Source organism: Eleginops maclovinus, chromosome 18, assembly GCF_036324505.1.
Source record: "Eleginops maclovinus isolate JMC-PN-2008 ecotype Puerto Natales chromosome 18, JC_Emac_rtc_rv5, whole genome shotgun sequence".
NCBI lineage: Eukaryota > Metazoa > Chordata > Actinopteri > Perciformes > Eleginopidae > Eleginops > Eleginops maclovinus.
The window spans coordinates 26434239-26556395 of NC_086366.1; the positions used below are offsets into that span (position 1 = coordinate 26434239).

Sequence of the window (122157 nt, forward strand, 5' to 3'; positions counted from 1 at the left end):
AGACAGAGGGTGAAAACAGGTGGTGCAGCACCGGCAGTATGAGATTTGAAGGTGTTGTTGCACCAATGGAATGTTTTTCTCATACAATTGTCATGCAAAACAATATTTAGCAGAACCCATAAGGGGTACCAGTTGTTCTGAAGGTCAACAGAGGTGCAACATGTAGCTATGAGCTGGCAGCTCAGAGCATGTGTGTGTGTGTGTGTGTGTGTGTGTGTGTGTGTGTGTGTGTGTGTGTGTGTGTGTGTGATAGGAAACCTTTGAGGTACTGAATGAATAGTTTGTGTTCCTGGAGCCAGTGTTTCAGGATGGGAGGGGAACAGGAAGTGAGTCACTAAAGGATCGAAGCGCACCAGGAAACAGGCTGCATGCTGCTGGGGGGCCGATCCAAGAGCCACTGGAGCCTAAAGATAGAAAGGAACATTATCAGGAAAAGTGACAGCAACACAGTTAGTGATGAACGATGGGATTTAGGATTTTCGGTTAAAGGTCATTCTCGATTAATATTTCCAGAACAACAGGGGATAAAATGTAAATAGTCCGAGGAAGGAAAGGTCCATTCACTGAGCAGGCCGGGTGGAGTTTAGCTCCTGATTTGTTAAACTCCACCCATCTGTTTCTCTTTGCTTAAAATAAGCATGTATGGTGCATTCAGAAAATACAGGAAAAATAAACGTTAAACAATACCATTCAAACTGGATATTTAAGAGGACATGAGAACATAATAAAACAAAAGGGTTGTTTTTTCACCCTCTTATGCTGAAATACATGGAAACTTCTACATATTTAGCCATGTCTGCTGTCAACACCCTATAAAAATAACAGAATGATACATTTATAGACACACAGCATCCATGGGGCTCTATGACGAGTTGTATGAAAGATGGAGAAACTTTGGTCTGAAGACAACAAAAGACTGGCCATGACTATTTAGATTTAGGTACCAAAATGGCTCTTTAAATAAATAAACTCTCACACACACAGTTTTTAGTGGTTGATCATGTATCAACTTTATTTAAATACTTTAACAACCTCACCTACAGTTAGAAAACACCACTCCTTCAAAGACAGGGTACTGGTCAAATGTACATAGCAGGGAAAAAAGAAAACCAACTCACAATACAAAAAATCTGTTAAAGGAAAGAACAAATCAACAGTAACTTCCACGCTCGTATATCTGTAACTCTTCCTCTTTACATAAGGGAGACATAGTGAATCTTTACACACAAAACCAAATAAAAAAATACATTTCCCCTCTCTTCACACGGTTACAGGTTGTCCCACTGAGGTCAATCACATTCTCCGAACATATAAAATGATTCAGTTCAAAAATGTCAAGTGAGGAAGTATATTTACCTAAGTATAAAAAAATATATTAAAATGATCAACATTTATATATAAGACGGTCAATCCTGGAACCTTGTGGAAGTCAGAAAACACTTCGAAAGGCTCCTCTAGTGACTGTGTTTACAGATTCTCAAACAAGCTAATGAGCAGGCAAAGGGGGAACGACTGCTGACCCTCACCCTGATTCATACACTGCACCTGACCATGTTTATAGTGAAAGGAAAAAAACTATTAAAAAAAACGTCATCCAAACTGTGAATCCATCACGACCAAACATTTCCACCATGAAGTGTGCACCTCTTCATCTGAGAGCCTGACAGAGCCATGTCCTAACACAGTTTGTGTTAAGCTCTGCTGTCTGAATGACATGGTCCTCTTTATGCAGAGCTCCTACACAGATCAATGCAAGGTCCATGCATTAATAACATTAAGTCTAGTTTCTGATTGTCGCACCGTCAGCAGACACTAAAGCCAAAGACTTACAAAGTGATGCTGAGAGTGTGCAAATGATTCTATGACGGTACGGTATCTTTGCAGTACGACAGTGGAGTAGTGGTTATAGAGGCGCTCACTTCATGTACCAGCATTTACCTGTTTTAGGTAAACACCTGAACTTTAACAGTATATGAACAGCTAAAGGAGCTACAGACATTTAAAAACATTAATAACAGCCCTCAGAGGACACAGACTGACAAGTGCAAAGACGTAGCAAAATAAATACAAAAGAAAAAGGTGAATATAGATTTAGGTATTTGCAAATGTTTTGACATGGGTCAGAATGAAAAATGAATGCAGAGAGGGGTGCAGAGGCAGAGCAATACAATACAGGGTCAGGTGTTTCTGATCAGTGATGGAGTCGCCTCATTTAGTGACACAAACACCACAAATCTGTTGAAACTAATTCAGAAGTCAACCGATTTAAAGGTGAGGAAAAAATGTAGCAACAAATGAAAAGGATGAAAAGAGAAACGTGAAGCTAAAACGTACATCATATAAATGTGTATTTGCTGCCTCTGTAAATAACTGTTTTCATAAAGCATTGAGAAGAAGAAGATACATTTATTTATACATCAATGCGTTTGTTTAAAATAGAGCTTTAGAGATTTAAATTGAAACCTTTCCCACAACGCAGGAGTCTTTTTATAGAATATGAATCCAACACTGTGGTTAAATGTGTGTGTCTGAGTCATTGTGTGTGTGTGTGTGTGTGTGTGTGTGTGTGTGTGTGTGTGTGTGTGTGTGTGTGCGCATGTGCGTGTGCGTGTGCGTGTGTGTGCATGAAACACATCATCAGTTTGTTCACAAAAGTTTGTCTCCTTAACCAGTCTCAGGCAGCTGCCTCAGTGCGCTTCTCTCTCAGTTCAGTGTTCAAATGTTAAAACAAGCCATCAGCCCGCATCAGGATGGGGGTAAGGGTTCAGTGTCTGGGGGGTTGGGGGGGTCACTGGCAGAAGGGCGAGGCAGTGGGGTCGAAGCCTTTGAACACGTCCTTCAGTGAGGCCTTGTCTTGCTCCGCCGCGCTCAGCTCCGCCTGCACCGGGCTGCTCCCTCCGAACGGGCTCCCCGTCCCGCCGGGTTTGGCCGCCTGCTTCACCGCACCAAATAAAGTGGACACTGGTAGGTTGTGAACACCCGCGGGCCCCTGATCCCCAGAAGCTCCTGGAGGCCCCTGACCTACTGCGGCAGCGCCTGCAGGACCCCCCTGAGCTGTGGAGTTGGGCGAGGGTGCGGGTTTGGGCCGGGGCCGGTTGTAGCTGTTGTATCGGTCGGTTCCTTGCTCTGAACTTTTCTCCGGCTCTGGCTGGTCGAGAGCAGACTTCCTGACGAACAGGGGCTCCTTGGACTTGGGTTTAGCCGCCGGGGGGTCACTGGGTTTAGACTCAGTGCTGGCTGAGTTGGGGGAGTTGTTAGAGCCGGCCCCAGGGCTGCCTGGTTTGTTAGTCCTCGGGTCATACAGACTGATGTTGCTCAGCACGCTGGCCCCCCCTGCTGGCCCGGCCCCCACACCGCGGCCTGCCCCACCTGAGGAGAACATCCTTGGGTCGTAGGGGGCGATGGGAGGGGTGGAGGAGCTGGACGGTGGTGCTGGAGAGGCAGAGGGTACAGGGGGGGGAAGGGGCTCAGAGGGTTGCTTCAGTGCCGACTTCTGAGGCTGGAGACGGGGGTCCAAGAGGCTTTTGCGAGACATACGGGGGTCGACTGGCTTTTCTACAGGTGGGGGGGGCATGGAGGGAGGTGGACCTAGGAGCGACATGGGCAGAATAGGGGGGATTAGGAGAGGAGGGGAGGGGGTCTGGGATGGGCTGGAGTTGACAGTCTTCAGGATACGAGACAGCAGCTCAAAGTCTGGGATGGTGGAGGAGGGAGCGGGGGGGTCCAGGGAGGAGGGCGGGGGGTGAGGGTGAAGGGGAGGGGGATGCGAGTGAGGGAGCGACGGTAGGGGCGGCGGCTGAGCGCGGGTCAGACGTGGTTCTACGGAGGACACGGGGGGGATGCCAGGTGGGAGTGGGAGGAGGTCCTGCTTTGGGACCGGGACAGGGAGGAGGTCCTCCGGAGACCAGGTGATGGTCTTGATGAAGGCCGGCATAAGGAGCACCACGTCCTTCTTGATGTGGCTGAACTGCTGCAGCTGGGATCGGGGGTCTCTCAGAGCCATGCCCATCAGCGGGTCTAGAGGAATGGGCACCGGTTTGTCCCGTAGAACCCGCTCCGTCTCCTCCTCCTCCGCCACCGGGGTTGTTAGCGGCGGGGGCTTGTAGACCAGAGGAGGCTCTGGTTTCGTTGCAATGGGCACGTGAGGGGGGGGTCCGGCCGACACAGCAGCAGCCATCCGGGCTAACCTGGGGTCTGCAGGGGCTCCAGGGGAGGGTAGAGTGGGCATGGGGTGGGCGGAGTCAACTGAGTCTGCACCACGGGCCAGGCGCGGGTCCCGAGCCATGCGAGGGTCTGCGGGTCGCGGCAGAGGGTTAGCGGGAGAGGCCTTCTGGAGGCGAGGGTCGCTCCGGGGGCCGTCAGATTTAGGAGGAGCCTGGGTCTGCTGACGGAGCGTCTTCAGGATGGAGGTCACACTGCCCCCTCCGTCCTCATCCTCACTGGAGTACCAGTTCCCAGAGTCACCTGGGAGACAAGGACACAGGAGGATTGTTTAAACGTTTGTCAGGAAACTCAGAAACTACAGGGCTCCCAACCAACAGCTGACTGAGTCTGCTATCGATCCTGATCACACTATGTCTGAGTTCATTCAGCTTACTCAGGAAATGTAGCAAGCACTTTTCAAAGGAGAGAGACATTGTTTTAAAGCAGTGAAAAGAGTAAAAAGACTGAAGAAAAGGTTTGTTTTTTAGTAAAAAAATATTTATATAGAAACAGTTTGGAGGCTAGCATTCTGTTCTGTATGCAGTTATTGTCAAGCTTATATATTAGATTGGTTTCATAACTTCAATGTTATGTAGGCTGCACTTTATCTATGGATAAGTACATCAAAACTTCAGTATAGTTATCATTAAAGACACTATCCACCTTCCTTCACTATCATTTGGAATGTAAATAATTGCCACACAGACAGAAAGCCTTACCTCCCCTCCCACAACACTTTCTATAAATATCCTCCTCAAAAATCATTATCCTAATTTCTTTGTGTGATGCTGATCGTGTAGTTGAGATTTTATATTGGGACCGCCCACAGTGAAACATTCATGTTGCTGTTGATCAACTGGCCGCCACGTCTGCACACCATCCCTCTGAAGCAGAACCATGGACGGATCAAAAGTCACCATGAACATGGGATACGACATTTGTCAGTAACCACTAATGTGTTATCTTTAGTCCCTTCCTTTTTTTTTTAGAACTTTCCTGAACCTCCATTTGGATATACAGTGTTTAAGGAGGATATAAACAAGAGTGGAAATGTAAAAGTAGTAATGCAAAGGAGCACTACGTCAAACTATGACGGGAATGACTCGTCTATCCACCAGTAGGTGCCTCTCCCCCACCTTCAGCGTCTCGACTCTTCTCCGCTCCTCCCTCGGCCATCCTGCGAGCTCTCTCCTCTTCCTCCTGCTGCTTCTGCTGGATCCTCATGAAGAGGACGCGCTGCGCTGGAGGCAGGAAGTCCGGCACAGAGATCCCTCCCTGATTGGCTGATGCTCCATTAGCAGAGCCTTCCTGGCCACCGGACTGATTTCCAACGTTCCCTGCTCCTCCTCTGTCGTCCATGCCAGAGAATCCCTGGTAGCTGTCACCTGAGAGGGAACAGCAGGCGTCAGTGGACAGTTTGACTTTGAACCCCCCCCTCATTCTCTCAGCTTCTAAGGCTGTAGTTTGATTCGAGCTGACTCACCTTCCAGCACCACTCCCTCCATCATTGAGTCCTGCGGGTGGAAGAAGTTATTGAAGAAGTTTCCTCCCCCCGGAGGAGGACCTGGAGGCATGGCCCCTCCATGAGGAGGGCCGTCACCAGAGGCGAATCCTCCCATCATGGGAGGGGGGCCCATGTTTGGGGGACCCTGGTTCATCCCGTGGTTGGGGCCCATGTTCTGCATGTCAGGGGGCATCATGCCTGGAGGAGGAAAGCACGGGGGAGGGCCCCCAGGAGGCCCTTGGGGTCCCGGTGCTGCAGTCTGACCCTGGTTACTACTGGGAGTCTGGCCCCTGAGAGACGAGGAAACAGGAGTGAGGAAGAGGAGTGGATTTCAAAGAGACTTTAAAGGGAAAGCACTAAACCCTTTTTATAAGCATGCCATGTTTGTCATCTAGTTGTTGATTACATTTAATAAACACTGATCCCCTTTGTTCAGAGACAAATCTAAACCTGAGGGATATTTTAGATTTTCCAGGTCTGTGTGAAGTCTTCTTTTAATGAACAACATCTTTAGGATCACAGGCAGCAGATTCTCCAGGTGAGAATAATAAAAATATTGTTTTATTTCTAGTTTTTGTTTTTCCTTACCTTACGGCCAGTTTGTGAGCCAGCTGTCCTGTGGGCTGGACTTTAATCTCAAACAGGGAGGGGATTTTCTTCCCGGCACCACCACCCCCTCCACCACATGGAGGTGGGGGGCCCATGTGGGGAGGAGGGCCAATGGGATTTGGAGGCCCACCTTGGAAGAGATTTACATCAGGGCCATGGACAGGGGGGGGAACACAGGGGTTAGGCCCAGGACCAGGACCTGGCCCAGGACCATGCCCTGGTCCAGGGGGGCCATTGTTGGCATTGGGCCCCTGGTTTGGTCCAGGAGGACCACCAAAGTCACCCAATGCGGACCCGCCAAAATCCCCGGCCCCTGTGTTGTTGTCTACAGGAAGAAGCCGTGGAGGGGTGGGGAGGAGGCCGACTCCAGGAGGGGGTTTGGGGAGGGGATTGATGCCTTGCTTCTTCAGCTCCTCCACCTCCTTCTCATCCTCCGCTCCCGCTTCTGCATCCTCCGCCAGCATCTGAGAAACAAACATACACACACATAAGTTCTTCTGAAATATTTCAGAACAAACAGTTCCTATTGGACGTTAAAGAGCCTCATTGGATTTCAGATTTTTAGAGAACATGAACAAACATATAATACTAATCAAATATCTGAAGAGCTAGAGAAAGATCCCACCTTGTTCAGCAGGTCCTGGGTGTCTTCATTAAGGGCGTCATGGGAGAACATGCACTCGTCTCCGTTGACGCAGTTCCCTGTGGTGTGGAACAGCTTACAGGGGAACTCGCGTGGCATGGGAGTCAAGGAAGAACACTCATAAAAACATTGATAGAATTCACACACTTTCCCTGGAGTTATTCATTTGAATTAGGAGCTTAATGCAAACCTATTTTTAGGTAGAACTTACTTTTTATCTTCTTAGAACTTACATCTTACTGGACAAATCAGGTCAAATGTTACAGGTTAAGGGTCTATATTTAAGGACACACCATTTTTAATTGGACTCCAAAAACAGTGACTCATCAATATACCCCTTTCTGCTGGGTTCACTGGTGAAGGATATCATGCATGTAAGGACAGTGGTCGGCTCGGGCACAGAATCCAGTGATGTAGAACTTGCACAGCTCCTTCTTCTTGGGCAGCTCGATGTCGTGGCTGAAGTTGCAGTGGTCCCCCTGTTGATCAAAAGACATCACAATGTAGATATTAAATGTAGAACGGGCCCTCCAGGGATATCTTTCATCAGCCAAAACGCATTCATATATATACATTTCAATTTAGCATCATTTGAGCTTAACCATACATTTGTAGCTGTTTTAAGATGATATGTTGCACTTCCATGGAACAACATAGGCCGCATGTGTAATATGTAGTAGGAACAACAAAGAACCTTGAATGGCGTGTTTCTCTATACACTAACCGGAACAGAAAAGGAAGCTTGACCCATATATCGACTGGCTAAACTGCTTTACCCAGAACATGACCCCACAGGTACCGTCTTCAGTGGCAGATGATGTGTTGACCAAACTGTGACACAGCGAAAATGTTTGACTCTTACCCAGGTGCAGCGTCCCTCGATGTAGTACTTGCAGATGGCCTTTCCTTTCTTATCCTGGTGCTTCTCATTGGGATTCCTCCTCATTGGTCCTGGTCCATCCCCTAATCCACCTCCATCCTAAACCACAAGCACAGAAGGAGGGTGTCATCAAGAGAAGATTGGTGTACATTTTTTGCTCATGTTTAATGACTTTATGAGCACCGAAGAAACCATGAGCAAGCACCTACTTTGAATTATCAGTTGTAATTGAACAACAGTATCAGCACACTTCTGGCTGAAGTCTTACCCCGTTGTCCATGTCCCCATTGTTGTCGTCATCGTTGCCCATGTCGCCTCTTCCTCTCCCGCGGTTTCGACCTCTTCCTCCTCTGAGCATACCGCGCCCTCCTTTACCTCTCCCTCGCCCGCGGAGACCTTTACCCCCTGGGGCAGAAAATGAACACAGAGTGGGAGAGAGTGAATTTGGGTGACTTTGTTGATCAGGCGGTGAGTCTTTGAGATGAGAACCTGAAGAAGCCCTTCGGGTCCAGACTCACCTCGGCCTCTGTCTTTGGACTTCTTGTACTGATTTAGCTCTTTCGAGTACTCATCGTAGTCTTCATCACCCATGTTTTCATAGTCATCATCTCCATACTGTAAGAACAAATTGCACATGTTATTTCATAACTGTTAAGATTGCAGAGAACTTAGATAAAAGTAATAAAGCTCTTTTTCCTGGATTACATATGACGTTTGAATAGTAGAATGTCTGTTAAGCAAGACTACAGAGTGTACATAGTAAAGGAATCCTTTTTTACCCATTTTCTTTAGCTGAGGTTATATTAAAGCAATACATATTGATTATTATTTTAACAAGTTTGATTTCTCAATGATAGACAGCAAAAGGTTATCATCAATCACTGAATATGTTTTATGTAGGTCCAACGCAGAAAAAAAAAGGATATTTACATCTTCAATATTTTTTTGTTTACTTGAATGTGAGGTTTATATAAAAAAATCGGAAAAATACACAAAATTAACCGAGAGAATAGCCACTCTTTTCCTGGAGTTTGACCGAATCAAGAGCTCTATATTTCTTCATTCTAAAACTCACCTCCATTTCTTCTCCATAGCCGTCTCCATCGTCATTTTCTCCTCCCATCTTTCCTCCTCCACCTATACTTCCCCCTCGACCTCCTCTTCCTCTGCTCCCTCCTCTTCCTCTCCTCCCTCCCCTCATTAGTCCCCGGCCTCTCTGGGTTTTCATGCGACCTCTTCCCCCTGCAGAGAAATCACATGAGTGAGATAAAGAGTCAGTGACTTTGGGCAAATATGTTCATTTGTTTGTCCATAAATGTGCAAATAAAAGTGAAAGAAACTCATGAAGAATCTGCTACCAAGCTTTGTCACAGTCATAGATTATACTAAAAGTCTGTTTTCCTAAAGGCCAGTGAAATGTATATGTAAAATACTAAGCCTACATAAATCAATACACATTTTTATAAAAGCAGTTTGAAAAAAAGTTGGCATGCAGCGGAATATGCAAACACCAAGCTTATTAACTATCGCTTTAACCCACCACGTCCCCCACGTGGGCCTCCTCCCTCCTTTGCCTTGCGATACTGGTTGAGCTCCTTGGTGAAGTCATCGTAGTCTTCATCGGCTACTTCCTCCTCTTCCTCACCCTCAAAGTTCTCTTCTTCAAATTCATCGTAGCCTCCATAGCTCTGCTTTTCCATCTTCATGTAGCTGCCTTTCTTTGAGCCGCCATAGCCCCCATGAGACTAGAGTGGGGTAAACATATCAGGTGATCTAACTTTACACAAACATTATGAATATTGATCAGGAATACTGAAACTTTCTTGCCAAATCTTACAGGAGGGGGGTACTGTGGACTGTACTCTCTGTACTTCCTCTTCTCACTGGGACTGTAGTCAGAGTCGTCGCTGAGCTCCGAGTGGTCGTCATCAGAGGAGGCATGGCGCTGCGGGAGAGAAAGAAGACTTTTTAGACAAAAAGTTGTAGATAGCCACAGACTCACATCAGGACCAAAGCCTCTCACCACCTGAACAGCTTGTTCCCCTCTGATACCAGCCTCATTAACAAGGCCCGGGAGCCCGACTGACACTGACCCTCAGCCACTGTATAAACTGTATGCATTACATTAATGCACACTATGCAAACAATTGAGCTTGGTTTTATTTATTTCAAGTATTGCCAGATCTGCACAACCCTCCGAATATTTGTGCACAAGCTACCTCTCTTAGTCTCTACACAGCTGTCCACTGTCCGAGTACTTTGTCATAGTAAACTGTACGGCGATTTTTTTCTATATCCACATTTCATGTAAATAATTTTCTATATTTTGTATAGGTTTTTTTGTTTTGTTTCTTATAACAGTATTTGGTTGTTTGTCTTAATCTTTAATTTGTTTATGTTAATGTCCCATGTACAACTAGGCAAATTACTCATACATGTAAACCTAGTAGGCAATAAACCTGGTGCTGAAATTTTTTAAGATTAAGACAGAAGGGGAAATATAGCGGGGCGGGTCTGCTGTCATCAGTCTTACTTTGTGTTTGGATTTGCGTTTCTTTTTGGCCCTCCTCTTCTCCCTCTCTCGCTCCCTCTCTTTCTTCCTCTTCCTCTTGCGGCGGTGGGATCTCTCCTCATCCGAGTTGCTGCTGGCGTGGCCCTCCTTACTCCGCCGAGGCCTCTCCACTGCCCCTTCCCCTACCGCTTCACCTCCTCCTCCTACGCCTGCTTCTTCAACGCCATCTCCGCCTCCTTCTGCTGCTGCTGCTGCTGCTGCTGCTGCTGACACACCTCCACCAGCCTCTTTCTCCTCCACCTCTCCCCCATCATCTTCCAGCTCGCCCTCCTCCAGCTCCCCATCCTCCGGCCTGTATATGGAAACAAAAACACAAATATAAATAAAAGGGAGGTTACTAATGTTATGTTTTTATGGGATGTAACCCAGTCGTCCCCCCACCTCTGAAGTTTTGGTATAAACACATCACTTTATAGTTAAATGATAGTGAATTCAAACTAAAAATGAAAATGTCATAATTAGTTTTGAATGGTCACGGATAAAAACGAGTACAGAGGAATCGGAGGTTGACTTTAAATATGTAGTTCAAGTCTTCTTTAAGGCATTATTTCCATTTTCAGTAAAAAAAAAAAAAAGTCAACAGTCAGGTTGACAGTTCATTAGAAAGATTAACTTTAAACGGTTGCATTTTTGGTAAGGGCCTTCTCTAAATTATTTTCCCTTGGAGCACCTTTGCTTTTAAGTGTGAAGATTTGTTAGACTAGACCGCAGCACATTGGGACACTGTCCTACGATTGGTGATTTATTTCTGGGGGGCATAAAATGCAAGATAGAGGTTGTTTTTTTTAAGCGCATGTGACTGCCAGGTGTATTGACACAGCACTTCTATTACTCACAGATGTTTGCCTGTCCCTACTGATCAAATGTATTGCACAGAAGTCTCTAAACATATGAAACCATTTCAAACAATCAATGCTTCATAAAGTATATATGTGTATAATAAAAAAAGAGCTTAGGGAACAATTACAGAGAATCCTTTGTAGTGTGGCTATAATGTAAACCTTCAGTTTGGCCTACACACCTGCGTGTCAACGCCATCAGCTCAACAAGCTGCCACATGATAACACAAAACTACAACTTAAAATACAAAAGTGTGCATGCCACTACTGAACATCCATCAAATGCAGAAAAAGACTGACAGCAAATGTTTAAAAGAGAGAAACAGCTTACAGGCACAGTCTAAACCAGATTTGTAATAGAATTTAAACCATATAATAGAAAAAGTCATTGGATTTTACTTGAATTGCTGTGCAAACCAACACATCAGGTCATTTGTAATTAATAGTGTGAGCAGGCCTTCTGAGAGGCTTTTGAAGCACTCTCATGCTAAAGGTCGAACCCAATTCTACTGCAGTATTAACGGGACATACAACAAATGACATGTGATGTTGCTGTGGTCAACGGCCAGACCCAGACCATGAGATCCTAATTGACACTGATCACATGCAGGCCTTTTTACAGGGACTGGTGGCTATGGGCTAGATGAAGGAAGGGGGGGGGAAGACATGTTAAAGAGAAGATATTTTAATATTACAGAAAGGCAAAAGGCTTAATTTAAGCTACACAATGGGAATATATTCAATTTGGGATAATGTTTCTCACTGCTTTTAATCCAACATAAAATAGAAGTGATGGTTTGACATCAAAATCATTAGCATTAATGCTTCCAGGACTTGTTATTTCCTACCAGGCGGCTACCATTTTTAAAGAAAATATGCCATAAACTTGATCACAACCAACTATAGACTGTAGTCTTGAAATGGTTATATGGGTTACTGATTTGAGTGCTGTGTTCAATGGTTCGGATGTGATATGATTAATGAAACAAGCTAGGTGTACACTATAATTACAAGCAATTAGGATTGGGTTGCCACACAAAGATCAACACCCAAATTAAGCTGATAAGTGCTGTGTGGAGAGGGCTGCAAGTGATGTGAACTAGTTTAGTTAATATGCAATATTTGATGAATCAAATACTGGTTCTGTCCTATGAGACCCATACATTGAGTGAAACAAGCGGGTTGTGTGTACACTGCTCCACACCACATCCTCAGCATGCCAGCTTCCTCTGAGGGAGGAAATCTCAAAAATCAGACTTAATATCAGTGATTCATTTTGTTTCACAAACAAAATGTTCATCTGCCAGAGCAATACAGCTATGCCCATACAGACATACAAAAACTTGTATCCAGCTACCAATGAATGAAATTAAGTCCTAGGAAATACCCAACACATATTTAAAGGGAGCAACTATCTGTCAGAAAATACAGACTTTGTAAAGTCAATGGTTTAACATTTTTTGTTTACCCTATCAGTGGTCCACTTGAAGAACCAGGGCCTGCTCCACAAGGCAAGTTTACCAAGTTGGGTGATATAATTATAAGAAAAGATATTCTTCTTTCAGATTTAAGGTAGTTAGGGGTTTTAAACACCAAATGAATTCAGATTATTTAGTTAACCTGTTATCATTAGAGCACAGCCAAAACTTGGAATTGCTCCGCACACATAATAATGAGATCGGCTCTATGTTACAGAAAATAATCTAGGACATTGTTGGGCTCAATGCTGGAGGTCAATACAAAAGCAGAAAATTGACAGTTGGTTAACTTTTCATCTACCTGCCTCAAACAAGTCAAACTCAGGAGTATAATCTCAACAGCCAAGTAACTCCTCATTAACCACAACCTGTTTGAGCAAGACACACAGACCTGTCACAATGGACACCGGAATATGCTGTATTACTGAAGCAGGATTTTATGAACAGGGAGGGGCTGGGATTCACTACAGGCAGGAGCTGTTGGCCTCTCTGGCTGGGATACTATACACACATCACCTGCTGCCAATAACTACCAAAAAAACATACAATGCAAACAAGGTCAATCCAAACTTCTCTGTGCTCAGTCAGAAAACTAGCCCATCCAGCCAGTGTAGACTTTAAGAGTTAATATCCACCAAAAAAACATGTGTTTAACAGACCTGAAAGAAACACAGGCTTAACTGTTGTTAAGTTAACCCTACACAAGTATCTGATAACTAAGTACTTTGAATTCCACATGTTATCCACATAGTCTATACCAAACTAAATTCCATAACCATTAACATTGGATCAAACAGATGCTAACATTTCTGAACCTTCCCTACTAAAAGACAACTGCTGGAAGTTCAGAGCATTTTGAGAACAGGATAAATACCATCTATAAAGGATGATTAGATCAAAATGATTTACCATGCATTATGGTACATTATTAGCCCAGTGTATGAGACGGTAACTTGTCTCAAGCAAAGGGCCATGATTAAAATGGGGAATACTTACTGTGACAGGGTTTCTTCACATTTTGCGCTCAAAACCATTAAAAAAGTTTTCCCCTAACCTTTTAAGGACACTATTGGGGTCTGTGGGACTGGTAAATGGGGCCAACTGATTACCATACTGTACTTTTGCCAACTGGGGAGGTGGAAAAAGGGAACTTTGTGTTTGACTTGAAACACTTCTGGGATGCTTTGCAGACGTTTAACACACTTTTGGGGACTTTTGTTGATGTTTGGGACGAGTCAGTGTGGGCACGACTGTGAATAAAACTGATGTTAGACAAATATACATGACAGCAGGCAGCACATACGCGTTTTAAAGGCAACTAAAATTATAAATCAACACTTTGAAATTTGAAGATAGGTAACATTTAAGACGTGGGGAATAACACAATTGTCAAAGGAAAATTGAGGGCTAAAATAAGCTTCCTATGTTATGTTTTGAAAGACGACGAGTCGATATGGCTATTTTAAGTGCGCAACGTTAGGGCTTATTACGGGACATTGCTTCGCAATACCGTAACGTTTAAGTTACGCTAAATGAACGAATTACTTAACGTTATGATTAATTATTAGATGTATATATTTGAAAACGACAATGTGTACGAACTACGAATAACAAAACATTAGCCATTAGCTTAGCATTTCGTTCCAATTGTATAAGTTGGTCACATTAGCCAAAAAGCTAATGCTGCTAAGCTAGCCTCAACATAGGCCCAACGTTTGCGGAAGACAATCGCTTATATTTTTTGGCATCTGCGGCAATAGTAGTTATTATCACCACACACAATTAATTGAATTAAAAAGGTAAATAAGTTATCTGTTCTTAAAATTGGGCTAGTAACTAAGCAATGTTTTATAATCGTTGAATTGGCTAGAATGACGGTGAAAGTTGGGTTAATCAGCTCTTTCGATCTCCTTTTTTTCTTCTGACAAGTTGGCTCAAGTCGATTGATCGTTGATTGTGAAAACGTAATAAAAGACAGGGAATAATAACGTTATCCCAGGTGCTATTTGGCCTCCCAGTTGGCGGTGTCGTGTCAACATGGCGTTCTTTACCTCTGTACTCGTTTTCCAGAAAAGGCGAGTTTAATCCCTTTGACAGAAAAAGAAAAAGAAACCCCGGGCTTTTTGTGTAAAAGCACAGGACAAATAAATAATTTCATATAAATATGATTGTAGAATTACTCGACCTTTCGTCAGTCAGGAGACTGTTGTGTTCGTGGTTGGTAGTTGGGGAGTTTGGATGGACAGTCATGCTTTCCACAGCCATTTCCTCTAGCTACATTGAGGTGCAAAAAATTACAACTCGACACTGGAATCTACTGGCTTATGCGTCACTTCACTATGATCTACTTGATTTGATTTTAGGAAGAGTTTCAGTTCATAGTAGGCAATGCTCCACTACAGTTTTAAGAGAAATATGATGAAATTGAGTCCTGACGTTCTCCGTCCTACAGTTGCGATGTGAAATGACGACTGATGAACTTAAAATGGCCGACAATCTTCTCCTAAGAGAAAGGGGGCAGGGTTCTCCGAGGATGACGTCACGGTGAAGGACGTTCTTGTTCGCTTCTCACGGAAATTACCGAGTAAAGATACTCAAAGGGTAAAATGAGCCCCCGGGTTTGACTCGAAAGTGCAGCTGTTGCGCAAGTAGTCGTTAGGCCCACATTATATTAAGAATCACAGTTTACTAACACATTTAGGTGTAGATTCTTTGTAACTTTTGAATTGTAACTTGAAATTCGTTAAACCTTTCTAATTAAAAAAAAAAAAAATATATATATATATATATATATATATATGAAACATACAAAAATAAATGAAATAATAGATACAACACATACATTGCAAATGATTAAACTGCAGGTAAACTGGCATTTAGTAAATTGATTTGCATGACGGTAATGGTAAAGGCATTCATCAAGTATAATATATGTATTATTTTTCTTAAATAACAGTGTATTGACTTTGCAATTGATGTCCCCTTGTTCACCACAAATATATATTTTATATATATATTTTTTTATTATACATATATATTTTCACTTTTTTAATTCAGATTTATTTTCAATGATTGGAAACTGTTTGTACTGCATCCTTTATTCCACCATTCACTGCTGTTTTGGTTGAAGAAATTTTGTCTAGTTAAAGCCAGACACGTTTTATAATGTTTGAAAATGGTTTCAAAGACTATACCAAAAGAAAAATGTACCTATATGTCAACCTTGCCAGTTTATTGATCATTGGCTTGTTGGATATAGTATTCATGTCTCAAAGTGTAATCAATGAACAGTCACATAAGAAACTCACTTATTTCAACAACAACAACAACAACAACAACATTAATTAAATATGGTTTAATGTTAATTAAACTGATGTTACACAATAGATGTTATTATTGTATGGGTAATGAAAGACAGATGTTCCTGTGTTTTGCAGGGCAAATGCTATAATAATGTAAACATTGTTTACATATGACTTTCAGTTTGATCTGAAAACATTTTTGGGGAAATTTAACGTTATGAATACAGTTTGTTATTGATATTCTACAATCTTATTTTCCCCAGTCCACTGTGTTGAATATGCCCATTATTTTAGCGACAATTTACATTAATAAAATACTTTTAGAAAAAAAGCATGATTTTAACAAACAGATCCAGGAATATATTATATTCAACCACTACTTAATTTACGCTCCCATAATATTATATCGGATTGGGGATAGTATGAAATATATTTATATTTCTTTGGGTAATTATCTCATTTCCTTTATGCATAATTGTGTCTTGGAATTAAGTAACCTTTATTCTTTCTTTGTTTTTAACTATTGCCCTATGTCCACATTCTACATTCAGTTAAGAATTTACAATATGTGTTCAAAATGGTGTCATATTTAGCCTAGATATAGCCATAGCCTACAATAATGTTCAAGTGTAGGTTGTATTGTTGCAGTGGCCAGTGAAATGCAGTCATTTCAAACCAGTAACATTGACATACGTTCCTTGCTGTTTCTAACTTTACAATTTAATGTTAAGTATTTAACAAAGAAACAATAATGTCTGATATACAATTCGAGAACCACAGGAAAAGCGAAAAATCCTTAATATAAAATCCGACAAAACACATCTTTTGTTTTGTTTTAATGACGTCATCACCCAGCGCCCATTCAGCGGGACTGTCGCGGCATTTGAAACATCCACATCTGAAGCTGCATTGAAAAAAGCTCCTTTACACCGCAATCCCCGTATACAAAGCGGCCAAATATCATCGATATGATCGAGAAGGAGGACCCGGTCATCAGCGAGGAGGAGGCGGCTCAGTACGACCGGCAGATCCGCCTGTGGGGGCTGGATGCCCAGAAGAGGTCAGTTAGCTCCGTTAGCTTGTCAGGCTAATCTGTGCAGCGGAAGATTTGAGTTGATGCACTTCTGCTCCTTTGATCAAAGTGTTGATTTAACAAAAGAGTGGGCTCCATTGGGATTGTTCATCAGCCACATTCAGAATATCTACTTATAGGACGGGATCTTTGCATTGTCCAGCAGTGGTGAGGGAATCAATCACCATCAGATCGTAAAAATGTTACTTAATGACGTCAAACGTAAACTACTAATATCACATTGTAAAAATACTTCACTATAAGAAGTCTTCCATTTATAATCTGACATTTTTGTAAAAGTTTATGTCCCCCTGGGAACCGAGGAAAAAAGTGTCTTCCAATGTTCTTTGTTTTGTGAAACCTATTTGCACTGTTATTAACCCTACCTCAATTAAGAGTCATGCAAATATTACATTAAGATAACATACCAATGCTGCAGTGAATCAGTGCTGGAACTAACTAAGTACATTTACTCAAGTACTGTTCTTCAGTACAATTTTGAGGTGCTTGTACTTTACTTGTGTATTTCCATTTTATGGTACTTTTTTATTTCTTCTCCACTACAATTAAGGATAAATGTTGTACTTTTACTCCACTACATGTATTTAATCCCTTTAGTTTCTTTACAGATCTGGATTAATGATGGAAAATATAATCAGCCCTTAAATCAGACTTTAGTTCACCTGCAGTAAATCCAGCAGCTACCCTGCAGTATACAAAGCCATTCAAACTAGCTGCACCTTTACCAGCTCTGAGAACACTTTAATGATCAATAATTATAAAACATATCAGAGATATTATTCTGAAATGGACCAGTCAAACAATGACTACTTTTACTGTCGCTACTTTAAGTACACTTAGATGCTAATACTTTTGTACTTTAACTTCAGTAACAGGACTTTCATTGTAACGGAGTATTCCTACACTCTGGTACTTCTATTTTTATTTGAGTACACAATCTGAGTACTTCCACCTCTGCACTGTATAAATACTCCAATGTAAGGTTAGTTTTCGGTAAAAGTACTGATACCAATCGCATTCAATTGCATGATAGCTTGTAACTGTTCTCTTATGTTGTATTTGAACTTGTCTCTCCACATTTATATGAGCTACTCTGTTGCACAGATTATTTTTCTGAAATGAGAGATGATATAATTAATTAATTACAAACAGCACAACCCATATAGCACAGAATCCCATCAGATTTTTTCTGCATGTTTCTCTGTTTTTTTTACAGACTGCGTGGGTCCCGTGTGCTCCTGGCAGGATTAGGTGGTCTGGGGGCCGAAGTGGCCAAGAATTTAATCCTAGCTGGAGTGAAAGGACTAACTTTGCTGGATCATGAACAGGTACACATGCTCAGAAAGTAAACACGCAACACCTGCTCAGTGCTGTTTGCCCTGTGCACACTACAGCTCACTATACACAGCCTACAACGTGTCATGGCCTTCAGTCGAGCTGTAAAAGTGTTTGTTTTCAGGTGTCAGCTAAAAACCTGTTGTACAGAATCTATAACTCATAGAAATATTCAATGAGTAAATGGGTCTTCTTTGGTGGTTCAGATGTTGCAGTACTGTATGTGCACTGTATGTCCACTAGATGGGGCCACTAGCAAAGTAATGAATTTAACTTTTAGTAAGAAAAGAAAACAGCTATTTTTTATCCATATTTCACTGGTGACATTACTGCTTTGTAATGTCACCAACTGCTTTGTTTAACATTTTGAATTGATGACTGCGTTTTTTGTCCAGTAATTGATCAATATTTAAGACTAGATTTAGTAAAAGAATGGGAGCATGTTCAAACAATTATCTTCAGCTAAACGTCATCCAGCATGATCCTCACGGTGTGTGTGTGTGTGTGTGTGTGTGTGTGTGTGTGTGTGTGTGTGTGTGTGTGTGTGTGTGTGTGTGTGTGTGTGTGTGTGTGTGTGTGTGTGTGTGTGTGTGTGTGTGTGTGTGTGTGTGTGTGTGTGTGTGTGTGTGTGTGTGTGTGTGTGTGTGTGTGTGTGTGTGTGTGTGTGTGTGTGTGTGTGTACACACCAGGTGTCAGAGGAGTCATGTCGAGCTCAGTTCCTGGTCCCGGTGACGGCCCAGGGTCAGAATCGAGCCATGGCCTCTCTGGAGCGAGGGCAGAACCTCAACCCAATGGTGCAAGTCCACGCAGACCAAGACAGAATTGAAGACAAACCAGATGACTTCTTCCTGCAATACGATGCGGTGAGTGGAAAAAAAGTTATATTCGAGCAATTCAAACATTGACTTGGTGTGTAATCTGCGCTTTATTCAAATGTTAAAGTGTCAACCACTGAATCCGACATTTCAGAGCTAAAATCTGGATGATTTGACCTTAAAACATACATGCTCGAATAACCATTTGTATATTTAATTGCTCTCCTTGTGTATGCTTGAATGCTTGAAGAACACCTTGGTTATTTTTTTATGTGAACATGTATTTTCACAAGCATTCAAGGTAACTGGGTGAGCAATTGTTATACAAATGATCATTTGGGTGTTGGAATCAAAAACATTAGATTTCACTTTTAGCTTTCATACAAATCAACTTATAATAAGTGCAATCAACCATTAAGGATACAAATTCAGAGTAGCAATAATCCTGCAGGTACACTAGCTTTTAAAAAGCCAAATCATTTTAAATGCTGTTGCTTTTAAAAACATCTTAAATAATGTTTGCTGAAGATTAACCTCCTCTTGGGTTACTTTACAATAATAAGAGCACCCACCTCTGCCACTAGATGTCTCCTGTAGCCCACATCATGTATGAAGCTCTTCCTGTGCTGCTTCCTCAGGCTCCAGGAGTTAAACACCTGCAGGACTTCTATAAAGTGCTGCATTATTGGCACCGTTTATAAAGTAAGAGTACAGTTGTGTCTTAATGTTAATATCTTCTGTACAACTAGTTTGAGACATAATTAGCCTGTTAATCATTTAATGAGGGCAGTTGCTGTTTTAAAAAAACCTATTATTTAATGTTTTCAGCAGTGATTCAACATTCAAAGGTTTGTCATATCATACACACACTAAGGTGTAAATATGTAATGTATGAAAAACTTAGGTCCCTCAACAGTGCAAATACAAGACATACAAATATAAAAAAACAACAATACAAATAAAAATAGTGCAAGCTCAGGTGTTTAATAGTCTTATGACCTGTGGGATGAAACTGTCTCTGAGTCTGGTGGTTGTTGTCCTGCATTTTTAAAGGTTTATTGTGCAGTAAGATAGAATCGGAGGATGAAACCCTCTTTATTAGTCACATACATGCACACAGCAGAGCACACACAGTGAAATTTGTCCTCTGCATTTAAGGTGATATGTTAGCAGAAATGGATTAATATGCTCGTAACTGTTTTCATTAAGGTATGATTACTTAGAATTGTTGTGTTTGCTTAACTCAGAATGAACATTTCACATCTATATGTGTGAGCAGATCTTTGTCCACAGTCAGGCATGCCTTGACATCATTTATAGTAGCTCAGAGCAAACAAACCAAAGTTTTCTTTTATATTTTGGAGCTAGCTGCAGGCCACTGTAGTTCTCCGACATGCTGTTTGCTGTGGTATTACTAGTTGTTGTCTGAATTGTTTTTAAGGTAGTGTGATGGTAAGGATGGCCTCTGAGGTGGGCAAAGTAAAAAAAGTGGGCGTTAAGTGAGTCAATATCCACCTTGGAGCTGTGGAGAATCACCATGTTGAAAAAGATAGAAAGATAGAATAATTCCCTTTGTAATATATATACAGTATATATATATATGTGTTAGAAACTAAAGGACGCTACATCGTTTGAGGGAAATGAAAATGATGAACCTACGGTGGGCTGATTTAAAAGACACCCTGAAAATCAAAGTTTAAAAATGATGCTCCACCAGGATGACACGTATTGATGTACCATCCTGGTGGAGTTGGACTGCGGGTGTAACCTCTGTAGGGTCCAGGTATCGCCTCATGCTACCAGGAGTGACACTGAACCTAGCCAAATGCGAAACTAGGGAAAAATAGGCACAGCAAATGTCAGCGCCCTCCACCTCTAGTGCAACGATTGTTAATTTCTTTAACACCAAAGCAGCTGAAACTGATTAACGACCCCCTCTGCTACTCAACTCACCAGATCAATATCCCAGAGGTTTATTTGACTCGATGCTATACTCTGATTAAAAAGTGTTCCTTTGTTTTTTTTGAGCAGCGATAATGCAAGGATAGAAGTATTTAGTATTAATTTTCCTGACACAATAAACACAAAATTTGCAAAATGATTTATGTTACATATCCTTGTAGTATGAATGTGATTTCTACAGTGTCCATTGTAACCATTGACTGTGGGATTGTAACACTTGATGACTAAAGCCGTATGACAATAAGCTACAACAAACAATAAGATTATATTTGTTAAACCAGCAGATGGGTTTAGACGGAGAAATGAAGCGATGTTATTTGCATTGATTTCCACAGGCAGCTACACACACATCTCGAGTTGTGGTGTTTCTGAATGTATTTGAACACCATCAGAGGAATGACAGACATTCTTTCATCCTCCCTTTCTGTCTGAATTATCGGCAGTCTGCTCCCTCTGGGGGAGTCAGGGGAGGGTCAGCCGGTGGGAGGGAGGCGGAGGATAGATTGAAGTGAGCGCGGGATGAGAGGGATGATAGTAGGACACAGGGAGGGAGGATGAGAGGCTTGGAGAATAGAAAGCAGGACAATTAAAAAAAGCTTGGGATAAAATAAGAAATGGGAAACAGAGGGGGGTCTCTCTCTCTCTCTGCTGTAGACCAAGCACCACTTTAATGTACTTCCAGGGATGTGTGTGTGCAGGGGAAGATGGAGGGAGAATAAAATGGAGCGTTAGAGTTGTGTTCAGTTTTCATATGGGAGTCAATTACCGAGCAGTGACAAACATCAGTTAAACACACTGTCTCTCTCCGGGTGCAGCTGACCTGCTCCTGATACTCTTTGCATATTTAAAATGTAATTATGAATTTTCTATCTTAGTTTCGTTGTTTTTTTTTTCTTGGAAGGATCGCTGTAAATACCAAAAAAACAAAACATGGCAGGCTGACAACTTTCTTTCTTTTTCCTAAAGATGACATGTTCTGCTCATCTTCAGGTTTATATTTGTGTTTTATGTCTCTCCTGGGACATGTCTCCATGCTTTAATGTTCAGAAAGCTCTTTACTTTTCTCATACTGCCTGTGCTGCAGCACCTGTTTTCACCCTCTGTCTGAAACCAGAGGCCAGTCTGCTCTGATTGGTTAGCTGGCCGGCTCTGTTGTGATCGGTCAACAGCTTAGAGATGTCCCGCCCCCTTTGCCTATCACTTACAATGTGTTGGAGTGCTAGCCAATAGAAGCGTGAGTGTTACATAGTCATGTCAATAGGTTACAGAAGTAAACAAAGGAGTCCAATGGAGATGTTTCAGGAAGGCTGATCTGATTTTATATGGATTCTTTGGACAACACTTCAGTATTTGCCAATATCACCAAGTATGTCCTGATGCGGTTTGGATTTCATCCAAGTTGTTGGGCTACATACTAATTGGCCATACTACAGTATGACCAATTAACATGATAATTTAAACAATTATATATTATAAATCAAATTCTATCAATCAAAAAGCACTTTATTATTATTTGAATGAATTAATCGGCTCCTCAATTTATTGGAGTTATAAAACTTTCTCTTTTGAAACAAAATGTTTCGAACTGTTCACAGTAAAGTTCCACATCTCTCATGTTAAGCACTGTGTAGGATGTGAGGAAGGAGGTGCGCCTGGGCAGAAATTGTGACAGCTGTGCCACCGGAACTTGGAAATAAAGGAGTAACCTTAGGAGGATGTTCCATGTTTTCCCTTTGTATCTATCATGATCCTTGAATTGATCCATATCAATGTGACATTGAAAGATGAAATTGAGACGTTTTATTTTACTTGTCAGATTGACAGACTGAGAATTGGCCTTTTTAAATATTCCAGATGGTGAGGTGTTACTCTGACTACTCTTCGGGAACACTAGACCCTGACCCTGGTCTGCTGGCTCCACTGTGGGCTCACAGATGCAGGATCAGGCTTATCAGTGAGGGGGTTAAGGGTGTGCTGGACTGCGTCAGCAGGTGGACCCAGCCCACTGGTCAGTTGTTTACATCAGAAAACCATTGTTTTACTATGGCAGACTGTTGGCTTCAGCATTGATTGGTCATTTATCCAGTCTAGCAGATAATAAGCCAATGTTTACAACTGGTTTTTCCCAAAAACTTACCAAGCAGAAAGTTACATATGGATTTCTGAAGTGAACACAATTCCTGTCTGTCCCTTAGGGGTCAGACAGTATAGCCGAAATCTCGTTTGTTTTGAGATGTTTAGTTATTGCAAGCAGTTTCAGTGTTACGTTACTATAAGGAAGAGAAGGAGAAGGTGCCATCACAGTTTCATACATTTTCTTTTTAGGGGGGTTAAAGGTTCTGAAAGGTGAAGCTCAAAACAATTCTTACAATAAATATACAAACAGTACTTAACAGATTATGATTATGTTTTTGGATGGCCTGCATGTCCATCCCTCTTCACATACTCATATGGGGAATATCTCAGGAATCTTTGCAGGGAATTTCTTTAAATGTGTCAGATACGTTTGCTTGAACTCAAGGAAGAGTGAGCAGAATTGGAGGTGAAAGGTCACTGACTTCACAAACACTGTTTTGATGGTGGATGGATGTATGCTCTGTAAGTACACAGTACCAGTGTGAGGGTTCAGTTGCTGATGTCAGATACTCTTTATCATAGTGGTCATACTGGTAGTACTGGTGGTCAGACGAGCCTTTGACCAGCAGAAATCTGACCGGTGTTTCTCTCTCTCTCAGGTGTGTCTGACAGGCTGCTCCAGAGACCTGATGGTGCGGGTGGACCAGCTCTGTTCTAAGCACAACATCAAGGTGTTCTGCGGGGACGTCTACGGTTACTATGGTTACATGTTTTGCAACCTGGGAAAGGAACACAACTACGTCGAGTAAGTGTGGGCGCCGATTCAAATGTAGTTCTCCACATCGGGAGCTGCTGCCGTATTAGTGCCTTGCTCTAGAGCACTGCAGTAGTGCTGGGTGATTGAGTTATATTAATTCTGCAGGACAAAATAAAGTAGTACCTACTTCCAGCTGACTTTACAACCCTTTTTTTCCCAGCATCATATTAGCTCTAGGCCCATATGTAGGTGTTATTATTTTGTTTGTCTATTTGATTACCAAAAATACTTTTTGTCTCTCTTTACTGTTACTGAGCCTCGATCTCTAGCAAAGAATTTTAAATATTTAAAATTCAGTATATTAAATACTATCATGTAGTTCATATCAAATCAAACACTGCTGCATCAAGGCTCCAGTATACCTGCCGGATTGGTGATTGCGCACGCCAACTGTGACGTCAACACAGTGACATACCCATATATACTTGCGCTGGGCGCTCTCGACTGACTGCAGTCTTCTCCTGAACGATAGGCGTCGCTGCATAGACAAATACAGTCTACACCGCTGGAGTAGCAAGAACTAGAGGTAATTCAATGGAGGCAATGACAGCCGAGCAGACAGCTGGTGAGGAGGAAAAGTTGCTTTTAAGTTTGTTAGATAAGTAAACTGGTCTTAATAACGGTGTTCAAGGTGTTTGGGGATGGGGCACATAGTTTCACGCGCCACCGTGCGCACGGACAGGAACGGCAGGTATACTGGGGCCTTTAAAAGAGTAGTCTTTTTCTCTCTTCACTGACTCCATTGGGACATCCGTTCTAATGGCCGATGACATGATATAACTAAACGTCGCTTTGATACGTTTTAGTTACGCATATGATAGATAAAAACGCATAAAACAAAAACAATAACCACTACAAAAGGACAACGAGTGGTGCTGAGGAAGTGTCTGCATCTCTCCCAGATGAACTGAACACATTTTATGCACGCTTTGAGAGGCCCCTGGCCGTGGAGGGTCAGAAGGCCCAGGATCCCTGCTCACTGGTTTTAACCAGTGCAGATGTGTGTAGATCTCTGAAAAGGATCAACGCACACAGGGCTCCTGGACCTGATGGCATCCCTGGCCGTGCTCTCAAGGTGTGTCAGTTCAGCTGGCAGATGTGTTCACAGACATTTTCAATAGGTCACTGCTCCAGTCTGTAGTCCCCACATGTTTTAAAGAGTCCATCATTGTCCCTGTCCCCAAAAAGACAAAACCCATCTGCCTTAATGACTACCGCCCAGTTGCACTCACCTGCATCATCATGAAGTGCTTTGAGCGGTTAGTCAAAACTTTTATCACCTCCTCCCTCCCTGACTCACTGGACCCCCTGCAGTTTGCCTACAGAGCAAACAGGTCCACGGATGATGCCATCTCCCTCACCCTCCACACTGCCCTCTCCCACCTGGACCAGAGGAACACTTATGTGAGAATGCTGTTCATTGACTACAGTTCAGCATTCAACACCATTGTGCCCTCCAAGCTCATCATTAAGCTCAGGGACCTTGAGCTCAACAGCGCCCTCTGTGACTGGATCATGAGCTTCCTAACGGGCAGATCCCAGGCAGTGCGGATGGGGAACATCACATCCTCCACCTTGACCCTCAACACCGGAGCCCCTCAGGGTTGTGTGCTCAGCCCTCTCCTCTACTCCCTGTTCACGCACGACTGCGTGGCCACACACAGCTCCAACACCATCATCAAGTTTGCTGACGACACGACCGTCATCGGCCTGATCACAGACGACGACGAGACGGCGTACAGAGAGGAGGTCAGAGCCCTGACATCTTGGTGCCAGCACAACAACCTCCATCTCAACGTCAGCAAAACAAAGGAGCTGTTTGTGGACTACAGGAAGAGGCAGAGAGAGGCACACACACCCATCACCATCGACGGGACTCCTGTGGAGAGAGTCAGCAGCTTCAGGTTCCTCGGAGTAAACATCAGTGAGGACCTGACATGGACACATCACACCAGGGTCATATCCAAGACGGCTCGACAGCGGCTCTTCTTCCTCCGCAGGCTGCGGAAGTTCAACGTGGACTCCAGGATACTCTGCAACTTCTACAGGTGCACCATCGAGAGTATCCTGACTGGCTGCATCACCGCCTGGTATGGCAGTTGCACCGCCCTCAACCGTAAGACTCTACAGAGGGTGGTGAAAACTGCTCAGCACATCACCAGGAAGGAGCTGCCATCCATGGAGGACCTCTACACTCAGCGGTGTAGGAAGAAGGCCGGTAGGATATTAAAGGACCCCCATCACCCCAGCAACAATCTGTTCTGTCTGCTGCCGTCTGGCAGACGGTACCGCAGCATCCGGACCAAGACTACCAGACTCAGAGACAGTTTTATACCACAGGCTATAAGACTGCTGAACTCCTGAGCTGTGTGAATGTCTACTCACATCTGTTTATAGTACACACATACATGTATATATATATATTATACACATCTGCCATACATATCTGTTTATAGTACACATATCTATATGTTATACATATCTGCCATATACATCTGCTATACATAATATATGCATCTGTCTATACCTCCTCATTCCACAGAGTAAAGTATTTAAATACTCTCAATGTATTCCACATGTGTATATATTTTACATCCTCAAATCTTTATTGTTGATATTGTAAATATTCTTCTCCAGTGGCGGGCCGTGCATTTCACACCTAGGCCTTCAGTGATGTCCTACACAGTCCTACCTGAATTATTCCACCTCTTAATGCCATCATTATGACGCCATGGCTCTACAAACTATACATTTAGACAGAAACGCAGTATAACCGGGCGTTGCATCACCTTAACATAGTCAAGTACAACAGAGTTATATTAATATTTCTGAAGCATTTATAATCAATACATCAGCATTTACAGTTAACTTAATTAATCAGATTATCTGACAAACCGCTCCTTGACACCTGTGTCTGTCACATAACGCAGAACAAGTGCCAGCTGTGCTACATTACCCACATCTGACGTCTCGTCCACCATAACAGCGACAAAGGGTGCTTTTTTAATCTTCATTTTGATCTCTTCTCCCATCACTTCAGCAATAGCATAAATCAGGTCGTTTTGTATTTTGCCTGACGTCCCAGTAAACATGTTGTTTGTGTACAGGTGGTAATGCAAATCTGTGTTGTTCTCAGCAAGAAAAGAAAGAAGCTCCACGTAGTTTCCTCTGTTTCTGGACTCGGCGCTTTCATCGTGTCCCCTAAATGAAAGTTCCTGTTTACCCAAAAACAGGACACAATCAATCAGTCTTTCAATATTTCCCTATTTTTGTTCACCCTTTCGTTGTGGAGCTCCGTTTCCCTGCGCACTTGTTCGTTGAGCTGTAGATCCACTCGGGTGTCCCCAAAGCTTTTCAAAAGCACCAGTGCTTCCAAGTGCCCAGCTGTGCTTTGGTGTCTCGCTGCTGCCTTGGTTAGACAACTCAAGTTTGCAAATTTAGTGTGGCTCCAAACACCAAATCGATCAGTTGCAAATACCAGGCATTCCCGGCAGTACAAGTTGCAGTGCCTCTCGGAGGCTGTGAGCCAGGGGTACCGCTCGTAGTTTCCCTGCTGTGCTAGGCTCGCTAGCGTTGGAGTTGGTCGTTCCCTTTTCAAGATGTGTAGCTTTACTTGAAAAGTTCGTTTTGAAAATGGCGTTGTAATTATATCTGCGACCAAATTCATCTCTTCTCCTCCTTCAGCCATTGTGGGTTGAAAAAAATAGCTTGTAGAAATCTACACAAATTAGCTCGCTCAAGTTCTAGTTCTGTTTGCTAGCTTTGCCCATAGACTGTATGGCTCTGCCTACTGCCTAGCTCTGCCTCTCAATAGTGCGTATCCAATCAGAAGATGTGCACGTGCTAACGTTAGCGTACGCCTGCTAGCTGGCCCGTTGTCGCCACCTCGAAATCTGATTGGTTAACGCCACAGTTTTGTTTGCGTTCACTTTAAGTTTACAGCCGCCTGCACTGCTGATTCTGAAGGCCTAAGGGCAGATTTCTTTGACCCTAGCAACACATTATGGCTGAAATATGATTGGATAAAAGCTCTAACATAAAGGCCAGCCCTCCAAATCTCGTTCTGAGGCTGGAAGCAGCGCAGCCAAGACGAACGCTATAAAATGAAGAGAATAGACTATGGGGAATAATTTAATACGTATTTGTGGAAAAAATATATCAAAATTTAATTTATATTCTGATGATGTTTAGGCCAGCAGAGAAGGCCTTGCTGGCCCTGACGGCCCACCACTGTTCTTCTCTCTTTTTGCACTATTTTATTTATCTTATTTGCACCATGTATGTTGAGTTGTTGGAGGAGCACGCGACATAAGATTTTCATTGCCAACATATACGTTGTATATGCTGTGCATATGACCAATAAAACCTTGAAACCTTGAAACCTTGAAAATGGAAAAGCCTTGTATTAGTTGAGTTAAATAGGGGTTTAAGTCTGGTGAAAGTTGAATGTTTGTTTAATTTTAAAATACATTTTTATCTTATATGGTGGGGTGGATTTCATTTGTAATTTTATTTATGGCCACACACATCATGGTATCTGACAGGGGGAACTGTTGTTATGCTTGCAGTCAGAATTAGTAAAACGATTACTTATGTCACGAACAGGAGGAATATTTTGTGAGCTTGACATGGTATATAATATTGACTGTTCTGTTTCCTGATAGGTAAGATATTTTTCTCTTCACTCTGTTTCTTTAGGGAGAAACCGAAACTGGTTAAACCGAGTTCTACTGATGGTCCAGAGGCAAAGAAAGCCAAAGTGGACCCCAACGAGACCACCATGGTGAAAAAGGTAAATAAATGATGTGTGTTAAGTCTTCCAGACAAATTGATTAACAACTGCCATTTATAAAGATTATTTCCATCAATTTGGAAATGTTACCACCGCCGTGTTTACCGCCTTAAGTTAGCGGTTCTACTGATCACATCACCAAACAGCTAAAACCCCTCTAATTCAATTCATTAAAAAAAAGATAAAGTTGGCAGTAAAAAAAAAAAAGGATCAAGACAAGGATTTCCTCCCAAGAGCATGATATTTATTTATAACATATGAACAAAACTGCAATCAGTGCTTTAAACAGCAAAAAATAACAGTTTTTAAGAATTCATCCACTACAAAAATACAATTAAAATGGTGTCCAGCTTATAAAAGCGGACTGAAACGCGTGCACACCGTTAGTGTTGGGAGGGGCACCAAGCAGGTAAAAGGACATGTGAACGACCTTATTGGTGATGAATAAAAGGACTTCCTGTGAAACGCATTGTGAAAACCACAGAAAATTGAAAACCTCTAGTTCGATGATTTGTTATGACTGTGTGTCTTCTGTTCAAATTTTTTTTAAAAGTATTTTTAAATAGCTTTATGTTGTTTCTAAGAATCATCCTGCATACAAATAAATATACAGAAAAATCCATACAAATAATTGCTTTGCCTAATTTATGACCAGTAGGCCTCATATTTATTAGTTATTAAGATGAGCAATGAATGATTTCCCCTCTGGTTCTCCTGCTGTTTACATGGCTTTTAAACCTCCCATCAGACGGCCTCTTACTGCACCCTGAAGGAGGCTCTGGAGGTGGACTGGACCACGGAGAAGGCCAAAGCCGGGATGAAGAAAACACCAGTGGACTACTTCCTGCTTCAAGGTGCTTAGAGATGCATTTCATAAAAACAGAGTACTTTTATTTTTAGTACAAATAGTTATTCTGTTTATCAAAATCAGATTCACATGCTTTAGATTTTTTAACCTCTGGATACTGCTGATGGGTTTTGTTGTATTTGAATAGACAACCTTTAGACAGATGGAAATGACATCAGTTTAACTAATAGATAGTGGATAAAATAAGTCATTACAACCCCAAAATATTGATTTCTGTAGGTTTAAAAAAAGAAAAAGACGTTTGAAAATTGTTAATTATTATTGGTGATATTTCTCAATTACAGTCACTATCTTTAATTGTCTTAAATATTATGCTATCCAACAATATAGAAATGGTTTTTTTCAAGACTTTGTGATTTGTGAGGATATTGTAAGGAGTGACATTTTGAAATTGTGCATTTTTCTATCAGATTATCTTGTGGAAAGTGATAACATCTATTTGTAAGTCTTCTGACATGTGTAGGAGGCCGGACACCGACAGAATTTCCGTACAGAGAATTTATCAAATACAACAACTATTCTGAAAGGTCTAAAAAAGATTAGAAATTTGAAACTGAAAATGCGTAGGAATCCTGCGACGAGACTGAAATACCACACACATGCAAAGTCATGGTTCTGATTTAGCTGATGCACGGAAAATAAATTCCATGAATATATATGATTTTAGAGAGAAGGCTGCACTGCTGTTTTTGGTGAGATTTAGATATAAATTCACATTCTGTAACATTCAATAAGCAGTGTGGGGAGGAAAGAGTTTTGGCACGCTGAGCTGCACATGAACAGCGATCTGTGACGTGTTTAGGAACCTTTTCGACCCTGTAAGTAAATCTTGAACTTACCTTCCTGTTTTTTAGGTTATTAACGTGTCTGATGACCTTTTTTTGAAGAGTTGTTTTTGTCCCTCCCGTCACCTGGCACGGCTCCATCCTCACACACCACACACACACTAGTTTCCATCACAGGCTGTCCATGGCCAGTCATGTGCACTGAGCGTAGAGCAGAGAGCAGCCTGGCACCTACAGCCCCAGCGCAGCAGGAAGCAACCTGAACACACACTGATTTCTGACAGTATTTACTGCATAATCGTTGTAAATAATATAAAAACATTTTTTATTTGGCAGGATGCATAGGTCACAAGTTCTGCTAGTGTGTATCCTATTTAACATTTAATAGTATTTAAAATATTACCCGCTAATTGGATTAGAACAGATCTATATACTTTACTTTATTTATTAATTTTTCTTGTCACAGCAGTATGTGAACAGGCATTACCCATGACTTACAAAAATCATAAATTAAATTAAATCAAACATCAAATGTATACATCTCAACAGCAGAAAATAGTTAAAATAAATTGTTAGAATATTGTGTCATAGACCAATCTGATACTAAAATAATACATATAAACATAGGATATCAAATCAACAGGAATAAGGATCTATCAAAACAAATGTACTGCATGGTATCAGTCCCACAGATTGTTACATATTATAAAAGCTGTTAACTAGCGTGAGTTAGATCGAAAACACGCCTATAAAACATGAATTCATTAAAGATGGGCGATGCATCTGAAGTTATTTATGTAAAGTTTTTCCATTTGTTGATTGGTTTTTTAAAGTTGTTATGAGCCCATCGCTTTGGTGAATATAAAGTGGTGCTTTTGCATGATTCTGTGGAGTCCTCAGGTTCACTGAACTTTAATTAAATCAACTAATCGATTAAAAATGATTACTAACAGTTATTTAGATAATCACAGCCCTAATGTATTGGTATACTATGTCTATTAGTGTATCCCATCTGCAGTTGGATAAAGAAAACAGCCTAGTAAACACCTAACAAATGCATAAAATAATGTAATAAGTAAAACATTAATTTCATGAGTAAAAAGATGATATTGCACCCGTTACAAAAATGTATGTCTGTGTTATCAAAGACTAAAGTGATAAAGGTATTCCAGAAATTGCAACTATTAGTATATTTTACACGGCTGGAGGCTCGTTGTCCTTTTTTTTTTCAATCAAATCATTTTTTAAATAAGCTCAAGGAAGCAAATCTTTTTCCTTATACATTTTTGTCTCATGGAATTCACTGACGTTTCCATTTCATGATGGAAACGTCAGTGAACCTTGACTTAAATTATGATGTGATTTCACTCCTGTCTTGTGTCACATGGAGGAGGGGGTCCTTACTGACTCATCTGTCCCTGGTTATTTTCAGTACATTTCTATCCTAAACAGTGGTGGAATATAACCATGCACATGTACTCAAATATTTGATCTACTTGCACTTTACTTGGGTAAATCAGCTGGCAAATGCATAAATGAGAAAACTCATGAAAAACTCCACATTTTAGAGATACACATCAATGTATGAATACTCTTATAATAATAATTATAATTATAAACCGACAGGGAACCTTTATTGCCCAATGAAGAATTTTACTTTTGATACTCTTACTACATTATGCTGCTTTTTAATTAAGATTCTAAATGCAGGACTGTTGAGTGGAGTCTTTATTTATTTATTTTCATAATCTGAGGTGTGTGAACCTGTGTTCAGTCTGGCCTCTGAGTGGAAACTGGCCCGCTTGTTGTTGTTTTATTCAGTGAATGTGAAAAACAAGGCGCTGTTATTATTCCCTCACCGTTCCTATAATTAGAAGCAGCGGTTTTTGTTTTGGCCAACCAATGAGGAAGTGGCTCTTCCTCTGTTACAACTGCTTCCTGTCTGACGAGGAACAGTCGGGTGATGTGAAATGTGTGGGTGTGTGTCATCAGTATCACTGATGGCTGTCATTTTTTTATAAATTGACACCCTGACAAGACACGTTGAGAGCAAGCGAAAGAAAAGGTTAATCCTAATGCAGCGACTGAATAAAGAAATTAAACTCAAAATAAATATTCAATGTCCAGGCAAGATTATCCTTTGGTCGGTTCAGTTTTTAGTATTCCAATAATAAAATACTTACAGAACTGCCATCCCTCCAACACCTGTCTCCAATATATAATAATCACCATACCATAGTCATCATAATCTTTACCTTCAAAATAAAGGCATGAAGAATGACTTTTAAAACAATCACAACAAATAAAGATTCATTTAATACAAACAAAAACTGTAAATGTTGAATTACTAAATAACATAATTAAATCTATAGCTTAACACCTACATTAATATTTGGACAAAGCAGTAACACCTTTTTCTTGTTCATCACAGTGAGTAAAATAATACAGTCAGGATGACGATGAAAGACATCTGGAAGAAGTAAAACAGAAAAAAGAAAATTTGCATAGAACTCAAAAAGGAAATAAGATCACGGAGAACATCAGCAGATTTGAAGGTGAAAGGCTTTTTAAAAATATTCCCCCCCTTGAATCTGAAGCCGTTCTATGCATCCTACAATGTGTGTAGGTTTAGAGATACTATCGGTGTTCCATCCATGCGCTCATTATTATATTCTGTTATGAAATTCTGTTTGATTTCCTGCCTGGCGCAGAGTGTGATGCCATTTGTGCCAGTCTTTAACTTTTACTAACAGAAGTGCAGAGCTGAGGTGTGAGTGACTCATCGCCACATCTAGTGTGTTTGTCTGTGTGACTGTATGTGTCAGTGTGTGTCGTGTGCCACGTTGATGGAAATGATCGTGGGAGGACTCCACTTCCTTATGTGGTTTTAATGTACTGGACGAACAGGAAGCATGTGGGCGGCGTGTTGATGTGTTTGTGCAAAGTAAAACAATATTTTTCATCATCAAATAAAGTGCATGTTTCCGATTTTTCTTCAATCTTGCAACCAACTCTCAGACACGAAACACATTTTTTTCCTCAACCTAATATTTCCTGGCTGCACATGTGAATGTGTGTGTGTGTTTGAAGTCTGTGTGCACACTGTTAATTTGATGTGGGGAAACATACGCCTAATCAGATGAAGCGGTTGATGGTGCAACCACATACAGATCTTATCCGTCAGAGATAAGATGTTGTCTTTCCATAAGCTGATAACTCACCGTGGCAGTCTCTTGAAAGCGTGATGAAATTATAAATGGCAGAAGTGCAATAGATTATACAGAACATATCGCCTTAGGAAGATGTGTATCTAGTTTTCCAGCCTCTTAACCGTCTGTTTTTGTTCCCCTTCTCTCCGTCTCCACAGTTCTGTTGAAGTTCCGGACAGACAAAGGTCGTGACCCCGACCCACTGTCCTACCCAGAGGACAGCCAGCTGTTGAGACAGATCCGTGAGGACGTGCTGGAGGCACTGGCTGTGAGAAGTGACCTGCTGAGCGATGACTTCATCAGGTATGACGCCGCCTCACCTCCACACTACTTCCATTTCACAAGTTAGATACTTTTTTAACAACATGTTTAATGGCCTTCACTTATGTATTAATATAACACAATATTTTAATAAAAAAACAAACATGTACTTCACACTTATAAACACACACACCCTTACCTTGCACTAGTACAAAGTAGAATACATATAAAATAAATAGAAAAGAAGAATTTCACAATTCCCTTTCAGACACAGTCCACATTCCCACCCCTCATATTGTTCAGGGAAAGTCCTCCAGACCAACACTGCTGGAAAATTCCTTTAAACCAAATCTTCAGTGATGGAGCATCCACATGTTTCCAACGTAGAGCGATAGCCTCCTGGATCAAAGTCCAAAAGTTTGGTCCGTTTTGTAGTCTGTTTGAAGTCCCGTTTCCTGTTAAAAGTGACTCTGATGTTATCTGACAGACCCCTAATAACCCATTTGGACACTCCCAAAGACAAGGAAATAACATTTGTTTCTCATACATCACTTAGTGCCAACATCTGGGTTATGAGCAGACATATGACCAAGTTTGACCGGGGTCAAATCTTTATATTGAAGTCATTTGATCCTATTATTGTCTGACTTCTTAATGGAAAATGGTCTCTGGTAGCCAACAATGGCAATGCTTGTTTTCAATACAAGTAGACACGATTTACATCAAGTTCCTGCAACACATCCCGGAAAGCAGCCCGTAAAAAATACGTTCATTTGCTGTGAGCCAATACCAGTGGTGTGCACAGGGTTGAGTGGGCAGGCAACACCTGTGGGACGGGGTCTGGTTTATTGAACCAGCTAAACTTAATGAATAAATACATACAGCAAAATGTATCCAGTTTGGAATAACATACACCATCACAGAGGCAACGTTATACTGTACAGCTCTGGAAAAAATTAAGAGACCACTCCAGTTGTTTCTTAAATCTTTATCTCTACATGTATGGCAGCCATTCCAGTGTCTGTTGAATTCCAACACAGAGAAAAAGTGTCAGTAGTTTATAAAATAAAAAATCATTTCACTCAGAACACATAACTATAAATAATAAAACAAGCGAAACTGATAATGCTGAAGTGGTGTCTTCATTTTTTTTGCAGCTGTATAATGTCTCTGTTCTAGTGGTAAACACTGAGAAGTGTTTCAGAAATAATGCTGGATGTGGTTTGGAACATAATATGGCGTTTAATCACGGCAGCGTTTAGCTGAGTTTCTCCTGGTAGAAAACTCTCTTCAGAGGAGAGATCATGACGCTCCAAAGGGACGTGGCCAGCAGCAGCTCCAAAGGGGCGTGGCCAGCAGCAGCTAGTTCATTTAAAGGTGCTACTTTAAATGAACTAGCTGTCAGGACAATAAATAAATACAATAAGCCAAATAATGCAGAGAATGTTGAAAGGGACCATGTAATGCAGGAGTCTATATACCTGTAAATACAATAAAATATACAAGAACAGAATGTAAGGTTAAAGTGTACACTAAGATGAAATGAAATAACGTTTATTACCGTGATAACTATTTAGATTAATAAATTGTAAGATGCAAACAAATGAATGCTTATGGAGGCACTTCACAGAGCTCAGGTGTTTAATAGTCTTATGGCCTGGATGAAACTGTCTCTGAGTCTGGTGTTTTTATTAAATTGTGTTCTGGTGTTGCAGCACCAGAAACCTGGACTACAAGGCTGTAGATGAATCTATGAGCTGGGGAATGCAGGTGTGGGTTTATTATTCCACTTTCACTTCCACACTGAGAATCAACGACAGAGACAGTACATCGATGGTATTTTTTTTTGTCACACTTTGAGATGGTGTAACTTCCACATTTACATAGGTGACAACAAACAGAAACAGCGCTCCAGACGACGATTTAATGTTCTGTGTTTCAGCAGCTTCACACTTAGTTCTGACTGTGGTTCATGTCTGTCCTCAGCTACTGCTTCTCTGAGATGTCTCCAGTGTGTGCTGTGGTGGGGGGGGTCCTGGGACAGGAAGTTGTCAAGGTAAGCATGTAAACATCAGGACGCTTTTCATCAAAACATTAAATCGTCAGTGGTGCAAAGTAACTGAGTACATTTACTTAAGTACCTTTTTGACATATTTGTACTTAACTTAATTATTTCCATTAAATGCTACACTATACTTCTACTCCACTACATTTCAGAGGTGAATATCATACTATTTACTCCACAAAATCTACTTTAACAATGTTACTTTGTCTAATAACCACAGATGATATGTGAGATGATGTAATGCAGTACTGTACTACTAATCTACACAGTATCTAATTGACAAACTGCAACACTAAATTGCTCTTACATGTGTAAAAACAGGATAAAATGATAACCATAATAATAGAAAACTGTGAAAATATCCATTCTGCTAAACCAGTAGTTTAAAAATGTTCTTACTTGAAGTACATTTTGCTGATTATACTTATGTACTTTTCTGAAACGGGTCATTGTGCAGAATGAGTTCTTTTTTGATCTTAGTGTCTTCTGATGCTAATACTTTTGTACTTTTATTTAAGTAGAACTTTAAAATGAGGTAGTGGAGTATTTTAGACTACACTAAAAAACCTGAAACTTAAACAAATATATTATATCAACAGATTAAATATGTATTAGTTTAGTTGAAATCAGTTATATTATGTTTGAATAAAAACTGTTAGGGTTTAACTTAAAATCATTGCTTTTAACTAAGCTAATACAGTTTTGTGGAACCTGTTCACATACTAGATTAAATTAAAGTCAACGTTTCAGTTTTTTCAGTGTAGTAATTTTACTTTTACTCAAGTAAAGGATCTGAGTTCTTCTTCCAACACTGCGTATCATACCTCCATCTCCCAAGCTGACTGTCATAGCAATAAAGCAATAAAACATGGTGGGCTTAGATTATACAACGTTAAAAATAATAAAAAGGGAGAGGAAAATAAGAGGAGGACTGGAGACATTTGAGTTTAATTAAATCAAACTGGTTGAGAATCTCAGCTGCATGTAATAAATCAGTAGTCTGTTCTTGACACTGACAGCCCGGTCAGTGATGACCCCATCAGGCTGATCTGTGATGTTTGACCTTAATGGGAAGATCAGTATTTAAAGTTTTATGAAAATTCAGACAGACATCAATCATCCCATTCTACGTGGAGTCACCATTAATTATTGTTTTTGAGGGCCATGTAAATCCTGTCATCTCCTGTTAGCACAATGAAACGTGCCTGTTTAAACTTTGATCAATTTCAGCCAAAATCTTGAAATATAATCATTAAAAGTAGTTTTTGATGAGTGAGTTCTTTAATTTAACCTGATGGGATTCATAGACTCAGTACTGAGGTCATTTAAATTTATGTTGAATATACAATATTTTTTTGTACACATATTTATGTACATATAGACTCTATAGACAGGGTGGGCTGACTCTGCACTGCATGACCTGAATAAGATTTCACTGAGCTGTCTGCATGCTGACCTCAGACTGAGGGCAGAGTGTGAGAGTGTGAGTGTGTGTTAGAGAGGGAGACTGGCTGCATTATATTGGCAAATGGCCAAGCCTGCGTCTGCTGGAGGACATTGATGATGAAACTCTCTGAAACTGTCTGTCTGCTCACTGGCTGACTCTGAGAGATTTTACTCACACTGAGCTCACCTGAGTGAACTCTGAGTGACTGATGGGGAGGGGGGCAATCTGCTGTGTCTGACAAAACTGGATAGCCAGCATGAAGATAGCTTTTTCAGAATTGGCATGTTTGGACTGATTATGTGATTGTATACGCCACTGTGATGACGTCTGGAATGCCCTGCTGTGTGGACGTCTCTCCTTCAATAATAACTATCATAACAGAACTTTAAAAATATTATTCAGACTCCAAGAAGAAGATTTAAATGATTCAATCCTTCATATCCCCACACCGTTCCATAACAGGGGAGAATACTGATAGAACTTGGATTTAAAATGTGTTTATAGGCATCATTGAGCCCTTGAAACAGGAAGCTGCTCTTATATAATCTGCACACATGTTGATGCTAACAGCCAACAGGTACACCGATGACTGCTGACTTCTTCTTCCTTATTGAACTGTTGTCTCTCCCTGCCCTTCACACTGTCAGTCTGGATGAACAGCATGCTGTTATTCAAATCAAACCCTTGATACAAGTTTTTCTACAAGCGAAAAGCACGAGCGAGCATTCAGAGTTATAGAGCATCTGACTGGACCCAAACAAGATTTGGAGATTACACACATTTAAAACAAAATAACATTTAACCTTAATGTTTGATTTAAGAAAAGTGTACTTGCTTAATGTTTTTTTCCTCTCTCCTTCAGGCCCTTTCCCTTAGAGACGCTCCTCACAGGAACTTCTTCTTCTTTGATGGCCGTAAAGGGAACGGCATGGTGGACTACTTTGGACCAAACTGAGCAGATTTGAGTTCCCTTACTTTGTTCCCTTTGATAAATGATGTTGGTTCTTTCTCCACTCGTCATCATTTTGGCATTTCGTCTCAAGTACAAAGTGATGTTTTTTTTTTACATTTGCTAATAAAACCTTGTTGGGTAAAATGCTTCTGCCTTAGCTCTGTGGGTTAGAAACATTGACTATCATGTTTTGTGGCTGTGTATCAGAATTAGATTTATATATGTTCTTTGTCGTCATAGAAATTGAGTCTACATTTTTATTCATGTGCTGCTGGTTTGTGCTGCCGGGGCATCCGCAATAATGTAGCTATTTTTTCTTAAAACCATACCTAAAAGACAATGATGTTTAACAAATTACACATAAATCTGAATTTAATTCAGTGTATACATTTATTTCACTGAGAGAAAGTCATGAACCTCTCACAACACTAGTTTAACAGGAATTGGTACATACACGATCAGCCATAACATCAGGACCTCTGACAGGTGAGGTGAAGAACAGTGATTATATTGTTAGAATGGCACCTGTCCGTGGTTCCAGCAGGAAAAATGGGCGAGCGTAAGGATATGAGCAACTTTGACAAGGGCCAACTGTGATGCTAGACGACTGGGTCAGAGCATCTCCAAAACTGCAGCTCCTGTGTGGGGTTCCCGGTCTGCAGGGGTCAGTACCTACCAAAAGTGTTAGGTGGAAGGAAAACCGGTGAACCGGCGTGAGGGTTCTGGGCAGCCAAGGTTCATTGATGCATGTTGGGAGAAAGGGTTGGTCCTTGTGGTCGAACAGAGGAGCTGCTGTAGCTCAAACTGCTGAAACAGTTAATGCGGGTTCTGTTAGAAAGCTGTCAGAACACACAGGGCAGCACAGCTTGTTGCGTATGTGACTATGTAGCCGCAGATAGGTCAGGGTGCCCATGCTGACTCCTTCACGGAGACCGTATTCCCTAATGGCAGTGGCCTCTTTTAGCAGGTGGTGGAACACAACGAGGTCAAGGTGTTGACTTAGCCTGCAAATTCCCCAGCTCTCAATCCAATCGAGCATCTGTGGGATGTGCTTTGGGAAGTCCGATCCATGGAGGCCCCACCTTGAAACGCACATCATGCAAAGATGAAGCCATGAAACAATGTAAATATTGAAAATGTAAATCTAAAGTGTGAGATTTGAAATCAGAGCTGTAGATGATTGGCTGGAAGTAATTAAATCAAGCATGCTGAGAACGTCAGCTGTAATGCCTCAGTGTGTCCGTCAGTGTGTGAGTGTGAAAGGGAACACGGTGGATGGTCATGTGATGCGTATATGACCGTGTTTGGTAATAACCTCTCCCTGCTGCCATGTGACTCACTAGGACAAATGCTGCAGACATTTAAATGAGCCTGGGGACAAAATGAGCCAGCAACAACAGGGTCTGACCTCAGCCCCTGGGAGTGTCGGCTGTTGAACCTGTTTAACCTGCCAAACCTGTCCTACCTGAAGAGCAGGAAGTGTCAGGATGGAGAAAATTATTATTTCGATCTCAGTTCAACAGTTTGACCTCTGAAGGGTAGACTGCTTCATGTCGTCTTCAGCAGAATGACAAAGCACTACTGACGGTTACACACTTGAGTATCAGCAGCTCCACGTTGATAGGAATAGTTTTTTGCATACAAACCCAACTTAACATACAATAAAGCATGATAAGAGCATGTGGCATACGATGACAGGGGAAAGTATATGAGGGGGAACTGTTGAAGAGTGTTGCGTCTTCTTCGTCGTCATTCGGTTTGATGGATGTTGTACCGTGAGCCGAAATAAGTGTTTTCCAACATTTTTAAAGCTTTTGAAAATTCTAGTGCCATACACAGTTGCATAATCTGCTGAAACCAAAACCTTGACTAACTTATAAACCAGCCTTCCAAAACACACTGAACACTATCTAAAAATAAATGTATTTGCTTTTCCCGTTGTTGAATGCAACAGAGAATATTAACTGTACTGTACTTTGCCCCAAGCAACTCCTTTATACTTCAGCTCTTCTACACTACAGATGCAAATGTTGTAATTTTCATACTTTAAGCACATTAGTGATAACACTTGTGCAATTTTACTCAAGTAATGTTCTACTAAGTGTAATATTTTTGTAGAATTGTACTTCAGAATAGGATCTGGAAACTTCTTGCACCACTGTCTTTTTGTGTCTCAAAAGAGTTAATCCAGTGGTCAGAGTTGTTATTTGTTTTTTTTAAATGCCTTCATTTGAGCGATAGATATGAAAGGGGGAGACAGAGGGGATGACATGCAGCACATGGTCCGGGGCCGGATTGGAACCCAGGTCCTCTGTACATGGTCCGTCAGCTCTACCAACTGATCCAAACGACAGCCTGAAAGTTGTTTGTTTTTAAGTTTTGTTTTTTGTACAGTTTTTTATTCAAGCAGAATTCAGTAGTAATACGACTTCCTGTATCTGGCCAGCAGTTTCTGGCAACAACCATTTATAGTGAGGTCACACATGTTGCTCAATCATGATACTGGCTCATAAACACCAACAGTCGTTCCAAATTCTAAATGACTCCCTATTTGAGATTAGGAATCACTGCTATATGTTGTATGTTCGGGTGATTTTTCCCAGGGAAAACGTACCAGACATCGAGCCTTTGTCAATGTATAAATGTGTGTAATTGGCAGCAGACCAGACATTGAATTATGAAAAACAAATAAATAATAAATAACATGTCGTACTTTGGTATGTTATCACATATTCAAATTTCATATGTCAAATGCACATCATTTTTTTAGTAAGAAGTAAATGTGAGTCCCTGTTCCTTGATATAATCCTCATAAACAGATTATTATATACTTTTTTAATACCTGACCTTAACCTGTAGAACTAAAGTAGAAAAGCAGCAATGTGTGACAATTTATTTAAAAACATACAAAATATGATGTGTCCATTCACACACTGGGTTTTTTTCTCAGTACAACAGGGAGGTGCTGCGATCAGAAAGAGCACAGAAGAATGAAAAGTACACTGAATATTGATCAACACAATACTGTGAGCGGTGTTTACAGCTGATTAGCACAACGGGAGCAAAACAAGAGTGTTGGAATGGAACCATTGCTCTTTTACTGGGATAAGGAGAGGAGATTAATTATAGGACTTCGCTTTAAGCTCAATCTGCCCCTTTAATTAAACCTCAACCCTTATCTGCTACACACACATCCAATGAGCTCTTCACACACTCCTCATGCTGACTCTGCTGGAATGTCTCTCCATTCTCTCTTATTATTCCATCCATCGCTTCCTTCATATCCTGTCGTGACACACACACACACACACACACACACACACACACACACACACACACACACACACACACACACACACACACACACACACACACACACACACACACACACACACACACACACAGTGTTAAATCCCAGCCTGGTGCCCCCGCTGTGTGGTCACTCTCTCCACTTAGCAGCAAACACCAAGTGTCTGCTGTTGCGGCCAATCAGATCCCTGCATTTGTTCTGAAGGCCTGCCTGATTGGCTCGTTCTGCTGAGGAGTTTAGATAAGGATAACTAGTCTCAATACTGCCTGTTGACTCAGTAACAGTGTGTGTGTGTGTGTGTGTGTGTGTGTGTGTGTGTGTGTGTGTGTGTGTGTGTGTGTGTGTGTGTGTGTGTGTGTGTGTGCCGAGTCTTTCCTAGGCCTTATTAACCGTTGACTTCCTGCCTTGTTATTATGTGCAGATTAACGGGGCAGTTACAGTTAATTAATTTGAATAACATTTTCTCAATTCATTGAATAATAACTTTGACTAAAAGTGTCGGAATAGAAAAACAAAATGATATTTCTTTACACCACAATGCGTGTACTTAAATAAATGACAGTGAGAAATCCAATGACATTAAATGTACTTTCATATACACACACTAACGCAATAAAATCCTGTATCTGAGAATCTGGAAGCTGTATGGCATCTTTTTAATGCAAAGGATTAAAAGAATAATCAATGATCAAAATGATAGCCCATTGACTGATCTCTGTTAGCATTAGATTACTTAATCATTTTGGATGTCTGCTTCTTCATAGTCAGTAGCGTAAGTCCTACCTTTAAATGCTGGGTTAATTTTTTATCTTAAATAGTTATATAGCATAACATGCCTTTATTAGCAGAGGTGGATTAAATACAGTTGTTTCAGTACATTACAGCTATTGAGGTCATTGTAATTTACTAGTAAACCCATTTGATGAGTTTTCCATCTTTTTCCTCAGCACATTTTAAAGGGAAATGTCCTTTTTACTTCGGTGCACTTATTTGATTATCTGGTCACTTTAAAATGGTTAAAAAGTACACAGAAAACATGAGATCATCTTATCAGTGTTGATGCATACGCTACAGTAAATAAAACACTTGGAATTAAAGCTACAACCGGAAAATCCTGCTTCCCACTAACTTACACCTTAATGCATCAATACTGGCAATTCAATTTATGTGAAAAGAGACAACATTTTTACTGAGGAATCAATAGAAAGGTAAAGTAAGATGTTAAAAGAACAAATTAGTTAAGGATTATTAGGGGACCTTTTTTTTATTGATAATTTCCCAACACATATTGTTTTAAATGGCAGGTAATGCACTTGTTGACACAAGTGTTTTTTAATAAAACAAAAAAAAACCAACCAGGCAATAAATGAGAAAATAAATGTGATAGAAAAACATTGATTTATTCCTGCTGTATTTCATTCATGAGAACACCAGGAATTAGAGTCTGGAATGTTAATAAATTAAATTACTTGTTTTTTTTATTAGACTTTATTTAGCTGACGCTTTCATCCAAAGCTACTAACATACACTCTTATAGCGTAGATATGCCTACTGAAACAATTTAGTGTTCAGTATCCTGCCCAAGCACATTCCTACATGTTGACTGCAGGGTCTGGGGGTCAAACCGCTGATCCTCTGATTGGTAGACGCACATTTCCCCCCTGAGCCACAGCGCCCAATGACACTGTAACCACTGTGCAATACCAGGGTCATTTCAGGTCTTCATAAAAGCATCAAAACATGTTCTGCAATCATTTGCTGCAGGTCCTGCACCAGATTGTCATGTGTCCTATCGTTGTAAACACTGTGTGTGTGTGTGTGTGTGTGTGTGTGTGTGTGTGTGTGTGTGTGTGTGTGTGTGTGTGTGTGTGTGTGTGTGTGTGTGTGTGTGTGTGTGTGTGTGTGTGTGTGTCTGTGTGTGTCTGTGTCTGTGTCTGTGTGTGTGTGTGTGTGTGGGTGGGTGGGTGGGTGTGGGTGTGCGTGTGGGTGTGTATGTTTGTGAGTGTGTGTGTGGGCAGCGACGGTCTTGACCTATTATGACTCTTAATCCCTGCTGCTTTCCAGATGTGCTGCAGACCACAGCGCTGCACCAACATCTGTAAACATCTGCATCTGTCCTCTCAGAGCATCCAAATCACAATCCACGGTTTGTCCCAGAGTCTACTCCTGTGGCTTTCAATAAATATGAGTGGGATTTATTTATTCATTTAATTTATTTCATCTTTTTAGCAAAAGAGTCTCCTGAGATGCTTTTATTACTTTACTTGCGGGGGGAGGGGGGAGGTGTATTTACTCTACCACTGTACTCGAGTACAACATTGGAAAAGTTCTACTCTACCGAAGTAAAGGTTATTCTATTTAAAGTAACTTTATACATCTACTCCACTACAATTTAGAGACGAATACTGTGTTTTCGACTCTGTTATAACACTCCATACAGCTTTAGTTGCTTTGCAAATTAGGATTTATTATACAAAATGCAATCAAGTAATTAATGATGATCTACTGCTATAGATTAAGGTAAAATGGTTCCTGAAACAAATTCACAACCCAGTAAAGTTACAACCAAACATTTAAAGTGATGAACACGATAAGGCGTCAGTTGTTGTAATACAATGATTATATTATTGTGAAATGGACCATTCTGCATTACTTTTATTTTGTATATTACTTCAAGTATGGTTTGATGTTAAAGTACTATTGTACTTTACTGAATTAAGACTTTGAATGCAGGACTTTTTTACACTGTGTACTTTTACCTACAGTTTTGAGTACTTGGAATAGTTTAGGGTCTCACAATGGACAATGGATGTGATGGCAGCTTTGAATAAAACACACTGGTTCAATTATTCTAAAATTTGGTCAGTGAGGAGTTTCTTTGTGCCAAAAGCAATAGAAGCAACATATACCAGCCAAAGAATAATCCAGTTCAATAAAAATAAACAGTCCTGAACTGTCAAACTATTGGAGCTTCAGACTCATTATCCATCAGAATTCATTTGGTATTTTTAATTATTCACACGCTAAGGGTTTCTTCATGAAACAGGATTTATGGTAAAACAACAACAGAACTTTTTTCCAGTCTAATATTTTATCAAACTAAAAATATTAGTTCTCGTGATATCAAGTGTTATTTATGTAGTCTATAGTTTATACAGAGCACACTGCATCTCTTTCATACTGTCAGACATAAAACACCAAACTAGTGAATATATTTCTCCTTATCTTTATTGTATGAAGAAGAAAAAAAGTACAAAATCATGTAGAAAGTTTACAATAGAAAAGAGTTGAAGAACAGCAAACACACACTGCATGTGACTGACACGGAGCGCAAACAGAACCACAACCATGGACACACAGGCAGTGAGAAGGTTATGTAGCTAGCCGGGCTGGTTCTCTGCTGGGCGTCATGGTGCAGGAATCATCAGGACTTTATACCTCAAGGCTTCCAGAAATGTACAAACAAGACTCTTCTCCAACAAATATACAAAACAATCACGTCTTCTATCAGTCGTTTAAAGAGACCTGATGTCTTGTAATTGCACTGTTGAGGAACCTGCGATACATGACATAATTATACCATGACAATACACCTTTGAATCTGAAGCATGATCCATGTTTCAGTCAAATCCAATAAAAGTTAAAATACTCAACTTAACGGGGTACTTAAATCCAATAACATTAGAGGTACACTGAAAAAACTGCCTTTATTCAATGTATCAGCAGATTTAATATAACTGTACAGTTGAAAGCAAATATTAGGTTCAACTTAATATTGTTGCTTTCAACTAACCTAATACAGTCAAGTGAAATCTGTTGACATAATACATTGAATTTAAGTCAACGGTCGTTTTTTTCAGCAGCAGTGACACACATCAGAAATACCCGGTTGATTTTCAGTGGTTTTCAGTTCAGTGTAAAGATATTGCTAATAGTTTGATTCTGTCTTTCTGTGCTTTGAATAGAATAAATGCAGAATTCTGGTGCTTTCCATTTCCATGAAAAGTCTGGAGAAACCTGTAATAAACCCTTTGTGCTTTACTGCCAAAGACATGGCTAATAATAATAGGATCATTACTTAACAGCAGAGTACCGTTTTATTTGAATGAGCCATTTACTTTTTGTGGCAAGCAAAATTACCACTTTGTAAAGCTGACCACATTCTAAATGATACATTTCTGCTGCCTTTTCAAAATGATGAATCCACTTTGGGTGTGTTCGACAGCTTTAGCTCCCAATCTGTGTTAACAGTTACAACTCAAGTACAGCTTAAATCATAGTTTTGATCAGGAATGTAAGAAAAATAAATAAATAAAGCATTGCGTAAAAAAAAAGAAACAAAAACAAACAGGCTACACATACAGGCTACATTCAAAAATAAATTATGCTCTTTAAATGAGAAATAAACATCTTCTTCCAAACTACAATGAAAGTAAACGCACAACCAAAGGGGTCATTTTACAAAACATCAAATACTTTTTAACAATCAAATGGTCCAAATCATATATCTTTCTTTAAATCATGGAATACCATTTCAAATCCACTGGATTTAATTTTGCTCTGCTAATGCCAACGGCCGGTCAGAAACACAAACATAGCTGTGAACTCTCTCGCTTTGATAAGTCCATCAAAAAATTAATCTTCAAAAAGAATATGTACAGATGGATCTATAAACACTGCGCCAGCTCCTGGCAGTATGAGGAGGAGCATGTCTCTGTCCTTAAATGACCTTAAACCATGCTGATGCAGAGCATTTAAATCTCATGCAAATGAAACTTGCTAACTCAACCCTGTCTGTCTGTCTGTCTGTCTGTCTGTCTGTCTGTCTGTCTGTCTGTCTGTCTGTCTGTCTGTCTGTCTGTCTGTCTGTCTGTCTGTCTGTCTGTCTGTCTGTCTGTCTGTCTGTCTGTCTGTCTGTCTGTCTGTCTGTCTGTCTGTCTGTCTGTCTGTCTGTCTGTCTGTGTGATTGTCCTGCTTTTCAGAGATTGGTTGTAGGATTCGCTGAGCAGAAAGGCACGTGGTGTAGTGAAATGAAGCAGTCTCAGATTGGGAGAAAGGTTCACTCTGTGGAACAACAGCCAACATTTTCCCTGCAAAGCAAACTCAGCATCCAGTTTCACAGTTTATAATAATACAGTAACACACACGTCAGACAAGGGTCAGGTCACGTCCGTATCTTTGTACCAAAACAAAGGGAACAAATTGGAGAGATTTCATCCATTTCCATTTGGAAATAAGAACACATCCTCCAGGAAATGGTATCTGATATTAAACGCTCCATTGGACCATGAAGACCTTCAATTCCAAAACAGCTGACCTATAAACTCATCTGGGGTATAAAAAGGCAGATTTAGAAATATCTGTATTTCAACCTATTCGTTAGAACCTGTGCACACACACACACACACACACACACACACACACACACACACACACACACACACACACACACACACACACACACACACACACACACACACACACACACACACACACACACACACACACACACACACACACACACACACACACACACACACACACACACACACACTGATGGAAGAGACAGCGAGTGGATTTTACAAAATATACAGGTAGGGAAACGGCAGACGGCTGGTCAGCTGCAGCTGTGTACCAGCAGCCTGACAGACAGACAGCTCCACAGCCAGCACCCTGACTCAGTGGTTCAGCCCACAGGTGGCACCAACACATCCAGCTGCTGATCCCGCCCCCCACAAACCCTTTCTTAAAAAAAAAATTGTCTCGATTTCTGGTCACATAAATCCTCCGGGATTGCGACCAATCGGGGTTGTTCCGTTCAAGCCACATTCCTGGATGCATCAGGTCGCCATGGTAACCAGCCTCTTTACGTGATCCTGTAGAGAGTGCTAAGAGCCTGGGTGAGGAAGTTGACGAGTCCTCGGCAGACATCTCTCCAGTCCTGCCAGTGCGGGATGAGACCCTGCAACAGAGAGATATACAAAGAGACGTTAGTCCAAAATATTCGGTCAAGATGAATAAAAAACAAAAGGCACAAAGTTAACTCAAGTGGATGATAACTTATAAGGTATGGAATTCATTTGTCGTCCAAAATAGGACCGACATTTTCCCTTGCATTGTCAGTAAACCTCAAAAACAAAGAGTCCTGCATCAAACAATGTACGGTTTGATCTTTTTGGTAATGCCTTTCGTTATGGAAGCAGTTGAGAAAATGTAAAGTAATTCTAAAATTGGGATCAATTAAGTAGTCTTATCTTATTCTATCTTAGTTGTTTATTCCTTATGCCTCTGCCTCTAAAAATAAAGACTCAGAGGTAAAACATTTTCTTTTTCATATTTTGCAACCAGGAGAAGCCCAAAAATGGCCACAAGGTATAGACTGTTGCATGTGAGATTAACGGCGGACAGAGAGATCCACACAACCACACACATGTTCTCCCCACAGGGAGATGATAAAACAAGTTGGATTATTAAATATCTGACCTTTTTTCAGGCTGGCCAAGATGCTAAAAAATGTGCATTTATTGACCCGACATACAAACTGCATTGACTAAATCACATGATTGCAACTTCATGCAAGTCAATGGTGTTCCCTTTGTTCTGTTGGCAGCAGCTATGCCAGAAAATCCATTTGACTAAAGTGAATTTAGACAAAGACAAAGGGTTGGAACCTGTTTTTTAAAAGAGTTATTGTTCTTGAAGTGCTTCAGGGAACGTTTACAGCTGCTTCAGCATTCTGAACACACACCAAGTGAGCCAAATAATTTAAGTTTGAATATCATGACTACCTGGGGGGAAAGGAACTAATCCTAGAGGAAACATCTTCTTCTTTTTGTGAACAGGAGAAGGATGTAGAAGAGAAAAAGAGACAACATGCTGTATGGTGTGGAATTATGAAAAACTTGAACAAGAGGATAAACAAGTGTGTGTGAGTGTGTTAAGATGCTACTCTGAACTGTCTGAACCTCACGTGCCTGTGGTTAACCCTCCCTCCCTCTCTCCATCCCTCCTTTCTTCCTGCTTTTGTTTTCTAACTGCTCTACAGAAGAAGTGTGTGGCTGTGCTTTTGGCTCGGCCCGGCAGTAAACAAAAACATTTCTGTCTGTCTCCCTGCACGGAGCGGACAGACAGCTCCATGAGGGCACAGACCTGCATCACACGCCTGCAACAGGAGCTGCTGCACCCTTATAAAGCGTGTGTGTGTGTGTGTGTGTGTGTGTGTGTGTGTGTGTGTGTGTGTGTGTGTGTGTGTGTGTGTGTGTGTGTGTGTGTGTGTGTGTGTGTGTGTGTGTGTGTGTGTGTGTGTGCACCCATGTGTGTGATCCATGATCCGTGTCTGTGTGTGAGTCGAGACTATAGGTGACGTCATCTTTGTTTATGTGCATGAGGCGGGACAGCGAGGGAGATGTGTGTGTGTGTGTGTGTGTGGGGGGAGGGAGGAGGAGGAGGAGAGTTGCTGCCAACTCCTCACGCGAACTAGACTACAGGGGAGGGAGGGGGAGGGAAATAAAATCATAACACTAAAAAGGAAACAGACAGACAGCAGTGTACAAACATACTATCATTATGTTGTTTGGGTGTGAAATCTGTTTTGTGTTTAGGGCGTCTTTTCTTCGCTCGTGTATTGTTAAAAACTATTGTACTAATAAAGTACTTAAATGTACAATAGAATTATAAAGAAGAGAGCAAGAGTGATGAGGAAGGAAACTGTAGAATATATGAGAGGGAACATGAATTTGAAATACAAAATGAATTTTGTATTACAGTTTCTGAAAAGCTCTCATTTATATCACTTATTACTGCAGAGACAAAAGAGGAAGGAGGAGAGGGAGGTAGAAAGAGTTTAGGACTGAAATGTGTAAAAAAAGATCCACAGTAAAAAGTGAAAAGAAAGAAAACTGGCTCACAGATGTCATTGATTAAATCTCACACGCGAGTATTGATCTGTCCTCAATACGGCCCCACACACACACGCACGCACGCACACACACACACGCAATAACATGCAAACTCACATGCTCAGCCATGCAAGAGCACATTGAACTGATACAGAAATTGTGTGTGTTTGTGTGAGACCAAGTGAATCATTGTGACACTACGCACACACACTATTCCACTGTAAAAGGTTTAATTTACATTCATTTTTACAAACCATTATTCCTGCATTTCTTTGCGCTGCTTGCACAATTTTTGCAAAATGTTATGTCTTCTTCTTTTCATGTCTAAAGTATACTGTATGTTGCACAGTTGGAGGAGCATGGGACAGATTTTCACTGTAGCTATTTTGCATATGACAATAAACCCTTTGAATCTTTGAATTAAACCACTCTAGAATCCTTCACAATAATGAAACTGAATGCTCAGGTGTTTCTAAAATTGTGATAATGACGCTGGATTGGAGTAATTTGCCTATCTTACAGCTAAATACACTCTATATAACGCATCGAAGCCCTGCCCCTCTTACCACTCTGTGGAGGACTGTGGTGTTGAGTTCATCTCCGACGGTCCTCAGCTGTTGGGCCACCCTCCTGATATCCTGCTCCTGCACTGCCTCTTCTCCAGGGGCTCTGTGATGAGGGGAAGCCCAGGATAGGTGCTCGTTCTGGGGCAGTAGGTCCGGTAGAGGCCCCTGCCTACTGGAGGCCTCCTGGGGCTCCTCTCTGTGCGAGTCTGCAGCAGAAAAAAATGCTAAATTAATTCAGAAATGATATACTTATATAACAAATATACATAAAACCATGAATTTCCCCATATTTATTTTATAATTTAAAGTAGTTGTTCCTTAACCTCTTACTCTTTGTCTCTCTCTTGAGAAAAAAGTTCATTGAAAAGACACAAGTGTTTTATTCATACACTTCAAGTGTGTGGGGGGGGGGGTGTCTGTGTGCACACAACAAATAGGCAGGCAGATCAACCTGGGAGACCACACATGCGTGAACACACACACTTCCCAGAAAACTTCACTTCACAAACAGAAGAGATAAGTTCCCATAAAGGTAAACACATTATTTTCACAAGTTGCATAAAATAAAAGAAGCTACTCTCAAAGTGTATCATATTTCATAGAGAATAGCAGAGGGAGTTTTTAAACTGCAAAACTGTGTAAACATTCAACATTACAGAAATAATGACAGCATCTCCTATTGGGTTGTTCCGTTACCACAAGTTCCTAAGGAGCCTGATGGGGAGTCTTTCTCCTCTTCATGGAACTTGGGAGAGTAATCTCTTAATCTGCTTAATAAGTCTGGTATGGAGAGAACTGTATGTGTGTGTGTGTGTGTGTGTGTGTGTGTGTGTGTGTGTGTGTGTGTGTGTGTGTGTGTGTGTGTGTGTGTGTGTGTGTGTGTGTGTGTGTGTGTGTGTGTGTGTGTGTGTGTGTTGTGTTTACAGATCTAGAGTTGTTTTTTCTAGAATTGTCCCTTCTGTCTGGTTGCTTTAGCGTGACAAATCGAGGTTTGAGGGTTTTATGAAAGCTGAGATGTTTTAAGATTTTGTTTTTTTAACATGTCTCTTATCTCCCATGTTAACCTACTCGCTTGTTTATTTTTTTGCTTAATTGTCTGCTTTTTTAAGTTAAATCTTATTATGTAATAAATAATGTGTTTAGAATTATATACAAATAAATTAAAAAAGGGTTTTTTCTCTTTCTGCATTTTATAATTGTTTTTAACATATTTATAAAATAAAGTTGGTACATTTCATAAAATAAATGTATTGTTCTTGTTTGATTATCTATAATAATGAAAAATGATTTAATATATTACATTTAAAATCATTTTCTCTGTCATCGTGTAGTTTTAGGTTCATTTTTTAGATAACCTGTGTTCTAACCTTTATCTTATTTCTGACTTTGTCCTCAGCTTTCCTGTGAATGGACCCCTGTCTCCGGCAACCACAACTCTTTGTTGCCACAGAAACCGGCACCCCTGGCAACCACATCATCTACTTTGCTAGGAGGATTACAACTGATCCTTTAAAGATGCAGGTGACTAGACAGAGGGGGAGATGGAGGCAGAGAGGGAGGAAAGAGAGAGCGGGAGAAAAAAATAACAAACGGGAAACACTGGCTTGTTGCCAAGGTAACTTGAAGCCAGCAAGACGTCTCTATGCCATTGGCCGGCAGAGTAGGGGACTGAGCTGTGATAGGCTGGAGGGAGGTAAGGGGGCAGGGCTGGAGGTGAACTGGTCTGTTTGATAGGCTGACAGAGTGACAAGGTGACAGAGATCCTGAAAGCAGATAAATATGGGATGCAGGAGACTGCAGGGGGACTTGGTTGCCGGGTGAAGGGGTGGCATTACAAATCAAAACAGACTAAAGCAGATAAAGCTTAATGTTGATAGACCACCAATTTACTTATGCTGTTAATTAAATAACAAACAAATTATCTGACTAGCCAAAGAAATAATAAATAAATTAACAAACAATTTCCTTCCTTTTTTTATTCAGCTAATTTATTTAGCTGATGCTTGGATCCAACATCTCTTACTAAAAATGCAATCAAATATATATATATATATATATATATATATATATATATATATATATATATATATTTGATATAGAACATCAATAATCCTGCAAGGACATTAGCTTCCAAACCTTTTTAAGTGCATTTTAAAATGTATCTTTTAATTTTATTTTATTAAGTATCATTTTGAGGTACTTGTATTTTACTTGAGCATATTCATTTTATGCTACTCAATTCCACTACAATTCAGAGGTAAATAGTGTACTTTTACTCCACTACATGTATTTAATCCCTTTAGTTACAGATCTGGATTAATGATGGTAAATATAATCAGCCCTTAAATCAGACTTTAGTTCACCTGGAGTAAATCCAGCAGCTACCCTGCAGTATACAAAGCCATTCAAACTAGCTGCACCTTTACCAGCTCTGAGAACACTTTAATGATCAATCATTATAAAACATATCAGAGATATTATTCTGAAATGGACCAATCAAACAATGACTACTTTTACTGTCGCTACTTTAAGTACATTTAGAGGAGAGTACTTTCTATTTTTACTGGAGGAACATTTTGAATGCAGGACTTTTACTGTGACAGAGTATTTATACACTCTGGTACTTCTACTTTACTCAAGTACAAGACCTGAGTACTTCTACTTTTACTCAAGTACAAGATCTGAGTACTTCTACTTTTACTCCAGTACAAGATCTGAGTACTTCTCCACCTCTGTATGCACACAATACAACAAATTAACTTACAAATCGACACAAAGTCTTGGATAGTGACTGTTTACCTACCTGACATGCTGGTACATTTACAGATTATCTGGACAAAGCCACATTGATTTTTGAATAACTGAAAGTGTCTGATTAATTCATTCACTAGGTTGCTGAGTATCTAACTGAATAATTCCCTATTTACTGAGTGGATAACCAAGTGACTCTCCCATTAACTCACTCACTGTTTGATTCATAGCCTGATAAACCTGATTAAATAATTGTAACTCTGACAGATTAAACTAAGCTTAAAACCAGAGAGAGGAGCTCTATTGGGCAGACTACAGACTGACTGGGAGACTGAGTTCTGCCTGGCTGAGGAAACGCAGCACATTGTTTCCTCTGCAGCCAGACTGCAGCACAAGACATGTCTGAACATGCCTGGATGCACAGCTGACCTGAGAGAAGAAGGGGGGGAGGGGGGGCAATGTATCTGTTTACACCTCTGTCACAACATGAAGACACATTGACTAATGTTAACCTGCTTTTCCTGTATCCTGTGAATGCCTACACCTGAATTTCCCTCTCTAAAGCCTCCAAATTCCCCTCCAGGATACTTATCTAAGTTTAGACTCTGCGTGACTCATCCTAACATTATATAAGGTGTCTCGCTCTTTACCAAACTCAAAGTGCTTCTGTTTTGACTGAACATATGAGAAAAACTCCAATCAAAACTGCTGCAGATGAAAATGATAAACGTATAGCCATGTACCTGTACTTAGCCTGTATTCCCAAAATACAACAAAAAAGAGACATTTTTGACAATATAATAATAATAGGTCCAAGGTCTATCCATGAAAGAGATCCCAGTCCCACTATAGAGATAATAAAAATGTCAAAAATAATTGTACTATAAAATGTCAAATGAATTTTCAGTGTTAGAAACCACCATTGTCATAGTACGTTCCCCTCCTCTCACCCCTCGTGAACTCCAGACAGAAAGACTCTGTAGATTGTCTCATGAACAAAACCGGTTTGAGCTCAGTGGTCTGCTGGCTACAAGGCCAAAAGCGTCACATGTTTATTCCTCTGACAGTTGTAACACACATCCTCTTCATCCCTCCACCTGTCCCCCATCAACACTGCCCAAACAGTCTCCTGTCATGAAAACACGGCACAGGCTAAACCCATACTCTCCTGCCAACTTCTGTCTTTATTTAAGGGAGGAGGTCTCACTATGCTGTGAGGAGAGCTGAGTCATGACTTTTGGTCAGAACTTGCATCCACTTTTATCTAATGTTTATCCTACAGCAGGGATTGGCAGTGAATCAATGTTTAAAATTCCACCACAGGTCACCAGAGAGTAGTTAAACCGGTCAGACACGGACTATATCATCATGGGGACACAAACATATTATGTGTTTTAAGAAGTGTATTAATATTTGGATTTTCTGTGATAGTTATCTAACAAATTGTCTTATTGCATTATATTTTATATATATATTTAAAGGACTTCTCATTAAAAGCTTTTTTAATGGGAAAGCTTCTCATGTGTTTTTGTCTTTGACCTCCATGAAGCCAATGCAACATTATTATTTCCACAGCTAGTGCTCAGTATGTAAAATAAGCTTTGGTGTAAGTTCCTTTTTTTTTTTTTTTTTTTTGCAGATGCTGAAAATGACATATTTATACACCTCTGCCCTTAATAGTATACATGTATAATAATTCAAAAATATAGATCTGTTTCCACCTTCAGATGAGGCCAAACATATCTGTGAGTTTCTCTCTGAGGTAACTGTGCTAAACGATAAGTGATGTGCCTGGTGTTGATCCTCTATCCCTGTCTGTCAAATCAAAGGGAGAGCTAACCCACATGGTTTCAACAACACAATGCTACAACTTACATCCTATTACTAAAGAGATATAACACATTTTGTCCCCCAAAAATAACTTAGATCACGCTGGATTTCTTTGATTAAATGTGAATAGGACTATCTTACCTGACTGCTCTCCTGAGAAGACACTGGGTGCAACTGCGCCACGTCCCCTCTCCTCCCTCCGATGGCAGAGTGGTGAAGGAGGCGTTGGTGATGGCGATAATGCAGGTAACTGCTGGTGAGTCTGGGGCTCGTCCTGGACCTCTGGGTTGGGGTAAGGCACCGGGTATGACATATAGAGAGCCTGCAAAGGTTGCAGATGGTGGTGGTTTTGGTGAAGGTCTAAGGCACCGGTGCCAGTCACAGAGCCGGTGGTAATGGTGGTCGTGGTGAGCAGACCGGGCCAGTTGTAGAAGGGGCGAGGCAGCTCCATCCGGCAGGTGCTGTGGCGAGGGCCGTCTCCTCCTTCTCCTTCAGTTTCCCCGGCGCTCTCGATGGTCTCTGCACGGGCCATCTCAGTAGTAGCCTAAATCACACACAACATGCACATATGTCAAACAAACCAAGACAACATATACTGCAGCATCAAAACTAAATGTATACACATAGTCGTCTAAAAAACAGACAGATGGAATGTAAACAAACAACAGTGGCCCTGAGAAATGAATGCACTAAAAAAATAAGAAAACACGTGCAAATAGACAAAACTCAAGCACTTGTTCGTTTTTGAGTAGTATTTAATTGATATAATTATATATAATATAATAATTGATAAGATATACTTTTTATATGATATCTTATCAATACAAATACATTATATTATCAAAACAATCATTTTATTATAATAATAAGATAATACATCTCATACAAAAAGCACCACATAGCACACATATACATTTCTAGTTGTACGTTTCAGCCCTATTGAGCTTCTTTCTCCACCAGTTTGACCCAGCAACCTGCATTAGAAAGGATCTGACCGGCCGCTAGGGGGCAGCAGCGCCTCCCCTCTTTTAGGGCACGAGACTTGTTTGTAAACAGATCCGCGCCGATCGTGCACGAGGAATCACGCACGCGTACACATCATAGGTACAGATACACAAACGCACAGAAAGCGGAGCCACGCCGGGATTTCTCTCTGCTTCGGCAATAAACTGATGATATGTAGGAAAATATCGAGAAAATAGTGACGATAAATCCTCGACGCAAAGTGTCATTATATATTCTATGAAATCCAGTGTATTTCGGGTTATTTTTAAAAAAAAAACGTTTTGGGAAAATTCTTAAAGATGTGGAATTACAGAACAACATCCCTGCTTTAAGTTAAATACGTATCATAAATGCATTATTCTTTGAGAAATCAACCAGTGTTAGACAGTTCTCCCGTTCTGGGGTATTTACCACTGCGAGACACAGCTTATTTGATTTATATCGCAGATAAATATCGTCAACCTTTAACTCTGATTTATGATTTGTTTCCGTTCACGTTTCTGAATCTTAGATGTCTCATAGAACATTTTAAATAACGCGAAAGGGTGGAAGGGTCAATACTGTCTGTTATTAAAAAAAAGAAAGTCAATGTTGACAAAATCATTTAAAAGTAGATATGTACCGATACCATTCTTTTTCTCTGACAGCTGGACAGATGATGCATCTTTAAGCTGTCAAAAACTCATACAACTTCTGCGGCAGTAAAGAAGAAGGAATTTCTTGGTAAAGCACTTACTGGCTGTATCTGACGCTCCGTGGTGAGGCTGTGTGCAGGGCAGAGAGCAGCCGTAACAGGTGGACATCAGAGGGGATACAATGTGCCAAAACAACCGGCGAAGTATCAGAAAATGTTGAAAGTCCACTCGGGAGAAATCGTGTCATTCCATGTCAAACATCTGGCGTTGATTGTCACAGTTTATCATCAGCTTGTTGTTGTCTGTTATTAACCCATCAGAACAGATATACCGACGAGAAGAACTGAATAACAGAGCAGCCTTTTTCTCGGTGCTCTTCTCAGAGAAGTCTGTCAGGTTTGAGCGTTCTTCTGCTGCCTCACTATCTTTGTCAGCGCAGAAGAACAAGCGCCAACTTCCGGTGTTGACTTTCAGAAGAAAACGCACCACAACATTAATTGATCTCATTAAATTGTCGTGTTGTTCACTTTTGCACATTCCTGCACAAAACAACGGAGCCCTTTTATTCCTCGGGTATATTTGTGAATTTATTTTTTATCTTTCTTGACTTTTGCAGTCCTTGCTTCGTCGTTTTCATTTTCTTTTCCTATATGTGTATTTTTATGAACAAAAAATCTGACATACCATGTCTAAACATGCTTTTACCATAGGGAATGAAAATAAAATGTTATTTATTTATTCATCAGGACAGTCAAACATGTATTTGATTGTGTGTCACATATGTATCTATGTGAAAAAGAAAACAGTTATATTAACAGTGCAGGATACATCGTTTACAATTTATTTTTATTTTTTTATTGTATCCTCTATTTCAATTTCTTTCTGTACCGTTCTCCCCAAGAATGACATTTATATTTTTGTCTGTCCCGCTTTTATTTTGATGGTCAGTTCTCGCTGGGGAGACCACTTCCGTCTCCTCCGGACAAGTGCTGACATGCTCCTGACAGGATGCTGCTGTCTGACTTTCTCTCTTTCTGTTCTGTTGTTTTGTTTGTAACAAACTGCGACTTTGTGCAGCACTTTTAAGAAAACAATTTAATATTTCCTGCATAATAACTGTAAGTGCTTTCACATGTCATTCTGTTAACTTAGTCTTTGCGACGTAACATTTAACCCCTCTCACATCCTGTAGTTTTCCTCCGCCTCCCTCCTCCCACTTCTTATCTCACACCTCAGGACTCAAGACGTTTCCTCAACATGTGACAACTCCTCACAGGAATCAACAAAAACATCCCCCCACCCATCCACACACACACATACACACCCTCCTCCTCATCCCAGCTGCCTACCCAAATTTCCTGCACAGTTTGACACATCTGGAGCAGCTGTAAAGTAACACAATGTGATCTTGTGTGGTATAGAGCTGAGTCAGCTCTTTTCTGTGCAGTAGATCTGTTTATTGTAACACATTTGTTTCAAGTGTCAACACTATTATAACTATCATCAACTATGATTTCTGACATTTGGGATTTAGTTTAGGCTAGACACCTCTTGAAGGAGTTTTCAACATGTCCTCCTGTGTTTTAGTAGAGTGGTTTTCGTGATTATTAGCCTTTTAACAAAACACCGTGTTTAATGCACTCAAAAAAGGCCGGCAGTGATGTGTAACAACAACTGTGGCGGTTTGAGTGTTGTGCAAACAGCGCCTCAGTATTTACTTTTGAGTACCTGTGATTAGAGTCTAGATGTTTTACTTTTACAGACTGCAAAGAAGATGGGAGAAAATAAAGAGTGCCTTTCCCCTCTTCTTATTTGACTTTAAAGATGATCGTGATCTTATTCTGAAATTTGCAGCGGTGGAAGAATTATTCAGATATTTAGCTTAAGTCAAAGGAATTGACATCAAAATATATTTAAAGTACAAAAACCAGAAAATGTGAGGAGAGTTTTCCTTAACTACAAGAAAAAAATGATCATAAATTGTTTAATTGTATTTTCTATTAATAATCTCAAATTGTGCAAGTACATTAACTTACTAACTAGCTAATATATATAATACATGTAGTGGAGCGAAGTTAAGTTCAATTTAATTCAGTACTTGAGTAAATACGTATTCACATTCCGCTACAGACACATCATCATGGTTATACAAACATGTTATTTTGAGTTTATAAATAAGTATAATTTTGATCCAGTCAAATGAAGATTTGATCTAGCAGCACTGATGTAGTGCTATATAATTATCCAGCAAAATGTTTATTGCATTATTTAATGGGAAAACAATGTCTTTCTGAGAAAGTTACTCATGTGTTTTTGTCTTAGATATCAATGAAGCCACGGCAACATTCTCGTGTTTTTGTCGGTGCTCCATAGGTAAAATATACCTTGGTGCAAAATGGTTTTGTTTTGCCAATTTTGAGGGTGATATTCAGCTTCATATGCCCAAAATAATTTATCTTTATGTCCCAGTTTTTATTGTTCCTATGGGTGTTTCTGCTACTTTTCACTGAATGCAGTCCAAAACTAAGAATAATTCAAATACAGATCTGTTTCCTTCAGACAGAGACCAAACCCGGCTGTGTGTTTGATGGCATTTAGGATAGATTTACTAAACCCAAACATTAGAAATTATAATCCTGTATTAGTGAATGTTTTTTTTAAACACTGGAATCCATTAATGCTTAATCTCTTAATCCAAATTTGAGTCAGCCAGTGATACATAATTAATGAATATTTCACAAACACATTTTTAATAAAAAGTGCTCAACTAATTTTTGAAGAATGTCTGGTGTTCAGTGATTTAATTTGACTTGTGTTTTAATCTCACTTTGACACATAACATGTTAATATTCAGGGTGTGGTCTGCAACACGTATGATGTTCAGTTTTAATGAGAAGAACCAGCGGTAAAGTAGTCCTTACAGCAGGCTAATTGTTTCAGCTTCTATACTTTGTAGTCTGCAAACCATGTATAGGATTAGCATGAGAAATGAATACAGACACCCCTGCTGTTGTGACCCCCGACCCTCAGATCATTGTCCTGTGGGCCCACCCTCCAGCTGCAGGGCATGAGACAGGGGCGTCTCAGCAGAGCTGCAGGGTTGGTGGCTGTTTAATCAGCTGGAAATGGCAGCTTGCCTGAAAAACGCACTCATTCTTCCTCCAGCAGCAGATTGGTGCACGCCCTCTTGTTTGGTAAAAGGGGGGTTGAGTCCCCTCTCAGGTACATGCCCGGGCGAACACCCTCTGCCAGTCTGAGATGGACACACAACAGTCAGCTGGTAGAGATGGGATGATAAATGCTAATGCGAGTGAAGATTGTTACCGTCAGTAATCCTGGAAGACTGCCTTTGTTATATTGTTGCTGGTTTATGTATCATGAAGTCCCTGGATTACTTTTTTAAAAATTAGCTGACAAAAGCTTGTCAAAATGTTCTGAGGTGCAGAAATGTGATTTTAACGAAGTCAGTAGTTCTTACACATGTCTTAACTGTCTCATGAATATTTTAAGCCTGAATTGATGACAGCACCTACACACAAATCACAATCTCTGTTTGAAAAGCACAAACACAATGTTTCATCTCACATATACTTATATACAGTGGGGAGAACAAGTATTTGATACACTGCCGATTTTGCAGATTTTCCCTCTTACAAAGCATGCAGAGGTCTGTATTTTTATCATAGGTACTCTTCAACTGTGAGAGACGGAATCTAAAACTAAAATGCAGAAAATCACATTGTATGATTTTTAAGTAATTAATTTGCATTTTATTGCATGACATAAGTATTTGATACATCAGAAAAACAGAACTTAATATTTGGTACAGAAACCTTTGTTTGCAATTACAGAGATCAGATGTTTCCTGTAGTTCTTGACCAGGTTTGCACACACTGCAGCAGGGATTTTGGCCCACTCCTCCATACAGATCTTCTCCAGATCCTTCAGGTTTCTGGGCTGTCACTGGGCAATACGGACTTTCAGCTCCCTCCAAAGATTTTCTATTGGGTTCAGGTCTGGAGACTGGCTAGGCCACTCCAGGACCTTGAGATGCTTCTTACGGAGCCACTCCTTAGTTGCCCTGGCTGTGTGTTTTGGGTCGTTGTCATGCTGAAAGACCAAGCCGCGACCCATCTTCAATGCTCTTACTGAGGGAAGGAGGTTGTTGGCCAAGATCTCGCGATACATGGCCCCATCCATCCTCCCCTCAATACGCTGCAGTCGTCCTGTCCCCTTTGCAGAAGAGCATCCCCAAAGAATGATGTTTCCACCTCCATGCTTCCCGGTTGGGATGGTGTTCTTGGGGTTGTACTCATCCTTGTTCTTCCTCCAAACACGGCGAGTGGAGTTTAGACCAAAAAGCTCTATTTTTGTCTCATCAGACCACATGACCTTCTCCCATTCCTCCTCTGGATCATCCAGATGGTCATTGGCAAACTTCAGACGGGCCAGGACATGCGCTGGCTTGAGCAGGGGGACCTTGTGTGCGCTGCATGATTTTAATCCATGACGGCGTAGTGTGTTACTAATGGTTTTCTTTGAGACTGTGGTCCCAGCTCTCTTCAGGTCATTGACCAGGTCCTGCCGTGTAGTTCTGGGCTGATCCCTCACCTTCCTCATGATCATTGATGCCCCACGAGGTGAGATCTTGCATGGAGCCCCAGACCGAGGGAGATTGACCTTCATCTTGAACTTCTTCCATTTTCTAATGATTGCGCCAACAGTTGTTGCCTTCTCACCAAGCTGCTTGCCTATTGTCCTGTAGCCCATCCCAGCCTTGTGCAGGCCTACAATTTTATCCCTGTTGTCCTTACACAGCTCTCTGGTCTTGGCCATTGTGGAGAGGTTGGAGTCTGTCTTTTATACAAGTAACAAGTTCAAACAGGTGCAGTTAATACAGGTAATGAGTGGAGAACAGGAGGGCTTCTTAAAAGAAAACTAACAGGTCTGTGAGAGCCGGAATTCTTACTGGTTGGTAGGTGATCAAATACTTATGTCATGCAATAAAATGCAAATTAATTATTTAAAAATCATACAATGTGATTTTCTGGATTTTTGTTTTAGATTCCGTCTCTCACAGTTGAAGAGTACCTATGATAAAAATTACAGACTTCTACATAATTTGTAAGTGGGAAAACCTGCAAAATCGGCAGTGTATCAAATACTTGTTCTCCCCACTGTAAATACACACACACATACATAAATGAGCTTTAAAATATCCATATACCTCAATATATAAATAAACACAGTTTTGTGTGTGTGTGTGTGTGTGTGTGTGTGTGTGTGTGTGTGTGTGTGTGTGTGTGTGTGTGTGTGTGTGTGTGTGTGTGTGTGTGTGTGTGTGTGTGTGTGTGTGTATGTGTATACATTCCAGTTGTTACTCTCACATTATTGTAATCATACCACAGTGAGGTGTGATGACTAATAAGAAAGCGTTTTATATATCATTTGTCCATGTGTTCATGTGCATTCTTTTTACTCACTCTTACGACAGTATGCTTGTAATACTTTCGGGTTCCAGGTACATTTTATGAACATAAAAATATTACATCCAGATGTCTGGAGAATAAAATCATTGGTATGGGTCAAATGTACACTTAAAAATGGCCACGATCGTAAAAATGGGATCTTATCAAAGGTTGTGTTGTTTTTTAGACATTGGAATTCAAAAAAAGTTACAAACCTGCCTTTAACCTGCTGCTTTGTGGTGTCAGAGCAAATGTGTTCCAAAACCCTTTCTGTGGCTGTCTCTGTCATCTAATCAAGATATTGAGTTCAAATTTGATTGATTACCTTTTCCAGATGATTTTCATATTCATTAGATGTTTGATTCTGATTGTCTTTATTTATGTTATTGTGTTCAACAGGAGAACTTGTGCTGGCTGAAGAGTTGGTCACACATCAAAACACTTGCTGATGCCAGCGACCGATGCCACCTGAGGTGATGTCACCTGCCAGGTACCGTGCCAAACAGCCTCATCAGCTTTGTTTTCAGTCCTGCAGTGTGTGTGTGTGTGTGTGTGTGTGTGTGTGTGTGTGTGTGTGTGTGTGTGCGTGTGTGTGTGTGTGTGCGTGCGTGCGTGTGTGTGTGTGTGTGTGTGTGTGTGTGTGTGTTTGTAACCCGAGTGCAGAAAGCAACTAGAGAGAGATGACGGCACTAGATAAAGTGTACCTCTCTCTGACCCTGCCTCTGTGTTCACCGGCATCTGTAACTCTCTCTCCCTCTCTCTCTCTCTCTCTCTCTCTCTCTCTCTGTCTCTCTCAAACACACACACACACACTCACACGCACACACACACACACACACACACACACACACACACACACACACACACACACACACACACACACACACACACACACCTCGCACTTCTGCATCTGTGATAAGCATGTAAATGACGTCCTCTGACTTGTGTCTAACTCCTGCAGTAGTGCCAGCCTGCTCCTCTCTCTGCTCTTCAGTTCCTCCAAAAACTGTTAAGGAACTGTCATCTAATATCTTAACGGGTCTCAATTCAATATTTTAAGTCAAACCTTTGAATTCAAGATGTTTCCATGGTTTTACAAATTCAAACATCCCATGCTTTTAGCTAATGATAAACAATTTAGTATTATATATCAACCCGGTCTCATCATGCAGAATTCTGCCCATTGGATTTGAAAACAAAATCTTGATTAAAATTCAGACAGTTTTAAGGACACGTGTCCAAGAGTGAGGTGAATCGTTTTAAGGTCCACAGTAGCCTATTATTTAATTTCAATTATGGAAAACATCACTGTTTTTATTAAGTCACTGCTAAATGTCTTTGTAATACTTTAGTTTTTTTATAGGTCAATCAATCAATCAAAGTATATTCATATAGCCGAATATCACAAATGTGACAATTTTCTCAGGAGGCTTTACAGTTTGTACAGAATGTGAATATGACACCCTCTGTCCCTGGACCCTCACATCAGAAAAAAAAACTTCTAAAGGAACCCCCCAGTTAATGGAGGGGGAAATGGAAGAAACCTCGGGGAGAGCAAAAGAGGAGGATCCCTCTCCCAGGACGGGCTGAATTGCAATAGATGTCGTGTGTAAATTAAAGCGATAATACATTTATAAAAATGATATTCCAGATGGTAGAAAAGATAATACCTCTATATAAGAAGAAGATGAAGATGGATCTGGCTGGATGTCAACCATCCTCAGGTTAGTAAACCTGTTCAATTTACACACTAATTCTTTTTCACATGATCTTGTTCCAACTTGAAATGAAAGGTTAAATGATGTCCTCTCTGGTCTGAGGAACACGAATTGGAAACCAACTAATTAAAGAAAGTGAAAATGTGTGGTAGGTTTCAGACAGGGCTACTTTGTTTTTCTTAGTTCCTTGAAAGTTGACATTTCTGGAGATAAGATGTTTCCGCCCACCTGTGGAAAAGCCATCACTGGCATTAAAGTATTAAACATGTGACATTATCTCCCACTCTTTAACCTTTTCGCTCTCTCTTTCTCTCCAGTACATACCCCCTTCTCGCCAGGTAAGACAAATCGAGTGTGTTTGTCTGATATTTGTCCTGTGGTAACCACAACAGAAGGCCTCAGCATGTGTCCCCAACTGAAAGCTCAGCCAGGGTTTGGGTTGCTATAATGACATCACTGGTTTCAACCTCACCTACTCTTCCATCTATCAAGAAGCTAATCCTCCCCTCATTCAGGGGCGGACTTAGAAACACAGGGAGGGGGCAGACTTCGGAATCAAATTCAAAATGGGAAAAATGGGGGAATGATTTGTAAAATAACTAAAGAGTACTCAAGTTTAAAGCCCTGGTTCTTGGGAATTTATACTTTTAATCTTTTCTTATTGTTCTACCCTGAAGCAACTTTAGGTAATCAGTATTTTTGTGATATAGCACCCATACTCTTTTCTGTTCAATCTCCGCTATCGTGTGTAAAGCATGCATACGTTATGATTATTATTGTCATCTCTCCTATTCGAGCCTACAGCTTTGCTTTATTTTTTATCTTAGCAAAGAATCTTCGAAAACTAAGTTTGGTTTAGTCCTACAGCGGGGAAATTCACAGTGTTACAGCAAAAGTGGTAAAGCAGGTCAAAAAGGCAAGTGAGTAAGCTAACTTATTAACAGTTATTACCGGTATTGGATTATGATTATGTGCTTTACATGAATGCCTCTGACCAGCGCCTTAAAAAAGCGGATACTGTGCACCATAGTGCATTACGTTCTGTTACTGGAAGTGTATCGTGAACACCACTGCACTTTGTATGCTGCGGCTAAATGGCCACCTTTGTATGCGTCCCGACTTTCCCATTGGTTGGGTTTTATATCTCTGCATTGGCTGGTTCCCTCTTTTTTGTACACATATGTGAATAAAAAACCAAATCTATATGGCCTGTGCTCTCATGACATTGTACAGATGTTGGTTCCCAAAGTTGAAGCTGAATGTCAGATTTGGATTTTGAAACATATTTGGTGATGAATATTTTTTATTTTCTTGTACATCTCTTTTCACTGTGTGTCTTACATTGTGTCTCTTTGTCAAAACGAATGTTAAAGCCATGAAGCTGGAGAAAGTGAACCAAAACTTAGACAAACAATGAGCCTACACTTCTTTTTCTCCTCTGTTTGGTCCTGTTTCCTGTTTAGTAATGTGTAACTTTTTGGTGTTTTAATCACCCTATCAGTGAAAATCTTTATCGCTCCTTCGTTTTTCTTTCTTTATTCTCCCCCCCTCCCTGTCTTTTTTCGCCTGCATCTCACAAATTAGCTCCCACTGTTGTTGCGATAATTATCTGCTAAACAGGCACCGCAGGAGGTTGGCATTAGTCCTGTCTCTGCCACGTGAGTCGGCACAAAGCTGCCTGTTAACAGGTGAAGGTAAAGCTACCTGAGGGGCATCCCAGCGTCTCTCTGTTACCATATCACCTGCACGCTGTAATGTTAGGAGAGCGCTGATGGGACGATAAGATGCTTTGTGTTAGCAACCAGAGATATAATGAAGAAACTTGCTTGTTAGTGACATTCAAAACTACAGCTAACATTTCTCTGATATAAAAAGGGCTCTGGCATGTACAACAGATTCATTCGTTTTTTCGCCTGGAAGACAGAAGGTGTCAGACTTCTGTAGAGCAACACCATTACCTCATCTTTCAAAACGGAGCTGGGCAGATGGACCTGGTGCGTGTGTGTGTGTGTGTGTGTGTGTGTGTGTGTGTGTGTGTGTGTGTGTGTGTGTGTGTGTGTGTGTGTGTGTGTGTGTGTGTGTGTGTGTATTGCTGCTCAGTCTCTGACAGCGCAACAAATCCCTGTTATGATAGGTCAAGTCAACACAGTGAGGAGGAATGTGCATCTGCAGCATATCAGTCTGTTCACACAACTTTTTTTCTCCTGCAACACCAGGAAGGTGTGAGTCTTTGAATAGATAGAAGATATATCTTAATATCTCAGAGATATTTAATGCCAGTGTTTACAAATGAGATGTCAGTAAAGTATGTGCAGAAACATGTTGGTTTAAAGAGTATAATATAAAAGTGAGGGTATCAAAGATATAGTACATAGTTTTGTTTTCATTCAGCCATTTTATACAGTTTAATACAGTAGGTTATTTATATATAAATAACAATAAACACATGTTTAAATACACATCAGAAGGGCAATCTATAAAAATATTGACATTTTCTCTTAACTCTCTCTGATGTTCAATAGTGATATACTCATTGGTCATGCCACCTGTCATGGGATGGATACATAGACTGTATGGATGTATAGAGTTAAAGGCTCAGACAGATTCACAAGTCACAGTTAAACTGTGTTTCACTTAGAGCGAGCAGATAAAGACAAAGTGAGGTCAAAACATTCATTAGAGTTTATTCAATATAAGATCATTTAACAATCTCAGGGTCTTGAAGTGTCTGTCAGCGGTCGGAAACACGGACTGCTTTAGAGATTATATCACTTAATCCTTTCGTTAGTTGAACCTGTTCTTTTTACTGAGAACAGCTAAAGAAATAACAGACCTCAGAATTTAATCGGAAGAGAAAACAAGTTTGAGTCACGACTTTTGTTTTGACATCAAGCATAGATTGGACAGTACTGTGAATAACTGATTTAAAGAAACACAAATACAACAGAAGTGCTTATACACAGTATATTACTACAGCTTTCATTTTGTTAAAGAGGGGCACATCCATCTCAGGTTTGAGGTCGGGGGGTGTATGTTTTTTCAAATTTTCCGAGTGGGAAATCTTACTTTAGGGGGCTTTCCGTGATAAGTACTGACAAAAAATTACTGAAAGTGGAATATATTATTCTGAAATTGGCCGTTCTGCATGAGTATTATACTTTTGATATTTTAAATATATTTTGATGATTAACTTGTTATGTGAAAGAGCCTGATTTCCCACTATTGTTACATTTGGTGTGTATTTAAAACTTTCAATGCAATCACTGAAACCTACTGACAAAACTTTATTGGATATTTAATAAATTCATGTACCAGATTTGGATCCTTTTTTAACAGTAGACAAATGTGCATGGATCACAAAAATCATTTTCCTGTGACAAAATATAATAGAGGCCAGATATTGAAATAAAATACCAGACACAAGTGGTAGAGTGAAGTAGGTCAAAGGCTGATGTCAGGTGTTTCCCACATTTCTGAAAGGAAAGTTAGTGACGTTCCCCCCAGAAAACTGCATGGATCAGCTGTGAACTCCATGCAGTCATGTTGGGTAGAGCCCTGAGTGCTGTTTGTTGATACCAACAATAAAACCATCGTCACTTCCCTCTCTCGGGTTCAGAGCCTCAGGGGTACTCGTGTTGTCCCCGGGAGGCCGCTGTTTGGATTTCACAACAATGACCTCATCGCTAAGTTCCCCTCCACATCCAGGCTACACCTGAAAGGGGATCCACAATCTGCACTGGGCTGCTATTTTAAACCAGGATAATTAAACAATGCTAAATCCAGCATATCTGACCCGTATCATTAAATACATAAATTCTATTGTGAGGAATTCTTTCAAATAATTCTTTGCTGAACCATTACTTTGAAATGTCTCTCAAGAATATATGAGCATGTTTACATGATTAATATAATAGGTTTTATAATATGTACAGGGAGTACTTTAGTGCATACAAATAATTGGGCTGCTCTACTCTTCACATGTACTGCATTGCCATAATGTATACATTAAATATATCATTACAGCATACTGTCTGGGGAGATGAGACACCACATGACAGTGTGTTGGATCATGCTATACCATATGCGATGTCATTATAGGTCATGCGATGCAACGTCATGTGAGGTCCACAACAAAACGTTATGTAATGGCAAGATAACATGACATGATACACATGATATAACACAACAAGCCCCTAACCACCTAACCTTGTTCATTGGGTGTATAAAAATAAGAATCGGAGGACGAAACCCTCTTTATTTGTCACACACATACATGTATGCAGCACAGCACAGACAGTGAAATTGGACCTCTGCATTCAACCCATCATACTAATACGAGCAGTTGGCAGCTATTGTGCAGCACCCAGGGAGCAATAGAAGTTCAGGAGGTGAACTGGGACTTCTCCAAGAACCAGTTCACACTTCATATTTAGGTCTGTTTGATGACTTGAACCGGCAACCCTTTGGTTCCCAGGCTAAGTCCCTACAGACTGAGCCAGCAAACACAAAGACACTGATGCTGCAGGTGAATACATGTATTTATATGTATTTCTCAGGAAGGCAAGGCAAGGCACATTTATTTATATAGCACCTTTCAACAAAAGACAATTCAAAGTGCTTTACAAACATGAAAGACATTAAGAGCAGTAAAAAATAGTGCAGCATAAACACATTAAAAACAGTCATTTAAAAACAGTCATTTAAGAGCAAAGATAATGAAATAAACACAACAGGTATAAAATACATGAATAAAAGTCACAGTGCAGAATAAAAGTCACGGTGCAGAATAAAAGTCACAGTGCAATGTTAGATAAGAACAGTTCAATTAAAAGCAGCAGCAAAAAGAAATGTCTTCAGCCTGGATTTAAAAGTAGTAAGAGTTGCAGCGGACCTGCAGGGTTCTGGGAGTTTGTTCCAGATATCTGGAGCATAATAACTGAACGCTGCTTTTCCTTATTTAGTTTTAACTCTGGGAACAGAAAGCTTACCCAGCCCAGAAGACCTGAGAGTCTCGATGGTTCATAATGTAGCAGGAGAACACAAATGTATTTTGGGCCTAAACCATTCAGTGCTTTATAAACCAGCAGCAGAACTTTGAAATCAATTCTCTGACAGACAGGAAGCCAGTGTGAAGACTTCATAACTGGAGTGATGTGATCCACTCTCTTGGTGTTAGTGAGGACTCGAGCTGCAGCGTTCTGAATTAGCTGCAGCTTTCTAATGGATTTCTTAGTGAGACCTGTAAAGACACCATTACAGTAGTCCAGTCTACTGAAGATAAAAGCATCGACAAGTTTTTCCAGATCCTGCTGAGACATTAGTCCTTTAATCTAGATTTGTTCTTCAGGTGATAGTAGGCGGACTTAGTGACTGTTTTAATGTGACTGTTGAAATTCAGGTCAGAGTCCATGACTACACCAGGTTTCTGGCGTTAGCTGTTGTTTTGAACAGTGCTGACTGAAGCTCAGCACTGACTTTTTGTCGTTCCTCCTTCGCTCCAAAAACAATGACCTCGGTTTTGTCTTTGTTTAATTGGAGAAGGTTCTGATTCATCCAGTCATCGATTTGTTCAATGCACTTAATTGGAGCATAGTCTCCTGGTGAAATGGTAATGTAAATGTGTGTATCATCTGCATAGCTATGGTAACTTGTTTTGTTGCTTTTCATTATCTGAGCCAGTGGTAGCATTTAGATGTTAAAGAGAAGAGGCCCCAAGATGGAACCTTGAGGAACCCCACATGTTATATTTGTCAGTTCTGATGTGTCGCTGCCTATAGAAACAAAGTGTTTCCTGTGCTTTAAGTAGGATTCAAACCTATTTAGAACTGTTGCCGAAAGTCCTAACCAGTTTTCTAGTCGGTCTAGCAGTATGTTGTGGTCAACAGTGTGAAATGCAGCGCTGAGATCTAAAAATACTAACACTGAGATTCTGCCACTGTCTGTGTTTAAGTGGATGTCATTGAAGGCTTTAACAAGAGCAGTCTCAGTGCTGTGGTGCGGTCGAAAGCCTGACTGGAACAAGGAAGATATAAAGGAATCCTTCCAAATGACTAAACAACTTAGGTAAAAGGTAACTAAACTAAATCAAACTAAAATTAAGTAAACCTGTATGCACCTGTTTCACCTTTACATTTTCAGCGGGTCTGTTCTGTATCTCTGCAGGTGATATGATGGCAGTCACCTGGCTCTGGTTGCTCAATCTGATCAGGTGATTTATCAAATCCTGCGGTCATTATTCGCCCCACAACAACGTGGCGGTTTGTTTTGACAGAAACTGGGCCACGGGATAGTCTGTCATTTGTGTGTGGATGTGTGGGTGTCTGTCTGTGTGTCTGTTACAGTCTTCTCATGTTGTAATGAGTTGGTATGTGAGTAAGAGCAAAAGGTAAAATGAAATGCAGGCAGAAATACTATAGTCTATCAACATCCCGATGATCCCCTGGAGACGGCATAAAGGTGTTACTACCATGATCTGTCTCATTTGTTTTTGTCCACAATCAGCCTTATCTCACCTGTTTGCTTTTCAGTTCAGACTGACTCCACATACCTGTTCATAACAGGTGCGTCATCCTGCTCAACAGAGAGAATGGTTATTGAAATAAATATGCTTAGTCATATTAAAGGTCACGTTACAGTAGGTGTGGGCAAAGTAAAAGTTAGGAAATTCTCATCATAGAACCACAATAAAAACTTTGCTGTAAGCTCAGGTTCCATTGACCACATTGTTTTCTTGCTATATGGTTGTTAGTAGTTTACATACGATTTGTGTCACATTTATGCATGGTCATTATTTATGACATCCTGAGAGTGATTTATGAAAAATGTCATGGTTTGTTATGTACAAAAGGGTCAATAAAATCCTTAAATTATTATTACCCCCACAGTTAAAGTTCAAAAGTGCATCTGTAAATTTCGTAAAACGATATATTAGAGTCAATCAATTATTATTACCCAAACACAACTTCAAAGGGACTTGATTATTTTTCTACAGTTAATCAAGTAATTAAACAATAAAGAAAGACAGGATCAAGGGCTCATTAAAAATATTTAAATGATCATTACCCAAACACAACTTCAAAGGGACCCCCTTATTGAACAAATTGGTCATATAAAGCAGTAAAAAAGATAGTCAAATAACATTCTTATTTAACACTTATCTCATAAATCATAGTAAACTAATATATATAACTGTTTTATTGGGGGGTCATAAATCACTCTCAGGATGTCATAAATAATCACCATGCATACTAATGTGATGCAAACGGTAGTGTACAACTATTCTGAAAAGGACTATTGTACACGTTTTCTTTTAGTAATAACTACATAATACTAAATTATACTATATTTGAACAATATATTATAGGTCCATATCTATAGAAAACATTTCTGTGAAGTGTTTTGCTCAAAACACCAAACAGATCACCCATTGTATCATTCCTCATCCCCCTCTATTTCAGCCCTGTTCCTGAAGCGCTGATTCTGTGACTGTAGCTTTAAATGAACTGTTGGCCACGCCCCTTTGGAGCTGCTGCTGGCCACGCCCCTTTGGAGCATCATGATCTCTCCTCTGAAGAGAGTTTTCTACCAGGAGAAACTCAGCTAAACGCTGCCGTGATTAAACGCCATATTATGTTCAAACCACATCCAGCATTATTTCTGAAACAGTATGGAGCTCAAACGTTTCTCTCTCGGTTTACCACAAGGACAGGACTTTTATATTACACACAGTCTACAGTACAGCGTTAGCTCTGAGTGTTAGCATGTTTGCTAATATAAACACAGACCATAATACTTCCAGAACACTTGGCACATTGTTTCTGATACAGCACATAGCTTGTTGTTTCTCCAGTGTTTACCACTAGAAAAAGGTCCATTATATATATAACAACTTTACTCGAAGTCCCTCCTGCAGACATCCTGCTGAACACACATACACACACAGCTGGGGAGGGGATTCAGCTTGTCACTGTACATGGGGGACGATAGGTTGGAACGTGTCATGCGGGTGGGATGTTGCCAGGAGTTCAATGTAAAACCTGCCCACATTTCCGAAATGACGTCAAGTCCGCAGCAAATCTGGATCAGCTCCGTTGTACCTATTATACATCCATGCGTTGTACCCACATTAGGGATGTGGGTAAGGAGGAAAAAAGAGAGGGTTGTATTTCTGACACACCAGGGACACATAATTATATATAAAAAACATCAAAATGTGCATTTTGCATAAATGGGGACCTGTAAGCTCCCCTAAAGAGATAAACGATTTGGTTTAATCCTCAAAAATGGAAAAAGCTAGGTCATCTAGTTCAGTGGTAAATAGTACTTAACCTTAACATAAACACACTTTGCATACAATAAAAATAAATGTTTCCTTTACTTTTTATCCTTGACCTCATCCTAAACAGTGTATATTTGCATATTTTGGTCCACTTGCCCTGCACACTCCTGTCCGCCTGTAGACTGATGTATGCAGTAGATTATCTCACTAAGTACACTTTTGATGTAGGCCAAATTGTTGTTTACTTGAGTAACCTATTCCCATTTCTACTACTTCATACTGTACTAAAGTTACAGTATTTGTAACTTTAGAAATGTTCATTACATTGCATTTAGCTGACGCTTTTGTCCAAAGCAATAAACCATGAGGATTCAAACTCAGACAAGAAACTTGCTGACATTAATCACTTTAAACAAGCAACAGCATTGTAAGTGGTGCTGCAGAAGTCAAACTCTGAAGTGCTCCCTTTTTTCTTTCTTTCTTTTCTTTTTTTTAATAGTTTGGTATTGTTACTTTTACCTTTATAGATAAAAAAGATGAATAGCAGAGGTGGAAGAACTCAGAACTTAAATCTTAAATCAAATAGTGAAACTGCAGGACACAAGATGGCTCCTACTTGTGTGTTTACCTTTAAGTGTTTGGGCGGCAGGATATGGAGGCTAGTGAATTCACTGACCACTTGCGCACTCTGGTGGACCATTGACGAAATGCATGTGCTTCACAGAAAACACATTTGTTTCGATTATCTTAGTCATTGTTCAAGATTAAATCAAATAAGAAATACAAAAACAACAACAGTTTGCAGTATTAGCAAAGTGGTAGCAATACGAAGTTTATCGTTAACTGTCTCTTTAAAACCACCTAGACGGAGCTCATTATCTGGCAGGAAGTTAGCTAACGGCTAACAGGAAGCCGAATAACGAGGACTCATTGAGGTGCAGGAATTGGCAAAGAGCAACGAGTCCAACACTGGTCGTTACACTCGTTACAACTCCCCCTTAAACAGGTAATACAGACGAAGTCTCGCTTAAACGCCTCTTAATGTTTATTCCGCTGTTTGGTTGAGTGGCTGTGGTTTCGGGGGTTTGGTGTGTGTCCATCGTGGCGGGACAGCGCTCTGCATCAGTACAGACAAGGCTCATGTGCTTATTGTTACTGCCAGAAGAGTGGAGTCAATTAATATCTGCTTATAAGAGTGCTGTTTAAAGTCACTACGTGTGTGTGTGTGTGTGTGTGTGTGTGTGTGTGTGTGTGTGTGTGTGTGTGTGTGTGTGTGTGTGTGTGTGTGTGTGTGTGTGTGTGTGTGTGTGTGTGTGTGTGTGTGTGTGTGTGTGTGTGTGCGTGCGTGCGTGTGCGTGTGTTTGCTTGTTGTGACCCAGGTAACTTTAACCTGCATCCTGTCTGCGGCTCTAATACGCTTACAGAAGCTTTGGAAACACATGCTTGATTTAGCCATTTGGGTTCTTGTGACACACACACACACATACACATACACATACACATACACATACACACACACACACTCACAAGTTGTTACTTGGTCTTGAAAATTGTCTTGGAGAAATTGCTGCATCAAGACCAGACCTTAAAGTAAAAACAAAACTAAAGGGAATTCATGTTAATAGATCAGCCTGATAGGAAAACAGTCTACCAATGAATCACAGTCCTTTCACATTTTCATGGGTTACAGGAATTCAAGACATACATTTCAAAAAAAGTACACGCAATTAAACACTGCAGTTATGTGTGTGCCGTTCTGTCTATCATCCAGCAGTTGAGTAAGAGTAGGAGACATGAGATTTTAAAATGTCAAGAGGACCCTGTATTTCCTTCCTGTATGCATTACCATAGTGTCATATGAGGAGGGTCAGATATAATGCAGGGGCCTGCTCAAAAGTAGACCCGCTCAAAAATGTCATAAGGGGAACAGGGATCAGCCATGGACCCTTCAGACTGGAGCCAAGTGGGTCTGCAAATAATTATTGATCAATTTAGTCTTTGCACCGTAGATAATCATTAATGTTCTATAATATAAAGATAAAACCTGTATTGTGATTTTGTTTGAGAATACCACAAAATTATAGACATTACTTTTAAAAGATACACGATGAACACCAGACATACAAAACGCTATTAGCAAGAAAACATAAGAAACATAACAGATTTTAAAATAAATAAATAAATACTACACAAACACTACACTACAAAAAGGGCAGGCCTATTTATGGCATTAGAAATATTGGATTATTCAAATGTATGTATGTATCCTGCCTTTGCAAAATGATAATTACTGCACTACATAAAGTAGGTTTGCTCTCTAAAAAATAAAATAATCATCAATGAAACTCTTAGATCTCTGGGTCCTTCTAACAATGTTCCTTCCAACGTGTTTAAAAATAAAATAATGCGAAGAGAAAAAGGAGCAAAACTCATTTTGGTGTGGATTGTACATCAACTAATCTTATGTAAAGCAACTCCTTGACTGGGAAACCCTTCAGCATTAACCTCCATCCTCTTCGTCTTCCTCACCACAGGAGGAACAAGCAGCCAGCCACCTGTGTGTGAAGACAGAAGCCGCTATGGTGAGTAATAAAGAAAAACACTATGGACCAAACTCAGCTACTATTAACCATAAACGTTGTTTCTGGAGAAGGTTGACCAATCCAAGCAGTTACACGATTAGACATTATCATTAGTAGGTCTTTATTAAGGACTGTCTGGCTTCCTACTCATACCCTTTCTCTCCTAAAACCCCCTCTCTGTGGCAGTCTTCAGGGGTGGATCTCAAGACTAAAGAGGAGAAGGATGCTGAGTTGGACCGACGGATCGAAGCCCTGAGGAAGAAGAATGAAGCTCTGGTCAAGAGGTACCAGGTACAGAGGACTCTTTCACACAAACGCTCACCAAATGTACCTTTGCATCCACAGTTAGTGATACATCTGCAGTACACTCGATATACAGTGTTTTATTTATACATACAGCTCCACATTTGTCTTAAATCTCAATCTCTACATGTATGGCAGCCATTCCAGTGTCTGTTGAATTCCAACACAGATAAATGTTGTCAGCAGTTTATAGAATACAATAATAATTTAACTCAAAGACATACCTATAAATAGTAAAACTGGAGGAATTGAAAATGCTGAAGTGCTCTAAATTTTTTTCAGAGCTATATAAAAACCCGAAGTATTTTTTTCAAGATAGGAAGCTTTTCTTCAGAATATGTGCTAACTACAAAAGATTGGCTCTTACTTTACATATCTATTACCATCTAACTGACATTATATCATATTTACTGTTTGAATGCAATAATAAGTTACTAAATATGGTGTTGACCCTAGAGTGACAAATAATTAATATAAGACATAAGTAAAACATTTCTAAAATTTTGTGTATGGGGTTCAAACATACAAGCCTAAAATCTGCTCAGAATTAGCCTTGATTATATATTTTGGTCACGGCTGTAGCCTCGTCTCACTCATGCTGTCACCTGATGTTAACAGGAAATAGAGGAAGACAAGAAGAAAGCAGAGCAGGAGGGCATCGCCGTGACAACACCGCGTAAACCCCGCCCACATGAGCCGGAGACGGACAGGAGGAAGACGGACAAAGAGAACTTCACCGTCACAGTCGACCTTTCTAAGCAGACAGGGGTAAAACATGCTGTGCACCTTTATTTAAATCATGCTCCCTCTGCAGAGGCACAATTAATCATGATCACATTCATCCCATCAAACTGTATTATGACATATTATAGTGATGTGATGCGTCCTTCCATCTTTCAAAGTCGCAGCGTATGACAGATTCTCATTACTGTGTTTGTCAGTTTACCCATCATGCCCTGCACCAGCCTTCTGCCCACTTCTTGTGTTACTTGTGCATGCGTGTAGTTGCATTTGGAATGTGTTCTTTTTTAAATTATAATTAAAGTTTCAACAAACATTATAGAAAGACGTTCATCTACCATTATATAAGACGCGTGTTCATTTGTAGCTACAAAAACGGTCCTGCGGGAAAGGCCGAGGTGTTCAATACAAGCAACATCATCAGAACCATGAGTGAAATACATAATATCAATTAAGATGAAACCCTGACACCTGCAGCTAAATCTGGTTAAAATAACAGCAAAAAGTGATATTCAAAGACTGAAAATAAGAATATAATAACATCGAGTAAGAAATAATCTGTAGAAAGACTGTAAACAATTTCCAAATACATATAGGTGGAGTATTACGTTACATTTCATTTGGCTGACCTTTTTATCCAAAGCGACCTACAATAAATGCAAAACATTTAATTGCCAAGATACAATGGAAACTGATGCGTTTTCAGTATGCGACGGACGATCTGCAGAGCTCCTGCTGTCCTGAGGTCAATGTGGAGCTCATTCCACCAAAAGGAACCAGGATAGCAAACAGGCCTGTTCTTGAGGGGTACCTGGGTCCAACTCGCAGAGATGGAGTAGCAAGCTGATTGGCTGACGCTGAGCGAAGTGCACGTGCTGGATTGTATGGTTTAACCAAGGCCTTTATGTAGTAAGGGGCTGATCCTCTCACAGCTCGGTAGGCCAGTACCAGGATCTTGAAGCGGATTCTGGCAGCCAGTGAAGGGAGTGAGGAGAGGTGTACTGTGGGAGAACTTTGGGAGGTTGAAGATCAGTCGGGTTGCAGCATTCTGAATTAGCTGTAGAGGTCAGATGGTGTTTGAAGGTAGACCAGCCAGGAGGGAGGTGCAGTAGTCGAGGCGTGAGATGACCACAGCCTGGAACAGGACCTGTGTTTCCTCCTGGGACAGCAGGGGACACATCTTCCTGATGTTGTTGAGAGTGTGTCTGCAGGTTTGGGTTGTAGCAGCGATGTTAGGAGTAAAGGACAGCTGAACGTCCAGGGTCAGGACCAGGGTCCTTCAGTCTGAGTCATTGAAACAATGTTCCAATGTTGATGGAAAGATCATGGATAGGAGAGTCCTTACCTGGGAGGAGGAGCAGTTCAGTCATCATATGTTTGTTTTAAAACCAGATTAGACACAGCCTTCAGTGTGTATCAGTATGTGATACTGATAGATTATATAATACAGTATTTTTCACTGTATTATATAATCTATCAGTATGTGATACTGATAGATTATATAATACAGTATTTTTCACTGTATTATTTATCAATCAAATATTTATTATATGCATTATATAAATTCAAAACATATTTATGGAAAACTCCTGTCAATTCAGTTTTGCCACTTAGTAATCTCACTTAATTACTATAACTACTTGTTTTTATACTGTGTAAATGAACAACATTCAAATGTTTCCACAAAATGTAAAACATGACACAACATTATACTTTATGCTTCCATAGAAGAGTTGTTGATTGTTTTCATCCTGATGTGTGCTGCTGCAATGGTTAGCTATCCAAAGTGCTCAGCTGTTGTTGATTTGATTTTCAGAGTGTTGGCACTGCACAGAGCTGGTGATTGCTCCTGTTATAGCCACAGAAGGTTTTAATGGCAGATTGAGCAGCAGAGGAGTCATCAAATGAACGAACCCTCCTGGAAACCGGCTCTGTAACCGGTTTATCTTCATGTTCAGTCGCAATTCAATAGGGACGGGCGTTTCAATCTGGGACGTAATCTATCATTCTCTGAAGATCTTTGCTGGGAATAGAGTTCCACAATATAAAGAGAGAGGGAGAGATTTCTGGTTCCCAACAGCGGTCTGGGCCCAGCAAAGTCTCCATGGAAACAAGGGAAGCAGCTGGACAGATGTTGGTTTAATAAATCTGGCACATTCGTAGAAAGTGTAGAAAAAGCAGTTTGCATGCAATTAATGCAATAGTTATGATAGAATAATAAACTTGTAGGGACATTTTGTCTGACATGTGTGCAGATTTTCAGAATTAAAGTGATTTGCAACATGTTGGGACCGCTCTTTTGGCCCCCTATCGGGCCCCCAGCTGACACAACATTGACATAATTCTATTCAAACATGTATTATGAGAGAAAATGTACATAATGTAATCTGTTATTGATCAGGATAGTTATGCTGCATCGCTGAGTTGTTGATAATCAGGCCTACTAGCCTACTAACCAGTAGATAGGCTGGTTTTGATGAATTTTGGATCAATTTAAAGTTTTAGGGAACTCAGAACGGCAATTTCTGATCCTATGAATGTCAGAAATGGATTCAACATCCTCAATAAACTCCACAACCACACCAAAAGTGTCCTAATCGGCCAAGCCAGTTTAAAACTATTGTCTGCATATGCAAATCCTTATAATTAATACAACTTAAGCGTCCAGCAGTTTCTTTGTGCTGGGGACCCCTACTAAACATTTCTAACATAAAACTTTGGAGTACTTCACATTTCTTAGTCAATGCACCTGGCAAGTATAAACGGGACTTTGGTGTAACGGTGCCGTCAGCCCCTGATGAGCTCCAGATTGCCTAAAATATCCCGCTGATGCTTGCAATCCCCTGCTGTTCAACATGGAAAGGTCAAAAGGAAACAGGGTGGAATCTGCTTCACATGTGTACCTGTCTGAAGGGATTTTTAAAAGCCAAATGGTCAAGTTTGGTTTATAGTCTGTTAAAGCTGCACAGCACAGTCCTGGTCCTGAGCTGAAAGAGCTCTTTGAAACACTGATAATAATCAGCCACCTCCCAGCCTCGCTCACCAGGATCCTCATGTGGTAGTTTTGCATAATCCATAGCCCTTACTACTCTTGGTACTTTTTATTGCACCAGTTCTAAAGATTGAGCAGATTGAATCTGTTTAAATTAAAAGCAGAGAGCTTAAATTCAGGACAGGATATATATTTGTTCTAACTCCATTGGCCAACTGGCTTCACATTTTTAAAAAGAGAATGAGTAATCACCGGCTCATCCGATCTATATTTCACTTTTTGGTTTATGAGACCCAAACCAAGCTTCAATGCAGAATAGTGGAGGCGATCAGTCAGTTTACAATGAACATTTCTCCCTGTGGTTCCTGTGAGTGTGACTGGGTTACAGACACAGGTTCATATCTGTCTCATAGGTAGGATTTTAACAATTTTACAAAGGTACTATCATCTGACCATGCAAGGATTTTTATGAAGCCAAAATGCTTATTTAGCCATTCTCAATTATTGCTATATGATCCTTATTTGTTTACACCACACACAGCTGTCATTGGTTACTTCATGCAATCGTCACATGGGTGTGGTGACAGGTATTTAGTCCACCTGTTATGTGCCTGGCTTGTGTGCAAAGACACAGAGGCTGATTTGGTTCAGATATTGTTTGGTCGACCGTATGGTGCTGCCTTGGTTATCGTTTGTTTTCCTTTCTTTACTCAATACCGAGAAAAACAAGTTAAGCACAGACTCTTCTCTGGAACGCCTTGAGGGATGAGCCAAACTTACCCCCTTAAGCAACTTAATTTATTTGAAGTCTAGCTGCTACAACCCCTAAAAGTCATGTCCGTCACAAACAGGGGATTCAAAATCAGAATATGTTACTGAGTAGACTTTGACTCGCTTTGTGTGTGTTCCCTGCAGGACAAGAGAATCGTAAACGACTGGAAACCACCTCGAGCCCGGAAGACCTCAGAGGAGAGTGATGCCCAAAGATGGCCCAGCGACGGCCACCGTGGGCCCAATGAGGGCCACCGGCGTGGGCCCACTGAGGGCCACCGAGGGCAGAGCGAAGGTCACAGAGAGCCAAATGACAGCCCCCAAGGAGGTCCCAGTGAAGGCCAGCGGGGGCCAAACAGCGAGCACAGCCCCCAGAGGAGGACAGGGTCGGGACGGACGAGTCGGGGAGGTCAGAGAGGGGGACGCCAGGAGAAGAGAGAATGGGAGCCCAGGACACCCAGAGAGGGAGAACCTGGGGAGATGGGAGGACCGGGACGCAGAGGAGGGAGGAGAGGAAGAGGAGGAGAAGGGAGGGGGAGAGGGGGAGGAGAAGGGAGGGGGAGAGGAGGAGGAGGAGGAGAAGGAGGAGAAGGAGAAGGAGGAGAAGGGACACCAGGTGGCGCAGACAGGAAATCCAAGGTGAGGATGAACTTTATTGATCACTGTGACTTTGCAGAACATGGGGAGAGAGGGGCCTCTGCACTCAGAAAGAGATGCATCATGATCATCTCAATATTGGTCAAAATAATTGTGATTATCATTTTCGCCACAATTGTGCAGCCCTATCACACGTGTAATACATGTGTTATCAGTTTACCTGAAAGAGAAAGCCATGTCCTGCATAGTGAAAGCCAGGCTTGTTCGGCCTCTCAGCCTGGAAGCCATGTGAACACTGTGATCTGTCGCTGATGATGCTGCCCTGTGTTGTGTTTTCAGGAGTGGGAGGAGAAGAGGAGACAGAACATTGAGAAGATGAATGAGGAAATGGAGAAAATAGCAGAGTATGAGAGAGGACAGCGGGTATGAGAGTCTCTGTTTATGAAGATTAGTATTAAAGCTATACATATACAGTGTCTCAGCTCATGAGATGGCATTTCATGAGTATTGCTTTCCTTTTTGAACCCTCTGAAGTCTCCCATCTCTTCTCATAATTGTCAGCTCTACTGTTGAACTGGAAACACTTCCCTTCTGAAGGAACGCAGAAGAAACGTGTTAAATGTGACACATCTTGAAATGTGTGTTTCCTCTGTTTAGGCGGATGGAGACAAGCCGATACGTAACTTTCTAGATGACCCGAGGCGTTCAGGCCCAGCGCCAGACATAGACCGCAAGGATGGCAGCCGGAGACATGTGCGGAACTGGGGGGGCCTGGACTTCGATAACGTCAAGACAGGAGGCGAAATGGAGAGAGAGTGGACTGTGAGTTATGTCCTTTTCTAAAAAGGTCGTACGCCAGCTGGCCTTTTGACAGCATTACCATCTTTCACTTCCTACTGTAGCACTCATTAACCTCTCCTGTCTGTAGAGTCGGAGGCCCGGTCCGAAGGGCTCTATGGACATGACCATGTCTATGACCGGACGGGAGAGAGCCGAGTACGTCCGCTGGAAGCAGGAGCGCGAGCAGATTGACGAAGAGAGACTGGCACGCCATCGTAACGCCACAGGCCAGTGGAGACGGGAGTGGGACGCACAGAAGACAGAGAACATGTGAGGACGGGCTATTAAACCCTCATTTCAGAGTGATGTTTGAAGCACGTTGCCATGCTGAGTGAAACAGAACTGTAATCCTGTTGCCATTGAGTCTTTGTCTGAGTCTGTGCATGTATCTGAATATTTCTTAGATATAGGACTATAAGTAATAACCCTGTTATTAATATATAAGATATACTTCATTGATCCCAACTTTGGAACGTACAGCAGCATGTCAAAACAAGGCATTGCACATCATTTGGAAATAACGAGTAGGAAATAGAAAATGAAACGGAACTGAAAAGTAAAATATATAAACAAGTTGATTTGAAAGATTACAAATCTCTAGACAAATAAACACTATGAAGGGCCAAATTACAGCTAACACAACTTAAAAGTAGGATATTATTTATATAGTAATCTGCCGGGTGTTTTTTTTATTTGACAAAAAATGCCTGCTATAACTTGCAATCATGTGTGTGTGTCTGACCCTGCGGCTTTTTTCACAGGTTTAAGGAAGACGCATATGTGGCCTCAGAGGGCAGCACACCTGAGCAGGGCAGCCGGAGAGGCAAGTACATGCACACACACACACATACTCGTGCTGTTACCGAGGTTACACAACACAACAGCTGGCAGCAGTATGACACCACATCCGTCCCATGTCTCTGATCGTCTGACATCTTGTCACTCCAACATGTCGCCACACACACTGCAGACACCCCACAGGACACAGCACCACCCCCCTCCTCCGGCTTATTAGGGTTATGTAAATGAGGCTTGATTAAGCTCCTTATGTAACTGCTGGCTGTATTTCCCCCCCGAGTCCAAATCAACTCCTGGTGCTGATCGGAAAGGAGCTTTCAGAAGAAACGTATTTTCCTTTAATGGCGCCAGCTCATTATCACTCTGTGAGATAAAGGCAAACAACAGAGGATAAACAGCCCAGCACTCCACAGGGACGTGTGATTTATTTTTCAGATTAATCCCACATTAAACCAAAAGTTACTTCTTTAGATTAATTACTTATTTTGGTCTGGATCTAAAAATACTCCACATTTTTGATTTTATCTAAATAATTTAATAATTTACCTATTTTAGTTTAATTTATTGTTATTTGGTTTGTGTTAGTTATCTGCAATGGTAGTTCTTGAATTTAAAACAAAAGTCAACATAAGTATGCTAATATGAGGCTGTAGCAAAAAAGATTTGGTCTTTTTGCACGTAACTATTATTTATTAAAACTTTACAGTAAGATAACATTTCATTATAGTGCCTTGACCTTTTTGGTAATTAACATTTAACCCTGATCTAGCCACTGAGATTTACCCGGAGGGTTAAACGATTCTCTGTGGGCCTGTGGTAATCCCAGGGCGAGTCGGCCTCTGTTGGAGTGGCTTTGCATCTCCGCTGCTGTGTCCACATGGCGTGTTTCTCTGGCAGAGACTGCTTCATCCCGTTCCCAGCTGCTTTTCGAAATGTCTTGACAACATATTGCCACTGTGACAGCAGTTGTAGGATAAATTAGCTTCACCCCAATTGGGTTTTAATATCTCTATGTGCTACTATTTATTTGTGCTGCAGTCAGAGGATGGTTGTCCTCAGGCGGCGTATGAAGGAGCTTTATACCGCTCAATCTGACATCCGCAGAGCAAGAGGAACAAAGGGCTAACGGCAATAAAACACTCAGTGTCCGCCATCCAGCGATATGATAGTCTGACATATACAGCTTAGCATAGATACCACCAAAATTATATCTTGCTTGTCACCAGCGTGGCTGCACAAAAGCGTTTTCCCCCCCGAGGCCGCTGCATGCAATCTGGGAACAATTTTCCAAAGATGGGGCGCTCTGAAGAAGACACCATGTGGACAAACGCCATGCTGGCCTACCTTTCCAACTTTGGCTTTGTGCTTGTATTGCAGATCTAAAAATTAGAATTAGATATGTAAAAGAATCACTTTCTTTGATAAATTATACGAACAAAGGTGTTCAGAGTGAGTTGCTGACAGAGACATGTGTCTGGAGTAGCTAGAGAAGAGAATGAACTGCTAGTAAGATATTAAATAGTTTAAATGTGTCATCTTTCCAGTGCTACACTCATCAGATAATATACACATTAAAAGTTAGTTCTATTTAAATGCAAATAACAACTATATACAGTGGGGCAAAAAAGTATTTAGTCAGCCACCTATTGTGCAAGTTCTCCCATTTAAAAAGATGAGAGAGGCCTGTAATTTTATCATAGGTATACCTCAACTATGAGAGACAGAATGAGAAAAAAAATCCAGAAAATCACATTGTAGGATTTTTAAAGAATTTATTTTCTAATTGTTGTGGAAAATAAGTATTTGGTCAATAACAAAAGTTCATCTCAATACTTTGTTATATACCCTTTGTTGGCAATGACAGAGGTCAAACGTTTTCTGTAAGTCTTCACAAGGTTTCCACACACTGTTGCTGGTATTTTGGCCCATTCCTCCATGCAGATCTCCTCTAAAGCAGTGATGTTTTGGGGCTGTCGCTGGGCAACACGGACTTTCAACTCCCTCCCAAGATTTTCTATGGGGTTGAGATCTGGAGACTGGCTAGGCCACTCCAGGACCTTGAAATGCTTCTTACGAAGCCACTCCTTCGTTGCCCTGGCGGTGTGTTTGGGATCATTGTCATGCTGAAAGACCCAGCCACGCTTCATCTTCAGTGCCCTTGCTGATGGAAGGAGGTTTTCACTCAAAATCTCACGATACATGGCCCCATTCATTCTTTCCTTTACACGGATCAGTCGTCCTGGTCCCTTTGCAGAAAAACAGCCCCAAAGCATGATGTTTCCACCCCCATGCTTCACAGTAGGTATGGTGTTCTTTGGATGCAACTCTGCATTCTTTCTCCTCCAAACACGACGAGCTGAGTTTTTACCAAAAAGTTCTATTTTGGTTTCATCTGACCATATGACATTCTCCCAATCCTCTTCTGGATCATCCAAATGCCCTCTAGCAAACTTCAGACGGGCCTGGACATGTACTGGCTTAAGCAGGGGGACACGTCTGGAACTGCAGGATTTAAGTCCCTGGCGGCGTAGTGTGTTACTGATGGTAGCCTCTGTTACTTTGGTCCCAGCTCTCTGCAGGTCATTCACTAGGTCCCCCCGTGTGGTTCTGGGAGTTTTGCTCACCGTTCTTGTGACCATTTTGACCCCACGGGGTGAGATCTTGCGTGGAGCCCCAGATCGAGGGAGATTAGCAGTGGTCTTGTTTGTCTTCCATTTTCTAATAATTGCTCCCACAGTTGATTTCTTCACACCAAGCTGCTTACCTATTGCAGATTCAGTTTTCCCAGCCTGGTGCAGGTCTACAATTTTGTCTCTGGTCTCCTTTGACAGCTCTTTGGTCTTGGCCATAGTGGAGTTTGGAGTATGACTGTTTGAGGTTGTGGACAGGTGTCTTTTATACTGATAACGAGTTCAAAAAGGTGCCATTAATACAGGTAACGAGTGGAGGGCAGAGGAGCCTCTTAAAGAAGAAGTTACAGGTCTGTGAGAGCCAGAAATCTTGCTTGTTTGTAGGTGACCAAATACTTATTTTACAGAGGAATTTATCAATTAATTCATTAAAAATCCTACAATGTGATTTCCTGGATTTTTTTTTCTCATTCTGTCTCTCATAGTTGAGGTGTACCTATGACAAAAATTACAGGCCTTTCTCATCTTTTTAAATGGGAGAACTTGCACAATTGGTGGCTGACTAAATACTTTTTTGCCCCACTGTATATATATATACAGAAATGTTACATGAGCATTTTTATTCATTGATCAACATTTGTTGACATCATGAGGACTAAGCTTTTCAAAGGAAGCAAATCTTTACATCTCTCTTCTCAGTGTTGTTCTTGGTAGCAAGATTAGTGATGTCTACATGGTGATGATGTCTCTGATTTATCTGGTTAACAAGGTGTGTGTGTGGTGGCATACTGTAATGTGTGTGTGTGTCCTCTCCGCAGCCCAGGGGCGTGACTCTCGTACAGAGCCTCGGGGCAGGGCCTCAGGTTAGACCACCGCATGGGACTGAGACTCCATTGTGTGTGTGTTTGTGTGTTTTTCTTTTCTTTTGTTCCATTTGTCTGAGCACAACAGCTGCACCCTAAACCAAACGCAGCCCCGCTCCCTAACCTGACCTCCTTTTCAGTTACTCAGTTCACTGCTATTCATATTATGTAATTGTTGTTTTTACTTGTCTCACAGTGATGCAGGTAGTATCAGAAACATTCATTTCAAGTAAAAAAAACACCAAGAAATGGCAGTTTTTAATTTACTACTGAAGTGCATAACTCATCACATACAAAACATTCTGCTACACAAAATAACACCCGAGGATTTGAATCTGATATATATCTATTGATTTTATTTCCTGCTACAGCCGGGACTACAGTACTTATGTTTTCCTGTATGTGCTTCCACACTCGTATCCTTTTGACCGTGATATCCCAGGAAAACCTGGCAAAACTTCCACTATATTCAAGGTATTAATTCTGACAATTTCAGATACTGTTTATGAACAACCTCATTGGTATTTAATAAGGCATTTAACCACTCTTAAAACCTATCTTTGATTTTTGTATTAATAAATAGGACTATGTTATCTTAAAAAAAAAAACCTGAAATCTGAAACCTTCAAACACACTAGAGTTATGTCTTGTTCTGCATGTTAACATACACACAGGCCTTGTCTAAATTGTACCCATTTGTATCACATATCAAAGTATTTAGCCTTTATTGAGCCTATCTTTTTTATTTGAAAAGTTCTTTCTGTTTAGTGTTGACTTCCCTTAGTACCTCCTGGCAGAAGTCTTCCTTTTCGTTGGACAGAAAGTCAAGTCAAATCTTATTTATATAACCCAAAAACACAATTGTCTCAGGGGGCTCTACAATTTGACAGTGTAATAAAAACAATTGACATAATGTTAATGTAAAATACAAATCAAATGAAATGTAGGACCCAGGAGGAGTTAGAAACAAGCCTGAGCCAGCCCTAACTTCAAGCCTTATTATAGAGTAGAGTCTTAAGCCTGTCCGAAATGTGGAGAGGCTGTCTTCCTCCCAAACACAAAAACTGACAAGTCAAATCAAGATTCAAGTTCCAACAGCATTGACTCTTCAGGCTGCTGTGATGAGGGGATTCAAACCAGAGCAGGACAAAATTTCTACTCTGCCTTGCTTTACTCCATTTCTCTGTCTGACTGCAGAAGATGTTACAGATTATGACATTACACCGGCCCCACATTAAAGCCTGCACTTGCCGTGTGTCTTTTCTTCTCCACCTCTTCTAATTTGTGGAATGACTCGAGCGTCCTCCTCTCGCCCCTGGCTGCTCTCTTCATCCTCGCAGTTTTTTGTATTCTCCTCTGATCCCTTCCTTCTTCTTGACCTGTTTTTTGTATCCCACCCTCCTCTCTCCCTTCAAGGGCTCCCTCCCTCCCTCTGACCTTCTCTATCCTTCCCCCTTCTCATCTTTGCTCTTCCTCCCTCCTTCCTCGTCACCTCTTTCCTTAATGCTTTACACCTCTAAAGTCTTCTGTCCATCTTCATGCTATACTTTTATCCATCTTTCTGACGTTTCTGTTTCCTTTATCCCTTCTTGTTTTTTTTATAAACTCTGAATAATTTCCTACATCCCATAATAGTGTGTTTCTCATGTCATTATCTCTCTTCTTTTCCTGTACAATGGTATCAGAGAGAGATGCAGTGACCTTTGTAACAGACGGGTTGCTTACTGGGATAAATAATAAATGTGTGACATTAAGAGGGTTTGTTTAGATACAGACACAAAAATACAACCCACATATATATTTTTCTGAGCTTCTTATGTAGAAAATGTATCACTACCTACCTGATGTATTTCATTCCTGATCATTATATTGAAATAAAACCGAAGTGGATAAGCCCATTACTCCCTAGCTGAGAATCAGACGTGTGACCTCACTGAGTCACTGCAGCAGTTTGACCTTCAGGACAGCTGCTCACACACCAGCAGACAACCTCCTCTCTGACTGCAGATGTGATGTGTGTAATATACTGTACTTACCATTAACCTGCACTCTATACAGTGTTGAGTAATGGAACCGCTGCACAACAGTCTCCTTCGGGATCAATAAAGTTCCATCTTTAATACAGAACATGGCTATTATGACTTAATAAGCACACGCATTTTTTTTTATATGTACTTTTAAAAAAAAAAATTTTAAATTTGGTTTTATATATATACCATGTAGTGTATTGACACACTGATCGCCTGATCAGGTACATGTTGTGGTTCCTGGCTTCATGATGTCACTTCCTGTAGATTATTCCAACTGAACTGATCACACACCATTTTCCTCTGATTAACCCTACCCTTTTTAGGTCAACAATAACACAAACATTGATTTACACTCTTCATTGTGTTTCTCACAGATGACAGTAAGCGCCCTCCTAAAACTCCGACGTTTGGTGACTTCATGTCTCAGGGCCGGACCCCAGGGCCACGGGGCGAACGCGGTGAACGCGGCAGAGGGAGGGGCCGAGGACAGAGGGCCAGCTACAGGTAAATCCAAACAGTCTCTCCTCTACTGAATGCTAAAGATAAAGATTTTCAGTTCAGGCGCAAACAAGTCTACTGCAGAATTGATGGGATGTGGACAGTGTTTCTTTATCTCTCTTATCATCTAATCAATTTTTTCCTAAAACCCGGAAGTGAGTAAGCATTTGACCACTTCCGGTTCCCTCGTCTCAGTGTCAGTGGGATTTCTCCGTAGGATTTTGGAAAATAGCTCGGATCACGTTTTGTTCTACGACATTAAATACATCAGCAGGGACACCCCCCCACCACTGGGGATCTTTGAAGAGTTTGCGAGTCTGAAAAACGATGGTTGTTAACAAGTGGCTGAATAGGACTACGGAAGTTGTCGAGGACGTTGTACGTCATTACCCCGAACACATAAACACTCCCGCTAAGTTTGTTAGCTCATCTTTGTAAAACGATATCAGACAGGTAAGTGAAACAGCCACGACTTGTAGTTAAATTCAGTGTGGCTAAAAGGAAAAGCTTTATTAAAATATGCAAGCGCGCGAAAGTCAGTTGAAAGGATCTTAAGTTAGGGTGACGTTGAGGTCGTGCGACCCTGCTGTAGTCCTCTGTAGTTCGTTTATAGAATGACTTTAGCATTTTGCTTCTGGCGATTAGATTTATGATTGGAAAATGATAAAACAGCATTACTACTCTATAATTGCATGGTGTTGTTATGATATTAACATTTTAGTAGAAATGTTGTTTTTGATTTGTTTGTTTGGTAAATGTATTGTTCGTTTGTGGGGAGACTATAATGATATGTCGGTATGAGAGTTTAGTGTTGCTTCCATCACTCATATGTGGCTATCTTTCACAGCATGCATGACAACCGCTGGGAGGGAGACAGAGAAGAGGAGGAAAAGGAGAAGGAGGACAAGACAAAGAGAGAGGAGAGGGCTAAAAAGAACGAGAAGCAGGAAGAAAAATCCAAATCTCCTCCAACACAGAAGGTAGGGGGGCTTCATCGGGATCGATCAGGCAGAGACAGCGTTAATGTGCAGCAGCATTCACGCACCGGACTAAACTGCACATGATTGATACTTGAGATACCTTGTGAACTCGCCAACAATTAGTCCCTCCTCATTTACTCAAAGAAACAGAGCATTCACCTAACATTTGACTTAGAGCACGTAATAAAAGCAACTCACAGCTATAATCTATATCTTGTTTTTACTGACTGCAGTTCCGCTCAACTCTAGAGGCGGTTTCACTGTCTCTCAGCTGTATTCTACCTGCCTGCATCATTAATGCAAAGTAAGACACAGCCAGAAGTTTCCCTTAGGAGTTGGTAGAGACAAATCTAAATGTCAACAGAGGAGAGTAAATGTTGAATGTGACTTTCCCAGTAATCTCCTCATTCCATTTGTTTCCCTCAGGTGGAGGCGAAGGATGGAGACGGAGAAGACGACGATGAGGAGTGGGAGGATGCCAGTGGCGGAGAGGATGATGAAGGCAGCGACTCAGAACAGGACTCCAGAGGCGAGGAGAAGAAAGACGTCGGGAGGGAGAAACAAACCAAGAGCAAAGACAACTCCCCCACATCTCCAACGCCTCGCTCTCGACCCACATCAGCAGGAAGCCCCAAAGAGCAGCGCCCCCCCAGGCCGAAGGTCCACATCCCCCCACCAACAGTTCAGGAGTCCCCGGAGGGAGGAAAGCCCCTCAGCCCCTTCCTGCCTCTGGAGAGCCACCAGCCTGTCTCAGACTGGGGGGAGGAGATGGAGATGCTGTCGCCCAGGAGCAGCATGGGAGGCCAGAGCCCCCTGAAACCCCCCAGCGTTGAGACCAGCCCACCCCAGAAGAAGGAGCAGGAACCGGAGCCGGAGAGACAGACTGAACGTGCTGAGCCCCAGCAGGAAGAGGACACAGGTAGAACACTAATGGTTTATCCATGTTGTCTCTGCTCCACTGTCCATGTGTCTCATCCCTTTCTCTCTCCATCCCTACCTCCTCTCCCTCTACTTCCTGTATCCCTTCTTCCCCTCCTCTTTATCTCCTACGCTCAGCCCTAGATGTCGCCTCTCCTTCAGAAAAGTCTGTCGTAGTGTCAGAACCAGACTCCGTCCCCACAGAATCCCCTGCTGCACCGCCATCTGACCCCGCCCCCTCTCAGGTCGATGATGTTGCGGAGACGGTGGACGAGGAAACACCTGCTGCCCCATCACAAGGTATGACAAAACTCAAATAACAAACTAAACACGGCTTCAGTCTGCGTTCATGCCAGGTTCCCTGCCAGGCTGTACTTATCTTGATGCTTGAACAATCAATAATAAGCGCAATAATATATTTTTCAACGAGAACAAAAATAATAATTTCTATTGCTTTCATGGAGCTGTTTTCAGCCACATCAGGCAGCTGTTTACAGAGAAAAATCTCCAAAAACTCAATGTGCATTACCTGCTCAGCATCAGACAGCAGACGGGCACATTTAGAAAGCAGCTGGTGAACACTGACTGGAGCATTTAACAGATAGAACTAGATATTTCCCTCAGGAGTTCACCAGGTAGATTCTAAAAGCAGAACTGGACACACATAGGGCAAATGATAGATCCTCAGTGAACATCAACGACTTTGTGAAGTTGTGGTGGGTGAACCTTGAACCCAAAACATGTTGCACTTTAAGGGCAGAATAAGGAGTTATATTTGAATATCTTTTTGTCTATGTAAATAATTGTTCTTCTCAAAATATAATACACACATTGCCATCATCGCACAGACCCCTGGAGCCCTCTAATCCCATTTCTTAGCAGAGTTAGAGACACGTGCACTGCCACAGATGAGATGTGCCCATTAATCCCTAACGTTATTAAAGCAGGTTCTTCAATGTGTGCAGCATTATGACAATCCATCCATTGTCTGTCAAGATATTTCCCTCTGAACTAAGAATGTGACACTAGAAGAAAAACCATGGAAGTATATTTTGGACTGGACCAACTGTCGATGGTCATAGAAATAGCAGAGATAAATGGAATGGATCAAACACTGTAATGTGCACTTTTTCCTGACAGCTGACAAACTGGACGCCCCTCCAGCCGCCCTGCAGGCTGAGCAGAGCTCCTCTGAGTCAGATGGAGAGAAAGATGAGGACACATCGCCCGCTGAGACCGAAGACGCTTCTGCAGCAGAGACAGAGGAGTCCTCACAGCAGATGTCCTCAGGTACAGTCCAACAAGTCGTTAATGTAACAGACCCTGGCTTAAACCCCTCGCCTAAATCCCTCTCACGCTTCTCTCTGTTTGTTTGAGTCTTTGTTTTTAATGTCGTGGTTCTCCGCATTGCTTTCTTTATTTTCTTTTACTTCAACATCTAAATAAATAATGTTTGGTGGCACAACAAATCTTATACACCCACATGCAACATTTTGCCTGGTTTGATCCGACATGACTCTCCTCCATACAATCAAGAGCCCACTTCCTGTTTTTGTTGCAGCTCCTCCTGTGAGGACTGTCGTATTAACTCCTCTAATGTGATGTATTTTCTGCCTGTGTGGCGCATGTTGGCTCCATCCTACCTCATCATCCTCATCATGTTTTCCATCCTTCTGTGGCAGAGACAGCACTGCATGGCTTGCTTCCTGCAGGACCTAACCTCCATGTGATGCCTCTCATTCTCACTTTCAGTTTTTCCAGGTGTTAAAGCACATTTTGAAATGAATTGACTCATTTGTTGCTGTTGAGGTGAGAGAAAAAGAGCTATCAAAGTGAAATTATGTGTTTCCTTTATATCATCCGCCTAAAATGTCACACAAAACATTCAATCAATTGAATTTGCTGCTTTATTGTCGATTTTAAAGTAACACTATCTACAACAATATATACAACAATCCCTAGAGGTAGACATGTTGGATTTAGTTGCTACGTTGGCTGCTTTGTGTGAGCAGGCAGCAGTGAATGTCCTGAACAAATGTGGATTTAGGATGGTTCACAGATTGAGAGGCTGACAACATGTTTCTGAGCCCAGCCAAATTGGAGATCATTTCACGACTCAGTGCCTGTGTTTATCAAACGTCCCAGAGAGGGATGCGTTTATTGGACATGCTTTTTAGGAATAGCGGTAAAAGCGTTTTATCAACTTTCTCAACATGTAAAATATCTCTAATCCAAGACAAGTTTCACCCACACGAGTACCTTTTAGGAAACTGCTTTCTTGCAGAGTGGGAGGAGAGGTGTTCAGGGAAGGATTAATCACAACAGGATTTGTTAAAGGATAATTTTGATGAACAACAAAATAGATTTTAAAAGCCAGGCCTTGTACAGCCACAGAGGAGAACATGGTATGGTTTTACTGAAAACACTTGAAGGCCACATAAAGGACCGTGGAAGAGAAGATCACATCTTCCTCTAGAACTCCAGAAATTGTGTTGGAAATTGTAAGTAGCTTATTTACAAAAGCTTAGTATTTAATTCATAAGATGTTTTGGGGTTCTTCTACATTAAATGCCTCCTATTATACTATATTTGAACAATATATTTTGCTCAAAATACAAAACAGATCCCCCATTGTAGCATGCCTCATCCCCCTCTATTTCAGCCCTGTTCCTGAAGTGCTGATTCTGTTACTGTAGCTTTAAATGAACTAGCTGCTGTTGGCCACGCCCCTTTGGCTTGTGATGATCTCTCCTCTGAAGAGAGTTTTCTAACTCAGCTAAACGCTGCCGTGATTAAACGCCATATTATGTTCAAACCACATCCAGCATTATTTCTGAAACAGTATGGAGCTCGAACGTTTCTCTCTCGGTTTACCACAAGGACAGGACCTTTATAGTACACACAGTCTCTCCAGTACAGCGTTAGCTCTGAGATGCTTGCTAACTCCAGTGTTGTAGTCAAGTCACTATGCCTCGAGTCCAAGTCCAGGTACAAGTGTCAAGTGTTCAAGTCCGAGTCAAGTCCAAGTCTTTAAAAAAATGTCCAAGTTGAGTCCGAGTCGAGTCCCTATTGATCAAGTCCGGGGGGTCCGCATCTTTCTGTTTTGTCGCTTGTTAGCAGACCCTTCACACGATAGCAGAGCGAACAGGTACAGGACGCATAGAGCGAGGAGATCATTGTCCACTAGTTAATCGATCGCGTATGGCGTCGTGCTCGCGGACGGAAAAAAAACAAAACCAAAATGGGTCGCGAAATACACTTGGGCGGCCCGCCCAAGTATCTATGTGTGGGTAACCCTGTGGTGTTAAATTTCAAAAAAACTTAACTGTGGTCCCGCAGCTCATAGGCGTGTCCTAATGGCGGGCGCTATGAACTTTCATATGCATTTTGACGTTCAACGCACTCTAGTGCTCATAACTACACTCCTGTCCTCTTAACAATAACACTCACAAAAATGCAACTCTAATGTGCTTTATTTGCACATACATAACCATGTCTATTTTATCATGAATAGCGTATAAAAAGGCTGGCAGCACCAATGTTAATCATAGACGTTGTTAAAGTTGAAAAACATAACACTCACAGAAATGCAAAACTGTAATGTGCTTTATTTAATGTGCTTTATTTAATGTGCTTTATTTAATGTGCTTTTAACACAAATACAGCCGGAAAACAAGTATTGAACGCGTCAATTTAACAAGCAACTAGTTTATCCATGTAAGAGAGTGACACAGCAGGTGACAGAGCGAGACAGTAAGTGTAAGAGAGAGACAGTAAGTGTAAGAGAGAGACAGTAAGTGTAGAGAGACAGTAAGTGTGAGAGAGACAGTAAGTGTAAGAGAGCGACAGTAAGTGTAAGAGAGCGACAGTAAGAGACAGAGACAGTAAGTGTAAGAGACAGAGACAGTAAGTGTAAGAGACAGTAAGTGTGAGAGAGACGGTAAGTGTGAGAGAGACAGTAAGTGTAAGAGAGCGACAGTAAGTGTAAGAGAGCGACAGTAAGTGTAAGAGAGCGACAGTAAGAGACAGAGACAGTAAGTGTAAGAGACAGAGACAGTAAGTGTGAGAGAGACGGTAAGTTTAAGAGAGAGAGACAGTAAGTGTAAGAGAGAGAGACAGTAAGTGTAAGAGAGAGAGAGAGACAGTAAGTGACAGAAAACCAAACAGTAAGTGGCATTTTGGTCCAAAGTGAGATATGTACATCATTTGATGGCAAAAGGACATAAATAAATTAGCAAAAATATTAGAGATATTAAGCACAAACCACGGTCGTTGCCATGGAAAAGAAATATAAATGTTCAAAATGTATAACCCGAACAAAACACAAATTATTGTTCATTAAGTACACCACTTTCCATGTGTGTTCATCAATGTTTTAAAATAGTGAGATCCTGTCAGTAAACACTGTTAGACCAAGTAACGAAATAAACATAACTCATTTTCTGGACTTATTTGTTTTGATTAGGCTACACTAGGGCTGAATGATTTTGGAAAATAATCTAATTGCGATTTTCTTCCTCAATATTGATTTAATATGCGATTATTTTTTCATGGTCCTCTTATGTATTTTTCAACAAACACAAGCAATAAATCAATCGTGATTACAATCGTGAACCTCGTGAGGTAGCAACAGTAGCGAGGCACGTTCTGCACAGTACCTGACGTTGCGCAGCATCTTCCTTTTTAAAGCCAAAATAATTCCACACAACTGACGTGGCGCTCCTCTTTGGTACCAAACTTCCAGCCGTGCACTCTTCTGACGAGCCTGAGGCCATTGTGCAACAGGTTCAAGCGCAGCGTTGACTTCTTTCTCTGCCTGCTCGGCTCGCTCGCAAGTCACGTGACCAGATCACGTGACCAGTCAAATCGCAGCCTTTGCGGTTGGAAAATCTCGTTTTGTCATATCGCGATATTATCGCAAATGCAATTAATCGTTCAGCCCTAGACTAAATACTCTTTCAATGGGCGCACTGGAGGCAGGGATGGAGAATACTCTTGGCTGCTTTTCAGGAGGAGACTTTGTCAGATGACTTTCCTCTTGTCCAGTCTCTGCATCCGCTGTCGGTGGCACTTGCTTGTCGCCCTCTGCCTTTATGTACGCTGAAATGATAAGGGCAGGAGACTAATTACAAGCACTAAATATACCTAATTATATTAGTATATAATGGCCTTTATTGTAACACCTTAAATGATATTAACATCCCATCACTGAAATCATTACCCTTAGCTGTGAATTGTTAATAAAACAAATATCAAATATATAATATTCTTCAAATTGTCTTTGCTGTGACAGTCCAGCTGCACATCATGTTCCAGCCACTGGAAACCAAAGGCAGGGTCTAGCACGGATGCTACAAAGAAAGCATTTGTGAAAGGAAACGTGGTAGGGCATCTTCCTTTGGATGGTTCACATCCTGGCATCTGTACTGCTTGGAATATCTCGACAAACCTAGTTTTCAAGGACTTCTCAAGAGCTCGCAAGTAGGGGTCCACAGTACTTTACTTTCCCTTTTTTTCTTGCATGTGAGTGCACAGACTGAGAACACAGGGCACAATTACACTGACGGTCACTATTTTCTCGCCCTGAGTGAGGTTAGTGGCCTCTAAAAACGGCTCAAGAATTTCTATTAGCTGTTTAAGCGGACCATACTCTCGTGGCCCTCTGATTGTAACACACTAGCTATCTTTTGGCTATCTAATTGCACATAACCCTGGACCTGCTTCAGGGTAAAGTTCCACCGTGTTGCGTTAGCTGAAGGGATGGTGACATCCCCAAACCACGCTTCGAAGCGATTTTTAAAGGTGGTGCTTGTGTGGAGGATGGTGGCGTTGCGGGAAACCTTTTCCAGGGTGCTTGAGAGCCCACATGCCTCTTTCAGGCCGTCTTTTATCACTAGCTGCAGTGAATGACAGAAGCAAGACAATCTGCATCATACAATTGTCAACTAATGTGTCATTCATTAACTGCTGGTCTTCTGGCATCAGGTCTTCCCAGATCTCATCCTCCTCAGACGTGATGGGATCTTCAGTTTCAGCATCACAGGGATCCTCTCTGGAAAAGCTGACCTGAAAGGCTTTCTTCATGTTCGATGCATTATCTGTTATTACAAAAAGTATCTTGCTTTTAATCAGGTACTCCTCAATACAGGATTCAAACAGCATGGCAATATTCTCGCCTGAGTGTTTCTCATGCACTCTCTCACAACAACAAGATAGGACTGAAGGCTGAGTTCCTGGTTTCTTTCATCCGCTGTCACTGTGTGTGCGGTCACCCCAAGAAACGACCCCATCCTCCTGTCACTCCAAATGTCTATAGTAACAGAGACACTGGAAACTTCTGCCAGCCGGCTTACATTTTATTTTGGCTTCCACCAGGCCTGGAATGGTCACAGAGGTGATAGTGGATCTTGCTACTGGCACATACAGAGGGTCCAGGACTGGAAGAATGTGCCTGAAGCCCTGATGGTCAACAATGGAGAGGGGCAAGTCACAGCTAATTATTAAGTCTTTGACAAGGGAGTCACTTATGGCCTTTTGACGTGGATATTTCAGTTCGTAGATCTTCTTCGGTTCACCAAAGAATGATGTGATGGTGTTTGAGGTAGCAGATTGTGACACAATGGAGGAGGCCCAATATTCTTGGAGCCTATAAGGGGAGATAGGATAAACATTTAGCTGCTGATGCAAACAACTTTCAACTTTCATACCAACAAGGATATTATAGGCCTAGGCTATTTATTTATTCATTTATCTAATTATATATGTATGTATTTGACCATATTAATAATATGTATGTCGGCTAGACAATGGGAAAAAATAATGACAAGATAGCCCGTTTTAGGATTTAGGCTTTGACCAACAAGGCATAACCATAGCCAAAGTTGGTTTATTTAATCTCAAAATTAAAACTCAAAGTTCAGTTCAGATTAAAATGAATAAATTCACAATCATAGTTCCCCATTTTGAATTTAAACTAACTAGTTCACGGACAGTTAATTTAACATAGTATTTTAAAGAGTGAGTAAAAATGGTGAGAATGAGTGTCTCTGCCCTTAGCTTGTCTTTTACAATAAAACCTTTGTAGCCATGAATTAAAATGATGTCCTGACTGTTAATGCGCATTTTTCTACCGCGCTGGATTGTTTTGCACCAGCAGATGTTGCACGCTTTTAGCAATTGTAGGTTGCACTACTTTTGTATAGCCGTCTGTCTTGTGCATGCATAACTAGATATTCAACTGTAATAAACTTACAAAACACAGCATTTTTGTGTCAGTAGCCTACTGGCATAACTAGACATGCAATTTAGGCTAAATGAGGCCACGCAATAAAAAAATCTTGTGCACCATGGATTTTTTTGGCAGAGATGAAGAGCTCAAGCACTATGACTGAATAAAGTGATCGCACATCAGCTATGAGAGATATGGCCCTTCACCAGTCTCTCCCAAAAGCCATACTACTGAATACACCCCTGTCTGACAAATCAAGCTTTAAATGCAGTAACTTTATCTGTATATGCAGTCTCCCCTCTCCCTCTATATATACGGCCTGGGCCGGCCCTGGGCATAGGAGAACTAGGCGAATGCTAAGGAAACTACGCTAACATTGCATACAGAGCCAATCATGGCCTGTCACTACCATCAATCATCTTCGAACAGAGGGAACATTATGCGTTCCATTTTTTTGCCATGGCACTTGAAGTCTTTGAACGCAAAACGGACAATCTTTGGGGCATTGTCTCCTGGCATTTTTTCGCGGTTAAACTTAAGTTCATGTTAGTTTGTTTTTTTAATGAGAACTTGACGTGACGTCATGTGTGATGTATGACCTGGAAGCAGAAAAACTTTCCCTTGCACCGGAGCTAGAGGGCGAATAAGAGAGCTTGACACGCACATCATTCAGAAAGATGTATGCGCCAAGCTCTATTATTGGCCCCCTAGCTCCGGCTGTGAATCCCGTAGGATCTCACGGGAGAATGCATCGGAAAGAAGACAGTGTAGCAGCAACATTTCTACGCCGTATTATGGCATAAATATTAATAGAAACGTATCGAAAACGCGCCGGCGTCCTTTCGAGTCATCGCGAGTCCGAATGCAAGAGTCCAAGTCTGAGTTCAACTCATTAGTGCTGAAGTCCAAGTCAAGTCACGAGTCTCTAAATTTAGCTCATGAGTCGGACTCGAGTCCGAATCCCGGACTCGAGTACTACAACACTGATAAACGCAGACCATAATACTTCCAAATCAGAGTGGTTTCAGCTCTCCGACTGTATATGGAGGGCGGTAGGTTGGGTCGTGTCACATGGGGGGGATGTTGCCAGAAGTTCAATGAAAAGCCAGCTCCCCAGTCATCTTAAAACCCAGTTTGAGCTGGATGTCTACATTAAAGGGTTTGGGATGGGTCGTACCGTACCTGTCCCGTAGTCCCGTTTATTTAGATTGTTGAATGGTCAAAGGGACACTAGAAGAGACATAAGACTGTCCACATGTCGGACATTAAAGTAGGTTTGTGTCGCTGTTTGTTCTCTTTGATTAAATCTACATTGTATACAGTGTACACCCACTTTAATCCAAGTAATATCAGTTTTATATATTCCTTATCTGCAATTTTGAAGAGATACCGAGTTCAAAAAGAGTGAATAAATGTTCAGAAAGGTTTCGCAGCGTTAACTATTTGAATGTCAATGTTGTGATTCCACCTACCCTAAAATAATTGAATTTGATCATTTCAGCTCCTTCAGTGTGAGGATTAGATGTCTCTTTCTTCTCTTTTACTTCCAATACTATACTGAGTTTTGGACTGTTGGTCGGGAGAAAAAAATGCTTTGCAAAATAATACTAAGCCATATCTTGTTTTCTGCTTTCCTTTTGACTATCAGTGGTCTTTCATTTTTACAAAGTGCCTATCTTCCATGGTGGTCAACCTGGTGTTGCTTACCCAATTCTTCTTCATTTCTGATGATCAGTAGAGCACATACAGTACAGATAAACTGTTAATTCCAAGGAAGGAACTTGTTTCTGTTTTCTGCTCTTGTGTAAAAGCCTCTGTCTCAGTTAGATTTCATCTGATGACTCATTAGTGATAAGCAGCAGCAGCCAGATGAGCTCATTTGGGCTTTGTGTGTGTTTGTGTCATGCACACACATGTCTGTTTATGTATTTGTGTGTGTTGGTGTCAGGGTGGAGATCAGGAAACCAGAGAATTAGAGGCACAATTAGGTTTTAAAAGGCTTTTCTGAGGAAATGAGCTGCTGCCTGCTGGACGGATGATGGGCAGACCGAGCAGAGACGGTTTTGAAGCGTGATTGAATTAAACCTTGTGATGTTTGTGCGGCTCCACAGTGGAATATCTGACAAGGAGTACCAGCAAACGGCCTTACCAAAAAAACACTGATCTTTTTGTTGTTTTTCTAATAAAAAGAATTTTAAAGAGATATACAATTATAAATAAAGTTTCTGAAGTGAAAGTAAATATATTCATCATTGAACTCTGGTTATGTGCCAGACTCACTATTTGCACATTCCAAAGACCATGAAGTATTGTGTTATCTCTGACATAGCCAGGCCAGCTGCTCCCCAGTTTCTTATCAGTTTATTTCCAACCATGTCAAACTTTCACTTTCGGTCAAGAAATGCGGAGTACAATCTCCCAGAGCGCAAAAAGCGATTATTCTAGTCTGACCAACTTTACCAATCCTATAGAATTCCTCAGTGGAGGGAACATACTGTAAGCATGCTTTGATACTCAATTGGACAGCGACAGTAGACAACAGCAGATCACAAATCTTTCCTGGTTGCCGTTGCTCTGAGCTTTTTGTTGCAGCTTTTAAAGCTTCTGTTGTTGGCTGTGGTGGCCATATTTTGATTGTTACATCAGTGATTTCCATTAGTGCTCAGAAAGTGGAGATTGGACTCCAGCCTACCCTCCTCTTTGGCTTTATTTTATGGCTTTTAGTAACTTTGACATGGAATATTGATTTCCTACCGACAGCAAATGGAATTTTTTTCTTTTTCATATCAGACCCACTGAATCTATTTTATTTTTTTCTTTCAGAGACATCCTGACACACTACATGTTTTCAAAATATAAGTATGAAGAGCTTCACTGTAGTAGATCATGGTGTTTTAAGTGTAATATATCTGACGTTTTGATATAGGATCACAGTGATCAGATTAACATCAAGGATCAGCTGTGTGACTTATGGCACTTTGATGGACACAAACTGGATTTTAAAACAACTTAACTTCAATCTTAGAAACCACATGTTCTGAACCTGTCAGTGCACATCGCTCTTCCAACTGTATCATGTTTGTAGAACTTTATGATTGGGCGCATGATTAATTTGGTTGCCACATGGCGGTCATGTTATAGTGACAGGATCAGGGTTCTTGTATTATTCAATTTGTAAATGCATCCCTCTAAGGCACACATTTTGTTCATTGAAGATCAAAATGCTGGTTTTGATTTCAAAGGAAAGTGTTGATGTACATGTCGTAGTAACAGAAATAAACACACGCCTCATCACTTCCTCTGTGTCTGTATCCACAGGCTGAGGCTGCTGGGAACCTTGACACTCACTTCTGAGGGAAGAAGAAGGAAAGATGAGATGGACGAAGAGCATCCCACTACTCATCACCAGTGACCGCCACACACCTAAGTAGAACTCCAAGAAATGATAAAAAAGCAGAGGAGGAGGGACTGTCTCCCTCACCTTTTCCTATTGGATCAGTGGGTCTGATATTTCTGGAGTTAAGTAAATGAAAATGTATAATATCCTTGCTGGAGGATTATGTTGTATATATATTTTTGACAGAAGATCATTAAGAAAAATCACCTTTGAGCCCTCAGAGCTCAACAGAGGTCTGCAACATTCAAAGATTTGAAGTGTTTTAGTTGTTTTTTTATGGCCCTAGCTGACCAGAAATCAGTTTCTAAAGGGCTTTCTGATGATCAGTTCAGAGGTCCACATCTTTTTTTAAACCTACTGACCGCCTGGCTCAGGAACAGAACAAATATGTGGCTATTTTCCGTGTTGTTTTTGGCTGGAGGATGATTACTTCATCATTCACGAATCAAACTGATTTTGTATCTCAAAAGGCCAGCATGTTAGCTAGTTTAGCATGTGGCATCCTTCTGCCTTGTTGTAAACACATGTGGCTTGGCTAAAATGTACAAGAAGAATGCGTTAAAAATGATTTAGTGCTGCTCTGCCTGAAGCCACAAAAGGCTTTATGCAGTTTTTTTGAAATAGTTTTATGATTATCATTTGCTTGACAGGTTTATTTACACGCTCCCGTGTCGTTGTACAGACTCGACCTGCGAGTGTGAGCTCAGACCCTTTTTACTTTACACACACTAAATAAATGTATTAATGTAATTTAAATTGATTGTTTTTATGTAGAAATTCTGCACACAGACTTCTCCAAACTGGTCCCATTGAGCTCTGGTTGCCGTTGCTCTGAGTTGTTAAAGCCTCTGTTGTTGGCTGTGGTGGCCAACTTTTGATTGTTCCATCAGTGATTTCCATTAGTGCTCAGAATGTGGAGAGCCTCCTGTTTGGCTTTATTTTATGGATTTTAATTATTTCCCCATGGAATATTGATTTCCTACCAACAGGCAATGGAAATATTTGTCTTTTTCATATTAGACCCACTGAATCTATGAAGAAGAGCTTCACTGTAGTAGATCGTGGTGTTTTAAGTGTAATATATCTGACGTTTTGATGTAGGATCACAGTGATCAGATTAACATCAAGGATCAGCTGTGTGGCTTATGGCACTTTGACAGGACACCTCCTCCTCATCCTCCTCCTCCTCTCAATATCTACCAAAATAACAATTCTGTTTTTCAGGGCGGCAGTCGCTTTCTTTCACAATCAGAATGCTTTTGTTTTTCTCACTGACAGACTGTGCTGTCATTTTATGAATCCTCAGTGATACACAGAAATCTGTTTATCTGGGAAAGTTCCACACTGCCTCTTTAACTGTTTTTAAATCAATGGCTTCAACCTAATAAATACTTGTCTCTAATTTGGAAAGACAGACCTGTATTAAATGAAAGTGCTGAAACTTATATTTCTAGCGTAATGAAGTTTGTTTTGGGATGAAAGCCTTCACTCGTACCTCAGCAGACCAAAGGCTTTGAGTTTGGTTTGTTTTTGAGTTTTTCTTTGTTTTCTGCAAGTCTTTGAATCATGCCTGTGGACTCTGGGATACCGGAGTTGCTTTAATGTTGTTTTCTGGATGAACAAAGCTGATGCATTTTGATTCAAATGAACTGCAATATGTACAGTTTTTAAATGGAAATGAACATTCCACGACTGGGTGTTTTGTGCAACATGTAGCCTGTGAGCTATGAAACATGACTCTGTTTTTTGCATAATGGATGTTTGTTTTTCTGAGCTTCGATGACTGGTTGTAATTTAAGCAGGAGATATTTTCATGTACAACCATTTCTACAATGTCTTCCTGTTTGATACATGAATTCACAGAGAACCTCACGGTTTGGAGCTGTGCAACTGTTTTCATAAAGATTATCAGCACTAGCATGACTCCAAAATTGTATCTTTTTAATGTTCTCAAAGCCATAGATGAAATAAATGTCCCTCATCAACTCACACATCAGAAGAGAGAGAAGCCCTGATGTTTGTGTTCACATGACATGTAAAGCACAGTGTGGCTTTATCAGTTTTTGTTTCTCTTATTTAGCCAATAAATGTATTTCTCCGATTTCTGAAGCCAAGTGTGATTTTTGCAGTAGGTGATGGAGTAGAGGCAGGGGGCACCAGCTGCATGCAGTGGGGGTGGTGGAGGGGGACTGGTGCACAGGGTTCTAGCATGAAGGGCAGCCTCTATGGCACTGTCTCCATTGACCCACTGAAATAGCTCATTATAGTTTATCACGTTTTCTCCACTGTAACAACGCTTCATTACATTGACTCTGCTGTAAAGGCACTGCACCATAGTTTCTCCACTGGAATGGTACTTCATTACATTCTCTCCACTATAAGTGCACTGAAAAGCATCTAATTGGCAGTTTTGTAAAGGCACTGCACCACTTTCTCCACTGGAAAGGCACTTGATGTTTTATCCATAGTTAGGGCCCCATAGAAGGCCCTTCATCTCATGTCTCCTCTGTTAGGACACCATGGTGATCACATTTTCTCCACTGAAAAGCATCTAATTGTCACTTATGTAAAGTTGTTTTAAAAGGGGGCAGATCAAAGTCCTGTTGAAGGCATTTCCGAAAGCTATTGCATGCATGCGTTCATGTTGGACTGAAATGCTGATTCAGATTGCATCCACTCAAATGTGTGTGATGACCTCAGTGCTTCTTTATTCATTCAGAGACTTAATGTGAAATTATGTCCTGCTGACCAAGCATTGTGTCAGACAATCTGAAACTATTCCACCTTGTGCACATTTTGAATACCCAAATGACTGTTATGTTGATTTTTTTTTCTCATGCATGATTTTGACCTTGCAGGCTGCTGCAGGGAAGAAGACTGTCTCCATAGCTCTTCGTTTCATCCTGGTACAGCTCTCAACACGCAGCCTATATTTTGTATCTGCAGCCGGTGACTCATCTGTGGAGGGATTTATTTTTTTAATTGGTTCTGCTGCCTCTATGTGCTCTAGCGACAGGCTGCTGAGCAGGTTCGTCAGGCTGGAGGAGAGAATCAGAGAGGGAGGGATGGAGTGTGGATGAGCACCGCATCTCTCCCGTCTTCTGCTGCGGGACGTTTCGCACAAACTATGACCCAATCGTTGAGTGTTGCGTACTTTCAGCCCCTCCCCGTCCGAAACTGCGTAAAGTAGCCGGAGTGCCACCGGAAACGAAGCGAATTTTCCTTCAGAATAAGAGTGGTTTCCCCCGTTCCTAATCACAAAATAATCGTGCCAAGTGTAACAAGCAGGACTACAGCTCCTCTGTAAAAAAAGAAAGAAAAAAGTATTACACTGTTTAAGTTCAGTTGCATTTAAAATATTTCTTCGTAAAATAAGTGTTAAAATCTGAATAATATGCACAGTGGCCCTTACAACATATGACATTTATGTATTATAATGTGTTCATCACTTTAATGCTGCTACAGATGATAAAGGTAATCTTCGCCTTACATTCTGCTAGCTTGTGAAAACAATTTCTACTTCTGCTATTTTGTGTTAATATTTTACTAGTTTTTGTATCATGTTCTTCATAATATTTACAATCTTTCTAATTATACAGACAAACTACAAAGTACCATTATTCAATCATATGAGCCAGGTGTTGACCACCAGTACTGCCACTCACGTGTTCTTGGTGGTCAGTGTTATACACCCCGTATGCATTATGTTGTGTTTTTGCAGTAACCGTTTGTATTATTTTTGAAAGTTCCCACAGGAAACACTATGTGTAAACATGGCCAGTTTGACAGCGGTCCCATCCAGATGATGCCAGAGTCAGCCTCCCTGAGTTCAGTTTGCCTGGCAGTGCGCACGGAGGACTCGCAGGGGTCACAGAGCGTCACCGTCTTGTGGACCAGCACCGGGGGAGGCAGCGGTTATCACTGCGTCCTGATCCCGCTTAGGAGGAGAGAAGAACCGCGGACAGGAGAGGGGAGCACCTGGCTCTGCTGTCCGGACTCAAATGAACACACAACAGTTCGTAGAGGGAAAATCCTTGGAAACAGTGTCAGCGTTAATACTAAGATGAAAGCGGCCGGCAGGCAAGGGACCGCGACGGCGGAGAAGCTGAACGGGGACATGAAGCGGAGGCCGAGCTACCCCGGGGAGCTGCGGGCCAAACACGTCAACATGTCAACTAAGATCTGGGTGAAAGTCGCGATGGCGATCGCCTATTTCCTCTGCGTATCTGTGGCTGCGTTCATCCTGGTCATCTACTATGTGTTCTTCTGGACCCCGGACCAGCACAACAACATCACCATCACCAGCACCCAGGCACCCAACCGCACCGACTGCCTGCCGCTGCTGGGATGACTACAGCACGCACGGACGCACACATCTACACACATCATGTAGGTGACTGCACACACACCTGACATGCGGCAGCAGCAGGGACTGATGGGGGCTGGCACAGAGACCTGACTGCATCCAGAGTTTGAGATGCTGGCAGAGGACAGGGGGAGGGGGGCAGGTGCTGCTGCTGCTCCATGCAGGATTCAGGGTGCAGGATGCAGGATGCAGATGGGGAGGGGGGGAGTGATTGTTGTTTTCCCTAACAATCTGTCCTGAGGCGGTCAATATGTGTTTTTGTTTGTTCCAGATTCAAAGACATGTTTCCTCCTGGCCAGTATGAATTTTGAAAACCTCCTAAAGATAATGCCTTTGTTCTTAATTTAGTGTCGGGGTGTTTCACTGTGAGCGATAAAATGGTGGTTCTTCTGAAAGTCGTACATACATCAACCCATGGGTGGATTATGAGTCAATGGGCCCTGGGCACAGACATGTACAAAGCCCCCAGATTGAAAGAGACACTTTCAGATGGATGGGACTGTTAGAATGCTGTTGGTTCCAGAACTGCAGCTGAACTTCTCTTTAGTTCATGACTAAACTAAAACACTAAAAATGAGAGCATGCTGTACAAATATAACAGGAAACTGTCCTAAAAGCTTCAGATGCAGGTTCAGCTTGATAAAAGCAGAGCTGTTCTCCTGACAAACCGATTGTAAAATGACAGTATTACATTGAAATTACTTTGGATTTATGGAGGTGCGATCATTAATCTGCCAGTCGATCATCAAACATTTAAATGTTTTATTGGGCTCTTAATTGAATACCTTGCATATATTTTGGTTGCATTAAACAAGTTATTCCAAACGTAACTTAGAGAATTTGAAAGAAATGCCCGATTAATCATAGATAATGGAAATATTCACGATAGATGAAGTCCTAATCCTCAGCATGCAGCACAGCTGTTATATGAAGGGGAATCAAAATACTAAAGCAAATGTGATTTTAATATGCTTTTGGTCCTTGTCAAACTCTCACAACATTACCCATAATTCCACCAGACCATGGACAGTTTGGTGGGTCATGGTAGCAGCTGCTAATATAGCGTGGAGCAGCAATTTACTTAGGTCGGGTTAGACCTCTCACACAGATTATTCTCAGACAATTTTTGCATACCCCGCCCCCCAATACACCTTTTTTTCTCTCAAATACAGAGAACACTCCAAAACCTGAGAACATTCATTGAGTTATTCTGATTAACTCTTCCCCTTAAAGAACAGTATTGCAAACAGAAGCTTTGGTCAAGCGGCCCCCAACCTTTTTGGACCCTGATCCTGTGCCCAGCAGGTCCGCTCAATAATCCAACCACGCGTTGACTCGTGCCTCCCGAAGAAAAGTGTTTAATGGATATCAAACCGAACCACTTAAAACTCCCCCACCCCCTGAGGAACTTCTGAACACTTTGAATTTCCTGAGGAACATCCCCTGGAACACTTTTCAAAAAACCATCACAAGACCTTCAGAGAACCTGTAGGAACATGTTTATGAAGCCATTGCACCCCGGTCAAGACCTCTTTACCCCAAAATAGATCTCATCAACCTCCATCAAGAACTCCTTAGAACTCCAAAGATCTAATGAACCCCATTCAAGAACTCACCTCAAAAACCACTGTGCCCCCCCCACAGGACGCCCCCCCTTAAGATCCACCCCCCTGCACTAATGGAGTCTTCTTTTTGAATAAGCCTATAGACGAGCGATGGATTCCTCTCTTTGTTCCACAGCAGGATGCTGTTTTGATTCAGGTATCTCGAGGACTGGAAGCGCGCCTGTGCTGTAGCAGAAGGTAGTGATCTCTGGTAGCTCGTAGCTGTAAGAAGTGCACGGCGATCACTGCGTATACTCAGTAGAAGAATTGAACCTTTTTAGAGCAACTTTTGTCTTGCAGCGCCTCACAGAATGAGCAGAATTATTCAAAGCAACGTCACGTTTGTACCTCTTCTTCATGACACGGTTGTTGACCTCACTTCCTGTTCATCATTTAGGTTTCAATCCTTCAATCAACTAGACTGTTCTTTTGACGATGTAGCCTTGACAATTTATTGTTATGATATGATAAACTATGCATTTATTCCAGTGTGGGTGTCGTCATTGTGCCTGCTGTCACCAGAGGAGGCGGTACAGGCTGTGTCACATCATTTTATTTACACAGCACCATATCACAAATCCCTTTCCCTCAGGGGTTTAACAGTCACAAAGCATGTGATGTCATTCTGCACCCAAATAACATAATTCACTGGACAGGCGGGGCTGATGTCACTCAGGTCATGTCTAGATTACAATTTTGACCTCCTCGTATTAAACCAAGTATGCTCAGTGTGATATTTATTATTTTGATAAACGTAAGGATGAAGTGTTCCTTTTATGAACTGAGCAAATCCTCACTATTTAAATAAAGATTCCAAAAAGCTCTTGGATCATTACAGAGCAGAGAACAGGGCTGCTCATCTGAGGAAATTTGGGGCTCTCTGCTAACTGCTTTCACCACTACGGGACATGCAACCAGACATTTAAAAGCATTAAAAAAACTAAATAGTAAGAAATGAAAGCCCAAGATGGAAGATGTGTAATGTAGGTCAAATCTATACACATACAAGAAAAGGCAGATGATATGAACACTGGGGAGTACACCACAAGGAGGAGACACCCAGGTATCCATGCTCTCATTGGATCCTTATTTTTTATGTATAGGTATCTATGGAAATGTCTTCCTTTCATTATAACTTCATTTCCTTGTATAGCTGTGTCACATTGTATCCCACAATGGTTGTTCAATTAGTGTGTAGTCTTATTTTTTAAATACCTCCCTGATGGTCATATTAACCAGCAGGTTCTCTGCTAGGCCCACTCTATACTGCACAGACCCAATCTGTGTAAATAAAGCGACTGAACTTAGTGGTATTTTACTCAGTTGTAAGTAGGCACTTATAAATGAACATGTTTCTGTGTTCTTATGACAGTTTCTGTATGCCACAAATAATAAAAACACACATAATTCTTAGTAATAGTTCTAGGACAGGTCATTTTTTGCATGAACAGATCCAGGAAGCACTCTATTAACTCTATCATGTGTCACCATAAACAAAGTAAAAGGTCCCTTTCAGGTCCTAAAATGAGCTGTTAATCTAGTTAACGTTTTGGTAAGAAATGGTGTGTATTAATCTGCTAAAAGTCTTAAAAAGTAAGGAGATGAAACCCGGGTTATATACGGACACAGGCTTAGTGCTTCTCATGTTCTCAGACTCATGTGGAGATATCTTTGCCAAAAATAGATAGATAATAATTACGTTTTTTACGTGAAATATCTTTCTTTTTCACAGACACACTAAAGAAACTGAATAATGTCCCCGCCCCAACCAGGCACCCAACTGCAGTGACTGCCTGCCGCTGCTGGGATGACTATAGCACCCATGGACGCACACATCTACACACATCATGTAGGTGTAGGTCACACAACAATTTTATAGCATCTATAATATACAGTATGAAACACACACACACACACACACACACACACACACACACACACACACACACACACACACACACACACACACACACACACACACACACACACACACACACACACACACACACAGATGCTCACAGCGTGCTCTGTAAACTGATGTGTAACACTCCGGCAGCACCACGCGGCTCCTCCTTCAATCAATAAGGAAATCAGCAGCTGAAGCAGTCAGCTGTTCGGATGCTCCTGAAGGCCTCGTATGACTCAGCAGATCTGTTCCTCCTGAAGCCTCTCATGACTCAGCAGATCTTTTCCTTCTGCAGTCTGTTGACTCCTCTCCATCACATCTGGATTCTATGATTCCACCTCTTTCCTTCCTCCCCTGGTATCTCTGGTTCCAAAGGAAAGGGAAGAAATGTGTGGTGGAAAGTATCCGTACATTCACTCAAGCAATATTCTTAAGTGTCGTTTTGAGGTATCTGGAATGGATTTGATAATTAATATGTTATGCTACTTTTTATGTTTACTCCACTTATACAACGACACATTTTTATATTTAATTATATACTGAAAAAACTGAAACCTTGACTTTAATTAAAGTTTTTATGTCAGAAAATGTCACTTAACTGTATGAGGTTAGTTGAAATCCATAATATTAAGTTGAACCTAATATTTTTTTATTTAAACTTGAGATTATTGTTTTCAACTGACCTGAAATCTGTTGACATAATGCATGTAATTAAAGTCAATGTTTCAGCCTTTTCAGTGTAAAAGTAGAACTTTATTGATCCTTGGATCCCGAACAGTATATTAGCCAATTGAAATAAGCTCCATATTTTATTACAGCAATAAACACAATATTGTTATTTATAATCCGGTAAGAATATACATTACATTGTCAAACAGGTCACTCTCTATTCTTTTTTTGTGTGCATTTTGATGCACATATTTTTATACTTTTTGTATTTTCACTGGAGTAAAAGATGTCGGTACTTGCTTCAGCTCTATCACACCCCTTCAGCCTCAGGGCACGGCTCTGTGTGTCTCTCACCTCAAATCAAACAGAAAAATCAATCCATTCCCATCCTGCAGTAATGGTCTCTTCTGAAAGACATTTAACCCTTTCTCTGACTCACTCTTATTTGCTGTTACCATATTCACAAAATAATTCATTAAATCATCCAAAATAAAAGATATTTAGTAGTATGTAACCAAGGTTTAAATAATCTATGCATGAAGAAGAACTGTTGAAAGAAATCCACATTCAAATCTACTCAATTCATATTTAAAGTATGTACAGAAGATAATGTCAGCATTAGAAATAATATGAAAAGAAACCAATTATAAATATGAACAATGACAGAAGAGATGAACTGGAAGTTATTTGGAAAGGATTGTTTCCTCCCCCAGTGTCCACTTCCTGTTTATTTTATTAGCCTTTTACATTTCAAGATACCAGCTCAGTCAACCAATCGGATATCAGCTCCCGCTTTGTTGACCTCCGCACTTGGCGCTTCTTTTCTTCGTGAGCTGCGGCGAGGATTGGGCGCAGCTATCGAGACAAGCAACCTATGGAACACGGAAAGAAAAGCTATAAAAGTTTATTAAAAGTCGATAAAAAATCCGCTGTATAACTTCAACTCCGCGATCCTGTGAGAGCACGGCGAGAGGGACCTGTCATCACTAGTCACGGAGGAGAAACGCATTGGTGAGAGACATTACGCCGTGCTAAGCGCTTGCCACAAACGCTAACTCGAGCGCTAGCCTGAAACGCTAACTCGAGCGCTAGCCACAAACGCTAACTCGAGCGCTAGCCTGAAACGCTAACTCGAGTGCTAGCCACAAATGCTAACTCGAGTGCTAGCTACAAATGTTAACTCTCAATTGGAATGCCATTCTTTTATGGTAAATATGTTAGCTTTGTTATTTTGAATGTGAGATCTGATAGTATGTGTTTGTGAATCTATTTAACGTTTGCATATCTGTTAAGGTATCCATCCATCCATCCATCCATCCATCCATACATCTTCTCCCGCTTTTCCGTCAGGGTCGCGGAGGTAACAGCTCCAGCAGAGAGCCCCAAATTTTCCTTTCCCTGGCCACATCAACCAGCTCTGACTGGGGGATTCCAAGGCGCTCCCAGGCCAGCGAAGAGATATAATTCCTCCACCTGGTCCTAGGTCTACCCCTCGGTCTCTTCCCAGCTGGACGTGCCTGGAACACCTCCCTAGGGAGGCGCCCAGGTTGCATCCTCACGAGGTGCCCGAACCACCTCAACTGGCTCCTTTCAACGCGAAGGAGCAGCGGTTCCACTCCGAGTCCCTCCCGGATGACTGAACTTCTCACCTTATCCCTAAGGGAGATGCCAGCCACCCTGTGGAGAAATCCCATTTCGGCCGCTTGTATCCGCGATCTCGTTCTTTCGGTCATGACCCATCCTTCATGATCATAGGTGAGGGTAGGAACGAAGATGGCCCGGTAGACAGAGAGCTTTGCCTTCTGACTCAGCTCTCTTTCCGTCACAACGGTGCGGTAAAGCGACTGCAGTACCGCTCCCGCTGCTCCGATACTCCGGCCCATCTCACGCTCCATTGCTCCCTCACTCGAGAACAAGACCCCGAGATACTTGAACTCCTTCACTTGGGGTAAGGCTTCATTCCCTACCTGGAGTGGACAGTCCATCGGTTTCCTGCTGAGAACCATGGCCTCAGATTTGGAGGTGCTTATCCTCATCCCAGTCGCTTCACACTCGGCCGCGAACCGATCCAGTGAGTGCTGAAGGTCACAGACTGATGAAGCCATTAGGACCACATCATCTGCAAAAAGCAGTGGTGCAATCCTTAGCCCACCGAACTGCAGACCCCCTCCCCGACGACTACGCCTCGAAATCCTGTCCATGAATATCACAAACAGGATTGGTGACAAGGCGCAGCCCTGGCAGAGGCCAACCCTCACCGGAAATTGGTCCGACGTGCTGCCGAGGACCCGGACACAGCTCTCGCTTTGAGAGTACAGAGATTGGATGGCCCTGAGTAGAGACCCCCTCACCCCATACTCCCGCAGCACCTCCCACAGTATCTCCCTGGGAACCCGGTCATACGCCTTCTCCAAATCCACAAAGCACATGTAGACCGGATGAGCGTACTCCCAGGCCCCCTCCAGGATCCTTACGAGAGTGAAAAGCTGGTCCGTCGTTTCACGACCAGGACGAAAACCACATTGTTCCTCTTCAATCTGAGGTTCGACAATCGGCCGGACCCTCCTTTCCAGCACCTTAGAGTAAACTTTCCCGGGCAGGCTGAGTAATGTGATGCCTCTGTAATTGGCACACACCCTGTGATCCCCCTTTTTAAAAAGAGGAACCACCACCCCGGTCTGCCACTCCTTCGGTACTGTTTCCGACTTCCACGCAATGTTGATGAGACGTGTCGACCATTACAGTCCCTCAACACCAAGAGCCTTCAGCATTTCTGGGCGGATCTCATCCACCCCCGGGGCTTGTTAAGGTATCCAAATGGTTAAATGTAAAGCTGCAACAACTAGTCGACAACGTCAACAATGACATTTTGTCGACGCTAAATTTAGTTGTCGAAGCGTCGTATTATTTAAGCAACCTAGGCATTTAACTCATGACTCATTAGAACACACGCAAATGAAATTGCAATAGAGTTGGCAAGCCACCACCGTCATTTTGTATGCTGCGGATTAGCATTTTACGGCTTCCGGTTCTGAAGGGGAAACAAAAGGACCATTCATTTCCCCATTGTTTTGTTTATAAAATGTCTAATCCCCATTGATGCTCCACACCCGTAACAGGTGGTTACGGTAATGCACCGAGTTGGATGCCAACCGCCAATAAAATAAGAAAGAAGTAGCAGGGAATTCGTCTTTGCACCATCTGCGTCCTAAACCAACCACTGACGAAGTTTAACAGAGATGAGTCATGGCAGAGGCTCCGGATCAGCGTGAGCAGACTGCAGTAAAATTGAGACCGCGATTATCTAAAGTCTGGGCATTTTTTAAGGAAAATAAAGCTAATAAACAAGTCAGGTGTACTGTCTGCAACTACCACGGCAGTACAATGGCGATGCATGAGCATCTTAAATGCAAACACCAGGACGTCTAGCGCCCGAAGTTCCGGATGGGTAAGTTAGCCGGTTTTTGTTGACCTTTCGGAAAACGCGTATCAATTTACAAGATTAACTCCCTTTGAACTATTTCACTCAGTCGCATCGACTGGATCTCCTGCACTGTATAAAGAAGTCATTCTCAATCTGATGCATGAACTCATCTGAGGGCATTAGCCGGAATAAATTGGCTGAATCAACATAAAGCTGATTTCAATTTCAGGGCCAGTGAACATGACCAGAATAAGTTCAGGTGCAGAGCAGAACGCTCCGGAGAGAAGATCCTTTACTGAAGCCAGAGTACTGACACTACACTGCAAAAATACTGCAGTGCAATTAAGAGTCCTGCTTTTAAAACCTTACTGAAGTATGTATTACATGTAAACTGAAAAAAGTGAAACTTTGACTTTTATTAAATGTACTGTATGCCAACAAAGGACCCATTACTGTATGATGTTAGATGAAAGAATTAACATTAAGTTAAACCGACTATTTGGACATATTATGAAGTATGCGCTCCCAGGCCAGTGAAGAGATATAACCACGTAATACAATAAATAAAGTCAATGTTTCAGTGTTTATAGAATGTTTCTGGATTAACATGACTGCTGCTTTAATGGATGAGTTGCAGTTTAATGCGGTAGATGTTTGAGGTTCTATTGTAACACTTTTAGTACTGAGTTGGATCTACAGCAATGCATCATACTTTTAACGTTAACACATTTTTTAGGTTTGACATTTCTTTCAGTGTAAGAAGTTGTTTTTAAAAGATGATGATGATGATTATGATGATGATGAAGCTTCTCCTCAGACATGTTGGTTCAGGGCCAGAAGTTCATCACCTGCAGGTGGAAAGCTGAATAAACATTTGACATTTTATCTTCAGTGGTAGAGTGACTACCATGTCATTTTCAGCAGTATATTAGATACAGTAGAGTCGATATGTCTCACTCGTCTACGTTCAGCTCCATTCGTGACAGGAAAAGACACAAATCTGCTTGAACTTTTTGGTTTATAGTTGGATGGATTGATTTATTAAACCTGACTGTTGAACCAATTTGAATTAAACATGATGGCTTATGTTATTCTAAAAAATGGAAATGATTTGATTAGCTCTTTTATTAGAGAGCAATGATGTTTGGGTTGTTGTTCTGTTTGGCCTGACAGTTGTGCATACAGTTGGTAAGTTATCATCACAAACATTTCTCTGCAGATGACAGGAATGATTGTTTAATTTTAAGGTTTACATTTTCAATTTCCAGCCAGTAAAACCTGATAAGTGAAGCGTGTGAAACAACCCCCGTTAGTGCAATTAGCTGGCCGTTGATGATGTAGCTCTGCACCGTCAATTCAGGACCGTCCATACCGCAGAGGCTAATCTGCTGAGCTGTGACATTTAAGAGAGGCTTCCCTGATTGAGCTTTCTGTTTCGTTGTAATCACAGATGAAGTTACTGTCCGGGCTGGGAGGGTTACTTTATAAATGTAATCCGTTACATTGACTAGTTACTTTACATGTCAAAAACTGTAATCAGTGACCTAATGTGAGGATCAAAATATAACAGTCTCCTGATTACATTCCCCTACTTTTGGACTACCTCAATATGAAACGCAAATAAAAACAAGAGAAAATAAATAACAATAAATGTAACCTTATAGAAGAAACAACATATTTCAAATCTAAAGTATACTTGCCGTAATAGTTATAATAAGCTTAATACATTCATTTAAAAAAAAAAAATTGGTTGTACACTGACTGCACTAAAGTATAAATGTATTTAAAATAAAGAAGGATTAAACTAGCCTAAATAAAAATAAACCATTAAGAAAATCCATTTAGTACGTCTACCTATAATATGTTGATCTTAATTTCAAAATGTATTGTTACTAATCCTGCTAGTAATCCCGATTCAAAAATATTAAAACTGTAAACTGTTTTTTAATTTAATTATAATCAATTACAGTTATGTTTTTTTCCTGATGACGTAAACACGTCACATGTAATCCGTTACCCCCCCAAACCTAGTGACTATAAATGGAAAATAAAAATAAAAAGCCATGGTTATAACAGAGCGTTTCTGAAGGAGACTTTTTAATGAGGATAATGTAGTCATTTACTCATCCTCATCCTCCAACTGCATCCTCTCTGACCTTTGATAGATCTTTCTATCTATCTATAAAAAAAAGGTCCAGCAGTGGCTCAGTCAGTAGGGGCTTGGACTGGGAATCGTAGGGTTGCCGGTTCAAGTCCCCGACAGACTAGAAATATGGAAGGTGGACTGCTGCTTGGAGAGGTCCCAGTTCACCTCCTAGGCCCTGATGTGGTGTCCTTGAGCAAGGCACCGGACACCTCCAATCCCCCCTCCCCATTGCTCCCCGGGCGCTGCACAATAGCTGCCCACTGCTCCTAGTACCAATTTCACTGTGTGTGCTCTGCTGTGTGCATGTATGTGACTAATAAAGACGGTTTCATCCTCCCATTCTATCGATCTATGTGACCTTTATTCACACAAACAAATTCACAATAACAGCTTTGGGGAAATGGAAACAAAATAACCGTCTCCTCTGGGATAAAAACAGGAAACCAGCAGGCAGAAGAAACAGTGAGAGAAGGGAAATGTGATCCAAACCTTATATAATGAAAAAATATATAAGGGAAACAATTAAAATGCTCAAAAGCAAATGTAGCAGCTAGGAAAAGCTGGAAAAGACAGATCATACTCACAAAACATCTGTTGGAATCATGGAGAATAATTAAACTTGGAGAGTTTACACAAGCAATCAGCTGTTCCAGCACAGTGATAGAGTATCGATCTGTGTCTGCAGGGGACAGGAAGAGGCGCTGACACAACTGCTTCCAGAGGATCCTGCCAAAGCTCATCTCAAATGGTTTTATACCCATTTTAAAAAATCTATTACATAACTTTAATACATTTAGAAATAGTTTGAATGCAATATATATATGTACACCTCTGTAATGTAAAGAACAAGGAGCCATCTGTTACCTGGGAGGTTATAACATTGTAAGGTGAGTGTTAACTGAGCCATTCCATGTAAATATATACTCTTCATATTACGATCCATACTGTATGTATGTACAGCCCCGGAGAAAATTAAGAGACCTCTCCAGCATTATCAGTTTCTCTGGTTTTATTATTTATAGGTATGTCTTTGAGTTAAATTATTTCTTTTTAAATATTGTATTCTAATCCAGGGGGAAATCCAGAGTGAACAAAACACATTGTTTATTAATGATTTTAAATGAGAAAAACATCAAGAATCATTTCTCAACATCTTTGTCTGAAAGAAAATGTTTGTGATTTATTAAAAGCATGGCACGGAGGACGTCAATCATTTATTATGTTTCAATTCCAAATAATTTACTTTATCATGAATTCTTCTACAAAATATTAAAAAACAGAAAGGCTATCGTCTGAAATGAACTGGAGCATAAATGATTGCTGTTGTTTTTCGGGGGGAGTGTTATGTTTGTTTATATGGCCAGGATATCTCCGGACATTAAAGCCTGATACCATTTGTATGAGAGCCTTACATTGTGATGTTAGATGCCGGTGATTTCATTTATTTATTTCACTTCTCATTAAATCCAAATCCAGAACCTGAACTTTACCTCCGACATGATATTCAATCTAGACAGATAATTGGAAAACAATTGAATAACCTACAAAGCATCCAGAGACAAACAGAAACTCATTTTAAGTTTAGCAGTCTGATTTAATTTAAAAGTTTAGTGCCACATTTAACCATTTTGTCTCCTTGAATCCTTCTTTGACAGAGGAGGGACAAGTACTCAGATGTTGTACTTGAGTAAAAGAAGTACTCAGATGTTGTACTTGAGTAAAAGTAGAAGTACTCAGATCTTGTACTTGAGTAAAAGTAGAAGTACTCAGATGTTGTACTTGAGTAAAAGTAGAAGTACTCAGATGTTGTACTTGAGTAAAAGTAGAAGTACTCAGGTCTTGTACTTGAGTAAAGTAGAAGTACCAGAGTGTAGGAATACTCTATCACAGTAAAAGTCCTGCATTCTAAATGTTCCTCCAGTGAAAGTAGAAAGTACTCTCATCTAAATGTACTTAAAGTAGCGACAGTGAAAGTAGTCATTGTTTGATTGGTCCATTTCAGAATAATATCTCTGATATGTTTTATAATTATTGATCATTAAAGTGTTCTCAGAGCTGGTAAAGGTGCAGCTAGTTTGAATGGCTTTGTATACTGCAGGGTAGCTGCTGGATTTACTGCAGGTGAACTAAAGTCTGATTTAAGGGCTGATTATATTTACCATCATTCATCCAGATCTGTAAAGTAACTAAGGGATTAAATGAATGAAGAGGAGTAAAAGTACACCATTTACCTCTGAATTGTAGTGGAGTAGAAGTACAAGGTAGCAGAAAATTAAATACTCAAGTAAAGTACAAGTACCTCAAAATTGTACAGTTCTTGAGTAAATGTACATAGTTACTTTACACCTCTGTTATTTGAACACAATGGATTATACATCCAATTAAGTCCAATTTATGGAATTTCAGGAGTGCCTAAGGACACTGTCGGAAACAATATTGGAAAGGGAAAAATAAATCATTCCTCCTGTATGCCAAAAACTGCATCATTTTAACCCTAAACTTCATGGGATTGAGGTGAAGGGACCACTGTGAATATAGCCATAAAAGCTTTTCAAACTAAAAGTGTGTTGGTGACAATTGATTTTCAGGTGTTCACTTTCAGATCATTTCACTGCGTTTTCCAACCTCTCAGAGGGCCTGTTGTTATTCTAAAGACTTTTATTGTGAAATTACCCAATATCAAACAAGTCATTCATTCCCTCAGTGTGCCAACTGCTGCTCCCTAAAGCACATTGAAGTAAAACTCTGAGCCCTGATGTGTTTCTGTTTAGAAACTTTATTATAGAGCAGTAAGAGCATCTAAACACTAGAGGTCAGTGTTGCACACACCAAACATCGCAAGGAGCCTGAGACTAGTCAATAAAGATGGCAGTGGTGGAATATAACTAAAGGTTCTTTACTATAAATATTTTTCTAAAACACTTCGGTGATCAAGTATCATTTTCAGTGAAATAAACTTTACTTAAGTGTTACCATGTTATAATAGTTTATACATTTACTCAGCAAGTGTTGGTAATCTCAAATAGATTTAATAATAGACACATCAAAACAGTTACATGTCAGTTTTGTGTTGTTTCTTCAGGCAGTAAGTAGCAATGCTGCTACATCAAATGACTCCATTACAAATAAAAGTTTACTAATTTTTGAAAAAGTATGATTAACTAAATGTAATTAAACTTTTAAAAGTCCTCATTGTGAATGAAATGTGAGTGTTAACATGTTACATTATAATACAGAATTGATATTATCATTGATAAGCAAGATTTCACTTTTGAAGCAGTTTGGGTTCAATTATATTTGAAAATCCTTCAAATTGCTCGATACTTTAATCTACAAGTGTTTCAAATTTTACAAATTCTTCCCATGTTTTTTATGTAATGCCGTTAGATAAATGTAGTGTAATACAAATAAATGTAATGGAGAGTACATGTACATCAAGGATATATTTCAAAAACAGTATTTAGTAAATGTATTTAGTTAACTGTGCAGCTTGAGTAATTATTGTGTGACTTTACAGGCAGCAGTGAAAGCAGCAATATTTCACTCTGCCATCACTGTATTGATTATCCAGGAAACAGTCAATGAATTACATCTGTGCTGTTGACCTAAAAAGTAACAGATTGAGGGGATGGGGGTGTTTTTTTTTTTTACCCACTCACATGACATTGAACGTGTCATCAGCAAAAACAATACTCACTACACTCAAACATTAGGTGTTTAACGTATGCTCTGTACAGATTTTTACCAAAGTAAGTCTCTTCAAACTCCCCCTTCCTCTCAGTCTGTGCCAGCACCGCCATCATCTCCATCCTCATCCAGCAGCTCCTCCAGGTCCGAGTCTGACTCCTCCCGTAAGTGGAATCTCAGTTCAGGAGCGGTGTGTCGGCGAAGAGCCCTGAACACGTTCCAGGAGCCTGGAGAAGAAGCCGTATCTCCATCTCGGTGATCCTCAGCTTCTCTGACGCTCTGACCTGTGTCCGAGGCACGAAGATCCACAGGGCTTAGTCTGGCCTCCAGAAAAAACTTCCCAAGCACTCTGCACTTGTGTGAGGACATGAGCTTTCCATCATCCAGGGAACATCTCTCCCTGTGCATGGAGCAGCTGCATGTGAAGCGAGGCTGCACAGAGGGAACAGCTGACCGACACATGTGGAGGTCAGCGGTCTCCAGGCGAGGGCGTCCTGATCCGGCCTGCAGCAGATGTCTGGGAGCCAAGCGCCTCCAAAAACCACGGAGAGCTTTATTGATTGGTTCTTTGGAGTTTTTAAAGTTGTAATTCCTCCTCAGCCACTTTCTCCAGACTGTGGTGACTCTGCAGCTGAGCAGAGAGTCAGGGTGCATCCTGGTGTCTTCTACCTCCATGCTGTTGAAGCCTGCCGCCTCCTCCTCTTCCTGGCAGGGCAGCAGAGGGTTTGGCATGACTTGTTTCACCAAAAGAAGTGACGAGGAGGCAGCATCAGCTGGAGCAGAGGTGGCTGCAGCTCACTGTGCTGCTCTCTGCAGACTGCCTCCCCTTCAGTTTCCGGGGTTGAAGGCTGCAGATCACATGCTCAGCTCAAAGCAGGGCACACACTCACACAGTGATTCAGAGAGAGATAGCTGTCCACAGTCTGACCCTGAGCGTTCTTCTCTCTTCCCCATGTAGCCTCACAGGGCCACCTTCATAAAATCCCCTTACATGTTACAAAACACTTTTTAAAGTCAGTTTTCATGTGTCTTGGATGATGGTGATGTGATTCATAGGCATGCAGCTTCCTTAACTCTGCAACTTCTGGACTATTACTCCGCCTTGAGACTTACAGATGCATGTGGGACACATTGTATTTTAGATGATAGGGTTGGGTGGTTTTCTTAAAGACAGAGACCAGCTGAAAAATGACCATATTACCTCCCAGAACTTTTTTGCCACTGAGATTTAAGACATGGTCTGCATCCTGCATCTACAGTGCCCTCCAGAATTATTGGTGCCCCTTTGGTAAAAATGAGCAAAGAAAGTTGAAAAAAATGTCTTTATTGTTTTTCCTCATTAGATTTAATTCAAATCATTAACTAAAATCTCATGTTAAAAAAATAAAAATAAAGTTGACTTTAAATACATATTTTTCTCCAAAACATGTGTGCCACAATTATTGGCACCCCTTCATTTAATATTTTGTGCAGCCTCCTTTAGCCAGGATTACAGCTCTGAGTCTCCTCCTGTAATGCCTGATGAGGATGGTGAACTCATGGCACCGGATCTGAGACCATTGTTCCATACAGAATGTCTCCAGATCCTTCAGTTCTGAGGTTGATGCTTGTGGACTCTCCTCGTCAGCTCCTCCCACACATTTTCAATGGGATTTAGGTCTGGGGACTGTGATGGCCATGGCCAAGTCTTTTTTCTGTGGTAAGTAAACCATTTTAAAGTAGATTTTGAGGTGTGCTTCGGATCGTGGTCCTGCTGGAAGGTCCAACCATGGTCCATCTTAAGCTTCCGAGCAGAGGCTGTTATGTTTTCATTTATTTTCTGCTGGTATTTGATATGACTCCATGATGCTATGGATCCTAATAAGATGTCCAGGGCATTTGTTAGAAAAACAGCCCAACAACATCAAAGATCCACCACCATACTTCACAGTGGGTATGAGGTGCTTTTTCTATATGGCTTTCTTTGCGTCTACGACAAACCCACCTTCGATGTTTGTTGTCAAAAAGCTCTATTTTGGGCTCATCTGACCATATAACCCTTTCCCATTCGAAGTCCCAGTTACATTTGGCAAACTGTGGAAGCTTTAGTTTGTTGTTAATTGAAAACAATGGTTTTTTCCTGGCAACCCTCCCAAACAACTTGTGTTGATGTAGGTGGCATCTGATGGTCGTTATGGAGACTTTCTGACCCAAAGACTCAACTGACCTCTGCAACTCTCCAGCTGTGATCCTTGGAGATTCTTTTGCCAGTCGAACCATCCTCCTCACGGTGTGTGGTGTCAATGTACACACACGTCCTCTTCCAAGCTGATTCTTAACATCTCCTGTTGCTTGATGCTTCTTAATTATTGCCCTGATAGTGGAAATGGGCATTTTCAACTGTTTTGAGATTTTCTTATATCCGTTTCCTAATTTGTGCAGCTCAACCACTTTTTTTTTGCAGATCATCACTGTGTTCTCTGGCCTTTCCCATAGTGATCAATGACAAAGGTTATTTTGGCCTGTGTCACCTAATATTTATACCCCAGTGAAACAGGAAGTCATGGTTGACCTCTTAAGAGTTCAGCAGGTGAACCTAAAATGTAAGTTATGACTGGAAATATACTTCAGTTAGATTTTAATCAAATGATTTTCTAGGGGTGAAAATGCTTTTGATTTGTATAACTGGCTACTCTATAAGCTAAATATAGCACCTCTTTAAAATCTGTTTTGTTATACTGTTGGAAATGTTTTATTTTTTTAATCTTAAATCTTCCAATCTCCTGCATATAATTTTTTTTTAAACGGTTAATAATTTCACATCAATACATCTGTTTTATGATCTATCATATTCGAGAATTCTAGGGCTTTTTAACATACTGTTCTTTATTTATTTAAATACCCTTATGTGTTCATCAAAATATTTATCCTAATGGTTTGCTTTTCCTATCTTTATTGCCTGCTCTGTCTGTATATTTGTTGTTGTTTTGTCTTCTTCTCTTTGCGTTTGTTACTTTTTGATTCTCTGAAAGCGTCTCCCAGCTGAGTTTTCCCTCTGTCATGGTGTGGAGGATCTCATGCAGTCGAGTTTCTGTCCCCCACTGTCCCCGGCCTGATCCTTCTGCATGAGAAAGAGATCATATGAACTGTTAATATGATAAAAATTTTTATTGGCCTTATTACTTGATTTCAAAAAAATGAAAATGTTACAAGCTATTAGGATTGAGATAACAAACGATGAGTGGACAGAGCTTCAACATTGCTGAAATAAGTGATCTATGGGGTAACATCTTGTTTGGAAAAAGGTTTATTACAAAGTAGGGTTTTGCACACAAGGAGTCTGACTTGGTGTTAGGGTGCCTAATAATGAACATATCATGAGAAATGTTAAATAAAAAGCAAGTAGCTACTGCAGAAACTATTTTTAAAAAAAATACTATAAAAATGTAAGTGCATTGTCCAGATGTAGTTCAGTATCAAAAGGGATCACAATCCATAAGATATGTGTAAATGTGGGGGGCAGATATGAGCTCTTTTAAAGGAAGACATGATTGTGTGCCTCTTTTAGAATGAAATATCTTTGATGCTCTACTTCATTTTTTTTGCCCCCACACAATTTAAATCTTGCACCTATGACAATATTTTCTACATGCTGTGATTTGTTTGACAGATTATACAGTCGCGGAAAAAATTGAGACCACTTCAGCATTATAATTTTCTCTTGTTTAGTTATTTATAGGTATGTCTTTGAGTTAAATTATTTTTTATTTTATGTTATTGTGTTCTATAAACTACTGACAGTTTTTTTTCTTTGTTGGAATTCAACAGACACTGGAATGGCTGCCATACATGTAGAAATAAAGATTTAATTAAAATTTGGAGTGGTCTCAAAACGTAGCAGACAAGGCATGGCATTTTGAAATTGTCTGCTCTTGCTGTGCTGCAGATTTGACCTGCTGTGAATGGTTGAGCTGTAAGGTCAATATACTGTATGTAACAAATGACAAATTGATTCGATGGAAAAGTTCCCCAGGCCTACACTGACCTCTGATATGCTTTGACTGCCTTATTACCCTGTGTATTACTGTTACACACAAAAAATGTTCAATGTTTTTTTTAGGTTTGATTTTTGAGTATGTTGTTAATGTGACACAATGAAATGTGTTGCTGGAATTGAAAAAGGTGCTCTTACCTGTATAAAAATCGTCATGCCAAATCTATATATTTTTTTGCAATGTACAA

The 122157-nt window shown here is 40.9% G+C and overlaps 4 protein-coding genes across 5 annotated transcripts; 2 read left to right on the top strand and 2 right to left on the bottom strand.

Annotated features, from left to right (window-relative positions):
• Window positions 1–2569: 2569 nt before the first annotated feature.
• zc3h4 (zinc finger CCCH-type containing 4) lies at window positions 2570–15193 on the bottom strand. 2 transcript variants are annotated; one of them, XM_063906752.1, is made up of 14 exons: window positions 14914–15193; window positions 10373–10703; window positions 9677–9784; window positions 9380–9584; window positions 8915–9081; window positions 8358–8454; window positions 8108–8244; window positions 7822–7938; window positions 7327–7438; window positions 6942–7051; window positions 6296–6780; window positions 5687–5997; window positions 5340–5588; window positions 2570–4464 (listed from the first exon to the last, which is right to left on the bottom strand). In XM_063906752.1, exons 1-14 carry the CDS (start codon window positions 14991–14993, stop codon window positions 2789–2791), a joined length of 4185 nt encoding a protein of 1394 aa, XP_063762822.1. In that variant the 5' UTR covers window positions 14994–15193; the 3' UTR covers window positions 2570–2788. The 2 variants fall into 2 exon arrangements, with proteins under 2 accessions (XP_063762822.1, XP_063762824.1); XM_063906754.1 differs by lacking the exon at window positions 14914–15193 and adding an exon at window positions 13725–14896.
• A 1692-nt stretch (window positions 15194–16885) lies between these two features.
• Window positions 16886–38651, top strand: sae1 (SUMO1 activating enzyme subunit 1). Its single transcript, XM_063906755.1, has 9 exons — window positions 16886–17090; window positions 18340–18451; window positions 19148–19321; window positions 23971–24116; window positions 28827–28920; window positions 29669–29774; window positions 33941–34085; window positions 36030–36099; window positions 38418–38651. Exons 1-9 carry the CDS (start codon window positions 16999–17001, stop codon window positions 38508–38510), a joined length of 1032 nt encoding a protein of 343 aa, XP_063762825.1. The 5' UTR covers window positions 16886–16998; the 3' UTR covers window positions 38511–38651.
• A 6376-nt stretch (window positions 38652–45027) lies between these two features.
• On the bottom strand, window positions 45028–56913 carry LOC134880579 (uncharacterized). Its single transcript, XM_063907564.1, has 4 exons — window positions 56604–56913; window positions 55004–55406; window positions 50282–50487; window positions 45028–47779 (listed from the first exon to the last, which is right to left on the bottom strand). Exons 2-4 carry the CDS (start codon window positions 55392–55394, stop codon window positions 47684–47686), a joined length of 693 nt encoding a protein of 230 aa, XP_063763634.1. The 5' UTR covers window positions 55395–55406; window positions 56604–56913; the 3' UTR covers window positions 45028–47683.
• A 15903-nt stretch (window positions 56914–72816) lies between these two features.
• ccdc9 (coiled-coil domain containing 9) lies at window positions 72817–102235 on the top strand. The gene is made up of 15 exons (XM_063907607.1): window positions 72817–72972; window positions 74501–74548; window positions 74735–74839; window positions 75470–75619; window positions 79500–79994; window positions 80292–80375; window positions 80610–80774; window positions 80881–81062; window positions 81554–81615; window positions 87488–87617; window positions 88459–88591; window positions 89018–89510; window positions 89648–89809; window positions 90650–90799; window positions 100056–102235. Exons 2-15 carry the CDS (start codon window positions 74546–74548, stop codon window positions 100058–100060), a joined length of 2319 nt encoding a protein of 772 aa, XP_063763677.1. The 5' UTR covers window positions 72817–72972; window positions 74501–74545; the 3' UTR covers window positions 100061–102235.
• The last annotated feature ends 19922 nt before the right edge of the window (window positions 102236–122157 follow it).

What these genes read in the sequence shown, in the direction of transcription:
- zc3h4 (XM_063906752.1), bottom strand. Translation starts at nt 14,993, where the DNA reads ATGGCTGTGGAAAGCATGACTGTCCATCCAAACTCCCCAACTACCAAC. An exon ending in GCTATGGAGAAGAAATGGAG is followed by an intron (nt 8,455 to 8,914) that starts GTGAGTTTTAGA and finishes TTGTTCTTACAG; the next exon opens with TATGGAGATGATGACTATGA. An exon ending in GGAGGGAGTGGTGCTGGAAG is followed by an intron (nt 5,589 to 5,686) that starts GTGAGTCAGCTC and finishes GTTCCCTCTCAG; the next exon opens with GTGACAGCTACCAGGGATTC.
- ccdc9 (XM_063907607.1), top strand. An exon ending in CTCTGGTCAAGAGGTACCAG is followed by an intron (nt 74,840 to 75,469) that starts GTACAGAGGACT and finishes TGATGTTAACAG; the next exon opens with GAAATAGAGGAAGACAAGAA. An exon ending in AGTATGAGAGAGGACAGCGG is followed by an intron (nt 80,376 to 80,609) that starts GTATGAGAGTCT and finishes TCCTCTGTTTAG; the next exon opens with GCGGATGGAGACAAGCCGAT.
- LOC134880579 (XM_063907564.1), bottom strand. Translation starts at nt 55,394, where the DNA reads ATGGCCCGTGCAGAGACCATCGAGAGCGCCGGGGAAACTGAAGGAGAA. An exon ending in CTTCTCAGGAGAGCAGTCAG is followed by an intron (nt 50,488 to 55,003) that starts GTAAGATAGTCC and finishes TTTCTGCTGCAG; the next exon opens with ACTCGCACAGAGAGGAGCCC. An exon ending in CCACAGTCCTCCACAGAGTG is followed by an intron (nt 47,780 to 50,281) that starts GTAAGAGGGGCA and finishes TCTCTGTTGCAG; the next exon opens with GGTCTCATCCCGCACTGGCA.
- sae1 (XM_063906755.1), top strand. Translation starts at nt 16,999, where the DNA reads ATGATCGAGAAGGAGGACCCGGTCATCAGCGAGGAGGAGGCGGCTCAG. An exon ending in CTTTGCTGGATCATGAACAG is followed by an intron (nt 18,452 to 19,147) that starts GTACACATGCTC and finishes TGTACACACCAG; the next exon opens with GTGTCAGAGGAGTCATGTCG. An exon ending in AGACCACCATGGTGAAAAAG is followed by an intron (nt 28,921 to 29,668) that starts GTAAATAAATGA and finishes ACCTCCCATCAG; the next exon opens with ACGGCCTCTTACTGCACCCT.